General features: G+C 40.3%; 3 protein-coding genes across 4 annotated transcripts; 2 read left to right on the top strand and 1 right to left on the bottom strand.

The window, feature by feature from the left end:
• The first annotated feature begins 16,517 nt into the window (after window positions 1-16,517).
• On the top strand, window positions 16,518-18,647 carry LOC148847327 (UDP-glucosyltransferase 29-like). Its single transcript, XM_088952588.1, is given in 2 exon segments — window positions 16,518-16,872; window positions 16,874-18,647. Coding segments are annotated over 2 exon segments (1,527 nt in total). The 5' UTR covers window positions 16,518-16,617; the 3' UTR covers window positions 18,146-18,647.
• Window positions 18,648-46,260: 27,613 nt separating this feature from the next.
• Window positions 46,261-102,119, top strand: LOC148847328 (Galactose oxidase/kelch repeat superfamily protein). 2 transcript variants are annotated; one of them, XM_088949800.1, is made up of 16 exons: window positions 46,261-46,416; window positions 46,514-46,611; window positions 47,641-47,782; window positions 47,863-47,891; window positions 48,642-48,738; window positions 48,830-48,885; window positions 49,008-49,115; window positions 51,049-51,105; window positions 68,447-68,538; window positions 70,480-70,564; window positions 85,504-85,656; window positions 87,292-87,392; window positions 97,549-97,728; window positions 97,810-97,922; window positions 100,960-101,044; window positions 101,870-102,119. In XM_088949800.1, the coding sequence occupies exons 1-16, from the start codon at window positions 46,355-46,357 to the stop codon at window positions 101,927-101,929; spliced, it is 1,518 nt and encodes a 505-aa protein (XP_088805926.1). In that variant the 5' UTR covers window positions 46,261-46,354; the 3' UTR covers window positions 101,930-102,119. The 2 variants fall into 2 exon arrangements, with proteins under 2 accessions (XP_088805926.1, XP_088805925.1); XM_088949799.1 differs by lacking the exons at window positions 48,642-48,738; window positions 48,830-48,885.
• Window positions 102,120-102,374: 255 nt separating this feature from the next.
• Window positions 102,375-104,196, bottom strand: LOC148847329 (uncharacterized). The gene is made up of 4 exons (XM_088949801.1): window positions 103,945-104,196; window positions 103,476-103,586; window positions 103,229-103,309; window positions 102,375-102,702 (listed from the first exon to the last, which is right to left on the bottom strand). The coding sequence occupies exons 1-4, from the start codon at window positions 104,194-104,196 to the stop codon at window positions 102,628-102,630; spliced, it is 519 nt and encodes a 172-aa protein (XP_088805927.1). The 3' UTR covers window positions 102,375-102,627.
• Window positions 104,197-110,657: the final 6,461 nt, after the last annotated feature.

Consider the following 110,657-nt stretch of genomic DNA (forward strand, 5'->3'; position numbering starts at 1 on the left):
GTGGTCGCATTCCCACGTGTTTGTGGATGCATCATATCTCTTGCAGTCAGACATGGTCGGAGATTTGTCCAGTCTCCTTCAGTGGGACCTCGCCCCTCTCCCATACCTGCCTAAGTCTCAAGGGTAAAGCGCCCACCGTCTATGATATGGTCACCCTACATCGGATTCTACTGCGCAAAGATCCAACAATATATTAACTAATGTCCCACAGGTGAAGAGTGAAAACCCCCATGTGTCCCTATTCAGCTCTATTACCCCTTCCATCTGGATATAACCCAGCAAGTGATAAATATAAATTTAAAGAATGAAAGATAGAGGTCGAGAGAGAGAGAGAGGAGCAAAACAATCTTTGGTTTGGTTTCCAATCTGAATTGTCTGGAGTATTTTCAATGTCTCTATGTAATCGCAATGAGAAGAGCCAAAAGGGTACTTAATATGGACTGTACATTCTATTCAATGGGTCACTCTCGGTGGGGACATACAAAGCATCCCTTTGCAAGCAAAGAAAACATGGAACATTAACTCTACACGTCTTCCACCCATCCCCCCACGCACATAAACCCACCAAACAGCAATAAATAACAAATAAAATAAGCAAATGAAGGTAGCTTGGGTATATTTATATGGTCACGAGGTATACAGTCATGGGTATCTAGATTCCTCTTGTATAATGAAGAAAGTGACTAACATTAATGACATGTCATTGTCATTTGTCAATTAGTATGGCCTAATCAATGTTCATTCTTTGCTTAATTGCCGGGTTTGGTCTGCTCTGGTCCATATGTATTGATCCTTCTTGGGATGGATCAACCTAGACATGATCATGATGAAACCAATAAAAGGGTGATGCTTCTTTTCAAGAACTCAAATCCACCTGGTGCAAGATGATGCCGACTTGCACTGATCATGTCCTCTCATGGTCTACCACTGACTGATAATGGATTAATTTGGGTCAAAGAGGACATCCTTTGTTCTTTCAAATGCTATTATTGTATAGCTAATGCTAGATCTATATTAAAGTGGATTTTGACTAGATGGTCTCAAAGGAGAATCAACTGAGAGTATCCTCCTTGAATTAATTTGGTAGAAGAATTGCTTTATCCCACTCTGTTAATTGTTATATTCATACCTAACCTAGCATTATAGATGGTAGTAGGCAGAAAGTGAGGCCTACATGTTAGCTACGGTGTATAATATTCATGGAACTTGTCTCGTAGTCCTTGCTGTCAGTAATATCATAGCTACTAACACAGTTGTCTGGACGGAAAGAAGGATATAGAGACAATGGAGATTTAGTTTACTAATCCTATATTCGAAACCTAACCTACAATCTCTATTTGGAAAAACATGGATAACTAGGTAGATAAGACAAATCTAAATGACCAAACCTGAGGAGACTTTAGATGTGGAGAAATGGGAACAAAAGTGTGGCTAAGGCACCAAAATCCTATTTTGGAATATGATAACCGGTTGCTTGAGTTCCCTCTGGGCCTTACAAACTTGGTGACAATAAGACCAAAGTGAAGGCAATAACAAGCCCATAAAAGCGATTGGACATCCATATATAAACTTGAAGAAAATTTGTCTCATAACTTGGGTGGCATTTGGAAGTCTAAACAATTTTTACTTGTATCTAAAACTAATCAGATAAGTAGTCATTCCTCTTTAGCCTATTTTATTTTACTTTATTTTTCTCTATTTTATGTTAAAAACATGATGAGAAGAGTTTTCCCATGTAAATACATTGATGGTATATTTATTTCCATTTTTTTCTAAACAAGGCCCATATAACCTAGCATCCTTTTATCTTAAATTCCTAATCTACTTTATATAGGTTTATGGGTAGAGAGAGGAGGAAAAGTTGGTAACCATAGGAGGTCTTTATGTTTATTTTTACTTTTCTCTTAAGCATTAAAAGATTGTTCTCCACAATAATTGTGGAAAGATGGTCTATTTTTGAAGGGGTGCAACTTGATTGGCCCGAGTTAGCATTTTACACTGCAGCTTGGGTCTTTGGGCCAGGCCCATTTAAATTTTTGACAAGAGCTCAATCTGAGCCGCCCAAGTTGCACCCTTGTTTTTGATATGGTGTATTTAGCTTTCTTGAACCTTTTTGCTTAATTCTGTGTAGTAGTACTAGCACCGAATATTCTTATTGCTTTTGTGACTTAAAGATTCATGCTGCGTTTGGTCGCAATGCAAATAAATTTGCATTGATTTGAAATCATGGCAGTGCAAATGACTTAAGTGTAAATTCTGACCTATTTCTGTATCAAAATTTAGCTTATTTTGTTTGATTACAGTATAAATAAAGTAAATTAAGACATAAAACAGAATAAAATAAAACCTAAAACAAAAAGAAATAAGAATGTGCATTTTTTTTTTCATTTGCACTTCCATGCATACTAATGCAAATAAAATTGCACTGCAACCAAACGCAGCCTCAAGGCCAAATGATATGTGAAAACAGTAGAATACTTTTGGCTCAAGGCCCAATCATGATCGTTTGCCAAGAACTAAACACCGACTTGAACCGAAAGTGAACTGTGCTCAAACCAAACACCCATACTAAATGCTGCAGTCTTGGCTACGTTAAGGAAATCATTTTCCTCTTAGGAGGCATTCAATTTTTGGATTTTGAGAGGGGGAAGTGATCAAGAAACCTATGTTCTTTTTTCAGATTTATGTGAAAATCAGGGAAGGTTTATTTTCCTCCCAAGTGGGTAAATAACTTTCCAACCTAGGGGAAAGTTGTCAACACTTGGACAGGACAAAAAAAATGCCCCTCTTAATAATTGTTTTTTATGACTAAAATGATCATTGGCTTATTTACCTGGAAAGTAAAAGAACATGGGTAAATGTACTTGCCCGGATAACTTTTTCCTGGGAAACACTTGCCCAGATAAGTGCATTTACCCAGATTAATAACTTACCAAAAAGCAAACAAAACCTTATTACAATCTAAAATTCAATATAGAAAGGTGTCGGATGACATTCATAATAAGATCATTTTCTGTTTATTAATTGAATGGTTTTATTCTATTCAAGCCAATACAACATCTTATTGCTTCTCTTGCCAGTGTAATAGCCAATTAGGGCCAATAATTAAGCCTCATAAACTACATGGGCCAGTTTTGCGGATTCACTCATAATCCTACTAAATGTTAATAGCACATAAATGATTTAGCCCTTGTTTGTTTTTTGGGAAGTCATTTACTTGGGCAAATGTGTTTATTCAGGCATTTTGGAAAATACTTACTAGATAAGTGCACTTACTAGTAAATAACTATTTTATCCATAAAAGTATCATTATTGAAGGGACAATATTGTTTGATATGTATTAGTAATTTTTCCTACGAATGAAAAAATTATTTATCTTTCATGAGACCCACTAATACCAAAAACGAAGACAGATAAATCGGTTAACTCTCGCACTGATCAACTTACCACCCTTATTTACTGGAAAACGAACCATGCCATAGTAAAACACTGGCCTGAGCTTGGAGAAGTCCCCTAGAACCTGAATTCACTCTCTTTTCAATGGGCTCAGGCTTGATATTTAAAAAACTGTCTGGCCTGGATTTGGCCTGTCCAGACAGCCATAGCCCAGTAATCTGCAACCCAAAATAACATCGAGTCGAATTCCAAAAAGAATTCTGTTTGGCGACTATGTGGGAGATCTCCAATCTTGTAGCATGACAGTAACTGCATTGAATTGTACACTTAATGCGTATAAGAAATTAATTTTAGTCAAAGCAATACAACATTCTCAAGGCTGAAGTACCATTTGTAGAAGTACTTTAATAGAGCTCACGTTGGCCCCTAGGACTAGTCATTCGGCTATTCCAATCTGTAGGAAGACATCAAAGAGTGATTGAGTAAAACTTAACCATGATATTTCAGCCAAAGAAGTGTTTCCTGTAATCAATTCCAAACAGGCTCTTAGACTTCATGGTGTGTAACTTGGGTAGGTTGGTCAGATTAAGTGACAACTGAGGTTCAATCCAAAGACCTAGATCTTGGGTCAAGTATAAATACTTTTGATATCCAAAATTTGAGGTCTCAAGAATTTATTTGAATCAATACTCGTTTTAACTTTTTCGATTTGGTATTGTGACAATGACTGAGTGGAGACATCACATCACATCACTAATAAACATATGCAATAAATGAATCACTTAACTCTTATTGCTTAGAGTATCGGTGATCGTAAAAACTAATATACATAACAAATTTACAATATTTTGAACCTTGGATAAAATCTAAGGCTGAGTTTATCCAACCCAGTGCGGGCTCAGGTTTTTACGGGTTTAATGAGGAGTAGTTGGTCCTGAGGAGGTTGGTTGGTTTATAAGTCTTTTTCACTCATATGCGCACGTAATATACATCTATTTTAATATGTTTGTGTATTAGTATAGGATTGAGGTATGATATTTCTTTCTTTATTAAATGCTTTTGTTTAGTATGGGCTGATGCTCTAGGGTACATATATTACAGATCAGGTGGGTTCAGACTTCAGACTCGGGTTCAATTAGGTTAGACTCTACCCTGGCGTGGCATGGGTTACCCAAGGCAATACGAATTTAAGACAACCCAAGTTTCAAGCCCAGGACCTAGCCCAATACGAAAGCCTAAAATTCCAAGTTTAGGCCATTCAAAAGTTTAGGTTGGGCCATCAAGTTGCTTCTCTGTATTTGCACTATAAGATAAATTGAAAGGAAAGGTTTTGGTCAATCAAACACCTCCTAGTCCATTGAAACAGTATTTTAGCAGAAGGCTCATTGTAACTGCAATTCAAGGCAGGTAGAGAGTGGATAGGAAAAGTGAGTAGAAAATCAGGGTCCTTAATGAAAACAGTTATCAGCTCATATTACAAAATATGGTGATACAGTTGGTTGACAACCTTGTCATTTGCTGTCGTTAGTACTTGTAAAAAGAGAGATAAAATGGCTAGTTATTTAGGGTCTGCTCGGTTCACAGTTGGAATATGCCCTTTACATGTTTGATTCAGTCTGAAATTGGAATCGGAATCAGAATTAACTGGGATGGATTCTCATTCGCAGAGGAGAGGGAGGGAATCACATGGGGGAACGCCATTCTTATGAGATTCCGATTCTGCCCAACCAAACAGCTAGTTGGACCATTCCAATTCCAATTCCGAACTTCTATTACCCCAAGCCAAACCCTTATTGTTATTTGCTTTGCTTAACAATGTAGAGTGAATTGCCTAGTTAGATGGAGTGACCAAGGAAACAGATAATCTCCTCTCGTCTCTCTAACAAAACGGAAACAGATATCCTGTCAGGTTAATTTCATATTCTAACGACCAAGTCGAAGATTGGAACCCCCTTAATGCTCCATGCAAACAAACGGCAGTAAACACAACAGAAACCTTCAGGGCTTTGGCACTATATATGAATTATAAAAAATAGCAAAGCTGAGTCCATGGGGCAGTTCGATAACAGCTGAAGTTGCCAAATTGAGTGCCATTTTTGGGATGGATTTTAGTTTTCACGCAGCGGCTTCTTCTTAGTGCTGCAAGGTACGCCCCGCATGAAAAGCTATGAAGTTACTACACCGAGCAGAGAAATCGACTTTGTTAACTTCTTCTAAGTGGTGCAGTCAAGGCAGCTTAATCAATGCTGAAGCCCCACCAAAGTGAGCGTTGAATGATTTATTGTTTTGTATTTTAGTGGATTATATAATCGAATAATAAGATACTTGAAGGCATATTAATCTGTAATCTACCCAACTTTCAGTAGAAGACAACGAAACACAGCCACTTCAATTCTGCTGTTATAAAACAGCTAGCCCCCAAGAGTTACTAAAACTCAGGTGAACCAACACAAGCTAACAAAGGAAAAGAAATAATCTACCAAAAAGAAAGAAATTAAAACTCATGTGACTTGAGGGAAAGATGTAGTCATTACCTTTAAAAATACAGTTTTTTATTAAACTTTGTCATGCACTTCCATTCAATCTATTATCTATGAGTGTCCCCCAAATACCTATATACATGAGAATACATGTAGGAAAATATATCACAGTTTATCAAAATATATATGTTGTTAATTTAATGCAAATGAATTGATGTACCACAAAAAGGAGGAGCTTGATTTATTTATCCTTAAAATAAAATTGTAATAAGTGTCTCATTTTTTTTTTGTCCTTATTGTTTCAGATCTTACAATTTCCTTTTTTTCTTTTATGGTTAATCAAGCAAAGTAAACAATAAAACCTTGTGAGTGAAACAAGTTCATTTTTTTTCCAAACACATGGTGTTCAAATGCTTTTCCCCCCACGTTGCAATTGAAATGGGGTATGGCAATTGGGCAGGGTTGGGTGGATTGGGTTTGGGTTGAGTTTCAACTCGTCCATCTAACCTGCCTACACGTTAATGACTCATTCAACCCATCCAAACCCACCTTCACCCAATCTAATTGATCTAATCCACTCACATTTCAACAATTTTATGGCTTAAGGTAACCAATGTATTCTTAATTACTTAGGCACAGCTCAATAGTAAAAATAACTGCCTTTCATTTGGGTGCTTTAGGATCAAGTCATGTTATAAGCACATAAGTTTTCATTCGGGTATTTTCCATACATATTTTTTTTATTTATTTAGGGCTTGATAGAATTATTTGCAAAATACACAATGTTGGGCTTAATTATGACTAACCTTGGCATTACTTAGACCTTAGAAACTAATGGTTAAATTAGGCCCTATTTGCCACGTCTTTTTGCACAAAGCTATTGGCTTTTTAGAAGCCCAACAACTCGCGTTTTGGTATTTTCCTGTTTGGTTGGGAAAAGATTTAACTGTTGAAAAGTGCAGTTCCGAGAAGACACGGGAAGCTTGTTTCAGGCTATTTTCGGGAAGCTCCAAATGGAACTTTTTGCCTTTTTTTTTCCAATTCGTCTTCGTGCAAAAAGGCACATGGAAATATGTGTCTTAACCAAACAGTCTTCAAGTTGCTAAGATCTTAATGCAAAATCTCGCATCATCTTTTGATTATTAGATCTTCCCGAAGATCTTTTAAAAAAGACTTACCAGTCAGCCCCTTAGTTTTGGGTGGCTAAGCTTTCCCTATACTTTATATGAGCTTAGATGTTCAATATTTAAGTGTGGGAGACTAAGGATCAATCCCCTATAGTCAATTGCCCACAATACAGTAGTCAACTACTTATTGAAAAACACTACTTTAAACGTTTAATCCTTTTGTTGTTTGGTTAGGCATTTCATAAGTGTTTTAGGTAACAACCATAAAGTTATTTTCCACCTCAGATTAACACCCCATAAAGTATGCCACATAAGCATTTCATTTCAAAAAACATTGGGGCATTGGGAAAAACAAGAATTTGATGTTTCCCCAAATGCTTATGTGGCATACTTTATAAGGTGTTAATTTGAGGTGGAAAATAACTTTATGGGTTGTTACCTAAAACACTCATAAAATGCCCAATCAAACAAGATGTTTCCCCAAATGCTTCATGCACATAAATCCAAGTGTTTATGTTTTTTAGTATTCATCTGGTAAACGTTGAAACCAAACAGTGGTTTCATGCACAATAAATGACAACGCCTATGTGTCACTGATGTGCTAGCAATTTTTTAATAAATGCCCATGAAACCAAACATAGCATAAGTAGTCGATTATCTATGAAGCAGTAGTCAATTACTTGTGACATTTGAGCTAGGTGTCACACTAGCCTTGGCCAATAGTCGACTAATGACATAGGGGTATGCAACTATATATATGAGAGTCAAGAACTTATGTGCATTTGTAGTCAACTAGTAAGAAGTAGTAGTTGACTATTAGAGAGAATAAGTTCTCTCTTGCAAGTAGTAGTCAACTCCCAAACGATATCAGTTGACTATTAACTCCTCACAAAGATGAAATAGTTGACTACCTCATGAAAGATGAGAAAGTTTTTCACTATTTAAAGGCTTAATGGCTCTTTCCTCTTTTAGTAAGCCTTTAATCTTGTTGAAACAAATTCTAAATATTTTATAGAAAGGATTAATATCTTCCTAATGGATTTATAACAATCAAAATCCGAAAAAAGAACACCCACTTAAGTGATTTTGTAAACAGTTGGGGTAAGGTTAGTCCATTTCCTAAAACTTAAATAGTTTAAGAGACTTTCTGGTAGATGGGATATGTCAAAACTTCTTCAACTTTTTCATGACCACACAATTCGGCACATCCTTCACATCAGCCCGGAACCAAGTCTCTTTTCAGATTTCCTAATTTGGAAGCGTAATGCCATAGGTATCTTCTCTGTAAAATCAGCCTATCAGCACCTTAGCTCATTAGAAGACTCCCCTTCAAATGCCTTCTTTGAGTGGAAGCTCAAATTTTCTCATTGATTCCAGGTATTTCTATGGAAGTTGTGGGATAGTTTGCTTAATAAAAACAAATGTGCGGCTTGGCTAAGGGAGACTGAGAGGTCTTGCGCCTTTTGCAACTTCCATGAAGAAACAGTTCACCACCTATTTTTCCAGTGTACCTTCGCTCGAGCAGTCTGGTGTGAAGCCCAAATTGGTTTAAACCCAACTCATATTCAAAACCAGCCCACTCATGTCATTATCAAGGACTGGTTCCAAAGCCTAAATACACACTATGGTAAATCACAGGCAGTTTGAAGTCTAAGCTACTTCAGCATCATTGCTTATCACATATGCAAAGCACAGAACAAACGCATATTTGATAATATTGAGCAAGATCCAAAGCAAGTGATCAGTTTGTCAATTCATTATATACCAGAAGAGATCCCAAATCCATCACAGCCCCAACATAGCATCAATCTATCTCCTAGAAATAATGTTCCAACACTTTTTATTGATGGCTCTTTTGATCCAGATACAGGTCATGCAGGACGAGGGTTCATCTTCCAATTTCCCAGCGAACAGCTTACCATCGCAAAATGCACTCTCTGTTGGGCGATCAACAGTTATGATGCTGAAATCCGAGCGTTATTAGGAGGTTTAAGAGAAGCCCGAACAAATGGAGCCAGAGATCTATAGGTATTTTCTGACAACAAAGCTTTGGTGGAGCTAGCAGCGAATGTTAAAACATCTTCTTGGATTGAGCAGTTGCACAGGAACCACCTTAAAAGACTAATCTCATCTTTTGATTCTATATATTTTGTGCATATGCATAGACAAGATAACCACATGGCCCACCTTTTTGCTTATATTTCATGCAAAGGGCAATTAAAGATACACTACAACTCTCATGTATCTAACCATGTTTCTTGGTCAATTTAATGTTAATCTTTATTTTAAAAAAAAAATAGTTTAAGAGACTTTCCCAAAAAAAATTAATTAAATAAATAAACCACCACCATCCAATCCAACAAATGATACACATGGTGATCACACGAATTAAGCATTTAAAAAAAATTTTGACACGTGATCCCTTAAAATACTCCCAATTACCCTTGAAAAAAATTAAAATCAACTTTTAATTGAATATTGGAAAAATTCCCTAAACTTTGGGAGTAGTGTCAAGTTAGTACCCAAATTTTCAAACATGTCATGAACGTTGTGTAAAATGACAAAAATGCCCTTCACCTATCATCTAATTTTCTTATGATTGGTATCTGACCAACAACCACCTCCTAAATCCACTTTTGATTCATCTCACCATATGAGTCCTCCAGTTCTCGACAATAATCTCCAAACACAGCTAGTAGTTACGAGACCCTCTCTCGAAACCAGTTCCGATCACATGAAAAAAATGATGGATTCTGATTTATTGAAAGTGAAAAAATAAGACACAACTAGTAGTTATGAGGTTCTCTCCCTAGGGGTGCCAATCTACCGGTTTTGGTTATCAAATCAGATTTGGACGATTTATTATAATTATTTGATTGGACCAATCCAAAATAAATTGGTCAATATTCTTATTGGTTTGAATTGGACTTAAACCAAATTTCCAATAATCCAATCATAAGGCCAAACCCTTGTCCAATTTGAAATCAATGAAAACTGAACCCAGCATAAAATCACTTTTATGAAAGTACTTTTACGAAAACACTTTTACAAAAGCACTTCATAAAAGTAATTTTATGAAAAGTATTTACGAAAGCACTTCACTTTTATAAAAATGCTTTTACGAAAGCATTTTTACGAAAGTACTTTTATGAAAGCAGTTTTATGGAAGTTTTATAAAATCACTTTTGTAAAAGTACTTTTACACAAAAGCACTTTTATGAAATCAAACTTTTACTGAAGTACTTTTATAAAAGCAATTTTTTGGAAAAAACTTACGAAATCACTTTTATAAAAACACTTCTACGAAAGTACTTTTATAAAAAGTACTTATATGAAAGCATTTTTACAAAAGCACTTTTGCGAAAGTGCCTTTGTAAAAGTACTTTTGTAAAAGTATTTATGGAAGTGCTTTTCTAAATGTGCTTTTACAAAAGTAATCTTACGAAGTACTTTCAATAAATTAAGTACTTTTGTAAAAGCACTTTTATGAAAATACCTTTATCAAAGTACATTTACAAAAGTGTTTTTTCAATGGCAAAAGTGATTTTATATAATTTTTTATAATTCATTCGGTTTGGATTGGATTTGGTTTGTATTGGATTTAGACTGGATTGGGTCCACTCCATTTGTAAGTAGACTCACATTGGACCGAAACGGGTTGGACCAAACCCAGTCCAATTGACACCTTTACCTTCCAATCCATTTACATTTTAATGGATTGGATTAGATTTAGTTTATATTGGATTTAGACTAGACTGGATTCAGTCCATTTGTAAGTAAACTCACATTAGACCGGATTGGGTTGGACCAAACCCAATCCAATTGACACCTCCACCTCTCCCAAAACGGCAACTGTGGTCACTGTAACTCCAGAACCCAAAAATTGCCTTGCCAGTTGCCACTATGATATGTATTTCACTACTTGTCTGTTGGTTTGGCCATTCGCTATTACTATTTTTATGAATTTATACAAGTGAACTGATAATGAATTCTGCTTTGACATTCATCATGCTCAGATATATACTATATTCTACGTCATGGAAGCTCCTGTAAAAATTATTTCACTAGAATTTCTATCCATGAAGTTGATGGGACTTGCTTTAAGAATTTATGGATATCATGAAAATTAATTTTAATCTCGAAGATTTTGAATTGATCTGCCTGTTTTTCTTTAGGTTATGTTTGGTTTGAAGGAAAAAGTAGGGAAAGGAAGGGAAATTTATACAAGGTTTGCAAAGATTTCTTTGTCTTTCCCTTCCTTTCCCTACTATTTCCTTCAAACCAAACACAGCCTTACTTCTTTTATTGTGTCATCAAGTTATATGGACCTCATAATTCTAAAACCCAAACCTAGAAGAAAAGACGGGAAAAGAAAAGATCAGAAAAACAACGGCCAGTGTCATCAATCTGGTGTTTGGTGAATTGCCATGTTGGTGCTAGTTTTTGCATTATTAGTGTGTTATGAGGCCCGTTCAGATATTTTGGGGTTATGGGGTTACAATAGCCACAGTCCCGGCAATAATCCCCGATCACATGGAAGGAGTCTGTGGTAAGTTCTTCCGTTATTACTTATACTTTTTTGGGGGGCTAATGGAGATCGGAGAGTGAGCCGCTGAGGTATTTCATATTTCCTTGGGGCGCCCCAGTTTCCCCTCCCTCTTTTCCATTCTGGTTGTAGGTGGGTCTGCCATTAAAGGTAGAAGACAATGAATGATATCTTCATTAATTCAGGATTTCAAACATCTCAACTGGTTCAGTCCCCTAGAAGAATTTTCAAAAAAAATCTGAATATTTACACATGTCATCACATGATCAAATAATTAATCAATTTGACACTTTTTGAGAGTTAGGATACTGCACATAAAGTTCTAATACTAACTTGATATTATCTCAAAGTTCAGGGTATTAAAGTGGAATTTTCCCTTAAATATTTATTAATTATTGGGTTTCTAGTAGACAAGGGCAACTTTTTATCCTGACTATCAATAAAAAATAATATTTTTATAAAATAAATAAAATATGATAACTTTTTTTATGAAAATATCAAGAAAGGACAGTGACACTGTTCATTGTCTTCCTTGCCTCTGCGTTCATCCGAATACACTGGATTCGAAGCCTCCATGAATCCATTTTATAAAGCCACAGTTGCGCATTGTTCCTTGTCTTCCTCCGTTTTGCCAACTGATATGGGCGGATAATAGAAGGAAGAGGAACATTGTCCACTAACATGAGCGAATCCATTATTCCTTTCATTCCTCTTCCTTCTCTTATCCGCCCATAGTGAGTAAAATGGAGGATTCCTCGTCTTATCCGCCCATGTCAGGGCTCAAGTATGCATGAAGCGGGGCCTCAAAAGGTTCAGAGAGCAAAAGACTATAACAAATTAAAAAACACCGGGTTTTGTTTCATAATTAAAATATAGATTATTTCTTTAGTAGAGCATACTATACGTACACACAAGCTCGTTATAGACAATGTAAATTACTGTAGACTTCTTCATACGAGAATCAAACATAGAGAGAGCGAGGGAGTAGTAGTATTTGTATCTCTTGCTTAGCTCAGACAAGCATCTTCATGTTTTGGTTGAGTCTGGCGGCCTCTGCCACGCCCCCAGGATGAGTGCCCATGTTAGAATTAATCCGGAGCTCTGCACCAACTATCCTTTCAGCGTCCCGATGCATTGCCGGTTTATCACGCACTAGCTTCGTCGTCGCATCCTAGCCAATTGACAAAGGAAATGCCGACGCCTGTCTCTCATCACTCATCAAACCATGGAACCAGTGAATAGAGAAACGACACAGAGACATATATATAATGCCTCTAGGTAGGAACTGAATTATACTGTGAGAACATCACCCAGAATAACTTTGTCTTCGTCACGCATGGCCCATTCATTGACATTCGCTGCAGATTGAGCTTCTGCACCAACACCTCCCGGTATGTTTCAGACCTGTAGCTCTCACCTCCACTGCTTGTATCGCAGTTGCATCACTTTGATCAACTGACTTGTCACCAGCTACAATTGCAGTCACTTCAAGTGCTTCCCCAATTGTCCAATTGTAATTGCATGAGGTCCGTCACCGGAACCCCCCTGCCGCAGTTGTCATGGATGGACTTGGCAGGGTGTACTGTCCAACCACCTATTAAAAACAACCACAGAGAGAGAGAGAGAGAGAATATGAATGACGAATCAGTATATCTCACACAATTGGAACTTGAAATAATTAGGAAGATGAGGAACAGTTCGCAATTGTGGCTTTATAAAATGGTTCACAGAGGCTTCGAATACAATGTATTAGAATCAATACAGAGGCAGAGGAAGATGATGAACAGTATCACTACCCTTTCTTGATATTTTTTCAAAAATGTTATCATATTTTGATTATTTTATAAAAATATTGTTTTTTATTGATATTCGTGGCAAAAAGTTGTTCATAATGATGTGCCTAACTACTAGATCCGGGACTCAAGACTCCAAGTTTCCAACCAAGTGACCAACTCTCATCCCTATACCCGTGGTCCAGAAATCTCCCACTATTAATACAATTTTTCATGTAAATTCCTCCCTCCCCCACTCCCCAACTTAATGTTGGCCCCTCCTATGGACCCGTTTACATTTATCCCCCTCCTTCATTTACTTTAGATTTTGGCCCCTCATGAAAATTTCCTGACTCTGCCCCTGCCTATATATGTATAAAAAATTTATATGAATCTGTCCTAGATCACATAAAAAAAAAAGGAAAAATCACAATTATAGGCAAATTGACTTTGGTTGGTCTTATTCAAGGAGACCCCATGCGGCTATAATAATGTGAGACTGGATCTGCTCCTCACACAGGGCGCCTCACACCGATCTCACATATACATTCCACCATGTATTGGGAACATCTCCCGTACTTATGTATTATTATTTATGGGAGATGTTTCTAATGCACGGTGAGATGTGCTATGAGGTCGTTATAAGGCGCCAGCAAATCCCAATTTGTAATATGTGTACAGAGGCTGTAGCCAGGTCAATAGATCCCAAACATCCACCGTGAATATAGAAGGCCATTCCTCCTTTAGAAAAGGAGCATTTTTTTCTCGCAGACCCACTTGAAGACATTTTTTTTTTGTTGCAACTAAACTTTCAATTGCTAAAAAAGTCAACAGTACATCAGGAGGAGAAACCCAAACAAATTCATGTTGAATTCCCCTAAACCTTGTAGCTAAAGCATGAGAAATCAAATTTAAAGATCTATGCACATGAACAAAACGCAAATCATCAAAACAAGTAACAATGTTCTTAATGTTAGATATAATTGGTTGAGCAGCCCATGACGAAGAGAGCACTTTTCCTTGTAAGACAGTGATCACGTTGATATTGCCATTTACCACACAGATTTTTTGGTGATGAAATGCAGAGCAATGCAATAAAGCAAAGAGAATAACACATGCTTCCACACCTTCAACATCACTAAGAGGAAATAGAGTAACTCCCGCCCTGATGAACCTATTATTCACCCCAGTAATCACCCATGTAGCATCACTAAATTCATCCATGACTGTAGCATCAGTATAAATAATAACATCCATGTCAGTAGGGACACATTTTGGATCCTTTCTTCTACAAATGTGTTGAACTTCTACATCCACATATACTGATTGTTGTATAAAACTTCATTTCCCATAGAAACGATATGCACTCTGGAGTACATCCATTGGCTAAGCCGAATACCCTTGAAAAATGCATTTGTTACGAGCATCCCAGATCTTCCACAACACAGTAGTCGTAAGAATTAGATCAGACATCCACTCCGCATCAGGACCCCGTGAACCATTCACAAAATTTCGAATCCATTCAGCAATAGTTACATTTGAAAGTTGATCTGGTCTCCAAGATAAAGAAGACCAAAACCAAATAGCTCTTGAAAATGAACAATCCCAAAATAAATGCTCTGGTGATTCAATGTGGTTACATTCGAAAGGGCATAATGCTTCAGGCCCAACACCAAAAAGTTTGTCTCGTGTGCGCAATCCTCCATGTAATATTTTCCATAAAAATAGTAGAATCCTTGGGTAAATCTTCAATTTCCAAAACTTCCTCTAAAATGCATTGTCTTAAGCATCAGTTGAAATGGAGCAAAGATGTTTGTAGGCAGATTTAACAGAAAAAATACCCTTATGCTCTAACAACCACAACTAACCATCATCACCACTTGATCTAATAGAGATAGGGACCTTAAGGATGTTTCGAATTGAAATCGGATAAAAAAATTTGTGAAGAATATCCAATCTCCTCTATCAGTTAGAGCCTAGAAGATCACAAACTCTACAAATGCCATCCGGAACACTGGTAGGTGGGGTCTGTAATTTGAAATTTGGTTGAGAGGGGACCCATGGATTACCCCATATACTTATAAAGTGACCATTACCCACCCGACACACACAACCCGCATGAAGTACATGTCTTGAGCGACAAATACCTTTCCACACCCAACAGTCATGCCACTTAGGATCACAATCCAAAAACTCTTCTGATGCAGGGTGATTTGGCCCAACCTAGTAATAGGGGGACACGTGGACGCGGCCTAACTAGTAGGACAACAGCTCATCCTGACACGCCAAGTCCGCAACGGATCGACCTTGGGACAAGTCTACCTCGGTGCAAGGTCACATCAGGACCACCTCGGTCCCAAGGCACTTCAGCATTCATATCAGGTCTAAAGAACACGAGCTCAGGAGATGCTCACCAACCGTCGCGTGGTAATTCTAAGGCGCTCACCACCGTACCCCGCGTCTTACAGGATCGTGCCTTGTAACGGCTATATTAGCTCATCCACTCTCCGATTCAGGCATAAATGGGCAACCTTACCGGTTGGTGGCATTATCCCCACCTAACATGAAAACGGATCCCATCACAGCAGAGATCCAGGAACTACTCCACCAAACCCACGAGGGCTCCAATATATAAATACCTCACCCCCCAGGGGTGAAGCGAGGCGTAATCTCTACTCTCTAGCTCTCTCACAATCTATTATCATCTTCAAGCTCTCTGCTAAGTGCTAACTTAACCATCGGAGTGTCCTCGCCGGGTAAGCCACCCCGGGTTCTCTGATTCATCTCTTGTAGGTTCCTTAGTTCCCGTCATTGCTAGTAGCCAGATCATCTTCTGCAGGGAGCAGTCAGATTGCATTAATGAAAAATGATTTGACTTCAAAATTGAAACCCATATGGAACCCTATTCAGTCAAAATTCTCCACCCAACCTTAGCTAACAAAGCATCACTGAAATATTTCATTCGTCTCACACCTAAGCCACCTGCAACTTTCGATAAGCATATCTTTACCCATGAAACTATGGGATAGAAATTGTTCGAATGAGAAGTACCCCAAATTGTTAGAACTAACATATTAAGAAGACGGTGATGCACGTTCTTAATATTTAATATTTATATATCATGCATTAATTTCGTCGTGACTCTCGTGGTAGCGATGAATTCGTGACTCCCGTGGGAAATCCAAACATGCTGCCCTTTATTAACAGGTGAAAGACGACAGAGAAAACAGAAACACAAACACTTGATCAACTAACAGAGCAAAGAGCCTCGAATGAGTGAGTGAGTGAGTGATCTCATGGATACCAAGCCAAACTGCTTCACTGTTCTCATGCTTCCATGGTTAGCTCATGGTCATATATCTCCCTTCTTGGAGGTGGGTAAGAGACTTTCGAAGAGGAACTTCCACGTTTACTTCTGTTCCACCCCAGTAAACCTCCGTTCCATCAGAGATCAACTCAGCGAGAAGATCTTCCCTTCAATTCAGCTGGTAGAGATCCACCTTCCCACTCTCCCAGGCCTCCCTCCTCACTACCACACCACCAAAGGCCTTCCCTCCCCATCTCATGCCTACCCTCAAGCAAGCTTTCGACATGGCCAAACCTTCCTTCTTGAACCTCCTTAGCACTCTGAAACCTGATTTGTTAATCCATGATTTTATCCAACCATGGGCACCCACTTTGGTTTCCTCCCTAGACATTCCGGCTGTCCAGTTCTTGATCACTGGTGGTGCTACGTCCGCTTTCTTCTATCACATCTGCAAGAACCCTGGCGTCAAATTCCCGTTTCCTGCAATCTATCTTGAAAAGCACGAAGATCGAAAGATTACCCAGTTGCTCGAATCCTCTGCCAACGGGTTGACAGACAAGGAGCGGCTCATACAGTTCATCGACCAATCTTCACGCTTCACTATGTTCAAGACTTTTAGAGAGATTGAAGAAAAATACATCGATTACTATTCCGTCATTACGGGGAAGGAGATCTTACCTGTAGGACCGCTTGTCCAGGATACTACTCAGAATGAAGACAACCAGCAATGGGAGTCCATGGAATGGCTTAACAAGAAGGACCCCTGTTCAGTTGTCTTTGTTTCGTTTGGGAGTGAGGTCTTTCTGTCCAAAGCCGAGCTAGAAGAAATGGCTTATAGGCTGGAGCTTAGTGGGGTGAGCTTCATATGGGTTGTAAGATTTCCTGAGGGAGAGAAAATGAGCCTTGACGAAGCCCTGCCGGAAGGCTTCCTGGGGAAGGTGGGAGAGAAGGGAATTGTGGTGGAAGGCTGGGCTCCACAGGCACAGATACTAGGCCATTCCAGCATTGGTGGGTTTGTGAGCCACTGTGGTTCTGGTTCGGTAATGGAGGGAATGAAGTTTGGTGTTCCACTGGTAGCAATGCCGATGCACCTTGATCAGCCAACCAATTCAAGGGTGGTGGTAGAGCTTGGCGTAGGGGTGGAGGTTAAGAGGGAGAAGGATGGCAGTTTTCTTAGGGGAGAGGTGGCGAAGGCCATCAAAGAGGTGGTGGTGGAGAAACAAGGGGAAGAAGTTAGAAGAAAAGCAAGAGAGTTAAGTGAGAAGATCAGAGAGGAAGAGATGGATGTGGTGGCGGAAAAGCTCGGAGAACTTTGCTCAAACTCAAAGAGATCAGAGGAGGAAGAGATAAAGGTGGTGGCAGGAAAACTTGGAGAACTTTGCTCAAACTCAATGAGAGAGGAGAAAGAGGTAGAGGTGGTGGCAGCAGGAAAGGTTGGAGAACTTTGCTCAGAGATGGAGGTGGTGGCAGAAAAGTTTGGAGAATTCGCTCAAACTCAAAGAGCGAGGCGCTCGTAGCATAAACCAAGTATCTAGGCAGTTCGGATCTGGTTGGAACACATATTACACACGTTAAATGCTCATTGAAGTGCTTACAATGATGTTCCTTAGATCCGGACTCCCAGCGCTTAGTTGAATTGAGTTCTACTAGACAGTACAGTGTGTGTCATAGTGTAATCTAGTGCTCCACTGGTACGGGCGGGATCCAGACAGTTAGAATAAAGCGGTGGACCATGTGGGGCCAAGTATCGTCCGGTTCCTGTGGAGGATTCGGACACTGATAGAAGTCTATGATTGTTGAGTTTACTGGATCCTGATTCCTGGTGTTATTGAGCTTGCTCATAGCACGTTTGATTGGATGGACGTTGATTTTCGACCAACAAGGCCACAAATAATGCAATATATATATCATGTTCATTGCTGTGTTATCAGCACATCCGACATCTCCATTCTTCTTCTTAATTGTAACATGTGCCTTTTTTTCTTTAAACCACAACTTTTATAGTCTATTTTTATTTTTATTTCTATTGACCATTAATAAAAATGGAATTGGTAATCGTCTCATTCGTCAAAATTCCCTAATTTTAATTTCCAAAATCACTCTTTACTATTATTTCTGTTTATTTTACTGTTGTTTAAAAGTCCATTAGTTTTTGCTTTTGAAATTCTGATTTTTATTTCTAAAATAACTTTTACTATTTATTATACCATTTATATGCTTTCCTCCTGTAATAGTGCTTATTAATTTGTTTTTTTTTAACCAACAATAAGGTTTTGAGCCGGTCCAATACGATCTGACATGATTTTGAGCTGGCCCGGCCTGGCATGGCACGATCGAGCAAGCCATGCCGCCTATAGCTTGTGTGCCGACATAGTATAACACAATATATATATATATATATTGTTTTGATTATTTCGGTTCAATCTTCAGTTAAAACCGAATTTCAACACTATATATATTTTAATATATATTATATATTAAAAAATATATATTATACAATGTATATAATAAATTACATATTTTAATACATAATATAATACAATATAATATATTTTATACATATTATATATGTATTATATGTGAACATATATATATAATAGATAATAAAGTTTGGTTAATTCAGTTTTTCGGTTAACCAAATTTCTAAACCTGAAAATCGAAACTGAAACCGAAATTTTACAAAATCGAAAAAGACAAATCAAAATCGAAAGCAAAATTTTCGGTTTGGTTTTTTGGTTTTAACCGAATAATGCCCACCCCTACTTTTCATCTTTGGGTTTAATTCAGTGTTTAATCATGTGTCTTTAGCAAGTTTACATTTGTCCAAGTCAAGTTTGTATTTGTAATTTCTAAGCATTTTTATGGTGTTTTGTAATTTGTAAGTTCTCACACACCTAATTCTCTTAACCATCAACAAAAGACACCCTAAAAATACAAAAACTTAGTGCTTGTTCTACATGAAAATCTAAGTTGTTTGCTTCCAACATCTTGTACTTGCAAGATAAGAGCAAAACCCTTGTGTTGGTTTGCTTTTGACATTCTCTAGGTTTGATTTCAACATCCTAGAAAGTTGAGAGCAAACCCCCTGCTACTAGGCTCTTTAATTGAATTAAATCTATGCCACACTGTTCCAACTAGGACCAGCCCTTGGATTTTAATTTATGACTGGCATGAAGCATTATGGTTGGTTTGGACTCCTTTTTATTAAAAATAATATATTTAATGTTGAACATGAAGTCATGAATACATGCTAATTGCTAAGTTGGTAATATTTTATGTTTTTAGCTTTTTATATGAAATTTATACTCATTTGAATGATTTATAGTGTTAATAATTAGTTTACACGCTTGCTAGTTAGCATACAAAACCAATAAAATAGCTTAAAAAAGCATAGATAAAATAAAAACTCAAGAAAACTAACATTTTAAAATTCCAACGCCTAAGCGTCCTATGGTCGCCTAGCCTCGCCTTGGCACCTTGAAAACTATGGTTCTAATGTTGCAATATGGAGCTTTTTGCGTACTTATATACACACATATTACATTATATGTCAAATGGAATCATTGGCCATGTTTTAAGTTAGTTTTGTTTTCTTAACATTACAACTCACACTCAATTAGGATGAAGTAATTGAAGTATGATTTCATTTTGAGATACTTAAACATATTGGCACTAACACAAGCAGTGAATAATCAAACAAGTGGCCACACCCAACTTGGCTAAGATCTATATTTGGTTGTGTTATCATTCATTGATTCAAATATCTCGTGCATTGCACAGGCCATTATACTATTTCATTAAAGATTAGCATAACAAACCACCAAAAAGACTAATACTAACATACAACTAAAAAAAGGAAAATATATGATGCTTGAAATACATGATGCCGTGAAGGATTTGATCAATAAAACCCATGAATTTGGATGAAAACAAATTAACACTGTCTCGAACAATAAAATCCAAAACCCGGGGAGATAAATAGAAATTTCTGACAATAGAGTGCAACATTTAATTTGGATAAGCTGAACTCAATGGTTGTGTAGAAAGATGCATGCGGAACCAATGATAATGCCTCACACCAATCATAAAATGTTTGATCCCATAGTAAAAGTTGAACCGTTGTAGGGCCCAAGATGCATGCGGAACCAATGATAATGCCTCAAATCAATCATAAAATGTTTGATCCCATAGTAAAAGTTGAATCGTTGTAGGGCCCATATATTTTATGACTAGTGTGGAGCATGAATCATTGGTCCAAAATCCCATTGAAACAGATATCCCCTTTGGCTAATCCTATCCGGTGAACATTTATGAAGCATGGCCTTAGAAGAAACCATGCAATCATTATGAGAGCAGGGCTTCCAATCAAACATCAATAACATCTCCCAGTAAATTTAACATATAAGGGGGAGAGGGGAGGGATTTTATAGACACTGCATAACCATGAGAAATTATAAGCACCTTATTGAGCCACTCTATGAGCACTTGGGATATATGCTACTCGTACCACACTTTGTATCACTTACTATGTAACCAATCATGAATGAATATGTCAGTACACTTGGGATATGTTAGTACATTGGTGTGTTCATTCATGATCGATAACATAATAAGTGAACACGGTGGTGTGAGCAGCAAATCCCAGCTCCTCTATATGATTTTCCCCCCAAGACAAGCAAAAAAACTTGGACTTCATCTGATTGCAGTGCAAATTTCATTTGTACTGGTGTAAATGTAGAGGAGTGTAAATGGATTGAGTGTAAATTCTGGTTTACTTTTCTTCACTTTTCTCCTATTAGAGAATAGACTATAGATCGTCTTTCCAGATAATGGGAGGAGGCAGTTAAAGCTAACTGGGAAAGAGAAGGGCCTTCAACAGGGAATGCATTCAGTAGTTATATATTGTGGAGATTCAAATTTACTGCTGCCCTCAAGCCATCTAAACAATTAACCCAGCCAGTCAAATATCAAAACCATCTATTAAGAACCGTGATCATTTGTATGTGTAGGATGACTTTAGGCTGCGTTCCGTTGTAGTGCAATCTTATTTGTATTAGTATAAATGTATGGGAGTGCAAATAAAAAGAACACAAATTCTGGTTTAATTTTGTTTTGGATTTTATTTCATTTTGTTTCACGTTTTATTTTATTTCATCTGTACTACAATCAAACAAAATAAAATAAAATTTGGAACAAAAATAAATCAGAATTTACAACCAAATCATTTGTACTATCATAATTTTTTACCAGTGCAAATTTATTTTCACTACAGCCAAACCAGTCGGAATATATGCCAATGTAGTATGGATTTGGATCAATCCCATACCAGGCCGGAATTCACTCCAAACCGAGCCCCACCTACACCTGATTAAAGGAAATGGAACACCAAATTCTACCGAACCTGTCCCACAACAGTGCACCTACACTCAACCAAAACCAAGGCAAACCTATAAATGCTGCAATGCTACTATCTCAACGGGTCAGATCCGGTATAGATCTATCTCAACCCAAACCCGATTTAAGACTGGTCCCAAGTCCGATTGATGCAGGTAAGGTTAAAAATTTCGACGCCAAATTAATTGTATGTATAGGGTACAGATTTCTAATACATCCCTTTCACCGTACCAACATGTATCAATACTTTTTTAACTTGGATGCAAGGTTTTTAAAACCGAATTGGTCTATGAACCAATCAGGGGTCCGTTTTCAAGTATAAAAAATAAAAAATGGTCAATATCGTTAAACAGTTTGGATGGTTCGAATGGTTCAAACACCCGAATCAGTGGTTTTTGCTGTCCAAATCAAGGTTTTTTGACAAAATTTTAATTTTGGGAAGCGATTCCATTTTTCCAGTTTGACCATTCGGTCCGATCCAGTTTAAAAAACCATGCTTGGATGCAGATTTACCTCTTAACCCGATCCACTAACATCATACTGTATATGGGAGGCCATGAGTTCTCCCACTTCAATGCTCACACGAGTCTCTCCTCTCCTTTCTTAAATCATATTTATATGTTAATTAAAGCATAAAAAGTTACAACAAAATCCTTCCGGTCTAGGCTTGGGATGGGTGCATGTGGGTTTTGATCAGGCTTAGATAGGTTATTTACGTCTGAAAGTCTTCTTGCAAATGATTTATAATTTTATCTTTTATTTCGGTTACATGGAGAAATTGCACAATTCTTTTCGGTATTTAATAGTGATGTGGCACAATCTGGGCACTCCTAGCTGACTGCTGACTAGCTCCTTGTTGGCAACGAATGGCACCTGAGAAGATGAAGAATAAGGATTCCTAGGGATTTGCCCAGCGGGAATACTCCAAAGCTTAAGTTAGAACGTTGGGGAGGAAGAAGAGAGAATACAAAAGGCTAAGAGTGTAGATCGTGCTAGATCACTACGTCTCGAGATTAGCTCATGAGCAAGTAAGAGTACAAGTTCAAATCTAATTCTGAGAGAGAGTCTGTATCTCCGCTTTAAGGGATTTTATTGGGGCGTTCTTGTCAAATCAAGTGTAACCGCCACTGGGCTCCTGTCGTAGTCGTTACCTGCTAGGGCTGCGCAGGTGATCGTTACAACGTACTGCCTGCTCGGCTAAGTGACATTTCTCCGAAGGGACAAGCACTCCACCATCTATCGAGAGACATGGGGTAGACTGGTAATCAAGCAGGGACTACGCCGTCAGTCGAGAGACGTGGCACAATCTGACGAGTACAGTCTTATCAGATGGAAGCTTCCTGAGAGTGTCGCATCATAGTCGCAAGTTACTTCATAGCGGGCTATCCTTGTCGCGAGCTACTTTGTAGCAAGCTCTTAGGGGTACTTCGAGGTGACCCTCATCAAGGTTGGTCTTTGGGGAAATTCTTCTGCCCAAGTGCTAGAGCGAGCTGGTTTTCCTAGCGAGCGAGCTGAAATAATCTTGGAGTATTCCCTTCTTAGTAGCTCGGGGAATCAGGAGTTCGCGTTGTAGCGAGCTTCCCCTATAGAGAGCTGTGGCGTAGCGAGCTGTTCTACAGACTTGTTACTTGGTCGCGATCGAGTCAGGCTGCTGAGTTGTTGCTCGTGCTGAGTCAAGTCCATGTGTCATCATCTCAATAGGTTGGGTCAAATCATCCTCCATCAATTGCCCCCCACTCCTCGAGCCAAGAGTGTTTCCTTAGCGCGAGGAGTTCATGGAGTGTGACGGATTGATTTGACCAATACTCAAACTTGATTGACTACTCATATTAAATGTCTGCACGGGAATCAGAGGATTTTCTAACTTTTCGAATACCGAAAACGTGTTGAAGTGGCTCTTAACTCTAGATGTCGTGCAACCGTCACTACCCCAATCATGGGATATGTGCAGCCAGTCACATTTCGGTTTCAAAAGGCATGCGGTTAGTTTGACTACGAGCCATCAGATCTGCTTTGATCTGGGTTGTTGATTCGGGGGACGTGGGTATAAATAGAAGGACCCCCTGGGCCTCATTTCCTTTCATGACATCTTGCTGCCTTCGGATTTTGAGGTCGCGCATTCGTCTAGTCTACCCAAGTTTCTCAGTTTACTCCGTTTCATCTTCTCCGGTGAGTCACAATCACTGCCAACCATGCCTAGGTACCCATACCACACCTACCATCGGAGCGATAACCAGGACGACGATGCTCCCTCGAGCTCAGGGGAAGCTTGGTAACAGGTCCCGGAGACTCAGGAGACCTCTGGTGATGTAGCATCTACTTCCCAGTTAAGGGAGTCTGACACTTTCGGCCCTTCCTCCATGATGGTGGAGAGACTCAGGTCTCAAATCCGCTATTTTCACCTCCCTAGGGACCTAGTCTATAGCCTCCCCACTGACAACTTCCCTTGGGAGCATGGTCCCAATGACATAGTTGATGAAGGATGATTTGACCCGATCTAGGAAATGGCAACACGTGGACAATGACTCAATGTAAGCGACAGCTCAGAATTGCGGCCCGGTACTGGTAAGTAACGGGCCCATAAAGCAGCTTGCCACGACGCAAGCTCCGGGCTCCCTGAGCTACCCCCAAAGGGATATTCCGAGGCAACTTCAGCTCGCAAGCTAAGAAAACTAGCTTGCCTGAACTCCCAAGCAGACAAGTCATCCCGATGACTAATTCTACTAAGGGTACTCCTGAAGTATTCCGAGCTCGTTGCAAAGTAGCTCGGGAGTGGGTCGCATGAGCATTCAACAGGAAGCTTTTATTTGACAGGTCGTACCAATCAGACTATGCCATATCCCTTACTGACGGCCCAACCCCTGTCCTTTCGACAATCTGCACCCATGTCTCTCAGTAGGCGGAGGCGTGCCTGTCACTTTGGAGACGTGTCACTCGCTCGGGTAAGGAGTACATCACAACAGCCACCTGCGCAACCCTGGCAGGTAACGGCTGTGGCAGGGGGCCCAATAGCGGTTATGTCCGATCTCCCAAGGAGCGCCCTTATAAAAACCCTCAGGGCAAAGGAGAAACTTCTTCTTGAAACCTCAAATCTCTCGAGTACAGAAAAACTGTGCGACTTCCACTCTCAGCCTTTGTTTTTCCCTTTACTTCCAATACATAGTACTAACTTAAGCATCGGAGTATTCCCACCAGGTAAATCCCCGGGAATCCTTCCTTTCATCTTCTCAGGTGCCGTTCATTGCCAGCAAGGAGCCAATAAGTGGTCAGCTAGGAGTGCCCGGATCGCGCTACATCATTTGGCATCGTCTATGGGAATCGCTTCAAAAGGCCTTTCCCTCTAAACTCTTTCAGTTCCTTCTTCTTCCTTGAAACAATCCAACATTCATGGCCTCCCCTAGCAACGTCGGTTGAAGCACGGAAATGGATAACTACAGGGAACAACCCCAGCTTCCTACTGTGTATCGGACAGTTCACCGTCCCCCTCTCAGCGGACGGAATCCCCAGCTTGAATGTGCCTCTCGCAATGGCATCTGTCATGGCCTCACTCCCTACTACATTCAGAACGACGTTCACCGAACCTTCAGTTGTGCCCCCGGTGGCTAGCCTGAACCAATTGGAGGACCTGATGCAGTGTGTGAGAGCCATGCAGGCCCAAATGCAACAGTTCCAATAGCTTCAGCTCTATCAACATCAAGTGTTGCACTAGGTCTCCCAGTACCAGTATCAGCAGCAATTCCCCCAGCTGCCCCAACCTCAACTTCAACAGCCTCAGCTCCAGCCTCAGCACCGGGCCTCGCAGCAAGCCAAGTCTCACCGCCAAAGCGAACACTCTGGCCGAGTAGAGGCCCCCCAAAGTCTCCCCAAAAACCAAGCCTCCCCCCACAGCTGATAGGAGAGACCGGCTACCCCGATCTCGCCGCGAGCGGACAGGTCGGGAGGACCCCGGCCCAGCCGGTCAACGTCGCCCTGGCAGTCAAAGTTTGAAACCCTTATCCTTGAGAGCTGGTTCGAAATCCTAGAAACTGACTCCAAGCAGGCTTCTTCTGTCCGTAGCCATCACCAACAGACCGGGCTACCCCTAGCGCAAACTGTTCTGGATAGCACAGAAGTGAGCAGCACGAACGCCGAGCCCGTCAGGAAGCAGAGGCGCCGACGCCGAGCTCGCCGATCTGTCACCCGCAATTTGCCCGAGCTCATGGGCAAAGAAGAGGTAGACTCGGTCGAAGCCAAAGCTCCCCTTCTCTCAGTTCCATCCCCCCTATCTTCTAAACTCCTAGCGGTCCCGATGCCCAAGGATTTCAAGTTCTCCCCTCTTGACAAGTATGACGGGTCATTCGACCTGAGTGATCATGTAGATGCCTTTCAGTCACAGATGCACCTGGTGCGAGCTAGTGAGTCGTGCATGTGAGTGGCCTTCTCCACTATGTTCAGGGGAGCAACCCGCACGTGGTACCGGAACTTGGTGCCCGGGTCAATAAGAAGTTGGGCGCAGTTCGCACAAGCCTTCACATCCCACTTTGTCACCAGCAAGCGGTGCCCGCGAACTGAAGAAAGCATCTTCAACAGCACAGAGGGAGGGAGAGTCCATCAGGAGTTATATCAAACGGTTCAACGACCCTTGTATGCAGATACCGCGCCTGGATCCCGCCATACGCCTTATAGCAGCCAAGAAGGGCGTGAAGCACAAAGAGTTCAAGTGGCACATGGTCGTCAACCAACTCGCGACCATAACTGAGTTTCCAAAACTTGCGGATAAGTTCATAGCCACCGAAGAGGAGATCAACTAGAAGGGTGAGGGCGTACCCGAAAAAAGAAAAAGAGAAGAACCTCCCGGTCAAGAGGACACTCAAAGAAAAAAGGAAACAGCTCGGGGTGCAAAGCCGGGTCAGCTGTTTCGAGCTCCTGCTCCGGACCGAGCAGATTACACTCCACTGAACGCGAAGAGGGCCAAAATTCTGATGGCGATTAAGGACGCCCCGTACGTGAAGTGGCCACCCCGTCTGAGGGGGAATCCCAATGATAGAAATAAGAATCTGTATTGCAGCTTTCATAAAGACCACAGTCACAGTACCGAGAGTCGTAAAAACCTCCGCGACGAGATAGATGAGCTCATCCATCGCGGATATTTGAGGAACATTGTACATAATAATAATAATAATAATAATAATAATAATAATAATAATAATAATAATAATAATAATAATAATAATAATAATAATAATAATAATAATAATAATAATGATAATAATAATAGTAATAGAACAGGTCGGCAAGGGGAGCACGGTAGAGACGCTCCTGAGTATAGCAGCAGGCCACCCGAACAATCGTAGAGACAGCCACCAAAAGAGAGGCCAGTTCGAGGGACCATCCACATCATAGTAGGAGGTTCAATCATTGCGGGTTGCACTTCAGCGACAGCTCGGACGTCGGTTCGTGAAGTCACCCAGGAGGAGCAGAACCCCCCAAAGTGGCCAAGAACAGAAGAGTCGATTTTCTTCATAGAAGACGATGCACGAGGGGTCCATTACCCCCAAGATGACGAACTCGTGATAAAGCTGAGAATCAATGACTTTGAGGTTAGGCGCGTACTCATCGACTCAGGCAGCTCGGCCGACATACTTTTCAAAGTTGCTTTTGACCAGCTTCAGCTGTAGAGAAGCGACCTGAAGCCCGCAAACACTCCTTTGGTAGGCTTCAGCGGAGAAGAAGTCCGGCCCCTTGGGAAAATAATAGTCCCAGTGGAGGTCGGCATGTGGCCTTGTGTGGCCTGATTCGAGCACAACTTCCTAGTGGTAGTGACACCCTCGCCCTACAATGCCATAGTAGGTCGACTGATCGCCCATGTCCTGCAGGCGGTGGACTCCACTTACCATTTAGCTATTCCCAACCGACTTCGGAGTGGGAGTAGCGCGGGGAGACCAACTTGAGTCCCGCAAGTGCTACGTTGCCACCCTAAAAGGGAAGACCAAGGTAGCCGATGACCTTGAACTGGAGCGACCCACGGAGCAAGGCAAAGAGCAAGCCGCACCCATGGAAGAAAATGGTCGCGGTCCCGACCTCGATAATAGACCCAACTCGAACGCTCCAGATCGGCGCTTCCATCCAGGAGCCCCTACGATCCGAACTAGTAAGTTTTTTACTTAAAAATTTAGATATTTTTACATGGTTCACGGCAGAAATGCCCGGTATAGACCCCAGACTCATAACTCACAAGCTGAACACTGATCCTGTAGTTAAGCCCGTTAAATAGAAGAAATGCAACCTAGCCCCGGAATGGTGGAAAGCGGTCGACGAGGAAGTCGAGAAGCTCTTCGCAGCGGATTTCATAAGAGAAGTCCAATACCCGAGCTGGGTAGCCAACCCCGTCCTGGTAAAGAAGGCCAACGGAAAGTGGTGCATGTGTGTCAACTACACCGACCTGAACCGGGCTTGCCCGAAAGACTGCTTCCCGCTCCCCCAAATCGACTATCTGGTGGACGCAACCTCAGGGCATGAGTTGCTTAGTTTCTTGGATGCCTATTCGGGCTATAACTAGATCAAGATGGACCCGGTAGACGAAGAAAAGACTGCCTTCATCACAGAGTTCGGCCTCTACTATTACAAGGTTATGCCCTTCGGGTTGAAAAACGTAGGGGCAACCTTTCAGATGCTTGAAAATAAATTGTTTGCGCCATTAATCGGCAGAAAAGTAGAATGCTATGTGGATGACATGGTCATCAAAACTCAATTCTTACATGAATTAATACAAGACTTGCGTTCTATTTTTTAAATTTTGCGTAAGTTTCATATGAGATTGAATCCAAACAAGTGTGTGTTCGGTGTAACCTCAGGTAAGTTCCTAGGATACATCGTTAACCAATGCGGCATTGAAGCCAACCCGGATAAGGTTAAGGCCATCTTGGACATGAAACCACCCCGAAAGCTGAAAGAAGTTCAGAGGTTGAATGGCCGCATAGCCGCCCTAAGACGTTTCATGTCCAAATCGAAGGACCACTGTCTGCCGTTCTTTAAGGCAATAAAGAGCAAAGGGCTTGAATGGACCCAAGATTGCCAGCTCGCGTTCGATGAGCTCAAAGAATACCTCACTAGTGTGCCAACCTTAACCCGGCCCGATGAGGGTGATGTTTTAGAACTATACCTCTCGGCGAGCGACGAGGTGGTCAGTTTGGTACTAATAAAGGAAGTAGATCGAGTCCAACGACCCATCTATTATGTTAGTAAAGTATTGCAGGGAGCAAAAATGAGATACGGTCGGTTAAGCCCGTCCGTACTTCCAAGCTCATACTATTATCATCCTTACCGACAAACCTCTAAGGCAAGTATTGCTTAAGCCTGAGGTCTCCGGTCGGTTAACAAAGTGGGCCATTGAGCTCAGCGAGTACGACCTCCAGTACAAGCCACGAATTGCCATTAAGGCCCAAGCCTTAGCATATTTCATAGCCGAATGCACATTCAGCTCTGAAGTTCCCAGTCGGGTTGAGCGTGAGGCTCCCACCTCGGGTGAGCCCGAAGCTCCTGGATCGGTCGAGTCCGAACCCTGTGAAGTAGTAGCCAGTGTGGCACCTCTCCTAGCTCGGCCAACCACGAGTTGGGATGAGGAGCCCTGGATCCTTCACGTAGATGGCTCCTCGAACCAAGAAGGCAGCAGTGCCAGAATAGTTCTGCACGGCCAAAGCGGCATGAAACTGGAGTACGCGCCACGCTTCGAGTTCGAGGCATCCAACAATGAAGCAGAATACGAGGCGCTGATAGCCAGACTAACCTTAGCCAGAGAAGTAAAAGCCAAGCACATCGTTATCTGCAGTGACTCCCAGCTCGTAGTCAACCAGGTCACGGGCGAATATGAAGCTCGTGAGCTGACCATGGTTGCCTACTTAGCCAAAGTCAGAGAGGCCCTGGTCGACTTTCAGTCACACTTCATCAGACAGATCCCTAGGTCGGAGAACGCCGAGGCCGATGCCCTGTCCAAGTTAGCCAACACTAGCGACATCACCATGAGAACCGTGTACATAGAGGACCTGTCTCGGCCTAGCATTCTCGGGGGACAGAGGAGGTCGCTCCCGTCGTTCGAGCAGAGCCAAGCTGGATTGACCCACTCATGAGCTTCTTGTTACACGGGACCCTCCCTGCAGATCGCAATGCAGCCAGAACGGTGCAACGCCAGACAACTAAATACGTTATGATAGACGAGCAGCTATACAGGAGTTCCTATACACTCCCCTACCTGCGTTGCTTGCAACCTACCGAAGCCGAGCTTGTACTCCGCGACACTCATGAGGGCCTATGCGGCGGACATGGGGGGCAGGGCCCTTGCCCAGAAAGCGCTTTGACAAGGGTATTATTGGCCAACAATGAAGGTAGACGCCATTGAACTCGTCAGAAAATGTGACAAATGTCAGGCACATGCCAATATTCACCACCAACCCGCTGCCAACCTCAAGTATCTCACCAGTCTGTGGCCCTTTGCGTAGTGGGGCATCGACCTACTTGGGCCATTCCCGCCAGCAACGGGTGGAAGAAAGTTCTTAGTAGTGGTGGTGGACTACTTTACCAAGTGGGTAGAAGTCGAGCCCCTCGTGATGATCACAACCCAAAACGTCCAAAACTTCTTTTGGAAGAGCATCGTATGCCGCTTCGGACTACCTCGGGTATTGATTTTTGACAATGGCAAACAGTTCAAGGACATCAAATTTCAAGATTGGTGCCGAGACATGGGGATCCAACAGAACTTTACTTCAGTCGCGCACCTTCAAGCAAACGGTCAGGCAGAAGTCACGAACAGAGCCATCCTCCGCGGACTAAAGCATGGCTGGACCGAGCTAAAGGATTGTGGGCAGATGAACTACCTAGTGTCCTATGAGCCTACCGAACCACGGAGAAGACCGCCACGGGAGAAACACCCTTCAATCTCACCTATGGCACTGAAACAGTGATTCCCATAGAGATCGAAGTACCTACGTTGCGCCTGGAAGCATACAACGATCAAACAAACGAAGACGAGCTACGTACCAACCTCGACCTACTTGACGAAGTAAGGGACCTCGCGTACATTAGGACCGCAGCCTACCAGTAGAGGGTAGCTCGGTATTATAACGCTAGGGTCAAGAGGCGAAACCTCCGTGTTGGCAACCTGGCCCTTCATAAAGTTATGGTGCCTAAGCTCGGTGCTAGCAAGCTCGGGTCCAACCGGGAAGGTCCTTACCGAGTGAAACGAGTGCTCGGGAAGGAACATATGAGCTTGAGACCCTCGAAGGGAAACAAGTACCTCGAGCATGGAATATTGTCAACCTGAGGCAATATTACCTGTAAAAATCAAGCGAACTACGGGTCCCTCTCAAAGCCTAAGGGTAAAAATACCGAGCTAACACGACCTCGGCACAAGAAGACCCCAGTTACCACTTCGGCCTGGGAGAAATCCAAGAGCGGACTACGGGTCCCTCCCAAAGCCTAAGGGCCAGAATACCGAGCTAATATGACCTCGGCACAACAGGACCCATCCGCCTCTATGGCATGGGCAAACTCCACGAGTAGGTCACGAGCCACTTCTTCAGCCCAAGGGCCAAAACACCGAGCTAACAAAGACCTCGGCGTGAAGAAAAGATACTTTAGTGGCGAAGGCAAGGTATAAAATATTAAAAGCGTAAGTAGCTCGGGTTTAAACCCCGCGAAGCATAGCTCGTCCCGATACGTTGATCGAACCGAGAAATAGCCAACCAATGCTTAGCTCGGACATACGTTGTAATCACTCTGTGATATAACACATAGGCCTTAAACGTGACAAATCGGGATAACGCCTACAAAAGAGCCCTACTTCAAGTATATAACTTTAACAGCTCAAATGATGAGATTGTTTTAGTAAAAAGAAAGGGAGTCCATCATGCTTAGAAGGAAGAAACTTTCATTGACAAAAAAAAGTGCAGTAACTGAGCTAAACAACTCGGGAAAGGTTCCATCATCATAGGGCACAACCGCCCAACTAAAAACTTGTGAAAGACCGGGTTTACGGCACCCGGAAGCCACAGAAGCCCAGAGAAATGCCACCTCAAGAATCCGCCTCCTCATCCTTTAGAGAATCAGGCTCCTCTTCATCTGCCTGGTCCGTTGTCTCAGGAGACAGACCCTTCATAGTATTACCATTGAGGTTGAGCCCAAAGAACTTCCGAACCAGCCACCGACAGAGCTTAAACCCTGAGCGGTATGAACTCGAACCATACTCCGCCTGGAGGTCATGAAACTCCTGAGAGTCTTTAAAATCCCAGACCGCTTTCTCTCGCTCAGCCTCCACCATCTGATCGAAGTTTCGGGTCCGGTTCAGAAGAGTGGACTCCAAGTCCCGCACCTGTTGCCTGAGAAGCTCCCTTTCCCCCGCCATCCTCGACGATTCCTTCCTATAGCGTGCACTCTCTTCAGTAAGCCGAGCGATTTGAGCTTCCTGGTCATGGACGAGCAGCTCCTAAGACTCGCTCCCCTTGCGGGTGTGATGGAGCTCACCCCGGATCCGGTCGAGCTCAACCTGGAGTTTCTAGTTGGTAGCACGCTGGTCAATGGCGTCGACGCGGTGGATGTGCGTCTGGAGAGCCATGGCATGGATGGCAGAATTTACCTGTCGGCAAGAAAGAAAGATTAGGAGATAGCGGAAAAGGGCAGAACAAGAGAATAAGAGGGAGAAAGGTCACTTACCACCATGCAGTGAGCAGAGGCGAACGCGGATAGATTCTCGGGCTCCATGTTTCCCCGCTAAGCGATTTCATCATTGGTAACTGCCTTTCGGATCCTTTGGCGGGCTACCAGATAATCATTTACCCCTTCCTAGTTTCCCACTGAGAATCGGGGGTAAGGACGGGGCTAAAGGGGGTTAAAGGATACCTCCCCTGGCTGAGGGAGCTCGCTTCCCCCAGGGTTAGTCCCACTAGTCCCCTCATGAGGGGGCATCGGAACCTCGGGCGAAGGAGGGAGCTCGCTTCCCGAAGGTGGGGTTCGGTCGGGGCGCATCCTCTTCACTTGGCGTCTCTGGCTGCCCGAGAGAAGGTGGCGTGGATCGGCACTGGACATGATGGCTGCCACAAGACCACAAGGTATTAGTCCAACAATAAACAAAATGCATGTGTACACAAGTCACAAGGCACTACGCGACCTACCCGGGCTCAAGCCTGTCTCCACGAGCTTCTCCTCGGCTAAGTAGTCCAAGCAATGGAAGCCTATTGATGCCTAGGACAGCATCGTTTTCCGAGTCTTAGGGTCCAGCTCGACCCCAAGGTCCTAGATAGCGCCCCTCCAAGTAGTGGGAAAGGGCCACCCCTCCGGGTTACGGACCACAAAGTAGTCCCGCTTCCAGGCGGGAATCTTATTCGACAGCTCGTACAAGAGCTTATAGCCGCGATGGGGGGAGAGGTAATAAAAGCGCCTCTCTGGAGGAACCCTAGGAGCAACATTCTTTATACAAAGGATAGAAGCAAAAGTATCAAGATCTAAAGGAAGGCAGTACTCGTGACACAGGGATATAGTCCCAACCATGTTCCGAACAGCGTTGGGATGAAGCTGATCAATAGTGACATTGAAATGATTCAGCACCTCCACTATCAAGGGGTGCAGGGGGAGACGCAAGCCAACCGAGAGCTGTTCTTGAAATATCACTATATCGTTGGGACCATGCTCCCAGGGGAAGTTGCCAGTAGAGAGGCTGTAAACTAGGTCCCGAGAGAGACAAAAGTAGCATATCAGATACTTGAGTCTCTCCACTGTCATTAAAGAAGGGCCAAAGGTATCAGGCTCCCTTCCCCTAGAAGTAGATGCCATATTGCTAGAGGCTTCCCGAGCCTCTGGGATATGCTCCCAAGCTCCTCCCAAGCTCGAGGGAGCATCATCATCCTGGCTATCGCCCCTGTGATAGGTATGGCGTGGGTACCCAGACATGGCTGACGACGATTGGGACTCACCAGAGTAAGACAGAACGAAGCAAACTGAGGAACTCGAGTAGGCTAGGCGAAATATGCGACCTCAGAATCCAAAGGATGGCGTGGAGGAAGATAGGGCCCGAGGGGCCCCTATATATAGCCCCCACCTTTTCAAACTGACGGCCCGGATCAAAGCAGATCCAACGGTCCGCAGATATCCTGACTGCACGCCTTCTGAAAATCAAAGGCGATTGGCGGCACATCTTCCACGGTTAAGGTAGTCACAGCTGCACGATGTTTGGAATTAAAGGCCACCTCAGCACGTTTTCGAAATCTGAAAAGTCAAGGAAGACAGAAGATCTCTTGATTCCCGCGAATGCATTTAATGAGGGTAGTCAATCAAGTTTGAATTTCGGTCAAATCAGTCCATCACGCTTCATAAACTCCCCACGCTATGGCAATGCCCTTAGCCCAAGGAGTGGGGGCAATTGATGAAGGATGATTTGACCCAATCTATGAAATGGCGACACGTGGATGATGACTCGATGTAAGCGACAGCTCAGCATTGCGGCCCGGTACAGCTAAGTAACGGGTCCATAAAGCAGCTCGCCATGATGCAAGCTCCAGGTTCCCCGAGCTACCCCCAAAGGGATATTCCGAGGCAACTTCAGCTCGCAAGCTAAGAAAACCAGCTTGCCCGAACTCCCAAGCAGACAAGTCATCCCGAGGACTAATTCTACTAAGGGTACTCCTGAAGTATTCCGAGCTCGCTGCAAAGTAGCTCAGGAGTGGGTCACACGAGCATTCCACAGGAAGCTTCTATTTGACAGGCCGTACCAATCAGACTGCGCCATATCCCTTACTGATGGCGCAGCCTCTGTCCTTTCGATAGTCTGCGCCCACGTCTCTCAGTAGGCGGAGGCGTGCCTGTTACTTTGGAGATGTGTCACTCGCCCGAGTAAGGAGTACGTCACAACGGCCACCTGCGCAGCCCTGGCAGGTAACGGCTGTGGCAAGGGGCCCAGTGGCGGTTATGTCCGATCTCCCAAGGAGCGTCCCTATAAAAGCCCTCAGGGCAGAGGAAAAAATTCTTCTTGAAACCTCAAATCTCTCGAGTACAGAGAAATTGCGCAACCTCCACTTTTAGCCTTCGTTTTTCCCTTTACTTCCCATACACAGTACTAACTTAAGCACCGGAGTATTTCCACCGGGTAAATCCCCGGGAATCCTTCCTTTCATCTTCTCAGGTGCCGTTCATTGCCAGCAAGGAGCCAATAAGTGGTCAGCTAGGAGTGCCCGGATTGCGCTACATCAATAGTTATCTTCCAGGAACAGCTTGAGGTTGGCCTGCGTCTCCCTTTGCACCCCTTAATCGTGGAGGTACTAAACCATTTTAACATCACCATCTATCAACTCCATCCCAACGCTATTCGAAACATGGTTGGGACTATATCTTTGTGTTATGAGTATTGTCTTCCTTTGAACCTTGACATTTTTGCCGCTATTCTTTGCATAAAGAATGTCACTCCTAGGGTTCCACGCACTTTTACTACCTCTCTCCCCGCCGCAGCTATAAGCTCTTGCATGAGCTACCGAATAAGATTCCCGCCTGGAAGAGGGATTATTTCGTGGTCTATAACCTCGAGGGGTGGCCCTTCCCCACTTCTTGGAGGGGCGCCATCCGCCATCCAGGACCCCGGGGCTGAGCTGGACCCCGAAACTCAGAAAACGATGTTGTCTTGGGCATCGGTAGGCTTCCTCTGTTCGGACTACTTGACTGAGGAGAAGCTCGTGCAAGTCGGCTTGAGTCCGGGTAGGTTGTCTTTTTAGGTCGTGTAGTGTCTTTTAGTAATATTGCGTATATACATGTACTATGTTCTTTACTGAACTGATATTTTGTGGTTGCTTTTTTGGCAGCCATCATGTCCGGAGTTTATTCGCGCCGCCTCCTTTCGAGCAACTAGAAGCGCAAAGTGAAGAGGTCACGCCCCAACCGGACACCCCCCTCTGGGGGTACCGAGTTCGGGTCTGCTGAGCCAGACTTCACCTCTCTGCCGCCTGAAGCTCCGCCGCCTCCATCCGGAGGTGCTAGTGGGGCCAGCGTCGAGGAGGGCGAACTCCCGCAGCAAGGGGTGGTCCCTCTAGGTCCTTCTCAGTTGTTTCCCTAACCACGGTTCCCAGTGGGGAACTGGGAGGGCATGAATGACTTTGTCGTGTCTCGTCGGAGGAGCCAAAGAGCAATCTACAACTAAGAGGTCACTAAATGGGGGGCGATGGAACTTGGGAATCTTGCCGCACTCGCCGTCTCTCATTGTATGGTGGTAAGTGGTCCTTCTCTTCTCCTTCATCTTTTGCTTCCTTTTGTTATCCTTTAACTCTGGTGTCTTGTTGGCAGGTGAACACCGCCATACACGCCATGGCCCTCCAGACGCACATCCACTCCTGCGACGCTCGTAACCAGAAGGTCAATGTTCAAAAGCTCCAAGGCGAGCTCCTTCACACTCACAAGGGGAGCGAGTCCCATGAGCTGCTCGTTCGAGACCAGGAGGTGCAGATTGCCAGGCTTTTCGAAGAGAGTGCATGCTATAGGGAGGAATCATTGAGGGTGGCAGCGGAGAGGGAGCTCCATTGCCAACAGGTCTGGGACTTGGAGTCCACTCTTCTGGATCGAACTCGGAACTTCGACAACATGGTGGAGGCCGAGCGAGAGAAGGCAGTCTGGGACTTCAAGGACTCCCAGGAATATCACAACCTCCAAGTGAAGTATGGCTCGAGCTCGTACCGCTCCGAATTCAAGCTCTGTCGCTGGTTGGTCCGAAATTAATTTTCCGGGCTCAACCTTGATGGCATTACTATGAAGGGCCTGTCTCTCGAGACGGCTGACCAGGAGGAGGAGGAAGAGCCTGACTCCCCAGAGGACGAGGACGAGGACGAGGTGGAGGAGGTGGACCCCTGAGGCTGGTGGTGTTGGTTTTCTGCTTCTGATTTCTGGTGGCTCCCGAGTGCCATAAACCCGGTCTTGAAAAGATCTTGTTGGGCGGTTGTGCCATTTTTACCTTCTGCTAAACTTTCTCTAGCTGTTTAGCTCGATTGTTTTTTTTTTTTTGAAACGGTAATGAAATTTCTTTTCTTCTTCTAAGTATGGTGTGCTCTTTTTATCTTTGCTAAAACGATCTCATCACTTCGAGCTATTAGGGCTACATACCTGAAATAGGACATTTTAGCAGTTACGTTTAAGGCACCCCTATAGTATACCGCGAAGTGGTTACCATGTATGCCCGAACTATACGTTTGTTACTTATACTTTGATTCAACCAATGTGCCGAGATGAGCCATGCTTCATGGGGTATAAACCCGGGCCGCCAACACCTCTGATATTCCATACTTTGCTTTCGCCACTAAAGCGGCTAAGTCTTTCCTGATGCCAAGGTCTTTGTTAGCTCGATGTTTTAGCCCTTAGGTTGAGGGGGTGACATAGTCTGCCCTTGAATTTGCCCATGCCATGGAGGCGACTAGGTCTTGTTGCGCCAAGGTTATGTTAGCTCGGCATTTTGACCCTTAGGCTCCGAGAGTGACTCATGGTCTACTTAGTAGTTCACCCATGCCATAGAGGCGACTAGGTCTTATTGTGCCGAGGTTGTGTTAGCTCGGCATTTTGTCCCTTAGGCTCTAGGAGTGACTCATGGTCTACTCAGTGGTTATAGGTAATATTGCCTTAAGTTGACAATATTCCATGCCCGAGGTACTTGTTTCCCTTCAAGGGTTTCGAGCTTGTACGTTCCTTCCCTGAGAACTCTTTTCACTCGATAAGGTCCTTCCTAATTTGGTATGAGCTTACCAACGCCGGGCTCAGGTACCATAATTTTTCTAAGGACCAGGTCACCAACGTGGAGGTTTCGCTTCTTGACCCTGGCGTTATAGTACCGACCTACTCTTTGTTAATAAGTTGCAGTCCTGATATACGCAAGGTCCCTTACTTTGTCGAGTAGGTCGAGGTTGGTACGTAGCTCTTCTTCATTTGCCTTGTCGTTGTACGCTTCCAATCGTAGCGAGGGAACCTCAATCTCAACTGGGATGATTGCTTCAGTTCCGTAGGTGAGGTTGAAGGGAGTTTCTCTAGTGGCAGTCTTCTCTGTGGTTTGGTAAGCCCATAGAACGCTGGATAACTCATCTGCCCACAATCCTTTAGCTCAATCTAGGCGCGCTTTGAGTTCGCGAAGAATAGCTCTATTTGTAACCTCTGCTTGACCGTTTGCTTGAGGGTGCACGACTGAAGTGAAGTTCTGTCGGATCCTCTTGTCTTGGCCCCAATTTTGGAACTTGATGTCCTCGAACTACTTACCATTATCAGAAATACCCGAGGTAACCCGAAGCGGCACACTATGTTCTTCCAAAAGAAGTCCTGGACGTTACGGTCTGTGATTCTTATGAGAGGTTTGGCTTCTACCCACTTGGTGAGATAATCCACTACTACCACTAAGAACTTCCTCTGGCCTGTTGCTAGTGGAAATGGCCCAAGTATGTCGATACCCCACTGTGCAAAAGGCCACAGGTTGGTGAGGTACTTAAGGTCAGCAGCAGGCTGATGGTGGATGTTGGCGTGCTTCTGGCACTTGTAACATTTTCTGACGAGCTCAATGGCGTCAACTTTCATCGTTGGCCAGTAATATCCCTGTCGTAGTGCTTTTTGGGCGAGGGCCTAGCCCCCCCAAGTGTCCACCGCACAGACCTTCATGAGTGTCGCGGAGTACGAGGTCAGCTTCGGTAGGTCGCAAGTAGCGCAGGTAGGGGAGCATGTAGGATTTTCGATACAGTCGTTCGTCTATCATGACATATTTGGCCACCTGACGCTCTACCCTTCTGGCGGCGTTGCGATCTGCAGGGAGGGTCCCATGTAGTAAGAAGCTCGCGAGCGAGTCAATCCAGCTCGGCTCTGCTTGAACGACGGGAGCGACCTCCTCTGCCCCCCGAGAATGCTAGGCCAAGGCAAGTTCTCTATGTACACGGTTCTCATGGTATTATCACTGGTGCTGGATAACCGGGACAGGGCGTCAGCCTCAGCATTCTCCGACCTTGGGATTTGCCTATTGAAGTATGTCTGGAAGTTGAGCAGGGCCTCCTGTACTTTGGCTAAGTAAGCAATCATAGTCGGTTCGCGAGCTTCATATTCTCCGGTGTCCTGATTGACCACGAGCTGGGAGTCGCTGCAGATGATAATGTGCTTGGCTTTCATTTCTTTGTCTAGAGATAGCCCGACTATCAACGCTTCATATTCCGCTTCATTGTTGGATGCCGTGAACTCGAAGCGTAGTGCGTACTCCAACTTTGTGTCACTTGAGTCGTGCAGGACTATTCCAGCTTCGCTGCCCTGCTGGTTCGAGGAGTCATCTACGTGAAGGATCCAGGGCTCCTCATCCCAGTTCGCGCTTGGCCTAACTAGGAGAGATGCCACACTGGCTGCAACCTCACGGTGCTCAGACTCGACTAGCCTAGGAGATTCGGGCTCGCCCGAACTGGGGGCCTCATGCTCAACTGGTCTGGGGACTTCAGAGCCGAAAGTGCATTTTGCAACGAAATATGCTAAGGCTTGGGCTTTGATAGCAGTTTGTAGCTGATATTGGAGATTGTACTCCCTGAGCTCAACGGACTACTTCGTTAGTCGGCCAGAGACCTCGAGTTTGAGTAAGACTTGCCTCAAAGGTTTGTCGGTGAGGACGATAACAATGTGAGCTTGGAAGTACAAGTGGAGCTTTCGGGCTGCGATAACCAGTGCGTAGACCAGTTTTTCTATCTCTGGGTATCTTGTCTCTGCTCCCTGCAACACTTTACTAACATAGTAGATAGGGCGTTGGACCCGATCTACTTCTTTATTAGTACCGAGCTGACCACTTCATCGTTGGCCGAGAGATACAACTCTAAAACATCACCCTCTTCGGGCCGGGTTAAGACCGGTATACTAGCAAGATATTTTTTGAGCTCGTCGAACGCGAGCTGACAGTCTTGGGTCCATTCGAACCCTTTGCTTTTAATTGCCTTAAAGAAAGGCAAGCAGCGATCTGCCGACTTGGATATAAAGCGGCTTAGGGTGGCTATTCGACCATTTAGCCTTTGAACCCCTTTCATTTTCCAAGGTGGTTGCATGTCTAAGATGGCCTTTATTTTGTCTAGGTTGGCCTCAATGTCGTGCTAGTTCACAATGTACCCCATGAATTTACCCGAGGTGACTCCAATGGCACACTTATTTGGGTTTAGCTTCATATTGAATTTACGTAGAATTTCAAAAACTAAGTTCAAGTCTTGTATTAAGTTGCAAGAAAGCTGGGTTTTGACGACCATGTCGTCTACATAACATTCCACCTTTTGGCCAATCAATGGCTCAAACAATTTACTTACAAGTCTTTGGAAAGGTCGCCCCAACATCTTTTAGTCCGAAGGGCATGACCTTGTAACAATACAGGCTGAAGTCAGTTATGAAGGCAGTTTTCTCTTCATTGGTTGGGTCCATTCTGATCTAATTGTAGCCCGAGTAGGCATCTAGAAAGCTCAGCAGTTCATGCTCCGAGGTCGCATCCACTAGGCGGTCGATCCCAGGGAGTGGGAAGCAGTCCTTTGGGCAAACTTGGTTCAAATCGATGTAGTCGACGCACATGCACCATTTACCGTTAGCCTTTTTCACCAGAATGGGGTTAACCACCCAGCTCGGGTAATGGAATTCCCTGATAAAATTGGCTACAAGGAGCTTCCTGACCTCCTCATCGAGTGTCCTCCACCGCTCTGGGGCTAGGTTGCGTTTCTTTTGTCTAACGAGCCTAACTACAGAATCGATATTAAGCTTATGAGTTATGATGTTGGGGTCTATGTCGGGCATTTTCGCCGCGGATCAAGCAAAAACATCCAAAGTCTTAAGTAAAAAGCGTACCAGTTCGGATCATAGGGGCTCCTTGATGGAAGCACCAATCTGAAGTGTTTGGGCAAGGTCCTCTACCAAGGTTGGGATAGAGACGATCTCCTCCGTAGGAACAGCTTGCTCCTCGCTCTGCTTTGTAGGTCGCTCCAACTCGAGGTTATCGGCTACCTTGGCTTTTCCCTTAAGGGCGGCGAGGTAGCATTTGCGAGACTCAAGCTGGTCACCTCGCGCTACCCCGATGTCAATGTCCATGGGGAACTTCATGGACAAGTAGTAGGTAGATACCACAACCCGTAAAGCATGGGTAATCTGCCGACCTACTATGGTGTTGTATGGGGAGGGGGTTGCGACCACCAAGAAGTCGTGGTTGATCCTCACAATGCTAGGCCAAGTGTTGACTTCCACAAGTACTGTCACCCTTCCTAGGGGCCGAACTTCCTCTCCGCTGAAGCCCAGAAGAGGAGTGATCGCGGGCTTTAAGTCGCTCTCTGAAGCTGAAGTTTGTCGAAGGCCACTTTGAAGAGGATGTCTGCCGAGCTGCCTGAATCGACGATGACTTGCTTGACTTCGAAGTCATTGATCTTCACTTTTATGGCAAGCGCATCGTCATGGGGTAATGGACCCCGCATGCATCGTCCTCTATGAAGAAGATGGGGTCTTCTGTCCTTGGTCACTTCGGAAGGTTCTGCCCTTCCCTACCGGTCTCGCGAGCTGTTGCTGAGGTGCATCCCGCCATGATTGAGCCTCCAACTATAACATGGATGATTCCCCGAACCGGTCTCTCCTCGGGGGGCTGCTTCTGCGGTGGTTCCGCTTGCCTGCTAGACTTGGGAGTGTCTTTACTTTGCTTCCATTGTCGACCTGCTTTATTATTATTATTATTTTGTACAAAATTTCATAAATATCCGCAACGGATGAGCTCCTCTATCTCATCATGGAGGTTTTTACAACTCTCGATACTATGAATGTGATCTTTTCAAAACCACAATATAAATTTTTATTCCAAGTGCTAGGGTCGGCCTTCATCCAAGGTGGCCACTTCACGTACAGAGCGTCCTTGATCGCCATGAGGATCTCAGCCCGTTTTGTGTTGAGGGGCGTGTAGTCCCTTTCTGCTACTGGAGCTCGGGAGGGCTGAACTGCCCTCGCCCCCCGAGCTATGTCCTTCTTCTTTCTGCTGTCGCCCTGAGACAGGGGTTCTGGTTCCCTCTTTCTTTTTTCTGGGGCCTACTCGCCCTTCTGGTTGATCTCGTCCTCAGTCCCAATAAACCGATCCGCAAGTTTAAGGAACTCGGTTATGGTTTTCGGTTGGTTGACAACTATGTGCCACTTGAACTCCTTATGGATGATACCTCGCTTGACTGTTGTGAGGCAAACTGCGGGATTCAGGTTGGGTATCTACAAGCAAGCGTCATTGAACCGCTTGATATAGCTCTGGATGGACTCCCCTTCCTTTTGCACTATGCCAAGGAGGCTCTCTTGAGTTCGCATGCATCTCTTGCTGGTGACGAAGTGGGAGGTGAAAACATGCACAAACTGTGCCCAACTTCTTACCGAGCCAAGCGCGAGGTTTCGGTATGAGGTGCAGGCCACTCCTTTGAAGGTAGTGGAAAAGGCCACGCACATGCAGGACTCGCTGGCTTGTGCCAGGTAGATCTGGGACTGGAAGGCATCCACATGGTCATTTGGATCGAAAGACCCATCATACTTGTCTAGAGAAGGGAGCTTGAAATCCTTTGGCATGGGGACAACAAGGAATTCTGGAGATAGCGGGGAAGAAACCGAGAGGAGGGGGGGTAGCTTTCACTTCAGCTAAGCATACCTTCTCCTTTCCTTTGAGCTCGGGAGAGGCTCTGGAAGCAGTTCGGCGAGCTTGCTGGCGTCTTCGCTGCTGCTTTGCTGGTTCGGCGTTGGTGCTTGATGCCTCGGTGTTGCCGAGCTCGATAGTCTCGGACTGTTGGTGATGACTCTGGATCAAAGGGCCCTGTCTGTAGCCTGCTGCCAGAACCTCGAATGGGTTGTCTGCTAACGGGAGCTCGAACTACGAAGGTTGTGGTGACACGGGCTTTATTAGGTGAGAGGCCCCTAACCCGCCCACAGGCTGCGAGGCAGGTGCCGAGGGGGCAGCCGGCCTCTCTTTCTTGCTACGGGAAGAGGCATGGCTCTTGGCTAGATCTTGGACCTGGGAGGCTTTTTCCCGACGAGGCCGCTCACTCCGACGGGTTGGCTTGGCCTGTTTCGTGGCTGGATGCCAAGGGGGAAGCGGCATCTGGGCCTAAGGCAGAGAGGGAAACTGCTGCTGGTACTGGTATTGGTACTGGAAACCTGGTGCAGCACTTGCTGTTGGTAGAGTTGAAACCGTTGGAACTATTGCATGTGAGCATGCATGGCCCGCATGCATTGCACTAAGTCCTCCAATTGGTTCAGATTGGTCATTGGGGGCACAACCGAGGGTTCAGTAAAGGTTGTTCCTACTGTAGAAGGGAGCGGTGCAATGGCGGGTGCCACTGTAAGAGGCACATTCAAACTTGGGACTCCGTCCATGGTGAGGGGGACAGGGAAGCTGGGGCTGCTCCCCAGAAGCGTTCTGGTTGTTTCCACGTCCGACATTGCCGGAAGAAGCCAAGAAGAATGCTATGTTTTTTGGAAAAAAGTGCTGTAAAAGGTTGGAGGAAGACTTTTAGAAGTGTTTCCCATAGACGACGCCAAATGATGTGGCACGATCCGGGCACTCCTAACTGGCTCCTTGTTGGCAATGAACGACTACTGAGAAGATGAAGAAGAAGGATTCCCGGGGATTTGCCTGGCGGGAATACTCCAAAGCTTAAGTTAGAACGCTGGGGAGGAAGAAGAGAGAATACAAAAGGCTAAGAGTGTAGATCGCGCTAGATCACTATGTCTCGAGATTAGCTCATGAGCAAGTAAGAGTGCAAGTTTAGGTCTAATTCTAAGAGAGAGTTTGTCTCTCCGCTTTAAGGGCTTTTATAGGGGTGTTCTTGTCAAATCGGGCGTAACCGCCATTGGGCTACTATCACAGCCATTTCCTGCCAGGGCTACACAGGTGATCGTTACAACGTATTGCCTGCTCGGCTGAGTGACACGTCTCCGAAGAGATAGGCAAGCCACCATCTGTCGAGAGACGTGGGGCAGACTGGCAATTGGGCAGGGACTGCATCGTCAGTCGAGAGACGTGGCACAGTCTGACGAGTACGATCTTGTCAGATGGAAGCTTCCTGAGAGCGTTGCATCACAGTCGCAAGTTACTTCGTAACGGGCTATCCTTGCCGCGAGCTACTTTGTAGCAAGCTCTTAGGGGCACTTCGAGGTGACCCTCATCAAGGTTGGTCTTTGGGGCAGTTCTTTTGCCCAGGTGTTGGAGCGAGCTGGTTTCCCTAGCTCGCGTGCTGAAATAATTTTGGAGTATTCCCTTCTTAGTAGCTCGGGAGATCTGGAGTTCGTGTTGTAGCGAGCTCCCCCTATAGAGAGCTATGACATAGTGAGCTGTTCTACAAACTTGTTACTTGGTCGCGATCGAGCCTGACTACTGAGCTGTTGCTCGTGCTGAGTCATGCCCACGTGTCATCATCTCAATAGTTCGGATAAAATCATCCTCCATCAAATAGTATGTGTGGATCCCTAGGGACTGTATTTCTTTTTTTTTTTCCTTTTTTTTTTGTAGAATAAGATAGCATCACACTAATAATTCTCTTTCAAAGTCGATGGTAACAGGACTCGAATCCGCACCTCCATTAATTTACATCATCATTCGTTTCACTCTTTATATCTTTTTTTTTTAGATAATTTCACGTTTTTTAGATCACACAATTGTTTAAATACTATAAAACAATATCTAATGATATTTTATTTTGTTATGAAACCTTTCATACTCCTTAAACACATTTTATTAATTGATATGCACATAAAATCATTTTCCACTTCATGAAATCAACTTTATATCAATATATTGATTTTTTTCCCGATTCAACGGAAATAACACTACAAAACTAGATCCAATTTCTACCAAAAGAAAAAAATCCAATAGAATCAGATGGATTTGTCATATGGGAATGATGATGATAACAGGCTTAGGGCCTGATTAAGAAGGCTGATGCAATGGTTTTCAAAACTGGACAGGACCATATGGTTGGACTAAAAAAACCAGAAACTAGTCAGGTGATTGGTTTCGGTTTTCTTCAAAACTTGAAATTTGCTTAAAATCATTGATTTTGATCAGCAAACCACTGATCTGGCCGGTTAATCGTTTGAATCGTTTTGACCATTTTTTTAATTTTAATTTTTTTTTATCAAAATGGTTGGACCGTTCGATTCGAATGATTGAACCATTCGACCCGATAACAGAACCCCTGACCGATTTAGTCTCCGAATCATTTTTAAAATCCAAGGCACTGCCTTTATTGAGCCACTTTGAAAATAGGGGTGGATGTTGTCAAGCCGAGGGTCATTCAGATTTTGATAAATTCTCCACTTTGAATCCACCCAAAGTGCACCCTTAATTTGAAGAAGTTACGAAAAGAGCCTGCCAAATTTTTGCTAATATTTGGGCTTTTAGAAAATTTTCTTCAAATATAAGCATGCTGGGCTCACTTTGCAAAGCCAGAAACTGTTTGTGCCACACGCACATGGAAAGTTTAGAAGTATGCTTGGTGAAAAACCTGGAAAGAACAAATACATTTTAATTCAACTAAAAGATAGATTTTATGGTGAAGCTAAGGCTGTGTTTGGTTGCAATGCAAATAAATTTTTATTAATGCAAAATTATGGCAGTGCAAATGATTTGAGTGTAAATTTTACATTTTTTTTTTCAAATTTTAGCTTATTTTGTTTAATTACAAATAAAGTAAAATACAAGACAAAGTTAAACCAGAACTTGCATTTTTTTTCATTTGCACTCTTATGTACCTGTGCTAATACAAATAAAATTGCACTCTAACCAAACGCAGCCTAACGTTCAATGCAGCTCAATCAAAGCTGAATATATTTTAATTCAAATGGGCGCCACATAAATAGCTTATAAGTTATATTTGGTGAAAAATCTGAAGAACCCAAAGCAGCTGTCGTTAGTCATTCATTAATCACTTCAAAGACTGTCGGTCCGGTTCAGCTTCTTTGAATAATTTATCTGGAGGGCTTCAATTCTTCAAAGCAGTTGAACCAGTTTAACTGAGCCTTCAAAGCTTCCCTCCCAAACCGGCAAACGGGCCCCTTAATGTTAAAACGACGCTATCGCTGAGAACCGTAGAATGAAAAGATGGTCCCGGAATCACACGGTTACGAGCTGTCCATGATTGCTCTGGAGTCCGGAGGGTGGAGGCCCGGGCTTTAATCGAGCCCATTTAACTAACGGTCAAAATTTACCGTCAACCCACACGTAAGATCCATCTATTCGAACACAAACTGTGCATAAAAGGCACGCGTATGATGGCAAACCGAAATCCAGTATCCAGTCACGGTCTGATACACAGACGACAGACGAGTTCACCGGACTCGGAGAAGAGGCAACGCCAAACATGCATTACTGGGTTCGAGCCGAGTCTTCTGATTTTGGTGGAACTCTCCCCCAGCCTCGAAGGCAACCATTTCTTTCCATTCCTCCCTTTTCTTTAATGTGTGCTTTTGTTTCCTGTGAAATTATAGATTCAAACCTTAAATTTTCTTTTGATTCTCAGTGGCCACACTGCAGTCAACGTCGGGAAATCAAAGGTCGTCGTGTTTGGTGGCCTCGTCGACAAGAGATTTATCAGCGATCTCACGGTCTACGACACTGGTACTTTTTTTCTTCTTTCAATTTATTGCCTCCAATTTCACTCTAAATTCGTTCCTTACTCTTGGATACTCGGAATTAGGAGTTCTTGAATGTAATTGCATTCTTTTGGTTTTGTTCATATATGCTGATACCTGTACGTTGTAGAACTCGACCTGAAGAATTGTACTTGTACGTCGAGTCAAGATATTGAAAATTCTGTTGTTTTCCCCCTTTGCTACTGCATATTTGAACTTTAACTTGAAAACCTCTTCATTGCCTAATTGACCTAAATATAGTATGAATATAACTTTTGATCGAAGGTAGCAACCCATTCGCCCATATAATTATCAGGAACCTCGGATTAAGGGTTACTTGGGAATGTAACAGAGCAAAGCATTGAGTGGTTTCTGGTGTTTGTTTTTGAATTTTGTCTTACAAATGAGTAGGCTCATGGTAATCTAGTTCAATGTACACATATACAAGTATTTGGATGTGGAATACCACATCTGCAATCAAGGATATGCATGACGTTAGTCATCTAAGAGTAAATTACTGCACAAACAAACCACCTTGATGCACTTCAATTATGAGAAAAAATTGGTTTACCCAAACCTGAAGAATCACCCCTCTTTGAGTGATGGTGATAATCTCTCACAGTTATCCTATGATGTTCCTTGAAGATACAACCATGCCATAAAGGCATTCTTAGTTCATTCATTTGTAATGTGCTAACGCATACAAAAAAATATGTGACTTGATGTGTGTAATAGAACCAATTAACTTATCAAATGGCTTGCAAGGGTGGCATGTACTTCCGACAGAATATGGTGGCCCGTCATGTAGTGTATGTATGCAGGTATCTTAATGCTGCATTAGTAATTCATAAAAATATAGACAACCAAATGTGCATAATAGAATCAATTAACTCACCCAATGGTGCATACTTCCAATGGAATATAGTAGCCTAACCTGTATTCTATGTATGCATATATTTGAATTCTATTTGGCAGCTTTGGATCTAACTCTGGTTGAATTTGTTTTATGCTTCAGATAACAAATTATGGTTCCAGCCAGAGTGCACTGGGAATGGATCTGATGAACAGGTAGTGGGTCCAAGCCCACGGGCCTTTCATGTTGCCGTTGCCATTGACTGCCATATGTTCATTTTTGGTGGGCGTTCTAGTGGAAAAAGGTTTGTTTATATCAATGTGACTTTGCATTATTTAATGAATCGTGTTATCCATCTATTGATGGATGAAACTGGATCTCCAGGTTGGGCGATTTTTGGGTCCTTGATACCGGTAAGAATTTGTTTATGCATTTCATTTAAGAGTGCATACACATTGAATCTGACATGCCAGACATCCGGATCCTAGTAATCCATCTGTCCTATTATCTGCACTATTTGATAGGTGGTGCAGCTTCTTGATTCACATAACCTCAAAATCATACTGAGATAATTTTGAAATGTCATATTGGGTGTTATTTAGGAGCCATTACTTGGTGTAATGGTAAAGTCTTGGGCTGTCAAGCATGAGAGCGCAAGTTTGAGTCTGAGAGCAACCACTTCATGCCAAAAGATGCCAAAGGTTAGGACCATATCCAGTCTACCCCTCCAAAGACCCCAAATAGCTGGGACCAACATTGGGTAGTGGCTGCTGATCAAAAAAATAAAAAATAAAAAAGCATTGGGTAATTACCTTTTATATCAGTTGTTAAAAAATGTACTGTTAATGGATGCTAAGAAGGTAAAAGGGTTGCTTACAATATGACATTCTGTAGGCCAGCATAAAATTTGAAATTTAGTAATGTCTGGATGCCTCGCATGATCAAATCTATGTTTGTCATAGCTGTATATTTATCATGTACTATTTTCTCTGTATAAATATGAATTTTGATAGAACTTACTGCCATTTTTCATTTCTTGTCACATTTTGGACACACAAAATAAAAAAAAAAGAAAAGGAAAAGGAAACGTACAGTTACCATTATTCTGTGCACTCTTTTTTTTTTTGAGTGTCTGGGAGCAATTAGGGATGTGTTTGATTCAGATATCTGGCAATGGACGGAGCTTACTGGTTTTGGTGACTTGCCTTCACCACGAGACTTTGCTGCTGCTTCAGCCATTGGAAACCGTAAAATTGTTATGTGGGTATTCATCCAACAATACTAAATCCATTCTGGAAATGGATATTTTCCTGTGATGTAGTCTTAACTAGACATTTAATAAAGAGTGCAGGTATGGTGGATGGGATGGTAAAAAGTGGTTGTCAGATGTGTATGTCTTGGACACAAGTAACTTCTTTTTCCTGTGATTCTGGTGTTCCTCCTGATTTTCAGTTTCATATTTGTGTGGTGATATATTAAATTTCCAACACAGGTTTAATCTATTTGTTGCATGATGTGTTTTGCAACAGTATCACTTGAATGGATGGAATGGTCAGTTTCTGGATCACTGCCACCACCTCGATGTGGCCATACAGCAACTATGGTTGAGAAACGATTGCTTGTCTTTGGCGGCAGAGGTGAGCTCTGTTTTTCATCATCCTATTTCCTTTTGATAATTGATTATTTTGCTAGCTACCTTCGGATGTGCATTACCTATTACATTAATTCCTTGTTTCTGGATTTCTTTCTGCTTTTGCAATATAAGGGTTGTAATATGGTTGCTTAGATTCAATATTACTGTTTTTATGTCAAGTTTTTTTTTTCCTGTTTTCGATGATAAAATTTCACTATTAAGAATGCATTACATCATCAAAGTAGGCATGCATTTCAAATGGACAAACATCAAATTGGGGAAGAGTGCTTGTGCTTGATGTCTCTAATGCATGCCTTATTTGGAAGTATTTGTTATTTTTGCTTCTTCCTTTGATCTATTGGTGCTTGTTCCTTTATTTCTATTGTTAAGATCGTCATCCTTATCACAGTTTTTCATTCTGATTTTTCTTTCTATTTAATCACTTCAAAATGTTGGCCATCAATATTTTGATGCTTTTGGAACTTAAGTAGTTATTGTCTGTTGCCATAGTTTACATTTTTTACTTGGAGTTTTCTTAGGCCTGTCAATGGGTCGGGTCCAACCTGACAGACCCGAACCAATTGGACCAGTTCTGGTTTCGGGAACTGGAGCCGAGGGGTTGGTTCTGGGTCCTGATATAGGGTCCCGATTACTATTGGTTCGGAACTGGTTCCACATACCACCAGGCCAATTCAGACCCGGCCCAATATATATATAATGTATAATATATTAAATAAATAAATAAATTATACAAATATACTATACATATAATATAATACATATAGAATATTCAATATATATTAAACATAAATATTTATTTTTTATTTATTATAATCGGGTCTGTTTCCTCGACATTTCATGTTGGGTCGGTTCCGGTTCTAGCTCGTTCTGACCCAGACCTGACCCGTTGACAGTCCTAAGTTTTCTGATACTTCCCATGAAATTTCCATTTAAGAAGGTTCTAAAATATCTTTATAAGGAATTCATAGGATCACGTCATTACCATATTAGTCTTGATATTTCTGATGTTTGCCACAAAACTTCCTATTTAAGGTGGTTGCAAAATATCTATAAAAGCAATTCACAGAATTTACATCATAAAGTTCAGGATATATTCCATATGTCAATATTTTGGAAATACTGGGAAAAAAAGAACGTGCATCATGATGTGGCTGAAACTGGTATATCATTATTTTATCATATTTAATAAAATCTCAATCTGTTACTGATAAAAAAGTGGCTGAAATTAGTGGATTTAAAGTAACTGAAATGAGAACTTTGTTACTTGTTAGGCTTGTTACTATATGTGGTGTGGTTATCTTTATGGTATTTTAGTTTTTAACTACTAAGCATGCCCATATTACATGTTATAGCATTCCAAGTAGAAATTTCATTTGGTTGTCAATAAAATATGGGAAACAAAAGAACATTAGAACAACATAAAAAAAAGATCAATTTTTTTTTATGCTTAATTGAGTAGAGAAAGTATATATATACATACATATATATATGTATATACATACATATATATATATATATATATATATATATATATATATATACATATATATATATGTATATATATATTTATTTCCAATTCACTGTTAGTGGGCTTACCACCCATCTTGTACTTAGCTTTTAAATTCTTGCATTTTCAGATAGTTTTGTAAGGACAATGTAACACTCTTTTAGAAAGTTTCAGGAATCTAAAAAATCCTATTGTAGGTTCAACCTACTTTCTTATACTGACCAAATGCCTCTATTCAGAAGTCTCTCGCTCTCTCTCATGCTGTTTCAAAATTTAGCATAAAATTTGGCACAAAATTTCTGAATTCTGCAGGGTTGAAATTTACCTCAAGATTGAAATTGCAACTCTTACTAGCATCCAGTTGTCTTTATCTTTATCTGATACTAAGTTGTTTTTTCAACTTTGTTAGGAGGTGGTGGACCAATCATGGGTGACCTGTGGGCTCTGAAAGGTCTTATTGAGGAAGGTAATAATATCTCCTAACAAGTTCTTATTAAAAAACTTTCTCCTATTATTTATCAAAAAAAACTTTCTCCTATGAAAAAGGAAATAAATAGAGTAGCATGTCTTTTGTTTCTGTGTTTCTATAATAAAGAAAGTAGACACTTACTGAATCATTAGCAGCAGAGGCAATGGACGTATATGTCTCTCTATGAAATAGTTAGCACTTAGTAGACAATTTTTTGATAATGGTTAAATAGAATGAAGAAGAGTTTTCACCCTTTGACCTATCTAAAATTCTGAGTACCTCTGTTAACAAGTTTGCTGATTTCAAATTAGTTCCTATCTTTTCTTTGGGTTAACCTACATAGCTTTGTGGATTCAAGTGAAGGTGCTCTTGAGAGGGTGAGATGGTTAAAGAAATGCCTGATTGATCATTTTGGTAACTCTGAACCTGACGAAGTGGAGGTTTTGAGATGGGTCAGATTGGAGTGGAATTTGAAAGAATATTCAGGCGAGAAAGCTAAATGTTGGTTTCTTTCTTTTTATTTTGAGCAGCAAGGAGGAGGCGAAGTCTTGGAACGTGAATATGCTAAAGTTAGGTTACCAGATCTCAAGCTGGGAAGGTGGAACTTGCTAATGGGGGCAGTTCGAGAAGTGGGGTTGATGGACCAAGCAAGAGGAGGTCATGTGAGGCTTTAAGTGGCCAGGCAAGACAAGAACCTAGCTTTTTAAGTAGGGCATTAGAGGATGGTAATTTCTGTCCATTGTCTTCTCCATCCATTCTTTTAGAAAACATTGACTCGAAGAGGGATTTTATACAGAGCTGCCTGTGGGCTGATTCTCAAGGTTCATCAGACGATCATAAGCGAATCGTTTTCACCCCAAGGGTGGATGACAGGTGAGGGTTGGCATGACTATGCATCTGAGGATGAAAAAGGTGACAAAATTTAAAAATTGGTACCCCCAGTCCGTTAAAGGAAAAAGGAAGAGATTTAGGAGTGGGTGATTACTAAGTTTGTTCATTCTGGTGATTTGTGAGTCAAGTACTCGAAGATTGAGACATCTTCAGAAAAGATCGGCTCCCAAGTAATCTTAGTGTCTACTAAGGAAACCAAGTCGGTCGCTATTCTAAGGATGTTCTGTACTCGAAGATTGAGAAATCTTCAGAAAAGATCGGCTTCCAAGTAATCTTAGTGTCTACTAAGGAAACCAAGTCGGTCGCTATTCTGAGGATGCTCTGTACATTGAGGAGGTGAAGATCGGAAGCCTGGGCTCGACTTGGGAAGAAGGAGCAAATCTGAGGAGGGTGAACAGATCAATGAAATAATCAGAAATAAATCCCACAGTTCAAGAAATCATAGTATTGTGCATGTGACAGATTTTCTCTAGGCTAAAACTCAGCCTGACAGGAGCAGTGCCTACAAAACAGTTCAAATGGGTTTATAGGAGGAAATGAACGAGAGACAACGGGACGTATGGTATTGATCATAGGGGGACATCGGGCAATTTCAGTCATCAACCTCCCTGATGCCGAAGGAGCAGCAGGAAAACAGATCGAGTGGTGGTGATTCCAAGTCTGTGGAGAGACAGATGCTGCCAAATGATAACAGTAGTGCTGGGGGGCCTCCAAAAAATTGTGGATAGAGAGGTTTCAGTTGGGAAAATCTTAGATCTGTTATTTTGGGGTGGTGAGGAGTTTCCTAGAAGGGATTTTGAGGAGTTTGAAAGGAGAAGAAAGGAAGAGAAATTAAACAAAAATGCCCGACCAAAAAGAGACAAGATATGGGATGAGGTCGTTTCAATCCAGGATGACTTGGTCACAGAGGAAGACTGAAGTCATGGCTGTGGCAAGGGGGGGTTTATGTTTCCTGTTTTGCTGATGGGCTATGTTTTACTAGGGATTGGGCTCTCAAAGGGACTTTGAGACTGATTTTCTTCTCTTGGTGATGTCTTATCACCTCCCTGATGTATCTTTTTTATTTTTAATAAAATTATATCTTTACTCTTCAAAAAAAAGGTTGTATCTTGTTTTATTGGTTAGAGGAGGATTCGGTGGTTTTGATAGATTGAATTCAGAAGTTTAATGTACTAATAGAAATGGCAACGAGTTTGGTTTGAAGCATGGCACCCAACATCCCTCCTTGTCCCTGCCCCATAGCCAAAATTCCCTACCCCATCCCTGCCCCGTCTCTAGTGGTGGCGTGGGTTCGAGGCAGGGCACTCCTCATCGGAGATGGAGATTTGGGGTATTTTAGAATAGGATTATGAGAATATGGGGGTATTTTAGAAGTTGGATTATGGGATCCTAGTGCATAGAAGAACTCAGGGGTAGTAGTAAGAAATGATGATTTAATAGTGGATAAATGGATTGGCAAAACAGGATTCATGTAGCCGACTCTATATGGTTGGGATAAGGCATGGATGATTATGGGATCCTAGTGGTCTTAGGAATTTGGGGGAAATTCAGGGATATTTTTAGCAATTAATATCCGAGTGGACCCCCAATTTTATGGGGAAAAATTTCATCTCTAGGAGCTGATAGGGCAAAAGATTAGGAGGCTAGAGGAGGAAGATGATGGGAGTCGAAGAGTCGGGGATCTGGACAATCATGCAGAGGATAGAGATGGGGATCAAGAGAGGTTGGGGGCAAAAAAGGAACTTCATGGAAAAGGGATGAGAGAACTTTAGTTGAAGAGGGACACCTATTGGGAGATTTTTTTTTATATAAATTTGTTGGGAGAATTTAAGAAGGGGGAAGTTATCAAAAAGGTTAAAGGGGCTCTTGACAGTGTGGCCGGCCAGATATAAGAGAAAGAGAAGAGAAGAGAAGAGAAGAGAAGAAGAGAGAAGGGAGAAGAGAAGAGAAGAGATTGGCAATGGAACAGTGCTGGCGGTGCTAGCTTTTATCATATTATATAGGGCGGCAGAAATAAGAAGGGAAAAGACCCTTGTGCCCCTGCTGTAAGTGAGTACAATAACAAACATAACAAAAATAAAAAAATAGAAATAAAAATGCTTTAACTAGCCAAACAGATCCTAACACAAATAACTAAATTATTTCAACACTCCCCCTCAAGTTGGAGCATAGATGTCAATCATGCCCAACTTGTCACACAAATCCTTGTGCCGCACATGATGAAGACCTTTGGTGAAGATATTTGCAAGTTGTTCTTCCGAGCTGACATATGGAGTGCACACTTCTCCATTTACAAGTTTCTATCTAATAAAATGCTTGTCCACTTCAATGTGTTTCGTCCTATCATGCAGGACTAGATTAGCAACAATATTGATGGCAGCTTTATTGTCACAGCAGAGTGACATAGGATTGCTCACTGCAAAACCCAGTTCACCTAACAGATTTCTTATCCACATGATTTCAACAACCCCATGAGATATCACTCTATATTCTGCCTCAGCACTAGATCTAGCCACCACACTTTGTTTTTTACTTTTCCGTGTGACCAGGTTTCCTCCTACAAAGGCACAATACCCACTGGTAGACTTTCGGTCATCGACTGCTCCTGCTCAATCAGCATCAGTATATACTTCCACCTTTAAGTGACCATGTTTCTGGAACAACAAACCAGCTCTGGGAAACTTCTTGAGGTATCTAAGGATCCTCTCTGCAGCTTCAAAGTGAGTTGTCCTAGGGTTGTGCATGAACTGACTAAGGACACCCACTGCATAAGCAATATCAGGCCTGGTCATAGAAAAATACAAGAGTCTCCCTACGAGTCTCTGGAACTTCTTCACATCTTTCAAAAACTCCCCTTGACTGTCTCCCAGATGATGATTAGATTCAATTGGTGAGTCAATTGGTTTTACCCCCAACTTGCCTATATCTTCTAGTAGATCTAGTACATATTTCCGTTGGGAAATAAAGATGCCCTTGTGAGAGCGGGCAACTTCAATTCCAAGGAAATAACGTAAGGAGCCTAGATCTTTCACCTCAAATTGAGTGGATAAGATTTTTTTTAGTCTTCGTATTTCAGCCTCCCAAATTTCCTGTGATCACTATGTCATCCACATACACAATAGGAGCTGCAATTTTCCCTTCACCTCTTTTCACAAATAGAGTGTGATCTGACTGGCATTGTTTGAACCCCATTTGTTGAACTATTAAATGGAACTTACTAAACCAAGCCCGAGGTGATTGTTTCAACCCATATAAAGATTTTTTTAACCTACACACCTTTTGTTCACTGCCTTTGGCACAAAAACCTGAAGGTTGGGTCATGTACACTTCCTCTTCCAAGTCACCATTCAAGAAAACATTTTTTATGTCCAATTGGTGAAGTTCCCAGTCAAGATTTGCTGCCAATGATAGAAGGATCCTGATAGAGTTCATCTTGGCTACTGGAGCAAAAGTCTCTGCATAGTCCACTCCATATACCTGTGTAAAACCTCTTGCTACCAGTCTAGCCTTGTGCCTTTCAACAGTTCCATCAGCCTTGTGTTTCATTGTGAACACCCACTGGTTCCTTCCCTTCAGGAAGGTCCACCAACTCCCAAGTGCCATTTTTGTGTAATGCATCAATTTTTTCCTGCATTGCATCTGTCCATTCAGGTTTAGATAAAGCTTCTGCCACATTCTTAGGAACGGGGGCATTGTTCACAGAGGAGAGGAATGCACGGAATGAAGGTGAAATGTGATCATAGAACACAAAATTAGAGATAGGATGATTAGTGGTACAAGATCTAACACCCTTTCTCTTAGCAATAGGAACATCAAGATCATTGATGACAGGTGAATCAACATTTAGAGGAACAGGCATATCAATAGGAGCAAGTGTACTTGGCTGATGATATGGATCTGCCTCTGGTGAATCCGATGATGTTGGTTGCATAGTGTCAGGTTCCACGGCTCTTGAACTCTGTTGGCTTTTATGGCGATGATGAAAAACCCAGAATGGAGGAGGATCGGGTAAAGGAGGTAGTTGAGTTTGAGGAATAGGTTTCTCCTCAACTCTACTCTCTCCCCTGAGGAGAAACCGAGAAGAAAGGTTGATTCTCAAAGAAGGATACATCAATGGAGACATAGTACTTGCGAGAGGTAGGATCATAGCAGCGATACCTGACGCAGCGCGACGCGCTCGATCGGGCTGACTATGCAAGCACCCGGACGATCGGATCGGCTTCGACCTTGAAGCCTTACGAGAACTAGGCATAAGCCTTTGGAAGAGAGAGAAAAGTTGGCGAAGAAAGATTCTTGTGTGTCTATTTGCTTGGAATTGTTGATATTTATAATACATCTTGGAACTCATAAAGTAAATAGGAAAGAGAAGTTGTAAAAGTCTAAAACAACTAAAACACCTAGTCTTCTAGCTAGGATCGAAGTCCTCCTTGATGCTGCCTCGATCTCCTCCGTCCGATAGCCACCTAGCCACCGCCCTCCAATGATGCCTTGATATTCACCGTTCGATAGCCACCGCCCTCCCATGCTTATCCAACGCATGGGTTGTCACTATTATCCCTTGTGTGATTTCCGCTGGAGGGTACCGTCTGATGCATGATCTCCTCTGATCGTGGTGGGTGAGCTGGCCCTCCATCGTTCTCCCCCACTTGGAAAGAACTCGACCTCGAGTCATGACTGGGATATGCAAGTGTTGCCTCTGGTAAGTAACGATGAAGATCAACAACATTAAAAGTTTTGGAGATACCCATGTGATCTGGCAAGTCCACGACATAAGCATTGTTGTTGATTTTCTTAATGATCTTGTATGGACCGTACTTCCGAGGATGTAGCTTGTTATACTTCCCCATGGGTATGCGTTCTTTCCTTAAGAATACCATGACTTCATCACTGACGTCAAACACTTGGTGCCGACGATGCTTATCAGCTGCAACCTTGTACTTTGCATTGGCTCGCTCCAGTTTCTACTGGACTTCTTCCTGTACGGACTGGATCTGTTCTGCCAACTGCTCGGCAAAAGCACCGAGGCCGGGTACCCTGGGTAGCTTCACTAAATCCAACGCATGGTTAGGTACCTTCATATAAACAATGGAAAATGGGGATCTACCTGTAGAGTTATGAACTGCATTATTGTAAGTGAACTCTGCTTGTGCTATGGCAAAATCGCTGCTTCGGTCTCTCCCTGTAGATACTATGGATCAAGTTACCTAAGGTCCGATTGAAGGGATAGGATATCCATCACATGGACACCCAAAGATTGCGGAACAAGGGGGTGGATTTCAAAAATTTTTCTCTCCCTTCAACTGGGAATCGCATTCCCTATTTAGAAAATCATATTTTCAAGGATCATTCTTGAACCATAAACTGAACCAGATCAGAACCAAAAGGAGTAGGGAGGGATTATACCTGATACGGAGAAACAGTATCTCCCAATGGAGGTGTTCATGCCCAAGGAAGGATCCAAAATCCGCTCCCACTGAAGATGGCGCAATGCAGGGTGGAGCAGAATCAACAGTGTTCTTCCAAAAGAACTTGACCCTTCGCAAGAATCAACTGGATGGCTTGTGAATACAACGTATCAAGATCGAATCTTGATTACTTCTGTAGAGAGGAGGAGATCGAATTGCTGGAGGTGACGGCTGCAAGAAGGAGGCGGCAAGAGAGTATTCGCAGGGAGCAGAATTCTCTCTTCTTGTGATTTCAGCTCTAAAGACAGGAGTTGTGTATTGCATGTCTAAAGGCTGCCGCCCCCTCCTCCTTTTATAGTCTTAAAGGGATTAGCTCCTAATCCCATTAGGAGTTGGTGATTCAGATCATATTTGGATTAGAAGTCCCTTTAAGTGATAAGGGATAACCCTTATCTTATCTACAGATCAGATCAGCCATCTCCTAATCTAATTAGGAGGCTTCCAGATCTAAATCTCATTTAGATCTTGGACTCTCTAAGTGGATAGGGTATGGGCCCAATCCTATCAGCTGATCCATCTCAGAATTCGCCCCTTTAAGTGATTGGTCAAACCAACCCAGTTCGAAATGGGCTTAAGGCCCATTTAAGGTTATGTATTCACTTAGCCTTCCAAACTGTTGCCCAGTTGGGCTTCCTTGTATGGCGTGGGACCCAAACATTGATCTATACATCAACCACATGGGTTCAGCCCAGCCTTTGTTACAAGGCCTAGCCGAATACACTGTTATGGACAGTGCACCCCTTGAAACCCATCTCATGGGCTCTATGGGCCCAACACTTACCCTAAGTGGTCCCTGGGCCAAGCCACCTTGTAACACCCAGGGACTATAGGCAGATGCAAGATTAGCCCATCAGGTATTATCCTCAATGGTCTTACACTTAACCTCTCAGCCCATAATGATCATACACTGCCTGACAAGAGAGGACCTCTCCCTCGGCTGCAAGGAACAGTGTTGCACTCTCTGCTTATATGGATCCCTGGAATTAAAACCTTTTGCGAATCATTTTGAAACCATAATATATATACTTTTATATCTCATATAAAATATATTTTGCAAAACAAATCTCAACGATTGAAATCGGCTGCCGACAGTCTTGGTTTCCATCAGTGAAAGTGCATCCCCGATCATTACCTTTGTCCGACAAAGGGGCTGATCCTGTCACTATGATCACCCTATCAGATGAATTCTTAGACTGTCCCAACATACCCAGGTTTTGACCCCCGCTAAGGATCTCACTGATTGGTATATCAAAGACAACCCAATCCGACACCTAGTGCAGTATCATAATCGAGTCTAGGGGTCGGGTGTCACTTTCCAGTTTTGCCCATCAATCTCCAAGGTCCAGGGCAATACTGGAAATCTGGTCCAGTTCATAGATTCAATTAATCCTACACTGTATGTGCCTAGGGTCTCACCCTGGCAGCTGAGACAAGCCACCCCAACCGACTTGGTGGCACCACAGTGTCAGCCTTGTCAGGATAGGTCTCCCCAGACCAATCCACCGGCTGTGAACATTCTAAACTAACACGAGTCTCATTAAGTGTCCAGTTTAAGGGTATTATACAAAAACATACGAAGGGAACATGAATCAAATATGCACTTTTATTCATTTACAATAAACTCATAAAGTACATCATCTTGATTGAAGCTAAGGGCATACAAAACTGTTTAACACTGATTTACCACCTCTGTCTGTCCATCTGTCTGTGGATGGGTTGTATTGCTGAAATTCAATGATGAATCAAATAGTCTCCATAGGGTCATCCAGAAGTGACTTAAGAACCTCGTATCTCGGTCCGATGTGATGGTTTTAGGCACCCCATGTAAATGGACAATCTCCCTGAAAAATAGCTTAGTTGTCGCTGTTGCATCTGCGGTCTTCTTGCATGGGAGGAAGTGAGCCATCTTGGGGAACCGGTCAACCACTACGAAGACGGAGTCCATATTTCTTGGAGTCTTTGGCAAGCCTAGCACGAAATCCATGGACAGGTCTTCCCAAATCGCAGTAGGAACAGGTAGGGGCATGTAGAGGCCGGTATTCTGGGTCTGTCCCTTAGCTGTCTGACAAATATAGCATCTACTCACAATAGCATCTTCTGAGGTGTCTTGCTAATCCACCCCCATGCAGATCCCTGATGATCTTCTCACGGAGGGAGGTGCAAGGGATGCACAATTGTCCCCCCTTCATAAGGAACCCATCATGAATGTAGAAATCACCTACTGGCTGTCGATTTGTGTATTTTTCCCACACCTGTTTGAAGTCCTCATCCTGGGCGTACAGATCTTTCAAGCATTCAAAGCCCGCAATTTCAATGCTGAGAGTTTTGATGAGGGCTACACGCCTACTTAGAGCATCGGCTATTGTGTTTTGCTGTCCAGCCTTATACACAATCTCGTATGGGAGTTTATCAATGAAAGTAGACCATCTTGCATGTAGGTCACTCCTCAATTGCTTTTGCTTACTGAGATACTTAAGAGCTTGGTGATCGGTGTAGAGAACAAATTCTTTAGCAATTAAGTAATGTTCCCAGGTTTTTAGTGCTCTAACAACAACATAGAATTCTTTATCATAAGTGGACTACTTTTTCCTGCTTCGCATAACTTTTCACTAAAGAAAGCAAATGGTCTCTTTTCTTGTGACAATACAACCCCTGTGCCAACTCCACTGGCATCACATTCAACCTCAAATAGCTTGTCAAAACTTGGTAATGCAAGGACAGGAGTGGTGCATAATTTTTCTTTTATGAGAGCAAAACTCTGTTCTTGTTCTTCTCCCCATTGAAACTTTCCCTTTTTCAAACACTTAGTGATGGGAGCTACAATACTACTAAAGTGTTTGATAAAATCGCCTGTAGAAAGTTGCTAACCCATGGAAACGTCTTACGTCCATGACGTTTGATGGGGTCGGCCACTCCCTAATGGCTTTCACTTTTCCCTCATCCACCTTAATTCCATCATTACTTATAATGAACCCTAGGAACAACAAATTATCGCTCATGAAAGTGCACTTCTTTAAATTAGCATATAATTTGTTTTCCCTTAATGCATTCAAGACCTCTCTGATATGTCCTAGGTGCTCAGTGATAGATTTGCTGTAAATCAAGATGTCATCAAAATATACCACAACAAACTTACCAACAAAAGGGCGTAGTAGGATTCATTAGCCTCATGAAGGTGCTGGGTGCGTTAGTCCAAAGGGCATGACTAACCATTCAAACAATCAATCTCTAGTCTTGAAAGTTGTTTTCCACTCATCTCCGGGACGGATTCTGATATGATGGTAATCACTCCTGAGATCGATTTTGGAAAAGACTACAACTCCATCAAGTTGATCCAACATGTCGTCCAGCCTGGGAATGGGAAACTTGTAGCCAATAGTGATCTTGTTAATGGCCCTACTGTCGATACACATTCTCCAACTTCCATCTTTCTTAGGTGTTAATAATGCTGGTACTGCACAAGGGCTCATGCTAACTTGAATATGCCCCTTAGGTGTTAATGGCCCTACTGTCGATACACATTTTCTTTAGGACTCATCCTGTAGTGTGGGAGATTAGGTAGACTAGCAGCAGGAACAAAAATCAATATGATGCTGGATATCTCGCATGGGAGGGAGCTCATTAGGTAACTCATCAGGAACTACGTCATGGAACTCATCGAGAAGCCCCTGCACTTCCACTGGAATTTTGTTTTCCTCCAGTGACTCATTCATGCTTTCTCCCTTCACCACCAACAAATGGACCTCGCGGGTATCCTTGCATTCCTTTACAAATTCAACATGGTGATGTGTAATGGTAAGGAAATTTCTCTCCTCTGCCTTTGAAGCCTTTGGTGGATTCTTTTCTGCCACGGGTAATAAGGTGTAGCGTACACCCTCTTTTTCGAGCTGGTAGGTATTCTTCCTACCTAGGTGTTTTGCATCTGCATCAAACTGTCAAGGCCTACCCAGCAAAATATGGCAAGCATCCATATCCACAATATCACAATATACCTCATCAGTGTACTTACCAATGGAGAATGGGACCTTGCAACATTCCTCCACTCGTACGCCGCCGACTTCCTTGATCCACCCAATTGTATATGGGTTCAGGTGCTTCTTAGGAAATAGTTGTAATTTTTGTACCACATCCCTGCAAATAATATTTTCCTGATTGCCACTATCAATAATTTACCCTGTACAGTGCATCTAGTGCGAAACAGTCGGTGTTGTTGAGTGGTATCTTTGCTTCTTTGGGACAGCGTCAGTTTCCTCACAACACATGTGTATTCTTCGTGCTCATAGGGACCTTCTTCGTCCTCTCCATCAGGTCCACAATATACTTCATCATCAACATCTTCTTCATCCTCCCTCTCTATCATGTTAACGGCCTTCCTTCTGGGACAGTCACTAGACCTATGCCCAACTTCATTGCACTTGAAGCACTTAAAAGGAGCAGGTTTTGCATAGGGATTACTGGGTTTAGGAGGGTTGGAAAGGTTACCTCGAGTGTTTCCTCCCGTGGCGGCCTTACTGGCGTTAGCTGTATTCGGCGGGTGGGAGGGTTGTACTCCTGGGGCTGCTTTGTTCTTGTCGACTACTGTCGGTCTGTTGTCGCCCCCACTGTACCGTTGATAGCTTTCGGCCCGGGTCCTCTCTTGGAACATTAATTCAGCTTTCAGTGCTAAGTTCCTTGCTTCCTGCACACTGAGAACCATCTGGATGCCAATCTTGTCTCTAATAGTAGGTCTCAAACCACTTAGATAGTGGGCTGCCTACTGGTTATCACTTTCAGATAGTTGGTTCCGTTCAGCCAATCTCAGAAATTCTGATGTGTATTCATTTACGCTTCTTGTTCCCTGTGCACATCGTTGATATGATTCAAAACATATACTGCTCATAATCAGGGGGTAAAAATCTACCTCTTATTAGTTGCTTCATGCGCCTCCATGTTCCAATTGGACCTCTTCCTTCTCTAATCCGAGTCTCCCTCATTCGTTCCCACTAGACAGATGCTCCTCCCTTCAGTCGGAAAGCTACTAATTTCACCCTTCTTTCTTCTGGGATCTCCATGTACTCGAAGAAACGGTCGACCTCGGTAATCCAATCTAGAAGGCCCTCTATATCTAGATCCCCACTAAAAGTAGGAATATCCACCTTGAGTTTAAACTCATCATGATTCCGACGAGGATTAAAATTGCCGGGGTTGCGCCAATTCCTATCGTTTCTGTCGTTGCCGGGAGGAACTGGAGCAACGCCGAGCTCTAGTTCGTCGTTGCTATCATCATCAAGAATGGGATTTCGGGGTATGGGGTTGACAAGTGGTCTACCGTGGTCGTCTCCTCCGGTTGGGTTATCCCGGTTCCTTGGAACATCCTCCCGCAACATGGTCCGCAGTTGTCCAACAATCTCTGCCAACTGCTGCTCAATGTTACGCATGGCCGTGCGTTGCTCTTCGATTGCTCTCCAAACAGCTTGTAACCCCTGATCTCCGTCACGGGGTTGGTTGCGACTGCTACCGTCTTGGTTGGCCATTTGATTGGGTGAACTCCCGCTTTGATACCACCTGACGCAGCTTGACGCGCTTGACCGAGCTGACTATGCAAGCACCCGGACGATCGGATCAGCTTCGATCTTGAAGCCTTACGAGAACTAGACGTAAGCCTTTGGAAGAGAGAAAAGTTGGCGAAGAAAGATTCTTGTGTGTCTATTCGCTTGGAATTGTTGATATTTATAATACATCTTAGAACTCATAAAGTAAATAGGAAAGAGAAGTTGTAAAAGTCTAAGACAACTAAAACACCTAATCTTCTAGCTAGGATCGAAGTCCTCCTTGATGCTGCCTTGATCCCCTCCGTCCGATAGCCACCTAGCCACCGCCCTCCAATGATGCCTTGATATTCACCGTCAGATAGCCACCGCCCTCCCATGCTTATCCAACGCATGGGTTGTCACTATTATCCCTTGTGTGATTTCCGCTGGAGGGTACCGTTTGATGCATGATCTTCTCTGATCGTGGTGGGTGAGCTGGCCCTCCATCAATACCCCTTTTGAGATAAAGGGTAACCAAGGAAAACACAAGGAATAGCCTGAGGATCAAGCTTACCTCGAGTAGGGGACAGGTTATGGACAAAGCAACGACACCCAAAAACACGCATCGGAATGGTGGACAACGGAGCTGTAGGAAACAGAAGCTAATGTGGGGCCTTATACTCGAGTAACCGAGATGGCATACAGTTGATGATGTATGTAGCACACAAAATTGCATCCATCCAAAAACGTTTTGGCACATTCATATGAATTAATAAGCCACGAGCTACTTCGAGAAGGTGACGGTTCTTTCGTTCAGCAACACCATTTTGTTGGAGTGTTCTGGCACAAGAGCTTCGCTGAAGTGACCCACTCGAAGCAAAAAACTCCGTGAGACCACTATGCAAGTATTCCTTCGCATTGTCCGACTGGAAGACATGGATTTCAGTTTGGAACTGAGTGAACACTATGCGTTGAAAGTCTTTCATAATTTTTGGCACTTCATCTTGAGATCGCATAGGGTAAACCCAAGTGTATCTAGAGTAATCATCAATCAAGGTAATGAAGTACTTATATCCAGCCTTAGTGGGTAGAGTAACAGGGCCTCAAACATCATAATAAACAATATGAAATGGAAATTTAGATCTTTTATTTCTCAAAGGTAAAGAACTTCTACAATGTTTACTCAATTGACATGTCTGACCCTGTAATTGACTCACTTACAAGGACTCAAACAACTTTGGGAACATAACTTTTAATGACTCAAAAGAAAGATGACCTAAACGACTATGCCATAAATAGGCTTGACTCTCACTTGACAAACTCATGGACTCTGTAGCCACAAGACCAGCTTTATTCTCCAACACGTAGAGACCATCTACCATGCTTCCTCTACCAATCATCTTCCCTGATGCCAAATCCTGAAACACATGAAGACAGAAAAAAAGTGACTGAACAGTTTAAGGAGTGAGTTATGCTACTAATGGACAACAAATTAATAGGTCATTTCGGAACATGTAGTACATTAGAAAGGGTAAGGCCGAGTGGGAGAGGTATGGTACCTTGGCCAGCTATGGTAGAGAAAGAACCATCAGCTAGTCTCACCTTATCTCTCCCAGAGAGAAGAAGATTATATGTCTGAAATAAGTTTGACTTACCGGTCATGTGGTTTGAGGCTCCAGAGTCAATAACCCAAGGAGAATCAGTGGTATGAGATGACACATGGAAGGCAGTGGAAGCGTTACCTGATATAGACGCGAAAGAGGTAGAGGGAGTAGGACCAGAATCCATCTGGCGGATAGTCCTTCCGTACAATTCCAAATGGTCACGAAAGGAGTTGATAATTTCTTCTTTAGGGTCAAAACTAGGATGCCTCTCCTGAGTTACCAATGGACTAGTCTCTGTCGACGCCATATCAGCTGAGTTATACTTTTTTTTATTCTGCTAGCTTGGTTTCTTGCCCTGATCAGGTGTTGACTTCTTACCCAAATCCTGTGCCCATTTAGGTTTTCCATGGAGATCCCAACATGTATCTCTCGTCTTCTGGCAGTGAGTGCACCAAACTTTACTCTTATCATCTGTTCTTTTCTGAGAGTCACCTTTCTTAGAAGCACCTCCGACATTTGTATCTAAATTTCCTTGGATAGCTAGGGCAACTGACTCCCCCTCTACACAATTCATCACACTTCTTCTACTCTCTTCTGACTGCACTAAGGCATACACCTCCTGAACTGATGGCAAGTCTTTACTACCCAACATCTGCACCTTGATGGACTCATATGAAGGATTCAGCCCTAAGAGAAAGGCAAAGACTTGTTGCTGAGATATAAGTGACTTATACGCCTCAACATCTTCATCACACTTCCGATTCACATTCTGGTAGTGATCAAGTTCTTTCCATATCGATGTCAAATCAGAATAGTACATCGAGAGACTCCTCTCCCCCTGCTTGCAAGTAGAGGATTCAGCTTGCAGTTGATATATCTTGGCATAGTGTCTCTGCTCTGAATAGGTGGACTTTGCTTGTTTCCATATCTCACAAGCAGTTTCAGCCCACATAAAAGTCTTCCTTACCTGTGGCAGCATGGAAACCAAGAGCCATGACATCACCATACTATTCTCTTGGTTCCACCTATCATATTCAGCACTTCGGTTCCTTCACTCTCCCATTGATGTATCCTATTTTCCCCCTAACAGTGATGTAGAGTTTTATTCCCTAGACCACTCAAGGTAGTTCAGACCATCAAAGGGAATAACAGCCATGGGGAAACTCATATCCATTCCCCCACTCACTCCATTGTGGCTCCCTGGAATCTTTGAAGTAGCAGAATTCTCAGACGACATGGTCAAAACAGACAATCAGTCCCAAACACTAGACTTAGGATCCCTCCTTACTCCAAAACAAAATTGTTCCACACACGTACTCAGTCCACACCACACACTTGGGTTTGAAAACAATCTGAGCACAAACAATACCAATTTCAGGACAAAAAAGGCAAGATTTGGCAGATTTCAGACCTGTACGGTTTAACAGTCCCAACCTACTAGCCTTCCAGAATTTTTAAGAACATTAATCAGCAGGAGAGATCCTTAACACTTATAATCAAGCCAAAAAATTGAGATAACAGGTCATCCGTGACATACAGTCACCTTAACACAAGAACAGGATCACACGATTCCAAATAACAAGAGGTAGAAACCTCACAAAGGTCTGACAGCATTCAGCAGCCCAGATTCATTTGATTTTTTCACTTGGTACACGACCAAGGAGGGTAAGGAAGAGACAAAAGGGGAAGGACTGTACCGGTTATAGATATGTTTTCTTCAGCCCAGGTTCAGATCTCTGTTCCGCCCAGATTCAGAAAGTTGGAAAAGGAAGGAAGCTTGTTCGATCTGTTCTCTCAGTCAGTATTCCTGCTCTGATACCATCTTGAGTGTGGCTGGCCAGAAATAAGAGAAAGAGAAGAGAAGAGAAGAAGAAGAGAGAAGGGAGAAGAGAAGAGAAGAGATTGATTATGGAACAGTGCTGGCGGTGCCAACTTTTATATAGGGTGGCAGAAATGAGAAGGGAAAAGACCCTTGTGCCCCTGCTGTAAGCGAGTACAATAACAGACATAACGGAAATAAAAAATAGAAATAAAAAACGCTTTAACTAGCCAAACAGACCCTAACACAAATAACTAAATTATTTCAACAGGGGCCTTTTGTGAATTTTATATAAATGACTTGTTGGGAGTAGTTAATAAGTAGGGTCCACTTTTTAAGGGGGAAAGTGGTTCTCATTGTTTTAAAGATACGGGTTTAGGTGTGAAACATTTACATGTTTTTAAGTGTGGGGCCCTTAATAAAAGTAGAGTTGTGATTGGGCTGCTTCTAGGTCTGTGAGTTCTTCCTTGAAAGGCAGGCTCATTCGCTAGTTATTTGGAGGCTGTAGTTTATTGGCAATCTCACAAATGCTTGTTGCCTTGAGAATTGCGAATCTAAATCAAGGTCTGAGGAGCTTCTTCAAGGAAAGCTATTTAAGTTCAGGTCTGATGATTTGTCTCGAGTCAATTGAAGGCACACAAGGTTCTAGTTCTATTTCTTCTACCATGTTGAGCTAGGAAAATAGGGACTTAGTTGTTGATTTGCATGAAGGGTTTACAAAGGGGGTGGAGTCAGGAGATGGGGATATGAGTGGAGTTAGGGTGGAGGTGGTGAACATCAAGGATAATGAGAAGGGAGGTGGCATAAAAGGAGGTGAGGGTAAGAAGGTGAGTGTTTTCAAAAATTTGATTCAAGATTCTTTGTTAGGGGGAAACTCCAACTCTTCGGACTTTGAAGTGGTCGTTGGAAGATTGGGAGTTGATTTGGGTCGTAGGGGGAAGGTGATTGTTTTGGCTTGAAGTGGTGATGCTTTGGAGGTTTCAAAGAAGTCCAGAGCTTCAAGTACAATGTTGTTCATGTTACGAAGGTCTTTTTGAGGCTGAAAGATGGCCTGGTGGGGGCAGGCCTGACCAACAAATATAAGAGGATTTATAAAAGAAAAGTAGTGAAATTCATAGCTCTTAGTCTTGAGGATCATCATGTGGAAAACCGACTTTTACAAGGAGATGGGAAGAAGAATCTTCTAGTGGATCCTCAAGGGGAGGAGTCAAAAAAGGACGTGTTAGAGGAGAAGGCTAGTAGTGGAAACTAAATTAAAGAGCTCTCTGCTGAGGCAGTGAGGCACTGTTGGAGAGGAAGGAGATGAAGAAGGAAGCTTGGATTTCAGGAATTTAGTCAATAAAGAGATGGAAATTGGCAAGTCTTGGACTTGTAAGTTTTTGGGAGGTGAGAGAGCTTTGCTAGGAGAGCTTTTGAAGCTTCCGAGAGGAAGAGGAAGGAAGAAAGTACGAGGAAAGCTTCTGAAGCGTTAGGGGGAGAAATTTGGTATAAGGAAGGAGGTATGGAAGAGTTTCGTGAGGTGGAAGATTAACATGAGCTTTGTAGGTGCTGTTGTTGTTGTGCAAGAATGGTTTCAATTTTTGTTTCTGTCCCTGTAAGCTGTTTTAGAGTGGTTGGTAGGATTTTTTCTTGAGTTTATGGGGTGTTATCTTAACACCTGCCATTTGATGCTATTCAGTTTTTTCTTTTCTTTAATATAACTTTTCATTCTTACATTAAAAAAAATCGGCTATTGAGGAATTTATTTCTATCAATATTCTATCTTTAAAAACCTCCATTTGTTTTTCTATCATTCCATTTTTTTTGTGAATTATGGACTATCTGCTGAACTTCTGTTATGCTTAGCTTACTATGTATTTATTGCTTGTTTATTTAACCAATTGTTATGCTATCCGCTTGTGTATTTTTTGTTCTTTTTCTTTTGAAAACAATATACATGCTTCTGTTCCAGTCTTTGCGTTACTTCTTTCCTAAGCTAAATTAAGTTTTTTTTTTACTAATATAAATAAAGCAGGGTGACGTTTTTCTTATTTGTTTTGTGGAAGGTAGACAATGAAACACCAGGGTGGACCCAGCTGAAGCTTCCTGGCCAGTCGCCTTCTCCCCGTTGTGGCCATACAATAGCTTCAGGAGGACATTATGTAATGAAATCTTGAGATCCTTTCTTTCTTTTATTCTGTTTCGCATGCTTATTTTCTGGTCTGTCTTTCATTTGTCCTTCATACCCATGTAGGAATTGAAATGCATGAGACATCATATGGTCTTATACATCCCGGTGACATTTTTTATTGGTAACAGTCAAAAGTATGTATAAAAATTGTTAAATTGTTAAATCATGTGCCAAGCACCCCAAAAGGTAGATAGTCTGGGATAGCCTCTTTAAACAAAATTTTGCATATGAATTCACATTACATTTGACTTCTGCTTGCCCCTTGTTTTGCTAGTCCATCAGTAATACTGTTGGCTGAGCTTGGAGCCTCTCTATATGTTCTCGTCAACTCAATTTCTAGCTTTGTGATTTCCCTCAAAGTTTGGAGTCAAGGAAAGAGCTTCCAAAATCACATCCTTTATAGGGTTATATGCTTCTTTAACTCAGCCACATTAGTAGGGCAGAAATTAGTTGACAAAGTATACTACTGGGATTTACAAGTATACTGTGGGCCTATATATATATATATATATATATATGCATTTACTTTTTATATAATCACCTTTTTTTCTTTTCAGTGGCTTTCTTTTTTATGCAGCATAAAAGTGTCATCGAAAAATAGAACTTAAGACTATAGCATGGCAGCCAATTATCCAACTCCTATTTTTTTAGGCTTTCCAAGTCCAACACCTTATTACCTATTTGAGCTTCCAACAATCAGTATCCATGTAACATGGTTTGGAATTTATTTCTTCAAATTTTGCAATCCATTAAAACTAAAATTCTAAATGTTCACATATTTGTATTTGTTACAGTGTCATTTTTTTAAAAGATTGCATCACAACTTATAAAACATCAGATGAACTATTTTCTGTTATTCAACCAAGCATTGTGCTTCCAACAGCAATCCTCTCATCAATAAGTGATGAAGAAGCTTATTGAGGAGGGCAGAGCTGACAATGACAATAAACAGGAAAAAACTTGACGGTATTGACAGTTGAACTGAAGTTATAGAACTGCATCTGGGTATTCCAGGTTTCTCCTCTATGTTCATATGGTGAGCACAGTTGTGATTGCTTGGGAATGTAAGGTAATGGAAGGTCCAGGCATAAGGCTGGGCAAATAGTATAAAAATGTCACCCTATCATCTTGACTTTCAAATTAATCATTTCGGGATTACAGGACCTAGTAGTGTAGAATGGATTTCTTTTTGTTGTCATTGCAGTGCAGTTGACTCCTGTTAGAATTGATGTTGGTCTATGTGTAGATTGACATCTATTTTTCTCTTTACCTTTGTTTCAATGTAATGGGTGGGAAAAAATATCACTCTAAAATATTTCATGGTAAAATCTTTTAATGGCAAGTTCATTAGGGGGCCAGTGGTGCCTCATCCTCCTGAGCTTAAAAGCCTTCACATGGTTGGTAATCCTTAAGAAGATCTTTATGGTGGATAACTTTAAACAATGGAAAGATTGGCAAATCAATGTGCTTTATGCAAATCATGGCTGAAATTTGCACACATCTGTAGAGCTTGTTATCTAGATATTACATTTGAACTTGAAGCAGTATTAATATGAAATTAGAGATATTTTGTGTATCAAAGGAGTGTTAACAGAAAATGTTTTCCATGAAAATCAAGGAAGGAAGATTGCATGCCCGTAGATTTTGTATAATGTGCAATTCAAGGGAAGAAGGTTACATTGCATCCATAGAACTCCTTATCTAGATATTGAATTTGAACTTGAAACATTGTTAACAGAAAACTAGAGAAGCTGGGCCTTTCTTGTATGTTTTGATATAGCTTTAGTAATTAGTTAATTTCTCAAGCATTTGGTTTTTAAGCACTTTCTGCATTACATGAACCAGTTTTTGCTATAGTTTCTATCAGAATTCCTTTCATGATAAGAAAAATTCTCTTACTTAATGTGTTTAGCTCTTACTATTTGGAGGGCATGGAACTGGTGGTTGGCTGAGTCGCTATGACATCTATCACAATGACTGCATTGTCTTAGATAGAGGTAAAATCTTAGTCATAGTTATCACATTTTTTTAATGAATATTTCAGTTCTTTTATATATTATTTCATCTCCACAGAGGCAGCACTATGGAAATCTATAACTTGATGGAATGTTAGGAAAATGTTTCATAAAATGATCATCAATTCATCATGACACATGGGCTTTGGAAGTAATGATGCTTTTTTTGGGAATTCTTCTGGGTTCAAAGAGGAGTTGAACCACTTAAAGGGCTTGTATCCCAGGTTTCTTGGGGTCCATATCACAACATATTGTTTACTAAAAGCGTCACAAACATGGGGCTGGATCCTGGGGACTTGATTTTCCAAGATTCATAGGTTCTCTTGTTATTCTTAATTGAGATTTAGCTGGCAAGCCTGGGATTGGATCCTGCATTTTTTTTATAACTATGTTTTGCATTAAAAACGTGGGGCTTTAAAATAAGTAGGACTAGAACAAAATGTATGCGATGTAAATTTAATAATAGTAGGAGTGAGAACCAGGGTACACTTAGGATTGGAGACCGAGAAAGAACCCAGTGTAACCTATTCCATCTTGATTTAATAATCCATAAAAAAGGAGAGATTGAGGGAGATGCCACTCAGAGAATTAGAGTAGGATGGCAAAAATGGAGCAGTACATTTGAAGACTTATGTGATAGGCAGATACCACTTTGGCTAAAGGGAAAAATCTATAAAATTGTTGTAATGCAGCTATTTTGTAGGGAGCATAGTGTTGGGCAGTTAAGAAACAACATGTGCAAAAAATGGGTGTGGCAGAAATGTGAATGCTTAGATGAATGAGTGGTAAAACTATAAAGGGCAGGGTCAGAATTGAAGACATATAAAGAAACCTAGGACTAGCTCCAATAGGTGATAAAATGAGAGAAAGTAGACTGAGATGGTTTAGTGACATGCATAGAAGACCACCTAATGCAGCACCACCTATGAGAGGAGAAACAGAGATAAGAGAGGAATGAGGGAATGACAAGTTGAGGAAGAGGAGGGGAAACTTAAAGTGATTTGTGAATTACTTGAATACTTGTATAAACTAGAAACTTGAAGTGATGGATTGAAGTATTTAACTCGCACTTTTTTTTTTTTTTAATTTGATTAGGTGCTGCAATTTGATCATTTTCTAATCTCTATTTCATCTAGAGTCTAGAATGTCTAGAAAGGATTTTGCTTGGGAGTATGTTAAGGAAGAGGAGGGGAAAAGGGGCTATTATTTATTCTGCATTTTGTAGTAAATTGTGCACAAGAGACATAAATCGGTTAAAACATCATTTAGATGGCACCAAAATGGAATGAGTGAGTGCAAACAATGCCCTAAAGAGGTAAAAGTAAGATGCCGAAATGGACTAACTGAATTTTAAATGAAGAAAAAAGAAAGAAGGCAGATTTTTATCTAGTGTTGGGAGGTTTAATCGTAAACTTTCTATGGCTCCTCAAAATGGAATGTGTATGGCTCCTAATTCTAGATTTGAGGAGTCTATTTTGGAAAGTGAAAGTGGGACTCTACAATCATTTCCACCACGATTAGCAGATCCAATGGATTAGTTTATTTCAGTTGAGCCACACCAACATACATTAAATTCACAGTGGAAAAAGAACAAAAATAGGATGTATATAAGGCTATTGGAAGATGCTTTTATGCCAATGTTTTATCTTTTAATTTAGCAAATAGTCCTTACTCAAAGAGTGTGAGGTAGATGCAAATTTTTGTCCAAGTTATAAGCTTCCATCATTGCACGATCTTTGCACTAGGATCTTAAAAGAAGTGGAGAATATAAATAAATCGATGGAGTATAGGAAATCATGGAAGGAGTATGGTTGCACGATTATGTCTGGTGGATGGACTCATGGAAAAAAAAACGGTTCATTATCAATTTTCTTGTTAAGAGTCCAAATGGGACTATGTTTCTTAAATCTATTGATGCATCCGATTCAATTAATGATGGGGAACTTATTTTTTAGTATCTTGATAATGTTGTTGAAGAAGTAAGAGAGAATAATGTGGTTCAAGTAATCACAAATAATCACTCAAGTTGATGGAAAAGAGGTCAAAATTGTATTAGATTCCTTGTGCTGCACATTGAATAGATTTGATGTTAGAGTCAATTAGAAAGTTGAAATTTTTTAATGAAACAATTGAACATGCAAAGCAAGTCAAAATTTGTTTGTCGACATGGATGAGTTTTAAACTAATTAAGGAGTATCACAAAAAAATTGAGAGCTTACTTGATATTGCAAAGTATTTATAAACAAAACCAACCTCCTCAATCAATGTTTGCTTCTGAAAAGTGGAATGAGAGCCATTGGAGTAAGCATCCTGGGGGTATCAATGCAAAGCATATTATAATGTTTGATAGTAAATTTTGGCCTCATGTGGCATTTTGTATAAAGACCACTTTGCTAATTGTTGTAGTGTTAAGAAAAATTGATTCTGAAGTAAGACCCTCAATGCCTTATTTGTATGAAATGATGGATTTAGCAAAGGAGCAAATTGCATTTTCTTATGGTGGGAAAGAAGAAAATATATGCCTATTTTGGAATGAGACTGATGAAAGATGGACCCTCAACTTTATGTCCCTCTTCATGCAGTAGGCTATTATTTAAGCCCACAATTACGTGCTGAGTCAAATTTTTTAAATGATTGAGAAGTAAGAGAGGGGTTATTTGAATGCATGAAAAGGATGATCCTTGATAGACATGAGTGTGCTCTAGCAAATTGCCAGTTGGATATATATGATAAAGCACTAGGAGACTTTGGTTGTGACATGACAATTGATATAAGAAGAGGCGATCTCCTGGCAAGTGGTTTATTTGTTTGATAACTAGTATGCTTAATTATTTTTTAGATATTTTAAAGCTTTACTAATGTCTTATTATATGATACTTTTCTAGTTAATTGGTGAGCATGGTTTGGAACCCAAACACTAGAATTAACAAGATTTGCTATTTGCGTTTTGGGTGTTACATGTAGTGCTTGGTTGTGAAAGAAACTAGGATACTTTTGAGCAAGTTACTATTTATTTTCTTATTTACTTTTTAAGGTTTTTACGTAATAGTTGTGCTTTTTCATTGTTTTTAATAATAAATAAATATTCTGTCTTTGTACTAGATACACACAAAATAGAGAAACAAATTGGAGCAACAAAGGTTAAATGCGTTAGTTTTTGTGATGTATAACATGAAGTTGAGGGAAAGAAACATGAAAAGGAGGGAAAGCGCAAGTACTGATCCCATGTTGACACAATATGTGGAGGAAGATGATGAATGGAATACTAAAATTGAGGATCAAATTCTTCCAACTAACTTCTTGGGTGGATAATGACTCTTTGGGTCTTGAAATTGCTGCAGTTGAGGTGGTTAAAGATGCAGATATAAATCTAGTAGTGCCAACAACCCCCTATTAACAAAGAAGGTTCAAAGTGGGACAAAGAGGGGCCTATGTGATAGTGGTAAGAAGACATTTGATTGTAGAAGTCAAAAAGCTCAAGCTACTAAATCTCAAAATAAATAATAATTAATGTCCATTTATTCTATTCTAAATTTCTAGTGTTCTAATTAATTTTATAGTTGAGCATTGTTATGAGCGAGGTGACATATTGTTATATTGCAATTGGATTTTGTTTGTAGGGACTGCAAAGAAAGGCAATAGTGTGGATTTAAATTTAATTGATGAGGATGAACATGAAGTAGAGAGAAATGAACCAAATGATGTAGATGCAAATATTGAAGCTGATGATGGTGCCTTTGTTTCTTTGGAAGATGATCATTTAGAGCCTTTTGCCTTTGTTTCTTTGGAAGATGATCATTTAGAGCCTTTTGATTGAGTTTCAGTCTTTAAAAGTTATTATTTTTTTTTTGTAGCCAATAATTCTATATTGCATAGCTGAATCAAGAATTGTATGTTGCTACTTGAAGTAGAAATGAACTTGAGTTGAAAATTTGAGATTCAAAACCCAAATATTGAGTCTAATGACAACTTGACAACTCAAATTAAGTCATTTAAGTGTTATGTTTGTTTTTATGTTCGAAATATCTATTTTTTATTAATATATACCCACTATAATTATTAAAAAATACATGTTTGAGGCTTATGCCTCACACCTCCGTGTTTGAAAACATTGGCTGTTAAAGATACTAAAAAATACATGCTTGGCCACCGATGCATAAGTCTCTAAGTAGTCTATCCTATAAGTTTGAGTATACCCTTTTGCAACCATCCTTGCCTTGTACATTTCTATGCTTTCATTAGCTCAGTACTTCACAGTATAGATCCATTTACAACCATCTCCTTACCATCAAGTAGATCTACAACTTCCCATGTCTAATTTTTAATCAAAATTCCATTTCCTCCTGCATTCTTCAAATGATCTATCTCTTGCCATAAGGTTTTGAGAGCTGAAAAATAAACTACAATAGATTTATCTCCCTGCCTAGTAACAATCACCATTTCTCAACTAGTAAGCTCTAAAAACATTCTCACCAGTCACTCTATGAGTAAGTCTTTGTATCTCCATTCCAAACTTCCCTAGCTATGTTAGCGCATAGAAAGTTTTTGCTCATATGGGGTAACATAGAATTGCACAACCAAGTCATCACCATGTAATTCTCCTACACTCACTGGGAAGAATTGGTCTCAGGTTTCTTCTACATACCCCAATTTTTCATGAGCACCAATTGCCATTTTGGCTGATTGTGACCACTCTGAATAATTTGTACCATCCAACTTAACTATAGTGATGGTTCCTATCCCAAAGGGATTAGTAGCACCTCCTACACTTGGTTTCATTTCACCAATAGACTTGTGTTCCACTCCACTGCCCTCCATAATTCCCAAAACAGTTTAAAAAATCAATTGTATATAAGAAAAAAATAGATCGATGTTGATCCCCTTTGGAAGTCTCAACCAAACTTCTAGCACCTAGAAACCTTTGCCCAAAGAGATTCTTGGATTCCCGGGAGCTAGTAGAAATAGGAGAAAAAAAGTTTTGCTCCCTCCAAGTAACTTAGAAAAGACCAGAAACTGAATTGCTTCTTCAGAAAACACCAAGAAATCTAAAAAAGCCTGAGTGCCCCTTCCTAGGACAAAAATAAAGAATTCTGCAATCAAGACTCTTCCTCTTCTAGTTCTTCCTGATTTCAATGATCAACCCAAGATTTGACACAAGGGGTTCTAGACCCACTAAAAAAGCCAAGAACTGGGCCATTTTAAAGTCTTTGATCAACTCCCTAACTCACCATGTAGTTGGCTGATTTAGGGCCGCATGGTGGAAAATTGAAAAAATCTTGGAAAGTTGCTCTGATACCAAGTAGAAAGTTCAGAACTGTAATCTGATTTGGTAACATTGATGAAAGAAAGAGTGAAAGGAGTTTCTTGGAGAGAAAAGAAGAGGAGAAAGAGAAGATGAGATGGGAGAAACCAATAATGATTTGGCCACCCCACTCATTATCTTATATACTCTTGAAATAAAAGAGATTACAACGACTAATATGCCCTTTATAGGGTGGCTGCTGCTAATAACATAAAAGTCTTAAAAAATAACATAAACTAATGGGCCTTGGGCCCAATAACACTAACTAATGATGCTAAATAAAAAGAAACAAAAAACTACTGAACCTCAACACTTTTTATACTAGATTGCATTGGCATAATACATTGTCGGCTACAACAAAGAAAAAAGTTTGAGAAAAACAATTCATGCTGCAAGAGAACACAATAAGGGTTGTTCCAGCTGCATTCCATGTTTGCACCATCACAATTGGAATTGTTTTTCTCTAAAGCCAAATGCATGTTGCAGGGTCCCAAGCATTTTGATGATGTTCAGTCTTATTGGTTGCATCACCTACCGACTGATCTCCTAACACCATAGAAAGTATAAAACCAATTAGCCAAAAAGCATAACATTCATTATTAACCTCTTATAGGCACCTCAGGTAAATTTTAGGTGGACATTGTCTTTTAAACAATGTTTTAAAACACCGAGGCATGACATGAGGCATTCCACTACTTGGAGGCATGAGACATAGTTCAAAACGTGGGAGGTGTAAGCTTCCCGAGCGAAGGAGGCATAAGCCTCAAGCATGTATTTTTTTAATAATTATAGTGGGTATATATTAATAAAAAATAGATATTTCGAGCATAAAAACATACATAACACTTAAATGACTTAATTTGAATTACCAAGTTGTCAATAGACTCAATATTTGGGTTTTGAATCTCAAAATTTAAACTCAAGTTCATTTCTACTTCAAGTAACAACGTACAATTCTTGATTCAGCTATGCATTATAGAATTATTGGCTACAAAAAAAAAAAAGAAAAAAAAAAACTTTAAACTTTTAAAGACTGAAACTCAATCAAAAGGCTCTAAATGATCATCTTCCAAAGAAACAAAGGCATCATCATCAGCTTCAATATTTGCATCTACATCATTTGGTTCATTTCTCTCTATTTCATGTTCATCCTCATCAATTAAATTTAAATCCACACTATTGCCTTTCCTTGCAGTTCCTACAAACAAAATCCAATTGCAATATGACAATATGTCACCTCTCGCTTGTAACAATGCTCAACTATAAAATTAATTAGAACACTAGAAATTTAGAATAGAATAAATAAGCATTAATTATTACTTATTTTGAGATTTAGTAGCTTGAGCTTTTTGACTTCTAAATCAAATGTCTTCTTACCACTATCACATAGGCCCCTCTTTGTCCCACTTTGAACCTTCTTTGTTAATAGGGGTTGTTGGCACTACTAGGTCTATATCTGCATCTTTAACCACCTCAACTGTAGCAATTTCAAGACCCAAAGAGTCATTATCCACCCAAGAAGGATTACTTGAAAGAACTTAATCTTCAATTTTAGTATTCCATTCATCATCTTCCTCCACATATTGTGTCAACATGGGATTAGTACTTGCGCTTTCCCTCCTTTTCATGTTTCTTTCCCTCAACTTCATGTTATACATCACAAAAACTAACGCATTTAACCTTTGTTGCTCCAATTTGTTTCTCTATTTTGTGTTTATCTAGTACAAAGACAGAATATTTATTTATTATTAAAAACAATGAAAAAACACAACTATTACGTAAAAACCTTAAAAGGTAAATAAGAAAATAAACTTGCTCAAAAGTATTCTAGTTTCTTTCACAACCAAGCACTACATGTAACACCCAAAACTCGAATAGCAGATCTTGTTAATTCTAGTGTTTGGGTTCCAAAACATGCCCACCAATTAACTAGAAAAGTATCATATAATAAGACATTAGTAAAGCTTTAAAATATCCAAAAAATAATTAAGCATACTAGTTATCAAACAAATAAACCACTTACCAGGAGATCAACTCTTCTTATATCAATTGCCATGTCACAACTAAAGTCTCCTAGTGCTTTATCATATATATCCAACTGGCAATTTGCTAGAGCACACTGCATGAAGAGGGACATAAAGTTGAGGGGTCCATTCAAATAACCCCTCTCTTACTTCTCGATCATTTAAAAAATTTGACACAGCGTAGTTGTGGGCTTAAATAATATCCTACTGCATGAAGAGGGACATAAAGTTGAGGGGTCCATCTTTCATCAGTCTTATTCCAAAATAGACATATATTTTCTCATTTTCCCACCATAAGAAAATGCAATTTGCTCCTTTGCTAAATCCATCATTTCATACAAATAAGGCATTGGGAGTCTTGCTTCATAATCATTTTTCTTAACACTACAACAATTGGCAAAGTGGTCTTCACACAAAATGCCACATGAGGCCAAAATTTGCTATCAAACATTATAAGTATGTTTTGCATTGATACCCCTAGGATGCTTACTCCAATGGCTCTCATTCCACATTTCAGAAGCAAACATTGATTGAGGAGGTTGGTTTTGTTTATAAATACTTTGCAATATCAAGTAATGGAAAATCGAGGATGTAAAAGCTCCTAGTTTTTTTGTGAAACTCCTCATTAAGTTTAAAACTCATCCATGTTGATAAATAAATTTTCTGACTTGCTTTGCTTGTTTAGTTGTTTCTTTAAAAAGTTTTATCTTTTCAATTGACTCTAACATCAAATCTATGTAATGTGCAACACAAGGAGTCTAATACAATTTTGACCTCTTTTCTATCAACTTTTTCCTAGCAAGCATATAACTTGAGTGATTATCTTTGATTACTTGGACCACATTATCTTTTCTTACTTCTTCAACAACATCATCAAGATACTTAAAATGAAGTTCCCCATCTTTAATTGAATTGGATACATCAATAAATTTAAGAAACATTGTCCCACTTGGACTATTAACAAGAAATTTGATAATGGACCTATTTTTTTTTATGAGTCCATCCATTAGACATAATCATGAAACCATACTCCTTCCATGATTCCCTATACTCCATCAATTTATCTATATTCTCTACTTCTTTTAAGATCCTAGTATAAAGATCATGCATGGATGGAAGCTTATATAGCCTGGACGAAAATTTGCAATCTCCTTACACATACTATTGAAATAAGGACTATTTTCTAAATTAAAAGATAAAGCATTGGCATAAAAACATCTTCCAATAGCCTAACCAACATCTTTTTTTCTTTTTTTTTCCACTATGAATTTAATGTCTGTTGGCGTGGCTCAATTGGAATAAATTGATCCATTGGGCCTACTGGTCGTGGTGGAAATGATTGTGGAGTCCCACTTCCACTTCCTATAGTAGTCTCAAACCTAGAATTAGTAGCCATACAACTTCCATGTTGGGAGTGATAGAAGGTGTACAATTAAACCTCCCAACACTAGACACAAAATCTGTCTTCTTTATCTCCATTTCAAAATTCAAATTTAGTTAGCACATTTTGTTATTGTAATTTTACCTGTCTAGGGCATTGTTTGCACTCACTCATTCCATGTTTTAACCGATTTATGCCTTCTTTGCATAATTTACTACAAAATGCACAGTAAATATAGCCCTTTTCGCCCTCCTCTTCCTTAATATACTCCTAAGCAAAATCCTTTCTAGACATTCTAGAGTCTAGATGAAATAGAGATTAGAAAAATGATCAAATTGCAGCACTTAATCAAATTAAAAAAAAAAGTATGAGTTAATACTTCAATCCATCACTATGGGAGACAGGAAAATTTGGGGTTAAACCAACTAATACATATTGACCAGAATTACGGAATTAATGTTTCGGATGGTGAGCTAGTAAAAGATGTTGGGAGGTATAGGAGGTTGGTTGGCCAGCTGTTATACTTGTGCATGACACAACTAGATATTTCCTATGTAATTAATGTGGTGAGTCAGTACATGCATGGCACACAAGCTCAGTACTAGGAAGCCATTGATAGGATACTTGCCTATTTGAAAGGACACCCAGGCAAAGGGATATATTGTTTATTGACCATGGACACTTGAAGTTGGAAGCTTACACAGATGCTAATTGAGCAATGTGCCTAGATGGCAGGAGATCTACATTAAGAGTTTGAACTCTTGTTGGGGGTAATCTGATTTCAACGAAGAGTAAAAAGCAACCAGTTGTAGCCAAGCAAGTGCAGAAGCAGAATATAGAGCTATGACACATGGTGTTTCAAAGCTTCTTAAGGTCCGACCCTTACTAGGAGAGCTTGGAGTTGATGTAGAGGAACTTATGATGTTGTATTGTGATAATCAAGCAACAATTAACATTGCCCATAACCCAGTTTAGCATGATAGAACAAAGCATATAGAAGTGGATAGGCATTTAATAAGAGAAATGATGACATCTAGAGAGGTGTGTCTAACATAACTTTGAACATGATCTACGCAAGTTGGGAATGTTTGACATTTACTCCCAACTTGAGGGGGAGTGTTGAGATTTAGCAGTTTTTTTGTTTCCTTTTATTTAGCATCATTACTAAGTGTTATTGTCCCCAAGGCTCATTAGTTTATGTGTATTTTAATACTGTTTTATGTTATTAGTAGCAGTAGCATCCCTATTAAGGGCATATTAATCATTGTAATCTCCTTTATTTCATGAGTATACTCATGAGTGGGGCGGCCGGATCATTATTAGCTTCTCCTATTTTCTTCTTCTCTTTCTCCTCTTCTCTTCTCTCCAAGAAACTCTTTTCTCTTTCTTTCATCACTGTTATCAAATCAGATTACAGTTCTGAACTTTCTACTAAATGTTGTACATTTTTGTTTCAGTCTAATAGAACTTTTTTTCTTTGTTGGTGATAAAAAAATGTTGGCCAGCTGCCTCTTAATCAGGACAAGAAATCCTTTGTTCTAGCATGGGGTGTCATTTTCACATCATTCAAATGCTGAATATCTTGCCAAACTTTCATAACTGATTGTTTTTAGAAGTGATAATTAATATAAGTGTAATGGAGTATTCGAAGGGTGATTTCCAACCATGCCAGCCTCTTTCTGTACTAATCCATTTATTTTCTCATTGAGTAATTACTGTTACAGATTGTATAATTAAAATAGGAAGTAAATACTAGGGAGATATGATGTTATAGACTATATAACTAAAATAGGAAGTAAATACTAGGGAGATATGATTTACCTTGATTGTAGGACAGATTTGTAGGAATTTGATTAGTCTTCTTTCCTAATATATTCTTTCCTAACATAGAATTTGTAACTTGTATATATACATACGAGATTGATGAATAATATAACAAATTCTTCTTCTTCCTCTGTTTACTCTTATTTTACATGGTATCAGAGCATCTAGTCTCTGCCTGCCCTTTTGTTTTAAGTAAACAGTAGGTAGAGGAAAATTTTTGGGTGTTTTTGGTCACCTCCTTGGAGCAGTCAGAGCATCTAGTCTCTGCAAAGTCCAGCAGTCAGCAGCCCTGCGCGTGTGTCTCACACATCGCCTGAAGATTCTGCCACAGTCACGCTCGCCTCGTCCTGTAGCACATATTTGTGCTTTGTTACGTGCATATCCATTCCGGTGTTTCCAACAGGTGTGCTCTAATTGATTTTCGGTATTCAAAATATTCTGTTTATTTGAATTTTGAGATTATGGCAGACAAGAAATCAGTAGTTATGTCAGATGTTATTCCAGTGATGTCAAAAATAACTGAGCATAAGCTTAATGGCTCTAATTATCTGGATTGGAGTAAAACTGTTAAACTATATTTGTTGAGTATTGCTATGGATAACCATTTGACTGATGACCCTACTAATGATGACTCGAGAAAGTCTTGGTTGGGGGAGGATGCCCGTTTGTTCTTGTAGATGCGCAACTCCATTGAAAGTGAGGTGGTTGGTTTAGTCACTGTGGATTTGTTAAGGAATTAATGAACTATCTAGAGTTCTTGTACTCCGGAAAGGGGAATATTTCCCGCATTTATGATGTGTGCAAAGCCTTTTACAGGGCAGACAAAGGCGATTGATCTCTTACAAGCTATTTCATGGATTTCAAGAAAACATATGAAGAACTTAATATGTTGCTTCCGTTTAGTACTGATGTGACTGTTCAACAAGCTCAGCGAGAAAAGATGGCTGTTATGAGTTTTTTAGCTGGCCTACCTTCTGAATTTGAGATTGCTAAATCTCAGATTCTTTCCAGTTCAGAGATCTCTTCTCTACAAGATGATTTCAGTAGGGTCCTTCGTACAGAATGTTCACCTGTTCAGCCTAGTAGTGCCCTTGTCAGCCGCAATAATACATCTGAATCAGGGAGACAACAATACAGGAGTGGTAGTGGTAGGTCAAGTAACTATGACAGGAATACTTATACTCGTTGACAAGAGTTAGGAGAGATAGTGTGTCATTACTGTCATAAGCCAGGACATATGAAGCGGGATTGCAGGAAGTTGCAGAATAAGAAAACTCAGTCAGCCCATATTGCATCCACCACAGATACTTCTAAGAAGTCTGTTATGATATCTGCAGATGAATATGCCAAATTTGCTCAGTACCAAGAATCATTGAAACCTCAATCTACTCGTGTTACTGCCATCGTCGAGTCAGGTAAACCCAATACATGTCTTGTTTCCTCCTCTTCAAAATGGGTCATTGATTCTGGAGCTACAGAGCATATGACAGGTAATTCAAGTTTGTTTTCTACCTTTCAGTCACATAAATCTACCTCTCCTGTTACTTTAGCAGATGGGTCAACATCTTGTGTTATTGGGTCTGGCACAATTAGTCCAACATCATCACTTCCTTTGTCATATGTTCTTAGTTTACCTCAGTTATCATTTAATTTAATTTCTGTTAGAAAACTCACACGTACCCTTAATTGTTGTGTCTCATTTTTTCCTGATTATTGTTTATTTCAAGATCTTACGACGAAGAAGATTATTGGTAAGGGACACGAGTCTGGAGGTCTCTACATCCTTGATACACAAGTTCCAAGATCCATAGCCTGTTTTGGAGTTGCAACCCCTTTTGAAGCACATTGTCAGTTGGGCCACCCCTCTCTCCATGTGTTAAAGCAAAATTGTCCTCAATTTCAGAATTTGTCATCATTAAATTGTGAATCTTGTCAGTTTGCTAAACACCATCGTCTTAGTTCGAGTCCTAGAGTCAATAAACGAGCTAATGCTCCTTTTGAATTAGTTCATTCAGATGTTTGGGGTCCGTGTCCAGTTGAGTTCTAAACTGGGTTTAAGTATTTGTTTACTTTTGTTGATGATTACTCTCGTATGACATGGTTATATTTAATGAAAATATCGTTCTGAGGTGTTTTCTCATTTTTCTGCTTTTTGTGCTGAAGTTAAAACTCAATTTAATGTTTCTGTACAAATATTGAGAAGTGATAATGCTAAGGAGTACTTGTTAGAATCCTTTCAAACTTGCATGCTTCAGCATGGCATTCTTCATCAAACTTCTTGTGTAGATACACCATCTCAAAATGGGGTTGCTGAACGGAAAAATAGACACCTTCTTGAAACTGCAAGAGCTTTGTTATTTCAAATGAAGGTTCCTAAACCTTTCTGGGCTGATGCAGTTTCCACAGCATGTTTTTTGATTAACTGTATGTCTTCATCTGTCCTTCGGGGTAAGACTCCTTATCATGTTCTGTTTCCAAATAAAACATTGTTTCCTATTGAGCCTAGGGTATTTGGGTGTACATGCTTTGTTCGGGATGTTCGTCCTCAGGTTACCAAACTAGATCCAAAATCTTTGAAGTGTGTTTTTCTTGGGTATTCTTGTGTTCAAAAAGGGTATAGATGTTATTGTCCTACTCTTCATAGATATCTTGTGTCAGGTGATTTTAATTTCCTAGAAGATACACCTTTCTTTCCATCTACTCATTCAAGTCAAGGGGAGGATGATGATTTGTTAATCTATACTGTCACATCATCTGGTTCACATCCTATTGAATCTGCTCTTGCCAGGCCTAAGCCGCCTGGCTTTGTTGCTCAGGGGGAGTATGGGAAAGTTTGCTATCTTCATAAGTCTCTGTACGGGTTGAAGCAAAGTCCTCACGCCTGGTTTGGAAAGTTTAGTCAGGCAGTCGAGAATTTTGGTATGAAGAAAAGTAAGTCTGATCATTCTGTTTTCTTCAAGCACTCTGTTGCTGGCATCATTTTGTTAGTTGTGTATGTGGATGATATTGTCATTACAGGGAGCGATACTACAGGGATTTCATCCCTTAAATCCTTTCTCCACACTCAGTTTCATACCAAAGATTTGGGAATGTTGGAATACTTCTTGGGTGTTGAGGTAACAAGAAGCAAGAAGGGAATATTCTTATCTCAAAGGAAATATGTATTTGACTTGTTGTTTGAGACGGGAAAGTTGGGAGCTAAGCCATGTAGCACTCCAATGATTCCTAACTTGCAGCTCACAAAAGATGGTGACTTATTTGAAGATCCTGAGAGATATAGAAGGTTGGTTGGAAAGTTGAATTATCTTTCTGTAATTCGTCCAGGTATTGTGTGTTCAGTTAGTGTGGTGAGTCGGTACATGTCCTCTCCAACAGTTAATCACTGGACAACTGTATAACAAATTTTGTGCTACTTAAAAGGAGCACCTGGGCGAGGAATTTTGTATGGCAATCATGGTCATACTAGAATTGAATGTTTTTCAGATGTTGGCTGGGCAGGATCCAAGGAAGATCGAAGGTCTACTTCAGGCTACTGTGTATTTGTTGGAGGGAATCTAGTTTCATGGAAAAGCAAGAAGTAGAATGTTGTCTTACGTTCGAGTGCAGAATCGGAATATAGAGCTATGGCCAAGTCTGTGTGTGAAATAATGTGGATATATCAGCTTCTGACTGAAGTAGGTCTTAAAACTTCAATACCAGCCAAGTTGTGGTGTGATAACCAAGCTGCTCTTCACATTGCATCTAATCCTGTTTTTCATGAACGAACTAAGCATATCGAGATTGATTGCCATTTCGTTCGTGAAAAGATTCAGCAAGGTTTGATTTCCACAGGTTATGTGAAAACAGGAGAACAACTGGGAGATATCTTCACGAAAACTCTTAATGGGGTTAGGGTTGATTATCTTTGTAACAAGCTGGGCATGATTAATATCTATGCTCTAGCTTGAGGGGGAGTGTTATAGACTGTATAATTAAAATAGGAAGATGTTACAGACTGTATAATTAAAATAGGAAGTAAATAGTAGGGAGATATGATGTTACAGACTGTATAACTAAAATAGGAAGTAAATACTAGGGAGATATGATTTACCTTGATTGTAGGACAGATTTGTAGGAATTTGATTAGTCTTCTTTCCAAATATATTCTTTCCTAACATAGAATTTGTAATTTGTATATATACATACGAGATTGATGAATAATATAACAAATTTTTCTTCTTCCTCTGTTTACTCTTATTTTACAATTACCTTTTATCATATTCCATTGTAAGAACTAAGAAGAGGTTATAGTTTGTGACATGCCTATTGTCTTTAGTTATGTAATTCTTCCTTCTAGCACGTCATTTATTTAATTTCATTTTTTTCCATTGTCTTGTTTGGTTTGCATCAGTATCAGTGCAGTGGAAGCGCTTACTTACCAGCAATGATCCACCTTCTGCTCGAGCATACCATTCTATGACTAGTGTTGGTTCACGTTATCTTTTATTTGGCGGATTTGATGGGAAATCCACATTTGGTGACCTGTGGTGGTTGGTTCCAGAAGGTACTTGATCTTCTTATCTTAGGATAGTATTGAATAATTCTTCATTTTTTAGTTAGTTTTTTAGGTCTTAATAATCAGATCCAGAAGGTTTCTGGCATTAATTTAATGTTGACTGAACTTCATGATAGTACTCTGAGACCTTTTGCTCTTGGTATTTCGCTGAGAGTATTCTATAATTGTCCTTTGTATCTTCTCAATTCTATTAATACTACTTTAAACAAGTGTTTTCTATTTGGTGCTCAATCCTCAAGTGATATTCTTTTTTTTTTTTTCAACAATGTTTTCTGAAGGCATTAATTATATCTGTTATCATGTGGGACTAATATTTATTTAGGTAGAAAGATTTGTGATATGGTATATATAATTTGTCATTAGAACTATTTTGGTTGATTTAAACAAATCCACTGGCAGAATTCGTTTATTGTTCCTCCTTTTTTGTCATATGTGTTTTTTTTTTTCTTTTGTTTTATTTTACTCTCACTTTTACATGTAGATAATTGGATAACTACCTTTGATTTTGTTAAGTGCAAGGTTTCTTGGTCTGTGTGTTATTGATACTAAAACCATCTGTCTGGTAGTGCTTAACAATTTCTCAGTAGCACAATAAAGGTCCAAAAATTAACCAATAAAAGAAGACCACAAAATGATGAAAAGCTCCCTTTATGAGAGAAAAATGTCAAAATTCCGGAAACTAGGATTTTAGATTGAGTTTGAAGATGCTTGTATTGGGCTCAATTTGTAAATGTAACTGTACTTGGGAGAGGTAGCCCCTTGTGCCTCTCTAAGGGCTGCTTGTAATGCCTTTATCTATTGATTAATAAAGCTTGATTTTACTTATAAAAAAAAAGATTGAATTTGGAAATGAAATTTGGTAATTTGGTGTGGTTAAAGGTGATAGAAACTTGGGAAGAGAGAGAGAGAGTGAGAACTTAAAATCACTCTAGAGTTTATATAAATCACTCACCATAACCTCATTATATAGAAAGTTCAACTCATTCACCATGTTTTTTACACTTAGGACAAGTATACAGATACTAAGGGGGTGGCCTATCAAAAATTGTAGAATTGCCACTTCCATACTTTGATTCAAAGAGAACTCAGTAACTACCAAACTACTTAACCAATGACTATAAAATTTTAAGTGCAACTAAATTATGTCTAGAAAAATCAAGTTTATGTGGTTAGGCCAGGCCCCACAGGCAACCTGTAAAATAACCAAAATGCCCCTACTATCCAAATATATAAAAATACATAAGGATTTCAGTGAATCCATTATCTGAACACTTTTTTGATGAGTATCCATATCTGAACACTTGGCACCTGCATAATTGAAATGAATAAAGGTTATGGTTTTGAAAATTGAGGTTGTGTGGTCTTTCTTCTCCTGTTGTTACTTCTGTAATGGTGTGATCCTTTCTTTTCTTTCTCCTCTCCTCTTATTCTAAATTCTTCTATTTCTTTTTCTCGTTCCTATTTTTGTTCATAATTCAGATGTTTAGTTAGGATTTTTTACCTGCCACATACACCGTAGTAGGACTTTGTCCTTCCTGTCCTAAATCAAAAGTATAAAGCACATTCTTCACTCTAGTAGGACATTTGACTTATACTAACGACAGTCTCTTGCTTGATATGCAGATGATCCAATTGCAAGGCGATTGCCAAAACCTCTTCCAAAAGATCCTTTTGAAAGAAAGGATGGATTAGTGCGAAGCACTTCACTCCAATCTGTATTCAGGGTGAGAAGGAAAGTGCCATTAGATCTTCACTCTAAATTCCATGGCAATAGGTTAATGGGATTTTAGTTGAGTTATAATTCCATGAGGCCAGCACCACATAAAGTTGCCTCTGACAATCACTGCATAGAATAAGTGGTGACCAGTGTACAAAGTCACCTTAAAATTTTCTGGTCTCTTTTTTGTTTATCTGTAGTGCAATTAAAAAGGTTCGCCAACAACCTTTGTTATACCAAGAACATGCTTCCATGACTTTTAGTTAAAAAAGGTTCACCAACAACCTCTAGTATGCGTAGAGATCAGTGTTTTAAATGCGCAAGGCGCAAGGTGAGGCATGCACCTTTTTGAAGCAAGGTGCAAAATTACAAAAAATAAAATGCTAAAAAAATGTCAGAAAATTAAAAATGCCAAAAAAATTATAAAAAATATAAACTTAAAATTTAAAATAAATGTTTAAAAAAAACCTATTTTCTAAAATTAAAATACATAAACATAACATGTAAAGCATATTCAAATGAAAATTTAAAAATAAAAGCAAACATATAAAGCATTTTCAAGCATGTAAAACCTACAATCTCTTTTTTTCTTCAATTGCATTACTTCAAGTAGCTAATGTGATGTAAAACTTATTGCATTCTTATGAGTCACCTTTGTACCACGCCCCTCGAGGCAAGCCCGAACAAGTCCATGTTAGGGTCTTAAATTCTTATTTCTCACATAAAAAAGTAATGATTTTATAACTTTAATTGCCTTTTAAGAAGATATTTTATTGGAATGTGTGAATGAACAACATTAGCAAATAGGGGGTTTAAGAAGATATTTTAATTGTCTTTTTCAAGTGATGAAAGAAGGTGGCTCCTAATGCTTAATGAAGGTGACCTTGATCCTACACTTATTGAACCTCTTGATGCTTTTGTCACTAATCCCACCTTGATCTTCCCATTGCCATCTGCAAGGAAAAGAGAAAATGCACCAACTATCCCATCACTAAGTATGTTTCCTATGGTGCTTTCTCACCTTCTTATTGTACCTAGTATCTATTATTTATTTTGTTTCTATTCCTCACAATGTTACAACGGCAATACAGTCACCTCATTGGAGGGAAGCTATGAACCAAGAAATAGATGCTCTTCTAAAGAACCAGACTTTGGGAGCTTGTCTCTCTTCTCAAGGACAAGTTTCTAGTTGGATGTAAGTGGATGTATATTGTTAAACACAAGGATAATGACTCTATTGAGAGATACAAGGCACAACTGGTATCAAAAAAGGATATACTTAAACCTATGGCATCAATTATTAGGAAATAATTGCTCCAGTATCAAAAATGAGTTCTATTTGTGTGATTATGTCTCTTGCATCACATTTTCCCTAGCCTTTTTTTGGATAGGGGAAAATCCTTTAAAAGGCTAATCCTTTGATCTGTTTGCCCTCTTGAACCTCAAGGGTGAACTTGTGTCTAGATTGGGAACTCCCTCTCCATCAGGCATCAACTAGAACCTTGGTTTTAAAAGAGGCCTAAGGGAGAGGGAGAGCCTTTCAATGACTAACCTTATTAACATCTTGGAGGCAGCCATCTTGGATCCTACTTTGGAAGACTCTAGAGTTTGGACTTTCTCATCTGATGGACTCTTTACTTGCTCCTCTTTTTTTAAGCTTCTAGCCTCACTTGTTTCATAATGGGTGGACTTTCCAGTTAAAGAAATATGGATTAAGCCTATCCCGCCTAAAGTCCTAGCCTCATATGTACTTCTTATGTAGGAAAAGTGGAGAATCCCTATCCCACTTATTAATCTCCTATTCCTTTATAACTTGTATTTGGGAGTTTTTCTATTCTTTTTTTGGCTGCAGGTGGGTCCCTCAGCAAGAGGTGTCGGACATTTTCAGACCAAACTTCCTAATGCAACCCAAAGAAAAGAGGGAGATTGATGTGGAGAGCTACTAAGGAAGCAACTATTTGGATGGTTTAAGAGGAAAGGAGTAACAGAATTTTTATTGAAAAGAGTAGATTTGTGGAGGAGGTGATAGAGAATATAAAAGTGAAGGTAGCATTGTGGATTAAAACTTTCAATTGCTTTCACAGTCAATGACATTGTAAGGGCATGGAAGGAGGTAGCACAGTCCTCTAGAGTTAGAATAGAGTGGAAACCCCCACTAGGCAGAAGATGCAAGTTGAACTTTGATGGAACTTTCTTGGGTAACCTGGGTATGGTAGGAATTGGTGGGGTAATTAGAAACTTAGAGGGCATAATATTGGCTCTTTATTCAGGGCCAATTGGTGTAGCTTATTCTATAAGGGCTGAACCGATGACCTTACTACATGGTCTCAGGTTAACTGGGGTCCAAACAGTTGGAGGCGGAAGGGGACTCACTCAAAAGTCATTATCTCATGGGAGAGAAGTAATAGAAATATTCCTTGGAGCCTAAAGAATGTATACAGGGAAGTTGAAAGGAATGCAAGAGAATTGGATGCTGAATTCAAGTGGGCTAGAAGAAGTGCAAATAGGATAGCTGACTTCTTAGCTAAACAAGGAATAACAAGGCAACATTTGCTTTGGGATTCCTTGTAACACTGTTGTATTAGTGGGGGTGATGTTGTGGCCATCAATTTGTGTTATTTTTTACATATAACTAATCAATAAATTCAATTTTCTATCGATAAAAGAAAGAATGGCTTTATTAATGGAGACCTATAGGAGGAAGTTTATATGGACTAGCCTCCAAGAGTGAGCCTTTTCTAACAATGAAGGAAAGGTCTACTGTCTAAAGAAGTTCCTATATGGACTCAAATAGTCTCCCAAAGCTTGGTTTGATAGGTTTAGAAGGATAATCTTAATGGTTAGGTTTTTTTATCTCAAGCTGATCATACTTTGTTTAAAAGAAGGCATGATGATCGGGTGACCATGCTGATAGTATATGTTGATAATATTGTTGTGACTGGGGATGATGTCTTTGGAATCTCTCAGCTGGCATCCTTGCTTGTGAACTTGAGATCGAGGATCTTGGTGATCTTAAATACCTTTTGGGAATTGAAGTAGCAAGATCAAAGAAGGGTATTTTCATCTTTCAAAGAAAACATGTTCTTAACTTGCTCTAGGATGTTGGGAAATTGGGGAGTAAGCCAGCTGGAACCACAATTGACCCTGACCACAAGTTGAATGCCACTTATGGAGATTTTCTTCTAGACAGAGAGGTCCATTAGAGACTAGTTGGTCGCCTTCTTTGCCTATGTTTGACTAGGCTAGATATATCCTATGTAGTCAACGTTGTTAGTTAATAAATGCATGAGCCTAGAACTTCTCACATGCAAGTTGTCAACAAGATTCTTGCTTATTTGAAGGGGTGTCTTGGCAAAGGAATGTTATACTCTAATCACAGGCATTTGAATATTGAGGCCTACACAGATGCAAATTGGGTAGGAATAGTGGATGATATCTTGGAGGAACGAGAAACAATTTGTTATTGTTCATTCTTGTGCAAAGGCAAAATACGGGTAATGGCTCATAGGTTAAAGTTGCAATAGTTGAGGACCTTGTTAATAGAAATGGGAATTCAAGTTCAAACCCCAATGAGACTTTATTGTGACAATCAGGCAATTATAAACATTGCTCACAATCTTGTTTAGCATGATCATACAATACATATTGAAGTGGATAGACATTTCATCTGAGAGAAGATTGATAGTGGAGATATTTACTTGCCCTTTGTAATATCAGATGATCAACTTGTTGACTGCCTTACTAAGGAATTCACAAGCCAAAGTTTGATAGTAACCTAGGCAAGCTGGGCATGATAGAAATCTATGCTCAGCTTGAAGGGGACTGTTGAGAATATATAATGAGTTGTGAGGGTTTTTTGGTCTTTTCTTTTCTTTTGTATTTGGGCGCCCAAGTAGGGGCAATCTTATACTTTTTCCTTAAGATATAAATGCAATGTTGTGTGAACAGTAACATGACACATCATTCATAACTTTTCTCTTCTCCTCTTCTTCTCTCTTTCCTCTCTTCTTCCTTCGCTTCACATTTAACAACTCAAAACAAAATCCATATGTTGTTTGGTTTTAAGAAAAAAAACATGGTGTAAATTTGGTTGAGTATATGTGAGTATAGTAAAAAGTGTCGAAAGATAAATACATATTTAATAATATTTCATTTAAAAAGTACCAAATAAGAAATTTGAAAATTATATATAATATACTTAATGCATTTATATGCATAAATGTATTTGAAAATCTTTACTGTTCATGTGGTACACATTTTTCTAGAAGTTGTTAGAATGCTCGAGTTAGGGGTGTTTTGGTCATTCTGGTGTATCTTATTGAAAGTGAAATGTCTATTGTATCTGAGTTTAAGTTATGTGTCCCATCTTCTATGAGGGACAAAATTGTCTTTCTTGTAACTCAGTTTTTCATGAATAAAAGTCAAGTGGGTCGGCTAGGAGAGGGACTTTTGAACATCCTCTCTTCTAGTCTGGCCAAATACTCTTCTCTCCTTCTTCTTCCTTCTCTTTTCTTTCTTCTTTATTCTTCTCTACTTTGACCTAGAAACAACTAGGGTTTATTCACATGGTATCAGAGCATTAAGGTCTGGTGTTCGTTTTCTTGCTGCTGTCTTCTTCCTGGGTTCGTTGCTAGCTTCACAGTAGGTTTCATCATCCTACAGCTGATCTGATTGAAGACTCGATAAAGGGCTGAAAAGGAGTTGTCGTTTTGAGGGCCTGGAGGTGAGAATGCCTCTGGCCGGTGCTGTGGTGGTCGTTGAAGTGGTATACTAGACCCTCTATTCAATGTACGAAGAGGGCTGGTCGTATACAGTCATGTTTTTTTTTTTTTTGTGTTTTCTTGCTCACATGTGTGCTGAAAGAAGAGTGGTAGACTGCTGATGCCATGACAGCAGTGGTGTGGTGTTGATTGTGTTGTGGTGGCTGACATATCTATGTTTTTAAATGCTTAAAAGTGAACCCCTAGACCTTGTGTGTAATCAGTTCTGCAGTATACAGAACAAGTGTTCAATGAAATGACTGAGTAATTTCAGTAGTGGTGTGTTGGTGGTAAATGGTCTTGCAGTGTGCAGTCCAAGTGTTTGATGTGTTGACTGAATGATTTCAGCTTTAGAGTGTAGTGTGTAATGTGTAGTTGAAGAAAGTGGGTTGGTGGTATTGTAAGTGAGATAAGTCTTGTGACAAGTGTGAGATTGTGGTGTATATTCAGAGGAGACATAATTGAGATGGCTTCAACTGTAGTTGGGAATGACAACAAAACAGGCATCATGCTCTCTTCAGATTATCTAAGTGTTCAAATGACATCCATCAAGTTGAATGGTGAGAACTATGTACCATGGGCAAAATCTGTGGAGGTGTTCTTGAAGGCCAAGAGGAAAGTAAAATATGTGAGGGAGGAGAAACCTTCCTCTGATTCTCCTAGGTTCAGTGATTGGGAACAAGATGATGCACAGATAATGACATGGCTTTGGAACAGCATGGAACCAAAGATTAGTGTGAACTTCATGTTCCTAGATACAGCCAAAGAGATCTGGGATCATGCTAAAAAGTTGTACTCTGGACAAGACAACACAACTAAGGTATATCAGTTATACCAAGAGTACTTCAATTTGAAGCAAGTCAAAGCTTAGAAGAGTATTATGCAAGTTTGAGAAACATCCGCAATGAGCTAAATGTGTATCACCCTCTAACATCAGATGTCCAGATCCAACAACAGCAAGGTGAACAACTTGATGTGACTAGGTTTCTTGTGGGTTTGAAGGCTGAGTATGAGCCTGTCAGAGCACAGATATTGGGGGGATCAGCTCTCCCCTCACTTGAAGAAGTTTTTGCCTGTCTTAAGAGGACATCCATTGAGCTAGTGGAACATTCTTCCTTCTCTGATAGATCTGGTTTGGTAGTGACTAAAGGGAGTAGTCATGGGAGTAGAAGTGGTGGTGGCAGTAGTGGTCCTCCAAGCAACCGTGGTGGACACATGTTTAACCGGGCCACTGGCCGGACTGGAGGTCGTGAGTCAGGGGGAGGCCGTGGAAAAGGAAGGGGTAATGCTCAGAGAAAATGTACACATTGTGGCTTAGAGGGGCACACAGTTAATTTCTGCTATGATTTGCGTGGTCCACCCAACACTTGGGCTAACCATGTTACATCTAAGAGTAGTAGTACAATTACTGAAAGCCAGCAAATTGCACCAACCCCCTCCACACCCACTTGTGCTTCCGGGCAGGAAATGGTGAGTGTACCACGGGCAATATATGAGCAGTTCCTTCAAACATCTCAGCAGAACACAACTACACTTGCCCATTCAGGTATGACTTGTTTAGCTTCCAAAGCCTCACCCCGGATCATTGATTCTAGCGCCTCGGACCATATGTCTGGGACTCCTGATGTATTTTCTTCCCTTTCTCACACCTCCACATCTCAGACAGTTACACTTGCTAATGGTTCTACATCTCCTATTTGTGGTGTTGGTGATGTTGATCTCTCCTCATTGTCTTTAGCATTTGTTTTATATGTTCCTAAGTTCCCTTTTAACCTTATGTTTGTTAGTAGATTAACCAAGTCCCTTAATTGTTCTGTAACCTTCTATCCTTCTTCTTGTGTGTTTCAGGATCTCAAGACGGGAACGAAGATTGGTGGAGGGCATGAAGCCGGTGGTTTGTATTGGCCCTCCAGTGGCTTTTCAGTCGTCTCTTACTCCTCTCCAATGGCACTACAGACTTGGTCATCCCTCTCTCAAGGCTTTGATGCTGCTAGTTCCTTCCTTGAGTCATCTTTCATCATTAGATTGTGAGTCATGTCAGTTGGGAAAACATCATCGAGTCTCATTTAGTCCAAGAACTGATAGTCGTGTCTTAAGTCCTTTTGCTTTAGTTCACTTTGATGTATGGGGTCCAGTTAAAGTGGTGTCATATAATGGGTTTAAGTATTTTGTAATCTTTGTTGATGACTTTTCAAGGATGACATGGATCTATCTTATGAAATACCGTAGTGAATTGTTCTCTATTTTCAGAAATTTCATGCTGAAATACGCACTCAGTTTGGTGTTCATATGAAAATACTTCGCTTCGATAATGCCAAAGAATACATCTCCTCATCATTTCAGAAATACCTAGAACATCATGGAATAATTCATCAAACTTCTTGTGTCTACACCCCGCAACAAAACGGTGTAGCTGAACGGAAAAATAGACATCTTCTTGAAACTGCTTGGTCCTTGATGATCAATATGCATGTCCCAAAGCACTTTTGGAGTGATGTTGTTCTTACATCCTGTTTTTTAATAAATCGGATGCCCATGTCAATCTTTGGAAGTCAATCCCCTTTCTCCATGTTGTTCCCCACTTTGTCTCCCTTTCCTCTCACCCCAAGAGTCTTTGACTGTGTTTGTTTTGTTCAACACTTGGGGCCTGGAGTAGACAAGCTAGATGCTCGGGCTACGAAGTGTATTTTTCTTGGCTACTCAAGGACTCAGAAAGGGTACAAGTGTTATAACCCTAAGTTTCATAAATCGTTTGTGTGCCTTGATGTCACCTTCTTTGAGTCAGTTCCTTTTTTCTCCAATGTCGGGGTCTCTTCTTCTCCCTCTGTGGTTCCTCTTCTTGTTCCGGTTGTGGACCCCCTTCCCGTAGCTCCCACTCCTACTGCAGATGCACATCATATGCCAGTTACTACAAAGAGACCGCCAATTACTCAAGTGTATACTCGCAGAAGTGCTTCGGCTCCTCCTCCACTTCAGCACCCGCCAACAGATCCTACTACTGCTCATTCTCCCTCAGATCTTCATCTCCCTATTGCTTTGCAGAAAGGTAAACATACTTGTACTTCTCATCCCATTTCAGACTATGTTTCCACTGCTCACCTTTCTGCTTCTCATTGCAAGTTTATATCATTACTCTCATCGGTTCCCACTCCCAAGACTGCACAGGAAGCCCTTGCCTCTCCAGGGTGGCGGCAAGCCATGGAAGAAGAACTCTCTGCTCTACAACATAATCATACATGGGAACTCACCACCCTTCCTCCTGGTAAGCACATTGTTGTGTGTAAATGGGTCTATACAGTGAAGCATCTTCCTGATGGCAGTGTGGAACGATTGAAGGCACGGTTAGTGGCCAAGGGCTATTCTCAGTTATATGGCGTGGACTATATGGAGACATTCTCTCCTATGGCTAAAATTGGTTCAGTTCGGGTGTTGATCTCATTGGCTACTATGTATGATTGGCCTCTCCTACAATTTGACATGAAAAAATGCCTTCCTACATGGTGATCTTGTTGAGGAGGTGTATATGGAGCAACCAACAGGGTTTGTTGCTCAGGGGGAGGCTGGTAAGGTGTACAGGCTCAAAAAGGCAATCTATGGACTGAAACAATCTCCTCGTGCATGGTTCGACAGGTTCAGTGAAGTGGTGAAGGCCTTTGGGATGAAACAGTGTCAGGTTGATCATTCTGTGTTTAGCTATAACTCAAAAGATGGAAAAATCTTGCTAGTCGTGTATGTGGATGATATTGTCATAACTGGAAGTGAGAGCAATGGAATTGACCGGCTGAAAAAATTTTTACAGGACCATTTCAATACGAAAGATCTAGGGAAGCTAAAGTATTTTTTAGGAATAGACGTTGCGAGGTCAAAACAGGGGATCAACCTATGTCAGAGGAAATATGTTCTTGATCTACTTGAAGAAACAGGGTTGTTAGGTGCTAAACCAGCAAAGACTCCTATGGAACTCAATGCCAAGTTAAGTGTGGATGCAGGTGAAGAGTTTGATGATCCTGGAAGATACTGAAGGTTGGTGGGAAAGTTGAACCACCTGACCATTACCCGACCAGATATATCATTTGTTGTGAGTGTGGTGAGTTAGTTTATGCAACATCCACGGGTTCCTCTTGAGATAGTAGGGTACACAGATGCTGATTGGGCTGGCTCTATATCAGACAGGAGGTCAACCACAGGGTATTGTACCTTCTTGGGTGGCAATCTTGTAACTTGGAAGAGAAAGAAACAAACAGTGGTGGCAAGTAGTGCGGAAGCAGAGTACAGGGCTATGGCCAATACCACATGTGAACTAGTATGGCTGAAGAACCTACTACAGGAGATGAGTTTCTCAATTGACAAACCCATGAAACTATATTGTGATAACCAAGTTGTTCACATCTCATCCAATCCTGTCTTCCATGAAAGAACTAAACATATTGAGTTGGATTGTCACTTTGTGAGAGAGAAAGTGATAAGTGGGGTAATAACTACATCTCATGTGAGCTCAGGAAATCAGTGGGCAGATATCTTCACAAAACGATTGTCTCAGGGAAGAATAGATTACATTTGTAACAAGCTGGGACTATATGATATATACTCTCCAGCTTGAGGGGGAGTGTTAGAATGCTCGAGTCAGGGGTATTTTGGTCATTCTGATGTATCTTATTGAAAGTGAAATGTCTATTGTATCTGAGTTTAAGTTATGTGTCCCATCTTCTATGAGGGACAAAATTGTCTTTCTTGTAACTCAAGTTTTTCATGAATAAAAGTCAAGTGGGTCGGCTAGGAGAGGGACTTTTGAACATCCTCTCTTCTAGTCTGGCCGAATACTCTTCTCCTCTCCTTCTTCTTCTCTCTTTTCTTTCTTCTTTATTCTTCTCTACTTTGACCTAGAAACAACTAGGGTTTATTCACAGAAGTCAATGTATTTGTTTGTTTTTTTTCTCAAAAAATATGCCATTCAGTATGATTTCATTCAAAATTAACAAGTACGAGTCTATTATGCACATTTTTCCTGATCTATGGGCAAATTGTCTTCTTTTAAACAGTTGGAATAAAAGCAAAGAAAAACAATAACCACAGAAATGGTGGTTCATGATTCCAAAATATGGTAAATAATAAATAAATAAATAATTTTTTATCAATAGTATAAATAATCAGTAGAGAACGTTCTTTAGAATATGAAGGTCTAGAAGAAATAGGAACAGACCAAAAAGGACATGTTAAGGTACTGGAAAATGATTTCTGGATTCACAGTCTAACAATGGATAAGATTGGAATGGAAAAACAAGGCTTATGTTGTATTCTACCTTCTGTTTAATTTTGTTTAGTCTTACCATGAATATGTATGCCAGTAATGATGTGAAATTAGCTATTTATTTTAAAACCTATCCATATCCTATTTTTCTATAGGAAAGCCAAAGAGAATATTCCCCAATCACAGAATTGCAAAAGAGATTAGAAGTTTCTGTTTCAGTTTCGGCTCCTGAGGTTGGTATTACAGATGAATTGGATGACAACGAGTTTCTTGAACAATCATCAAGGTTATTCAGAGGACAAGAGTCCACTAGTGGACAGGTTACACACATTCAGGTAAGTTTGGTGTAAATCTATGCTATGCTGGTTATGTCTATCTATTTTCCATCTAACATTGTCTTCATTGGTTCAATGAAGGCTGTACAGGCGCTTCGTGACCACTGGAAGAAGTCTTCTCCAAGGGCAATACCACTGAGGGAGTTGGGGCCTTTGCTTCGAGATTACCAACGTCTAATAACCCGCTGCCATTTGTAAGCGTTGCCATTTACATTTATTAACCGTTCATGTTTGCACATTCTGTAGTTTGCATGTTCTCAATGTTTCTTAATGTAATACCAATTTAGATTTATAGAATGCTCATCACTCTGCTGTACCCTTTTGTTGGACAAGTATGGATCTCTGATTTAATAAAAAATGTCTTGGAAAGTAAGCTTGGTATTTAAACCTGGTCTGAGTTAATTGGTTTGGGAAGAAGTCACATGGACAAAAATAGTAGGTAAAAGAAAGGGAAATGCATTTTCTAATTTGGCTAAAGCCGCTTTCATATTTCTGTAAGAAAAAAATTGTTTCCACTGTAAAACGGGTGAAAATAGTTGAAATGTTTTATCTTAAAAAGCTTTCTGTCATTTTTGCATTGTGATATACAGAATCTGAGTTGACAGCATTGCAACAGCTTGTTATTCTTCTCTCAAAAAAATATACATAACGCGAGGAGAATTCAAAAGGAAGTACGTTATGAACATTTAAGACAGAAAAAGGGAAAAAGAACAAATGAGAAAGCTTCTTAGAAGGAATGACAGAATGGAGAAATCATTTGATGCAGACATGGAAAAAGGGAAAGAAACCATGGAAGAAAAAATTTTTGACTACTTGGGGTTTAGTCAATTTGAGTTCTTATGAAGTTTTTTTCTGGTTTATTAGTGTTTTAGAGATAGAGTTAATTTTCTTTAAGGGTCAAACTAGTTTTAAAGAGTCATATTAGATAATCTTTGGAATTTTAAAAAGTTGACAATGCAGTCACATCATTTTTCTTTCACCCTATTTTTTAGGAGTCAAAATTTGTTTGTTTTGCCTGGTTTTGGTGTCATCAGACAGGTTAGTTATCTATTCAGTGAGATCAAGACTTTAATCTGACATGTTTGGACAGAGTATGACCATTTTAATAATAGGATGTAAATCCATGATAAGTTTAGAAAAATTTATCTTTGGGTCTATCATAGAGTTGTCTTTTATTTGTTTATTTAATGGGACATAATGAGCATATGTTGAGTCTTTTTATAAATTGGCATTGTAATTAAAATTTGGAAAAGTTGATCTCTCTCTCTCTCTCCCCAAGGTGCTTGCGGTCCTATTCTTTGTATGGCTGCGATTGCTTCTCCAAGGGGCTTGCAGCACTATTCTTTGTGGGGCTGGAAGGGCTGCAAATGGCATCTGTTTATCGAAATCCAAATTCTGGTTTGATTTGGTTAAGGGTGATCCCAATTTGATTTGTTTATAATTGAATTGAATATGCACCCACCCTTACCCTATCTGATATATTCTGATTCATGCAGATGTGTATATATACTTAAATTTGTATTATATCTATTCGTAAAGTTGGTTTTGAATGTTGTGATTTTTCTACAGTCGTTGGTTCAAGTTTAGTACAAGTTATTTTCAATATATTTTGTTCGTGATATACAATAGAAAAGTAATTTTTTTGTTCATTTTATTAATAATAATTAGTAATTTGACCATTTTAGTTTATTTTATTAATGCTTGTTGAGATTCAGCAGTTTTTTTATGTTTTTTCTTATTTAGAATAATTAGTTAATGGTATTGGGCCCAAGGCCCATTAATTTATGTTATTTTTTGGGACTGTTTTTATGTTGTTAGCAGTAATGCCCTATTAAGGGCATACTAGTCATTGTAATCAGTTTTATTTTATGAGTATATAAGACAATGAGTGGGGCGGCCAGATCATTATTGGCTTTTCCCCATCTCTTCTTCTCTTTCTCTTCTCTTCAAGAACCACTTTTTATTTTCTCTGTCACTGTTATCAAATCAGATTACTGTTTTTAGCTTTCTACTATGCTATTCAATATCAGATTGCAATCTGATTTCAATTCAAACTCAATATAGATCTGTTGAAGAAGATTCAATTTGAATCCAAATATAATCCAATCAAATTTGGATGTACCTAATATGATTCAATCTGATCTTTTTGCGGTCCTTCTTTGTCATTAATCACCTTCCTTCACCCTACAAAGCCCACCACCAAATTTGAAAATTGTAGGAACTTCTACCTGTCTATCATCATCATTGTACAGGTTGGCATTGCAAATGTCCACAATACCAGAAGAGACAAGTTGATTTTGTTAAGTTCTTTTGCAGGGAGATACATAAAGGGGGCCATGTAGTTATTATGTCCTGAAATATTGTCTAGGAAATTTACCTGGTGCTTAACATAGGCTATTTTAGCAACGCAAGGAAATGCCACACAAATAAGAAAACTCAAGGGAATACCAGCTAATATTAATACAAATTATAGAATTTCTTAGTCTATGATGGCTGAGTATTTGAATTTTCCAGTTCACCTGCCAGAGTCCAAGTGTTAAGTGTTGACTTTTTTTATCTAATCACTTCACAGTTTGTGGGAGAAATGTTAAAACATCTGGAAATTTGTTTTCTTGTACTGAGCAAAGCTTCAAATACATTTTAAAAAAGATAATAATAAAACAAAGCTTCAAATACATTTGTTGGACTTGTATCAGGAAACATTCTATGCCAGGAAACCCAAATTCCACCTCTTTCAGTTTTTTTAATTCTGGTATTTTAAGATGAATCAGTGAAAATTCGCACAAGTGTTTAAATATTTTTTGGTGTATGTCTGAATCCCTAAAACAAAATTAGTTTGCTATAAGATGCAGATTTGTTTACCATGCACAATATAGTCAAAGTCTTGAGCAGTATTTATTTACAAAAATAAGATCATAAAGAAAAATAGCCTGTTTTTTCCTTGGTTCTTTGGAAATCTAGAATGGTGTAGCAATTATTTTTCAAACTTACTGTATTTGTGTATTTTGGGGTCTGGCTTCTTTGTGAGCTAGTGGTTTGATCTTGAATAAAACTACCTTACGTTTAAAGAAAAAAAGAAAAAAAAATGTTGTTCTTGTCAGAAAGATTATTACAGGCATTCCTTATGGTACATATATGATTTTCACACCTCTTAGTTGTTCATGTTAATTCACAGCTTGGTCAGTATGATTGATCCTTTTCCTGGCATGTTTGTCTTTGCAACCATGGTAGGGGAATTGGTGGATCTGAGTCACTGTCAATGGAGTCTAATCCTTCTGCACATTACCAGTTTTATCATATTAAAACTGCTTCTCAGGTATAATCCCGATCCATGATTAGTTTGTATTGATCCTCAGATTCAGTCATGCTGCATGCAAAGGAGCAGAGTGCTATTTTAATCTAAATATTTTAAAGAATTTCCTCCCAGAAGTCAAATATTTTTTTAGCTAAGAAAGACCCATGCTTATCAGTCTATCCACACCACTGTTTTGGCAAAAGCTTGGCCAAGTCATTACTCTTAGTCTGACCAAAATTTGGCATAAATAGATTGACAATATTAGTCAATAACCAATGGCAAACATCGCCCCTTGGACACCTGTAAAATACCATTTTCTAGGGATGCAACTTGGGTGGGCTCAGGTTGGGATTTTGTCAAATCTGAATGGCCCATAAACCCAGGTCGCCTATTGCAGTGTAAAATCTTCAAATCAGGTACCCAACTTGTATCCCTACCATTTTCTAAATTTCCTCTTTTTGCTTCTAGACTACCTAGAAATCTTTCTGTGAATGATAAGAACACCCTACAAAAGAGGGTTCAGATGACCATTCTGATACGAACCATAAAATACAGCTTCTAAATATGCACAGCATGAACCAATGAAAGGTAGACTGCAACTCAAAGACTCTTCAGTATTTCCTGAGTGAAATATTGAAGATGGGTATGCATATAAAATTTAGCCCAATTCTGGAAATTCCTTTATGGACCTCTAAACCACAAGAATTTGAAGTCCTGAGATGTTCTTATGTATTGTACCACAAAAATTCTTGTTTCTTCAATTGTAGGACTTATGAATGTTTGTGTGTTTTACTTCCCATTCCCCTTCATTCTCTCATCTCAAAATCATGAGTGATGCCTTCTCAGTTGCGCATGGATGATATTCCTAAGTTGCTGATCGAGTACAAACAGCTTCTGTCAAATTGAAGAATCACCTGGGGTTACTCCTTTAAGAAAATTAATATGTGAAGAATGTATGAGGACTTGTTTGAATCATTTGTTTCTTTATCATTGAACTGGGGATATGTAATCAAGGTTTAATCTCTTTTATGTATTGACCCTTTCTATTATTTTGCCCATCTGAACAAAAGAACAGTAAATGAAATTTCTTTTAGCAGCTCTCTTGGTACGCTCAGTCTTATAGTTGTTTCCGATCAATCAGGATGGTTGGATTGGTGAACCTTGATTGAGCATAACTCCAATACGGCATGAGATGAGACATCCAATAATAGAAACTTAATAGGGTGAACATTTAAGTAGTGGTCATGTATAATTAGGATATTAACCCAATCATCCTGAACTGAAAAGATGACTAGTCGCCCATGTACTGGTAGGATCCTAGTATACCATTTACCAAATGACATGCATAAACTTGCATGGAATCACCCCATTGTAGGGTACAATTATGAGGATGAGAAGTTATGAAGTTAAAGACATGTTGGTTTACAAACCTATTTAGAGGGTGTTTGAGTGTTTCTTTGCTAAATCAGTAGAATCCCCTCCTTGAAAGCAAATCAAGTACAGAAACAGACTCATAAAATATATCAAAGCAATGACACCCATTAACGTGAAAGTCATCATCCCAAGTACAGCACACCAGCCTAATCCATTATAAACATCACTACTTAACGCAGAGAATCAATATGCTTGCTCAGCTCCTCCAACTTCTTCATCCGCAGTCTCTCGCTCTCGCTTACCAACTGCTCAGAGAATAATAAGAAGGGGGAGAGAGCATGAGAAACAAAATCTAAAATCAACTTCTGAAGTTAAAATACTAAGGGGTGTTCTTCAACGTGAATTGTTTTTCTTGCGAGTTCCAAAAACAAGTTAAAAACTAATTGGTTTGAAAACAAGTTAGTTCTTAAAACATTTCTCATGTTTTTGGTTGTATATTTGTTTTCTAATTTCAAAACTGAAACCAAAAATGTGTTATTGGACTTTTGGTTTAAAGAGCATGTTTTCATCTGGTTATTTTATATGGTGTTCTATAAATCATATAATATCTGTATTACAAAATTGTTCTCATTAAAAAAATCATTGTTTTGGAACATTTATTTATTTGAAACAGAACCAACTTGTTTATACCTTTCAAACCAAAAACAGTTTAAGAACATGTTTCTGCTTCGCTGATATGGAAATTTCAGAAATAAATTATAACAAAAAACATTCATGTTGTAACACCCCCTAAATTACATGATCATGTTGTCAAGAAAAGCTGCATGTTACCTCCATTAATTTGGTAATTAATTGAGCTTTCTCCTTGTTCTTTTCATTGAAAGCATCAAGAGCTTCCTTGTATTCCTTCTCCTGTGACCAATCAAAATCCCACTCATATAGCATTAATCACATTTTTCTAATTATTATCTATTACATTAAAAAAATAAATAAATAAATAATACTTGTGCAAGAAGATACATGTCTATGAGATGTGAAACCTAATAGGCACTTATGTTGGAGATGATGAACTCCTCACCTTCTTCTGACAACTCTGTCCCAGTGGCTTCAACTCTCGGTTCACTGCATCAATCTTCTTACGTACTAATGCAACTTCCTTCCTCGTTGGATCAGCCAGTGCTTCAAGCTCCTAGTAAATTTTTATTTCTTTTTTGTTAAACGAAGAATTCAAAGTATTTCATCATCAACAACATATAAATAGCTATTAGATGGCAATTCCTTTTGGGTTTTTTTCCATGCAGATATTGGGGTGACTGATGATTTTTTTATTAATTTTTGGTAGAACGGATAAAATGGTCGAAGCACTGCAATTTTGTAGTCAGATTGAATGATAATTGATAACTGTCCTAATTTCTTGAAAACAATTTCTTTTCTGAAGAAAATTACAGTATTTGTAATAAGCTACTGGCAGCTTTGATGTGGTTTTTTAGCTTTTCACGCAGATGCTAAGTTGCTAACATGAGCATGTAGGTTGGCTTTCAACTTACTTCCCGAATCTCTGCCAAACGCTTTGTTTCTTCCTCTACGCGTCCCAATTGAGCCTGAACCTTCTCCCTTACCTCCATCTTCTTCCTCTCGATCTCTTCTTCCTTTGCCCTGAACATAGTCAGAGCCGATCTGGACATCTCTTCTTCCTTGTCTTCCCTTGTTGGGCTCTCACCATAGCCGATACTTTCCGAGTTTTTTAGTCGTTGAACCTGTGATTGCTGCTGCTCCCATGTCTGCTTCTGTGTCTGCATCTCTGCCTCTACAGGGAACCTTCTTCTCTTTGGAACTCACTCTCTCTCTCTTCTCTCCTCTTTCCTTCTGCTTTTGCTTTAGAATGATTGTTCTCTTTCTCTGCCGCTGATGCTTATAAACAAGACTTCCCTTAAAGGCTTCAGAGCCAACTATCTTTCTTTATGGCTAGAATATTCAGAAGCTTGGGTTGAAATAACCAAAGTGCCTACCACTTTATCAACCAAAAGGAGAAGCTTTCATGTTAGGCTAATGAAGAGTTACTATCAGAAACCCAAATTCCCTATCTACCTACCAACCATTACCCGAACACCACCCACTTGATCAACACCCTTACAACTTCCACAACAAAGTTTGAATTTGTCACTTGATACCAGTACAGATTTTCTCAAGTGAATTTTCCTTTTTAAACTTTTTCTTTTAATCAAAGCTTGGTGATGGATCTAGATTCCAGATGGGCCTCTCTGTCGTCTCTTGGTAAGATAGTCATTTTCTTAAGTTGGTATATTGGCAATTTCAGCTAACTGCTAAAGTTCCTTCCACTGTTCCACATGAATTACTGACAAAGACATATTACATATTCCAGGGACATTGGAAGACAAAAATCTGCGAGAGAGAGTTAATATATGAGACCTTTTTTCCCTTTGATTAATATTATTTTTTGAGGTGTCTGAGGGATAGCATACTATTTGATGACAGGTCCTAGGAGTACAGGTAAATCTTTTTTCTTAGGGTAGAAGTCTTATGTGGAGTAGACAATAAGGGCTAGCATCTTAGACTAATGGAGAAAAGCTTCCAGTCTGGAGCCACAGCAGAGTCTGGACGGTATCAGGATCTGGACCCAATAATCCACCCTAAAAGAGAAGCAGTGTGCTACAGTATTAAATTTAAAATATAGTTTAATAGCATGGGAAGTGGGAACTGAGAAAATACCTTGTAGGGCTGTTCAGTGGGTCCAAGAGCTAGAGATACTCAGAAACACCCAGACAGACAAGAATACTTTCTGGGAGCGGGGACTGAATACCCATAAAAACGTCTCATGCATAGTTTCTACACTGCAGAGAGGCCCACTGCAACTGCAGACAACCTACGAATTACGATTACACGGATTTGATCCCGCGCCTACTTTTTGAGTGATGTGTAACCAATCTTCTTAACTACTGGGTCATTCATTAATAAATTAGCAAATAGCAATTTGTCAATGATCCAAAATAGCTGAGATGGTCACTTGGTGACCCTCCCAAATATATGAAGGCATAGGTAAGGCTCAAAATTTTAACAAATATTTAGTCATATTTGCCAATATATATCGTATTGGGAGTGTCATATTCAATTCAGGGGATAAACGGGCCTTAAACTGACTCCTTCAAATCAAATTAAAAAAAAAATCTAAAAAAAAAGGAACGATTCATGATACAGTCTGATTCGCCCTATCTCGAATTGTATCGATATTTCAAACCTTGAACATAGGATCAAACCCATGTAACTGCAGGTTCTCGGTGATAAGATTAATGGACCAGTGGTGAGATATATCCAGTGGTTCAACTCAGTGGCTAACAGAGATCTATATAAATCTCTAAGCAGCTCAATTGGTTCATATGGAATACAGATCATGATCCAATCATTTGACAGCCTTGATTTTGATTCAGAGTATCCACAGCAGCAATAGATCGACTTTTTCGTTTTTAAGCAATGCAATATTTACAGCCCAAGAGGGACCTCCATCATCGACCATCATGAATGTACCCATACATGGGATGGACCCGCATCGCATATTGTTCCTTGTGGTGGTGTTCTCATAGCTTGTTTTTCTCTCTGGCTTTCTTTTTCTCATTCATAAATTCTAATAATTCACTCTTGTTCAAAAAAAAAAAAAAAAACCCATGTCTTCTGATAGTGCTTTTTATATCATATGTCCAGAAAAAAAAAATTGATATTGGATTGAAGGTAATTCATACACAGTGGACTGGGCAATCTATCATGAGGGAACACACCAGTATTTCATACACATGAGGCCCCATATGAGACCTACTCATTATTATGTATATATGGAACACTGGCATATTCACTCATGATAGGCCTCCCTGCCCACTTGTATGATTTTGTTTCAACAGGTGATAGGATTTCTTAATCAGGCTGGGGGATATTTGGGTTGAGGTTGACCTATACCAACTCAAGTTGAGAGATCGGATTAAAAGTTATTAATGTTGTTAGAAAATGATGTACTATGCTAAGGAGAATTGAATTACGGCCCCTATGTAGAGCAAAGGCTAGCAATCAATACCAAAAAAAACTCAAGTTGACACTTCACAACTTGAGTTATAAATATTTAAATACAGCCTTCAGGATAGTGTTCACACTTCACATCACACAGGATGGGGTTGATTGGATGTTTTAATAATCCTATTCCATTAGTCAGGTCTGGTTTAGGTTAGAGTGGGTTTGGGTCAATTTCGGGTTGAGCTGGGCCATTAGCTTCATATGATCACATGGCCTATATGTGGGTAGTTTTCACTTTTCACCGCTCATTGATCCTACAACCATAAGAGTGAGGGCCAATTTTAAGGCAAAAGTCTTGCATAGTTGCATAAGTTACAAAAGTGAAGTTATAAATCTCCAATGTACAAAACTAAGTAATCACAAACATGTGCATTCCATGGTCCATCCTAAGCAAGACCAGATCTAGTAGGTACACCCTTATGAATATAGTGAATAAGCATTCAATAAATATTCTGGACAGATGATAGGTCAGGGGTATTATAGGATAACAAGAAAAAATTTATTAAGTAGTTACTCAGTGTGTTCATCAAGTGTGCCTACCTGTTCTGGACTCACTTAGAACTTCATAATTGACACATGAAATAGGGTCAGAGTAAATGGAATCAAAATAATCATTTCCATATTCCAAGAGAAAGAAACCAAACAGAAGATTTGTGTGTAGAGATCAAATCCTAAAATTGATCTCATAAGAGAGCCCCAAAGATAAGCACTCAAAATGTTGATCACCCTTTTTTCATCTTCATTCTAATAATTAGAATTGCTAGCAACCATAAGATAAAGGTTAAGTTAGAGTATGTTTCAAAACTGATACCGTTTCCCCCCAAAACCATTAAACATGGGTAATAATTTAACTTGGAATTCAAGCCACAATCCAACATGGCACATAAATCCCAATCTCATCGTCCTCAGGCCAAATGTATATTGCCCTTGTCTTTTTTTTTTTTTTTCTTTTTCTTTGGGAGGAAGGAATTTCATTTAAACAAGACATTATTTCGCTTTGCCAAAATCTACAAGACAGGAAGAGCTTTGACGACCAATCAACCCCTCAAAGAATTTTGATAAATACCAGTTGATTGATTACTATTTTATGATGCCAATTGATTGGTTACATGTTTTTCCAGTATCATATCGGAATCTTTTCACTTTTCTTCCTTCATTTGCTTGAAATTTGTAACTTGTTTGGTGACTTGGGACGATTAGGCATGATTTTGTTGGCATTTCAGACCACAACTTTCCAGCCTGCAGACATTTCTGATTGTAAAACTGAAATTGAATGCTTCAGTTTTGCATGGTATATCCAAACAGGGCAAAAGGAACAAAACTAAGCAAAGAAAAACTACTTTTTCATTATGGGCATGTGCCACCAAGGGCTATTTCAAATAGAGTGAGGCTGAGGTGGGGAAATACACGGACCCATTTGAGTAGCTACATCAGTTACCATACGCTTGAGCTTGATTCCATTCTACACTACACCCATTCAAAATTTAAGAATTTCTCACCCCAACCCGACCCAAGTTGGTCTGCTATATTATCAATAGGGTTCTGAATGGGTTAGATCTGGGGCTGAATAGGTCTGGTTATATTATCTATAGGGTTCTGAATGGGTCAGATCTGGGGCTGAATAAGTCAGATATACAAAGGGGTGAACATGAGTTGGTTCAGTTTGATTTCATGGCAAAATCCTGGAACCGATGAACCAGAACCTATCCTGTGAAGGTCGGTTCCAGGGCTACCTATGAAACCTGATTTTTGTTTACTCTTCCCCTTAAAAAAAAAGCATATTCTTTAAAAACTTGATTTTTAATAAATATGATATATATGGTTTAAAAATTATATTATCGATTAAATTGAGTAAGTTAATATGTAGACTATCATTATACGGTTCAAAACTTATAATTTAAATTTAAATTTTGTAAATATTATCTTTTACATTATTTATTATACACATTCAAATATTAGCATAAAAACAAATGATCAACTCACTTAAAATAATTCAATGATCAAGTGAGACCATGACCTTTGTAACCATGAATGCCTGGAATCAAATCTTCACATCCCCAAAAGTATTTCGGAATTTATTTCAAAGCAGGTTCCACCAGGGTCAGTTTCACCAAAGCCAATCAAGGCTAGTTCATTGAGTCGGTTCAGGTAAGGTAAACCCCTAGACCTTGAAAACGATATGGATGGGGTCGGTTTTAAGAATTTGGAACCAAACCCTACCCTGTAATAGATCAGATAGGATTGGTTCAAGCCAATTCAAAACCTACCTATTTGTTCACCCCTCTTAAATCCATTTGATTTTGAACCCAATCCTATTTGTTAGATTTGGGTCAAACCTGAGTATTATATAATCAATCTATGGTTATCCATACTTGCTTAATGACTTAATTTGGGTCAGATATCAATTAATTTGGATCTTCATGCACTCTATTGGCAACCCTCAATTGACAATACTTTATTGCTTTGCAACTTGTAAGTATGATGTTGGACAGTTGAAGATATAATTTGCTGCCGTCGTTGTTGTTAAGACTTTTTGTTTAGAAATTATGGCAATTTAAGGGAAATTTTGATATAATATACAAAAAAAGAAGAAAAATTTTCCATGAAGTAAAAGTTCAGATTGGAGTGTCAGTCTTCTAGGCCTCCTTAAGCACTATGACAAAAGTGCAAGTTGTAGTGGGTATCGAGTCAAATGGCACTAGAGGAACAAATTGACTATAATGCAGACATCCAACCCAACTTGTGCTTACTGCTTCCTGTCCTTTCTTGCTTCCATGACCAACCATGTTCAAGTGTTGAATAATGATTAAAAATACCCCACATTCACTGTCTGTTGCCTCTGTTGATAAATGCCCAGGTTACAAACAAGATAAGACACAAGTCTGAACATGAACCAAGAAATAAATCCCAACATACATCAGGTAATAGACCAAAAACTTGAATGCTCAGTGTACAAGAATTAACCTACAATCAGCAACAATGGATATCGTCTGCAGAGAGGACTGACATGATATCCTCCAACAAGGTGAAACTCTGCTCATCCCCTCCCCTCAAAAGGAAGAAGGCATGAGCTTCTACCATTTCGCTAGAACTAGAAGAGACTGACAGAGGAACAGGTCTCCCACTCCCAGCAATGAAATCCCCAGTCGAATTTGGGGAGCTTTCTATACGAGGCTTTCATGACCTTACATTTCTACATCTCCCAACTCTCCTGGGTCATTGTTATCATGATTGCATGCCCTTCTTAACAAAACTAACAAAGAGCATGTCGACTAGTAGGTAGGGATGACCAGGAGCCGGCCCGGATGGGATGGATAAAAAATGAGTGTCAATGGTATTCAAAAGTTTAATTTCAAATTTCAGATATCACCTGATTTGATTTAATAAATATTCAAGTTCGATTCATTATTTAATTCTTATATATAATATATAAAATGTTTAAATTATATAAATAATTTATATATTTATATAAATAAAACATTTATTTTATATATTTATATAAATAAAATATTTATTTTATATATTTATTAATTATCTAAACTAATTAATCAGTTGAATTCGATTCCAATCAAATAGTTAATCGAATTCAATTTCGAATATTGATTTTCAATATTCGTTGTATATCGAAATGAAATCATATATCAAAATTTTCTAATTGGATTTGAATTTGGATATTGTCTAATTCTATCCATTTACACTCGTACGCACCACTATTTTCGTACACGAAGTCCACATAGGACCCACACCTTATGCATATGGAACACTGGCATGTTCACTTGTGATGGGTTGCCCAGCTCAATGTGCTTGATTTTGTTTCCAGCCAATCTGGGCCTGGATGATCATTCTTGCTTGAGCCCGCATTGCCAGGTCCAGCCCATCCCAAAGATTTTCATGCCTGGAAAAAAGTTTCTCTTCCAAAGCATAACCTGGGCCACCTGGCCTAGGCCTGTATCAAACTGACACACAATGTGGTACATGACCCATACCTAAAATCTTAGTTTCAGAAGCCTCGATTTGAAAATAGTATAAATAAAAATATATACGGTGCAAATACATACAAAATAATACAAAATACAAGATTCTACATTATGTATTTAATTTTATACTCCTTGCAAATTGAGTTTTATTGTATATAATATTGTATGCTATGCTATCTTCAATGGGAGTATGCTATGCACACATA

Source organism: Nelumbo lutea, chromosome 6 (assembly GCF_056320005.1).
Source record: "Nelumbo lutea isolate HS-2025 chromosome 6, American lotus-T2T, whole genome shotgun sequence".
NCBI classification, from domain to species: Eukaryota; Viridiplantae; Streptophyta; class Magnoliopsida; order Proteales; family Nelumbonaceae; genus Nelumbo; species Nelumbo lutea.

Bases quoted from the DNA above. Each gene is read 5' to 3' on its own strand.
- LOC148847328 (XM_088949800.1), top strand. From the start codon at position 46,355: ATGCATTACTGGGTTCGAGCCGAGTCTTCTGATTTTGGTGGAACTCTC. The intron at 70,565-85,503 runs GTAAAATCTTAG...GGTTTGCATCAG, and splicing joins CTGCATTGTCTTAGATAGAG to TATCAGTGCAGTGGAAGCGC. The intron at 101,045-101,869 runs GTATAATCCCGA...ATGCCTTCTCAG, and splicing joins ATATTAAAACTGCTTCTCAG to TTGCGCATGGATGATATTCC.
- LOC148847329 (XM_088949801.1), bottom strand. From the start codon at position 104,196: ATGCAGACACAGAAGCAGACATGGGAGCAGCAGCAATCACAGGTTCAA. The intron at 103,587-103,944 runs GTAAGTTGAAAG...AAAATTTACTAG, and splicing joins GTTTGGCAGAGATTCGGGAA to GAGCTTGAAGCACTGGCTGA. The intron at 103,310-103,475 runs GTGAGGAGTTCA...GATTGGTCACAG, and splicing joins GACAGAGTTGTCAGAAGAAG to GAGAAGGAATACAAGGAAGC.